At 26.7% G+C, this 122,500-nt stretch overlaps 2 protein-coding genes across 3 annotated transcripts in view; both read right to left on the reverse strand.

Annotated features, from left to right (window-relative positions):
- Positions 1–17,462: 17,462 nt before the first annotated feature.
- LOC100204855 (stalled ribosome sensor GCN1) lies at positions 17,463–95,827 on the reverse strand. Its single transcript, XM_065807054.1, has 56 exons — positions 95,639–95,827; positions 88,630–88,693; positions 84,429–84,487; positions 83,021–83,093; positions 81,886–82,081; positions 80,325–80,381; positions 79,864–79,947; positions 79,488–79,556; positions 76,715–76,820; positions 75,160–75,234; positions 74,384–74,512; positions 74,123–74,272; positions 72,783–72,880; positions 72,588–72,663; positions 71,715–71,761; positions 70,087–70,186; positions 68,603–68,695; positions 68,282–68,357; positions 61,630–61,789; positions 61,396–61,519; positions 60,252–60,376; positions 59,871–60,049; positions 53,589–53,676; positions 53,276–53,386; positions 52,963–53,161; positions 52,352–52,677; positions 51,513–51,880; positions 45,307–45,496; positions 44,652–44,777; positions 44,456–44,566; positions 42,744–42,884; positions 42,603–42,656; positions 42,441–42,530; positions 40,073–40,229; positions 37,699–37,820; positions 37,350–37,464; positions 37,018–37,197; positions 36,315–36,535; positions 35,716–35,784; positions 35,343–35,481; positions 34,942–35,138; positions 34,225–34,482; positions 33,730–33,945; positions 33,074–33,400; positions 32,653–32,877; positions 29,876–29,989; positions 29,458–29,613; positions 29,246–29,359; positions 27,613–27,843; positions 24,647–24,840; positions 24,409–24,523; positions 23,743–23,839; positions 22,854–23,002; positions 22,558–22,662; positions 21,722–21,940; positions 17,463–17,661 (listed from the first exon to the last, which is right to left on the reverse strand). Exons 1-56 carry the CDS (start codon positions 95,793–95,795, stop codon positions 17,542–17,544), a joined length of 7,941 nt encoding a protein of 2,646 aa, XP_065663126.1. The 5' UTR covers positions 95,796–95,827; the 3' UTR covers positions 17,463–17,541.
- A 16,232-nt stretch (positions 95,828–112,059) lies between these two features.
- The window catches only part of LOC101237975 (histone H4 transcription factor), a 28,665-nt gene continuing 18,224 nt past the window's right edge, over positions 112,060–122,500 (reverse strand). The window contains exons 8-13 of one of the 2 annotated variants that reach the window (XM_065807056.1): positions 121,172–121,307; positions 115,645–115,769; positions 114,017–114,224; positions 113,558–113,711; positions 113,052–113,155; positions 112,060–112,974 (exon numbers count right to left, since the gene is read on the reverse strand). In XM_065807056.1, the coding sequence (XP_065663128.1) occupies positions 112,441–112,974; positions 113,052–113,155; positions 113,558–113,711; positions 114,017–114,224; positions 115,645–115,769; positions 121,172–121,307 (1,261 nt within the window). In that variant the 3' untranslated portion in view covers positions 112,060–112,440. Of the gene's footprint in view, positions 112,975–113,051; positions 113,156–113,518; positions 113,712–114,016; positions 114,225–115,644; positions 115,770–121,171; positions 121,308–122,500 lie in introns of both variants that reach the window. The other variant, XM_065807055.1, reaches the window with a different exon arrangement.

Here is a 122,500-nt window from a genome sequence, read left to right on the forward strand (position 1 = left end):
AATTGACCTAATTGGTTGTTATTCATCCAAAAAAAACCATTGCAGTTTGTGTACTAATATTTACATTTGAGAATATTCTGAATTAAAACATGTAAGGAGATACTAAAATTAATGCTGCTCATGCAATATTGAAATATCAACTTCCTACTATTCAAGGTATGCAGTCACAGAAGATGCTTCAAATTTTGCTTGATGGATATTTTCACTGGCTATATAGATTAGCACACTTGATTGCAGCGATGGAATTGTTAAAATTTATGACTCAATGAAGAAACAAATGCTCTGCATGTACAAAATCAATTTGCTTTAATTATATCTTGTTCTAAAAATACAGTTTTGTGTCCAGTGGCGGGTTTTAGGGGGGAGGGATCCATGGGGATAGTAGCCCCCCCCCCCCTTCTAAAAGACTTTTGTTTTCAGAAATATTCTTTTGTTAATTGACTATTATACAGAATTGGACTATTATACTGACGAATGAAATTGACTATTTTACGTAATTACACGTATATGAACTTGATTATAACACTCAATTACAAAATGTTAAAAAAAGAAAGTTACTTATAATTGAAAATATGCGAACCTTTATTTATTTATTATTTTTAGACATTTTTAGCCCCTTCTTGGCGAGTGACAAAACCCGCCCCTGTTTGTGTCAATCATATCAGCAACAAGTTGGAAGAATTGAATGTGTTTTTTGCAGTAGATATAGTAATCGACAAAAGGTTGCATCCATTTTGTACAATCAATCTACAATGCACCAACATTTGTACAATTGCTTTAAAGCAAGCATTTTACATCATTTTCTAAATCATAGTTAAAAAAGTTCATTAATGTGAAAGAACTTCTGCATTATTTAATGTTCGTTAATATTCTGGTAGATTGCCTAATACTGAATTGGTAAAAAATTATTCATTTTAATAGCTGAAAAATTATTTTCCCAGACAGAGACAGTTTCTTAAAACAAAATTTGTGTATAAAATTGTCTGTCATGTACTATTTAATAAATAACTTTTACTATAATTTTGAACAGCCGTGGCGCAGTGAAATCTTGCCTCATTGGTGGTTTAAACCTCACCTCTGGGCATGTTTTCCGACATTAGTTGGGAAGGAGGCGTGAACTTCGTATTAAATGCTTTTTCGCGGTGCCCCGTGATATACCTAAAAAAAAAATTAAAAAAAAGTTATTTTAGTTTATTTATTTTTGTTCTAGTTTTTGTTGGTTGTTAAATAAATGATTTACTTGTGATTAGAGGTCGTCCATAAATTACGTCACAGCTTTTTTTTTATATAAGGAAGGGGGGCGGAGGTAGTGGGTGGGGGACAATTACTTTGTTTTGTTTACACTTTCTAACTATTTTAAATTTACGTATTATAACTGCTTCAATTAATTATGTGGAATTCCAAAACCTAGCTCCGAAATTGCATAAAGGTATGTTATTGTTTATTTACATAAAAGAGTTTATTTAAGACAAAGCAGTGTCAGTATTTTTTAAACTTGCTGTTTGTTAGGATTTTTTTTAACTGTAACTAAAGTTTGAAAAAAAATCACTGATCATTTTACAGCTAATTTATTTTGTATCAATTATTTATTTATTATATTGAATATTAATTTTTGTTTTATTTCTTCTTTTTAATTATTATATTCTTACTAATTTATTTCTATAACATTGGTCAATGAAATTTTGCTATTTAACACTGATCAATCAATGAAGTTTTGCTATTTAACACTGATCAATCAATGAAGTTTTGCTATTTAAAGACAATTTTTTTATTTAATAGTACTTACGAGGAGCTTACGGGAATTCTGGTGGGCCAGGTGCAATCTGTAAAACTACAAGTTGCAGCAAAGTTAAAAAGATTACAAGGTATTGATGATCCAAAGGTTTAAATTTAAATTTTGGACAAGTTTTTTAAACCAAAATTTTAAAATATTTTTAAAAAGATTGTGTATATTTTGATTTAACAATCAACTTCAACAACAAATCTCAATCACTTTATTATTTAAATAATTTGAAAACAAGATTTAGAGCAAAAACATTGCTCAAGTGCCATTTGAAGCAATAATGTATGAAAATAAGTATTTGAAGCTCATTCTGGAAATAATTCCACTCTCTGAATATCTAAAAACAAGTGGTTTAGATCGCATGAAAGCCTATTACTTATTAGGAACAACTTTTGAATCCATAAAAAAAAAAAATATCCACGATTTAAATCCTGGTAGCGCTGCTGTAAAACTGTTTGTTGAAAGTCGAAATACCGACTTACTCGTTTACAACGAGTTACTCGAAGATACAGACTAAGATTTATAGTAGAAAAACGAGGAGAAAGGGGGGAATAATTAAAACAATTAAACGATGAACTGATGAAGCTACAAAGAATCTCTTGAAAAATTTGAAGTTTTTTATTTATAATGGATGTGTAAAGTATTGTTCAAGTATGCGTACCGCAAAAATAACCGTACCTCAAAAACCACAATGTTGGTTTAAGTAACCTGGTTACTTAAACCAACACTGTTCATAACATAGTTATTTAGGAGTAGGTGAAAGATTCAAGAAAAACTTTGATATATTATGATAGCTAATATGTTTATTTATGAATTAAAGGGGTTTCGGTTTTTTTAGCATAAAATTCAGTTATTAGCAATAAAGTGCGAATTCTAGCAAAAAAGTGGTATCTTTTTTTTGTTTTGTAGAAGCCTAGCGGACATATTTTAGATTAACTTAGCAAACTTTTATTTTTCTATCACCTAAAGATTATGACTAAATGTAAAAAAAGGCTCTTTTTTCTCTCTGGTAATTATAAACTTATATAGCATTATTAAAAAGAAGAGATTGGTATTGTGGTATTTACGGTACATTTTGGTAGAATTCATTTAATTAATCATTTTGTGAAAAACAATCGCAAAATTGCATTTATAATTGATATTCTAAATACCTATTAATATATATTTATCTAAAAACTAATATGTTTATCTAAATATATGTTTATCTAAATATTTGAACACAACAGCAAATGGTTGGATGTCTTTAATGGTTGTAGATTGGTTAATATAACATTGATATAACAACAGATTATTACTACAATGCTAATTTCTATATTAAAATGAAGGATTATTATTCTTAATTATTTTCATCATAAGGATTGTCTAAATCGGTTGTTGTGAAAACAGCCTTATGGAGCTGGATAACGATTGGCTGGTAAAATCATCACAGGTTTTACATCACCAACTCGGTAACTGGCTGTAAATTGAATGAAAGACATCATGACATCGCTTACTCCTAAAAGCTTTTTTTGTTTGCAAATAAGTAACAATTTTACATTTAACAAATTTTTCTTTAGTTTCTTTTTTTTTTATTTTGGCTTTCTGATTTGCTGATAGCTTTCGTTACTTTTCTTTATTTATCTCCTTTACTTTTCCTGCAACATCTTTTGCACGCACTGAACCGTAGACCTTTGTAACTCGTGTATATGCTTTTTCAAGGTTTAGTTTTACTATCATAATAGTTAGCAGATCAGGATTTTTTTGGAGGCTTCTAATTGGATGCTTTGGTTCAGCTATATTTTCAATTGCTGATTGAACCAGATTAAACTTTACTTTCCAGTATCTTGCCAAATAGAGTTAAATAAAATAGAGTTTGTAGAATTTGCCTAAATACCAAAACATCTTTCAAAATATTACTGATTTTTTTATTATATATATATATATATATATATATATATATATATATATATATATATATAATATGTATATATATATATATATATATGTAATATGTATATATATATATATATGTAATATGTATATATATATATATGTAATATGTATATATATATATATGTAATATGTATATATATATATATTAATATATATATATATATATATATATATATATATATATATATATATATATATATATATATATACGATTGCAAAATAATATCTTGGAGATTAAATTCTTTTTTGTAATTCTGATTCAATTTTATTAACTAAATTTTATTTATGCAATCTGTTATTAAAAAGTTATATTTAATAATTAATTTATTGTTTATAGCCTTTTATTTCTTAAGTATATAATACAATAAAAATAAGAACAAGGAAAAGAGAGAGACTTTAAACTCCAACACCATTATCGAAGCTAGATTCCCCAAGAAATCTACACACAAAAAAAAAAAATTGTTTATAGGAAGCACTCTGGAAAAGATGGCAACAAACCAGTTACCCTTGAAAAAGCATGTGATCCAGTACTATCTGTTTTTTTTAGAGAAAAACACCCGTCTAAAGCCGTTTCGGCTTAAGACGGGTTTTTCAGAGGTTTTAATGACAAATGTGCCATTATGCTAAAACTGAACCAGTTGCTAAAGCAGTGCTGAAATCTTAGAAGAATCATACTTGGTATCTTGATCCAGCTTTGGTAGTGATGACCTTAGCCTTAGAGAATAGCGATCATGTTAACGAGAAGAAGGTTCACATGGATATGCGAAGGAAAAGTAATGATGAGTTTAAGCATAACAGAGTCTAGACCGTAATGCCTTTAGAAGTTTATTTTAAGTATAAGAAGAACCCGTCTCCATTATACTTATTCATTTCTGCAGAATTATGGATCCTTTTTTTAATATTTTAGAACTTACATAGGGTTAGTGTGTTTGGTTGACAACTCCCCAAAGGTATTGGAATAACTTTCCTAATTATCTGAAGTTTCAAACATTCATTAAATTAATGTTGTTGTGAATGTCAAAAACAGCAATCAAACTTTTTAGCAGAATGTTGGGGAAAATCTGAAAAAAGCTGCATGATCTTCTCAATATGATAAACAAATGAAGAAAACCATTTCCCAGAACTAAAAGGCATATAAAGATTCTGCCAATGCGTCTTCAGCTAAATGGACTTCCGATTTTAGTGCCTCCTTTATCAACCAGTATAACTCTGATAGTTATTAGGCATTTTTAAAAAGTTTATTTGAAAATATATTTAATATTTGTTAAAAAAATTTTTTATTGCATACTAAAACTAATAAGTTGATGATTTAATATACTAATTTGTTTAGGAATTTGAAGTGAACAAACAGCAACAACAGCATCGGACCACCTGAATTTTACTTTCTTTGTAAACACTAGGCAGTAACCAGTAAAGAATTAGTGAAACACTAACAACTATTTGCAATACAAAATAAAATATGAGCACAAGACAAAATCTTTTATTCTATTTTTCATTTTAAACTAATGAGTTAGTTAAATATAAAAAATCTGCAGAAAAATAATTTTATACTTTCCATTTATATATATTTTTTATAACAAAGTGTTTCAATCAGGCTACACAAAGTTAAAGTTTGTCACAGACATGGAGGACACTCCATTTATATATTCATGTTTATGTCATATAAAGCAAATCCAATCATCGCAAAAAATTGCGATGATTGGAGCATAGGAACAAAAAAAATTAAATTTGTTCATCCCTTGAGGTTTTAGGGTTACTTGTTCTTAGGCTTTAATCCTCGCAATTTTTTGCAAAGTATCTTTATTTGATACAAATATGAATATATATATATATATATATATATATATATATATATATATATATATATATATATATATATATATATATATATATATATATATATATATATATAGATATATATATACATATATATATATATATATATATATATATATATATTTATATATATATATGATTTTTTTTGTATGATATAAACATTTTTGATATAAACATGAACATGAACATATATGATATTTTTTTGATATAAACGTGAACATATATATGATATTTTTTTCGAAATAAACATAAACATATATAACATATACATATTTGTAGTGATCTCTATGTCTGGAAGTTAGCTATACCAAACACTAAAAAACTGTGTCTATGCTCCGATTAAAGTCTCCTCTTGAAATGTATATATATTTAAAGGAAAATGTTATCTTTAAACTGCAACACACCACAAGATGCAAGTTAGGGTGGAGTAAAATAACTTTTTTGTAAATTCCATTTTTCTCCCTATTTTCTATATTTTCTATATAAGTTATTAGAAGTTTAAAAAATTGAGACTAAGATAAGTAAAATTTGAAAAGAATTACCCCTTGCACCAATTACCCCTGCACCAATTACCCCCTGCACTAATTACCCCCTGCACCAATTGCCCCCTGCACCAATATTTGGCCAAATTAGGCAAATTGCCATAACTTTCCGTTTTTAAAATTTTTTATATCAAACAATGATTTGTAGTATTCTTCCTTTCGAAATCATTATTTTTGGATTATTAACATGTTATTTTAAAGGAGATGAACAGGTGAAACTTTCCATTTTTAATTTATAGCATAATATTACCATACATAGAGCAAAAAGATTACTAAATAGTGTTATAATGTACCTTGGTGTTAAATATTAGCATCCTTTTTCTTGATTGCAGGCGGTCACATATCATACTTCTCTTTATATTTCGCCGCAAAATGAGGCAGAAACAGCTGTCACCATCTTTACACAACGTTCTTCAGCTTGCGTGTGGCAAGTGTGGTAACCAAAAGATTAGCTAGTTGAATATGATTAATGGTGTACACTTGGTTTTTAGATGTTTGAGTTTTAACACTTACAGGCATTGTGCAAACTCCAAACTTTTGTATGTTTATGCTTATATAAAAAAAAAATATGTTGCAAAGAATTGGGGTGATTGGAGCTTGGAAACAAAAAAATCCCAATTTTTGGGCCCACCCAACCCTTAACCAAAAATTGGGGTTTTTTTGCTTCCAAGCTCCAATCACCCCAATTCTTTGTAAAACGTTTTTTTTTGATATAAGCATAACCATACAAAAGTTTGGAGTTTGCACAATGCCTGTAAGTGTCAAAACTCAAACATCTAAAAATCCAGTGTACATCACTGGTGATTCTCTTTTGCGTCTTTCAGTTCCTCATTAGTAAGTTGCACTATTATTCGTAGTTTTTTCTGCTGTGTATTACTCCAATTAATCAACTCCCAAGTATTCTTTGCCATAAAATTGAGAGTAGGATTTTTGAATGTCCGCACATTATTTTTATTAGCATTTATACCTCTTTCTTTTCTAGCTCTCTGTACAGTATACTAGAGATGGGGCGTTTCCGATTCTCCCGATTCCACAGTTTCTCAAGGAATTGTAAGAATCGCGATTCTCAAGTTTTTTTAACGATTTCGATTCTGTTTTAAAAGACTTTTTAATGACTTCACTTATTTTATTATTACTCCCTTGATAATTTAAGTTAATATATACACTCTTTGACGTTGAGATTTTTTTTTGTTTAATTTACGTTAAATCTTCACTTTCGCATTTAATATCATCGTTGAAGTTAAGTAACTGTGAAGGAAAACTTTAACAACAGTAAACGCTGAAAATAAAAGTAAAAGTAAATCGACCCACAAGAGTTACAATAAATACAGCGACTCTTATAGATAATATTATAACTACTGATATTCTCAATAATAATATACAATTAGGTATCATAAAAACTGATATATCAGATCATTTTCCTCTATTTCTGAAACTTAATAAAACAAACTCAGAAAGAAACATCAATACCAAAAAAGTAATAAGAAAACGCATTTATAATAAGACTAATATTAAGTCTTTTAAAGACCAACTATCATTACTGCATTGGAAAAATATAAATTTTGATGATAACGCTAATAATATTTATGAAACTTTTTTCAAATTTTTTCTGTTTATGAAGTTAATTTCCCAATCATAGAAAAAGCAATAACAACAAAGAATATCAATGCACCCTGGATTACTAACGGTTTTAAAAAATCATCCAGAATAAAACAAAAATTATATATAAATTTTTTAAAAACAAAAACAGCTTCAAGCGAAAAAATGTATAAGAACTACAAAAACCTATTTGAAAAAATTCGCAAAAACTTGAAGAAAAATTATTACTCTCAATTATTTAAATCATTTAAAAACGACACAAAGCGCACGTGGCAAATAATGAAGGAAATTATTGGTAAAAAAAAATCATGCTCCGGTTTCCTGCCACAAATGGTTAGAGTCGATAACAAAATTTTACATGAACCAAAAACTATAGCTCAAGAATTTAACAAATACTTCACTCATATAGGACCAACACTGTCTGAAAATTTCCCTAAAACCAAATCTTTGTTTACTGATTATTTAGAATCCCTGGATAATTGCATTTGTTTAGATGAGTTATGTTCCGAATTAAGTTTTGATGAGTTCGAAAGAGCCTTCAAATCTGTTAAAAAAAATAAGGCAATTGGAGCAGATCAAATTAATGGAAACGTGATTATAGATTGCTTTGAAAAAAATATCTATATTCTATTTAAAATCTTTAAGGCTTCTATCCATAAAGGAGTATTCCCAGAACAATTAAAAATTGCCAAAATTATTCCTATTTTTAAAGAAGGGAACAAATCTGAAATCAGTAATTATCGCCCCATCTCTGTTCTCTCCACATTTTCGAAAATCCTAGAAAAAAATTATGTTCAACAGATAATACAAATACTTTCATGATAATAATCTACTTTAGATTAATCAATTTAGTTTCAAGAAAGATAACTCAACTGAACATGCTATTATCCAATTTGTACGTGAAATCTCAAAATCATTTGAAAAATCACAATATACACTAGGAATTTTTATTGACCTATCAAAAGCTTTTGATACGGTCGATCACCATATTTTGATTCATAAACTCAAATACTACGGAATAAAAAATAAAATTTTAAAATGGTTTAAAAGTTATCTATCTAATCGAAAACAGTTTGTATTATTTAACAATGATTATCAATCCACTTTTCTTAATACTTGTGGAGTTCCACAAGGTTCAATTCTTGGACCTCTCCTTTTTTTAATTTATATAAATGACTTAAATAAAGCTTCAAAACTAATGAGCATTATGTACGCAGATGATACAAACCTATTCCTTTCTAACTATGATATCGCTGAACTTTTTAAAACAATGAACGAAGAACTCACACATATATCTAATTGGTTTAAGTGTAATAAGTTAACCTTAAATATTAATAAAACAAAATGGATTTTATTTCATTCGATTACAAAAAAACGATTTCTCCCTACAAATTTACCTAAAATTTTTATCGATCAAAAGGAAATCAAAAGAGATTCTGTTACAAAATTTTCTGTTTTTAGGTGTTTATCTTGATGAAAATATTACTTGGAATCACCATATTGATTATATAAGCACAAAAATTTCTAAAAACATGGGGATCCTATATAAATTACGAATCTATCTCAATAAGATAATCTCAATAAGTCTCAATAAGTCTTAATACAACTTTATTACTCATTTATACATAGTTATCTAAATTATGCCAATATTGCTTAGGGAAGTACTGAAAAAAGTAAGTTGCAACGTCTTTATCTCCGTCAGAAACGCGCAATCCGTATAATCAATTTTGCAAATCGCTTCTCTCATTCGAAGCATTATTTTATGGAAATGAGAATTTTGAATATATACGAGTTAAATGTATTTAATACTTTATGTAGCCGTTTTCAAAGATCTTTTTTCTCTTAAACCAATCAGTAAATATACTTTGAGAAATAATAACTTTTTAAATGAACCTTTTTGTCAAACAAACTTTAACCAATTTTGTATTACCTATCGAGCGCCACACCTTTGGAATAAACTTGTTTTGCCGAATTTTAATTTTGAAGTACCAATTACTTTTTGCCTTTTTAAAAAAAAACTGAAAAATCTCATTCTTTCATTAGATAATATTTTGAGTTATTATTAGTAATAAAAGTTAAAAATATTTTTTGGTCTACTTTTTTATTGTTCATATACATGTTTACGTTTATAGAATTTTATTCCTACTAATTTTATTTATTGTTCATATACTTTTTACTTTTTAACTTCCACATTGGTTAACTCTTGTATACAATTCTGATGACAAGATCATCTTGATCTTTCTTCAGATCAGATTATTTACCTTGTAGTTTTGTAAAAGTTTATTAACTTTTTTTTATCTTATCTTTGTTAAATGCTTATTTGAGGTTCTGACGACAAGATCCTTGTGATCTTCTTTCAGATACCTTGTTTATATTTGTTATTTTTTCATCATTGTAAGTTTATATTATTATTTTTACTATTTTTTATTTTAAGCTGTACAACGATTAACAAATGTAAACCAAAAAAAAAAAAAAAAAAGTTTATACTCTAAAAATCAATTGATTGATTTTTTTCTATTTTAATCAATTTACCGACGGTAAGTATTATCATAAAAATCTTATTTGCTTGTTTTATTATAATAGTTATTATTGTTAGTATTATTATTTTGTATTATTATAAATGCTGTTTTAATTTCAGAATATAAACATATATATATATATATATATATATATATATATATATATATATATATATATATATATATATATATATATATATATATATATAGTGTCATTATCATGCCGAAACGTAAAAAAAGCGAGGTATGGGACTATTTTGTGATCAATTCAAATGACACCAACTGTGCAATATGCAACTTTTGCAAAACTGTTATATCCAGGGGTAGTGGCAGAGTTTGTCAGTTATACACAACATCGAACATGCTAAAGCATTTAAAAACCTTTCATAAATCTGAAATAAAAAATTAGAAACATGATAAAGCTAGCGTTATCAATTTTAATATATGCGAGGATAGCTCTACCGCAGGACCAACTTGTAAATCCAGTCCTAACCCTGCTTTTGAAACTCCTATGCCAAGGGAACCTCGATCTACTACACTCGTATCCGCATTCACAAGTCTCAACCTTAAGTCTGAGGATGCGGAGATCAATACCAGAAGCTCTTCTTCCACAATTAGTTCTATAAAAATGAAGCCTAGATCTTCATCTACTAAACAACCAACAATACATCAAGTGTTTGCAAAGACCAGGCCTCTCACATTTACAGATCCGAAGGCAATAAAAATTACAAGGCTTATTGCTGAAATGATATGCGCAGATAACCAACCTGTTAGTATAGTAGAAAATCTCGGTTTCAAGAGGTTACTACAGTTTTTGGAGCCAAGGTATACAATACCAAGCAGAAAATACTTCTCGACTATTAAAATTCCTAGCATTTATCAAAAGGTATCAAAAGTAAAATTCAGTTCTTGGCAAAAAAACCTAATCATGTTAGTATAACTACCGATATGTGGAGCTCAACAGCCAATGTTGATTACATAAGCCTAACAGCACATTTCCTTACAGAAGATATGAAACAAATTCACATTTGTCTTGACGTGGTACCTTTTCCCTTTGAGTCCCACACCGCAACCAATCTTGTTAACTTTATGAATGAATCACTTGAGCGTTGAGGACTACTTGAAAAACTCAATGCAGTAGTAAGAGATAATGCCAGAAATATTGTTTCTACTATGGAAGTCGGGAAGTTTACAAGTATTTCTTGCCTTGTCCATACACTTCAGTTGGTTGTGAAAGACGGCTGCCTCGACAATGAACGCATATCTTTATTAACTGCTACCTGTAGAAGAATAGTAGGACACTTTAAACATTCGGTTAAGTCATACAAAATTTTGAGACAATCTCAGGAGATTCTGGGACTGCCTAAACACAGCATTATTCAAGATTAGCCAACTAGATGTATTATGCACCTTTCACATGCTGAACTGTTTATCTGAACAAAAAGATGCGATTTTGTTGGTAATGCCACATTTCCCAAAAGCTACTCGACAAAACAAGGAGATGTCAACCGGTGAATGGGATAGTTTGGTTCCTCTCGTTGCTGCTTTAAAAGTATTTGAAGAGGTCACGCTTACTGCAAGTTCATCGAAAGTGACCACATCAGAAGTTATCCCAATAACAATTGCAGTTAACATGTCAATTGATCGCATCAAGGACTACGGAAATTTTAAAGAATCTCTGTGTCAATCTTTGCATCAACGTTACGGAGACTGCGAGAACAAACCTATATGTGCTTTTGCAACAATACTAGATACCAGATTTAAAAACAAGATTTTTAGGACGATGGTTGAGATAGCAGAACGATGGCTGAGAAAGCTGTTACTTTATTAATTGGAGAGTTAAATGCATTTGACATAGACGAGGGTCATGAAATTAAAGATGCTGAAAATCAAGAACCTACCACACCTGCTCCAGGTGCTGTCTGGTCACTATATAACCAATTAATCAACACAAATTTTGTAGTGAGTATTGTGCTTCTATATTAGTATTGTACTTCAAATATTGCAAGCCTCTAAATTGTTTTAATGTTTTAGATTTATACTGCGCATTGCACAATGTCAGACAAAGTAACAGTGTACTTAAAAGAACCTCTACTTGCAAGTCACGAGGACGTTTTTGAATACTGGAGGAAATCCAAATTTCTTAACATGAAAAAACTAGCACAGAAATATTTAGGGACGCTTCTATGTACTGTGTTTTCGGAGCGGTTGTTTAGTACTGCGGGTCTTATCTGCGACCGGAAAAGAAGCCGGTTAACTCCGGAACGAGTGCAAATGCTTGTGTTTTTGAACAAGAACCTCCCATTTCTTAACTATCAGTACTTACTGTACTAATATCATTTGTAAAAGCTGATTGAAAAGACAACATTCTGTGTATCTGATCACTTTTACCATTACTTATGACTATATTATTTGTTTCTTAATAATAATAAGTTCCATACAAACATATATATTGTATAATATTATGTTACTTGTTTAGTTGCTATTATTTCACAGGGCCGACGACACGGTTTTCAAAATAGAGGGGGAACACTCCCTTATTTCGAAAAAAAAGTCTATTTATAGGTAAATTTTTTTAAAAAGGGGCATGCCCCTGGGCCTTGGTGTCTTTGGTCCTGTTTTACCTGAACCAATATAACTTATTTTGGTGTTTTCACTTTTAAAATCTGCATAAGTATTAAATTAACATGATATAACGGTTAAATTATTAATTTAACTACTAGTTTTATAATACAAGTTTTTGTAATATTTAACTAACTAGTTTTAATGAAAATAAAAAGAATCGCAAAAGAATAGGAATCGGTAAAGAATCGGAATCGGTATTTTCCGAAATCGGCCCATCTCTTCAGTATACGCCTCTGTGTACGCTCTGTATATCTCTGTATACGCCTAACACCTAATTCTCAGGTTTGTGGCTGCTCATCTGATATCAGTGTTATAAGAATATTTTCTTGATAACCAAAGAATGCATTTGTTTGAATAACTTGGTTTACTAACTTACGCAATGCATCTGGCAGATACCGTATTTGACAATGGTGATGCATAGATACCTGCTACCATGAAAAATAGAAGACTCCTTCTTGATAATGAACCTCATAGGGGCATAAACGCGCATAATATATGTTGCTATTGTTACAAATTTGATGAAGGATTAGTGGTAAAAATATATAATCTGAGGATCCTATTGGCACTGGTGAGCCATCTAGAATGTACCAGTTTTCCAGGGCTGCGCTTTTCCAGGTTGACAGATTAAGTGCCACTTCGTACAGCTTGGTTGATGTCAAAAAGCGTGATTTGTTCTGACCACTTTTCTGACAATTCTACTTTATGGTTGAAAATCAACATACTTTAAGGTCTCACAAGTTTCAAGAAACTTTCTAATAGAACCTAAATAGTATCTATGACCAGATGTTGGTCCATCTAATTCTGAAAAAAAATGACGTAGTGGAAGCTCATTTGCATGTAACAAACAAATTACCCATTGTAGGGGCCGTTGAAATTTTAACTAAATCAATTTAATCACGCCACTCTTTTTTCTAGTGTTTACATTAGTTCTATCACTACTAAGCACTTTTAAATCATCCGAAATGATTTTGTGTTGTTTAGAGTACTTTAGAATTTGAGATTTTAATGCTTCAGCTGTTCCACTAAGAGCAGTGTGTGATAAATCCGGATTCTGGTTCAGTGTGCGATAAACCCGGATTCAAACAATATGCGATAAATTCGGATTCTGGTACATTAAATATTCCGTGTGGAGGTTCAATTCTCGGCCCTCTCCTTTTTTCATATATATAAACGACTTCTGTAATGTATCTGCAAATTTAAATTCAATTATGTATGCTGATGACACTAATTTGTTTATGTCCAATAGTGATACTATTCAGCTATATGGTAAAATGAATATTGAGCTGCTAAAAATAAATAAATGGTTCAGAACTAATAAACTCTCAATAAATGTAGACAAAACTCTTTATACATTATTTTATAAAAAAACGCAGGAAGAAAACCTGCCACTTAAATTACCATTTCTTTCTATAAATAATAAACAAATTAAAAAACAAGAATGTTTAAAGTACCGAGGAGTCTATGTAGATGAAAACTTATCTTGGCTTTCCCACATAAAATACATTGAATCAAAAATTAAAAAAACTACTGGTATAATGTATAGAATTAGTTCTTTAATTAATACTCAAAGTCTTAAATTAATATACCTCAGCCTAATTCATAGCTATATCAATTTTAGTAATATTGCGTGGGCAAGCACACAACCCTCTAAACTTAAAAAGATATTTAGTGTACAAAAACATGCTTGCAGAATTCTATACGAAAAAAAACGAATTTGAGCATGCTAAGCCGTTAATGAGGGAAATGAAGATGATGAATGTATACGAGATAAATACATATCAACGCATGTTTTTTATGTATTATCATTTAAAAAATCTCACACCGAAAAACTTTGAAACAAAATTTAAGATAAATCAAAACAATAACTATTCTCTGAGATCAAACGAGAGGCTAACATACACACTACCTCGTAAACTAACTAAATACAAAGAATATAGTATAACATATCGAGGGCCTAAGATATAGAACAGTTTTAAAAATAACCACATCAATATGGTGAAATCAGTAAACTCATTTAAGTTTTATATAAAAAAAGAAATTTTGAAATTAAATGTCTTTGAAATTAAATGAAGGCTTTGAAACTTAACATATACACCTTTGTTTTTTTAATATACACTATCGTTTTTTTAACCTATTTTTTTGATATATTCAAACGACTTAATTCCACTTATTGTCTTTTTTTCTTGTTACGGAGTTTTGTTATTTTCTAAAGATTTTAACGGAGTTTTTCTTTTTAATTTTGCTTTTTTTAATTTTTTCTTTGCACTTGTTAAAGCTCACATAGGGGCTCTATGAAAAGATTGTGTTGACTCTGGTCATCCATTTCTTCTTTGAGCCCCTGTCTGTTTATATAAAGATATATATTTTCTTTTTTTTTATGGAATAATGACTTTTTTAAATTATTGTATGCACAGTAAAACATATGTAAAAAAAAAAAAAAAAGAAAACAGCAAAAAAAAAGTGTAATGTCTTTAAAAGCCCTCTACAGGTTCCTGAATCAAAGATATGTGCTCTTTTACAATAATAAAACAATAAAAATACAACGCCTTTACTTTGACTTCATTTATTTCATTATCTCAGGCTTTCATGGGATCGCGTCTTAATGCGCTCACGCCTGGTCAATAACATATTTTTTATCATCATGTAAAGTAATGCCAATATTTTCAAGTGCAGTTGGTACCAAAGCTACAGCAGATCTGTTTGAGAGTCAAGACGGTCGCAGACTAATGAAAGAGAAGGAAGAGACAATTGCATTTGCTTTGAAGATGATAATGATGGAGTGTTTTCATCAATAGCATGGCGTTTTAATGTACTGGGTGTGGCCAGTACTTTAAAACAGCCACACCCAGCATTTTAAAATGATAGAATCTAGTGGCACTGCATCATTGAGCTCTGCTTGCTTTGGGTATTCTGCAGTTTTGCTGTAACTTTGTCAATTGATTCAATACCCGTTTGACTTTCAATGCTTAGACCTTCTAAATTTACTACCAATGTATTTAACTATACATAGAAACATAACATGTCAACATAAACCATATTTGATTAAATAATATTTTTAGTAAATAAATTTTGTATTATAGTGACTTTATTAATCAATTATAAATAATATTACTATTTAAAAACTAAATATTATTACTAACATTTAAAATTACGGTTTGTATTGAAACTTTAAGTAGAGCATGTAATTTATTAATTTTTATGCCTAATATTCAATTTCATCAATCGAAATGTATTTTAAAAAAGTTCAATAATTTTTTTAGTTCAAAAGTGATCATTTTGGTCGTAATATTAATCAATAATACAAACGTATTTAATATGTTCTCACTTATTAACTTCTGCTTAAAAATTGTTTTTGTATGTAAAATTGTTTTTGTATGTAAAATTGTTTTTGTAAAATTAGCGCTACCAATAATAAGTAATAAGTAGTCAAAAATCGCTGCGAATGTTCTTGTCCAATTTTGCTCATTTCGGTCTCGTCTTTTTTAGTTTCCTTACAACTAATACAAAAATTAGGGAGAAAAGTCGTATTTCTGAAAAATGTTATTTTCACTTTACCCTAATGCAAATAATATATACTAATCTAACCTTTAAAAGGCATTATAAACCAGGTTTTAAGTTTTTTAACCTATTGGAATACCTCCCGCCAGTGTCAAAAATTGCATACGTTTTCCAAAATTTTAATAAAAATAGTAAACTAGCACAGCAGCGCGACCACATCCCACCACTTAAGTATATATAAAGCATTTTCTCTAGTAGCCACTCATTAGCCTTAATGGCCCAAGAAATATTTAAACAATGTTTTTTTTGGCCCAGGCTAATGAACATTTATAATTTTAACGAGGTTAATATTTTCAACATACCTTTCTTTATGTTGAAATGTTAAGTCAGTTGCTGTTGGTGGATTACATTCACCTAAAGAAACTAATATTTATTAAGAAAATTTACACGAAAATTCAAATTTAAATTAAATATTAGGTATAACACATACTTGCGGACTAGTTTAATTTTGAATTATTCTATAAATTGTTTTCGTTGCCTTGCAATAAAAAGAAAAATTTCATTATTTTACTGTACTGCAAAATTTACGAATTTATTTTTTTTAACTTTTCGCGATATATTTTTAAACGTAAGCCGCATAAAATTTGTACCTTAGTTAATAAATTTTTACGACACCGATCAAAGAATATCTAAAAAATGCAATTCAATATTATTTATATTTAAACGTTGATTATCCATATTGTTATTAATTTTATCAATTATAATAATATTATTAGAAGTAGCGAGAACTATTAGAGCTATTATCTACGGTAAAAACGGTGTTAAGCTCAAAACTTATTAAGTAGGTATATTCAAAGTATTATAAAAATTTTTATAGGAGGATGCCAAAGTAAACGTTTGAGGAAACATTCAACTTATGCGTCACCTTAAGGAAAATATTTATTTATTACAATATTTGGTCGCAGGTTATTCCACCTGGTCACCTAATGGAACTTAAAAAAATGTTTAGGAACAGTTTTACAAAATAAAGAAGCAAAAACTATTTTGGAAGCACAAATCGAAAGAACATTTACTAATTAAATTTTCAGTGATTGGTCAATTGGTTGTCAAAATAATAACTACTTTAAATAAATGGAACAAACATATCTGCATCATACTTATTCGAAGCTTAATTATCACAATCTATAAAAATCTTTTTTTTCCTACTCTATGTTACAAATATATAGTCATTAGGGTCAGTCGCTAAAGCATCATTATGTTTGACAAAGACATTGCTTTTATAATCTTGAAGAAACTTTGCACATTCAGCGAGCGAAGCCACACATTGCTAAAACGAAAGTAAAATATATATTACTATACAAATATACATTTATTGACTTACTGTTACATAAATAGTAGAGCGGATCATAATTTTTTTCCAGATTTTATATTCCAGATGATAATTCATTGCTTAAATAAAGCTTTTACATGATTTTTTGTCACCCTAACAACATGACAGCGCCATATAAAAATTTATTTTAGCATTAGAACAGTTTGTGCATTATTTCATTTAATGCATTTTAGCTTCAATACATACATACATGCGTATTTATGTGGGTATATATATATATATATATATATATATATATATATATATATATATATATATATATATATATATATATATATATATATATATATATATATATATATATATATATAAAGAGAGAGAGAGAGAGAGAGAGAAAGAGAGAGAATACTGTAAAAAATAACAAGCAATTGCATTATGGTAATTAGGGTTGTGGAGTCGTTTAAAAAAAATTTACCACAACCACAGCAATCATAAAATTTTAAGAGTACGACTCCGACTCCACAGCCCTCATAGTAATGATTTCTGCAAACAGAGGCGATCTTAGGAATAAAATAAAGAGAAAGGAGAGGGGGGGGGCGCGATTCCTGAGAAAGTACCAACTGCTTTCTGTAAAAAAAAAAAAAAAAAAAGACTCAAATGTGTCAAATACCCGACTAGGCGAATATATTCTTTAAAAAACCAACTATAACTTGAAAATCGCCTTTTTTGCATCCAATTTAAAAAAAGACTTCAAGCTTTTGCAAACATGCCTTATATATGCTCACCACACTGAATGACTAAATTCTAGTGTCATTGAGGTTAAGAGCAAATAGTCAACTTTCCAGCTCGCTTTCCACACAATCTGTATCATTTACCTTCTCTACTTGACTTGTGTCTTGTTTCTGATCCTAGTCAGTGCTCAGTTTCTGCACATTCACCCATAGGTACTTCTGATCACGGTTAGTAAATGACATGGGTTGATATTTGACCGGGGCTAGGTTTGATAAAACATAGCCAGGGCTGGGTTTGTGACCAGGGCTGCATAAACATTTATACATCCTAAAGTATATTTTTTTAATTCAAAATTCCTGTTATATTTTGTATATATATGCATATATAAACATCATTATGATCAACTTGATCATCATCATTATAATCATCATCAACAGCATAAAAGAGGAAGGCTAAAGCCTGTTGATGATGATGATCATCATCAACAGCATCATCATCATGGCGATGATCATCGTCATCACCATGGTCCTGATGATGATGATGATGATGATGATGATGATGATGATGATGATGATGATGACCATTATCAGGCTTTAGCCTTCCTCTTTTATACTGTTTCTTTAATATAAACATTCTAGAGCATTTTTTTTTATTAACTAAAGCTCATTTATACAATATGTAAGGCACTCTCAAGTTTTCTTACTTCTACCACTACCATTTTCTACTGAAGATGCTACCTCTCTACATGGTGATACCTAAATTACTTTAACCTTTTCTAACAAACGTTGTTTGATACAACGTTTTTTCTAATCTGTCTAAGATTATGCCTTCTTTTCTTGTCTTGCTAGAGTCACACAACACATCCATCTAATCATCTTCTTTTTCGGCAAATACTACACATACAAATACTAAAGTTTATATAACAATGAAAGGATATTGTATCCCAGGATCTAAATAAACATATGCAATATATAGCAAACATATATGCTTATATCCATAATATGTATGCATAAAGTGCATCTTGGAAGCTTTTATTGATTCTCTTCAATTTTAAAAAAAACTCATTCATTTTTCAACATCTTGAGCAGTTGCTATATTAAACAATCATTTTTTTCATCTTTTTTACAAGAACATCTCTCTTAAGAGAAAATTATTTTATTATTGCAAGAAGCCAATGCAAAAAAGTCCTGTCTGATGTTAAGCTCTGTTATTCTCAGTTTACTAAATTTTGTATCTCATAGGTTCCAGAGACTTTTGGTCTTCAACAGCGTCATTAACTACAGTAAGTCTAACATTTAATCTCTAATTCATGGGTCTGACTTTTTACTTCTCCCCCAGAATAAAGCAGAGTTATTTGTATAGAAATCTTACTCTAATTTGACTCTTTAATATAATGGCCATACTCTTCCTGACAGTTTAACCCATTGTTAAATAAAATTGTTTAATAAACCCATTGTTAACAGCTTAACCAATTGTTAAACATCGAAATCACTCTGGCTTCCTATGCATAAGTTAATTCTCAATTGAACCCTTCCACAGTTTATGCTCCATACAAGATTTCCATCATACTCTTAAAAAAGTGTATCCCAGAACTCTTCAATTTTTGCTTAACTTTTAAAAAGTGCTAAATAAGTTGTTCTAATTTTTCAAAACTCAAGATAACACTTTGACCTTTCCAACTATCCTACAATTAGTTTTCACTCTGTTATTAGTTGCTTTATGTAAAGGTTTTGAGGTTACTAAATCTTTTTAACTGCAGTAGTAAAGTTATTCTTGAAGGTAGTAAAGTTATTCTTGCAGTAGTAAAGTTAATCTTGAAGGCCTACACTCTTCTTTATTTCAAATAGCTTTAAGGGTACCACAAGGTTCTACCTTTGCTCATGTATTGTTTCTTATCTAAAATAACAATCTTTATGAAATCTAAAGTGACTCTATTTGATGATGACTCAACTTTATACTTTTGTCTTGACAAAAAATCTTCACTTTTTAATTGCTTAGAACAAGCAGCCGATTTTAAATCTGATCACTCTTCTGTTACAGCCTAAGGCTTGCAGTGGCTTATGGATTTAAATTCTGAACTTAAAATCCACAATTTTTGTTAGACAGTGAAACTCATTTATTTACTACAAAAAAGTATTGCAATATTCTTGGCATTCCTATATTGACGAAAAACAACCCTCTTATTCTCAGACAAATTCTAAAAGTACATTGTAAATGTAATTAAACGTGCTTTATCAGCCAAGCCTGATACCACTTTCCCATTGTTGTAAGGTTGCATTTCTTTCTTTTTTCTACAAATACAATCATAGTCAATGCTCAAACGAACTATCATCTCTATAATGATAAACCAAAACTCATTCTTGCTTGGCTTTTTATTCAACAAGTTGCATTCTTTTACTGTATCTATCCCTTCATGCTATAAAAATTTTTATTAACCCAGTTTTTTTGTTGAAGATCAAAAAAACCTTGAAACTTTCACCCATCTTCATTTATCCTTTTTTATGCAACTTACAACTTTTTAAGTCTTCAGTTATGCCTTTCCTAGTATTTTAACCTATTCTCTATTTTAAAGTAACTCATAACTTAATACTGGTTGCTTGCAATCTTGTTGAAAGTAAATTAGATTTTAAAAATATATAAATGTATGGCAGTATTTAATAAATAGTAAATGTAAGCATAAAATTATAATGTATTAGGCATTATAACTTTTTTTCTAACCCCGGCTATCAACCCCTTTTAAGTCTTATAATTTTGACGGGGCTAGGTTTGCAAAAAGTCTCATGTTTAGCCAGGGCCCTGATCAATTACTATTCACAGTTCTCTCTAAAGCTATTATCTCATACTTCTTCATCATCAGAATCCCCCTATCGTCATACCTTTTACAACTACCTTAAAGCTGACTGGGACTCGTTCTGTGATTTTCTTTGTGATGGCCCTTAAGTAGAAATCTTTCATCTTCCTGCTGACAAATATTAAATTCATAGGATGTATTTTAAAGTGTCACTTATTTTGGCTTTATTTTGTTAGGCTTGAAACTAAAATTTTGAACAAAACAGTTATTACAGTAAAAACTAAATCCGAATTGTTTTGGAACTGGCAGATCACAAAACCGAATAGACTTACAACAGTAACCGAAATTTAAAAAATAAATTTTTGAAAGTTTGAGTTTTTCGGTCTTCACAATAACATCTATTAAGCTTTTATTTAAAAAAGCCACACTAAATGTAAAAAATTGTAAAAAAAAACAAAACAACAAAAAATGTTTTCACCTCATCAACGAAAATTTTTCCTTATATAAATAAATAAAAAACTAAGGATTACTTACATCAAATAGTAAATCATTTTTGTGCAGCTGCAATAAAAATGCAATTGTAATTTCTGCAACAGATCTCACACCTGGATTACGATCGCGAAGTAACAAAGGAAATTCTGTAATAAAGTGTTTTATTGTATTAAACTGAACAGATTCTGGATAGTTTTTTGAGATATATCGTAATGTATTGAGAGCTGCGATTCGAACATCTGAAGACACATGTAACATGCTCTAAATAATGTTTGAATTAATGAAAGATTGTTTAAGAAATATTATAATAAAAATTTTTAAAAATTTGATTTAGAGAAATTATAATAATATCAAAATATAACATTATCAAATTTTATTATTTTTGTAATTAGTATAAGTTAATTAGTAAAACATTTTCAAAGTTTAAATTTGTGAATATTATAGTAACATATATGTACACTCCATTTGTGAATATTTTTTATAAATTTATTAAATATTTATCGCAAATACATTTGTTATAAATAATAATTTATATAAAACTTTAATGAATAAAATAACAAAGCTAAAAAAATAAACAAATATAAACAAACAAAAATAAATATAAATGTAAAAATAACTATTAAAAAAAACATTTGAATATGTTTGCAAGCAGTTTTGAGTAAAATAAGGCATGTGAGAATGAACTGACTGTCACTGTTTATTGTTTTGTTCTTCTCATAATATTTTTACACTGTGAAGATTCAATATATGCTGTTTCCTTTACTTGTTTTATTATTTTTGTTAGTAGAATTATTAATTTCATTAATTTACTTTTGTCATTAAATACTTTTTTATTTTTACTTTAAAAAATTTATTTTTACTTTAAATAAACAAATTACCTTTTTCATTGACACTAAAACAGCAAGAGGAGCAACAGAAGGTTTCTCTTTTGAGTATATAATTAAATGACCGAGTGAATGAACTCCAAATGTACATATTGGAATCTATTAGAAAAATTGACCGGGAAATGTTTTAGTCAAAACTTTTACCAAATTTCTTCATTAAATAGAGAATTTTAAAAATATATAAAATTTAACCAAAAAAAATTATCTATTTAAACCGTTAAAAAACTAAAAATAATTATTATTTAATCAAAAAAAAAAAATGACATTAAAAAACTTTTAATATCACAAACCCTTTCATTAGTTGAATGACGTACAACAACATCGATAATACTCTCCTCACTAGTTACTTTAAAAAGTTGAGAGGGAGCATGGAAAAGAGCATAAGACAAAGCTATAGCACGTCCATGACAAACAATCCAGTCTAGTGTTGGGTTTACATCTAACAATCAAAAAAAAAAAAAAATAATCATTTTTATTTGTTTTATTTAGAAAAGTTTTAGTTTAAAAAATGTTGGTAACTTTAAAAATATTAAATAAATAAAGTTGTTAACTTAGAAAACTTAAGGAAATAAAAATAACACTTGGTAGTGATAAATTTGAATTCACTCCTGGGTTAAAAATAAACTTTAAAAACAATTTAATAAATTTAATATTTTAATTGCAAAACAATTTTAACGTTGAATACTATTCCAAGTAAAATATTAAAGGGATCCCAAACCTCTGAGAAATGTTGTGTTCATATTGAAGAGAATGATTAAAAAAAAAGGTTTGAGCCTAATTTTTTTGATTAAAACAAAAGAATAAATGCATACCAAGAAAAACTAACTTTTTCTTTAGCCGATTCTCGCCTTCTCCATTTTGTTGTAGGCCAAATAGTTTTTATAATATACGCCGCAAACCACAGACTTGATAATTTATTCAAGCGCGCTTTATTTCTAAGAGTTTTAGTACATAATGTAATTGATTTTTTTGTTTGTTTGAAAAATCGATTTTGTAAACACAAAAATATTAACGACATCATGTACTAATACTTGTAGGAATAAAATGTATAGGTAAAAAGCAGAACAAAAATAAAAAGTTTTATTATCAAAAAATAGAAGAGAACAAAACAAAACATTTAACATGTGCCCAAAACCTTATAATAAACCTTAAGAATGTTGTATTTAAAATGATGCTTACCAAGTAAAGACGAAGAAAGCAGACTCTTGACATCACTATCTGAAAGAACTTGACACAGAGCTCCTAACGAAGCACCAGCAGTAATACGAATTCCATCCTAAAGTATAAAAAAAAGATTGAAAAAAAATCTTCCTTTCATACGCAAACATAGAAACATAGAGCTTAACCTGTTACAACATTGTATACAATGGGAAGAAACCTGTTACAGCATCGTATACAATGGAAAGAAACCTGTTACAACATTATACACATTATAAATTTTATAATTAATTCTAAGAAACATAAACTAATTAATACTAAGAAGTGTATAAACTAATTAATTCTGAAACCTGAATAAACTAAATAGTTCTAAGAAGCATATAAACAAATTAAGTCTAAGAAGCATTTAAGCTAATTAATTCTAAGAAGCGTATAAACTAATTAATTCTAAGAAGCACATAAACTAATTAATTAATGTATAATTGCTAAATTAAATTTTAAGAAAACTTGAGATTTGGCTTTGCATTTATTTAAGGTATAATAATTTTTTTCTAGAACGATCCAGTCAATTAAAAAATTATATTATAAAAAAAAAGACAACAGTATACTTTTAACACAGAAATGCAATATCCGTAAAAAGACATTAAAATTAAGCATTGCAATATTATACTTTTTAACACAAATCACCTCAGTAGAAGATATTAACTCCAAAAGCGTTTCAAGTAGACTACTTTTTATACTATCTCCCATCTTGTCTCCAGCATTGACAATAACATAATGTAATGTCTTTAGAACAGTTTCTCTAAATAAAAATCAAAACTTGTTATCAATCAATGGGTTCAGATGACTGATGTAAGACTTCATAATCATGTGAAAATATCTTGACATTCTTTTTGAAAATCAAAAAAAATTAAAAAAAAATTACCTGACAGCAGGATCATCAGAGCTCTGAATTGAATTTTTCAACTCAGTGAATAAAGAATCGACTCTTGTATGTAATACTGTAAGAAAACCTAAAGCCCAAGATGCTTTTTGACGCACAGCTAATGTTGGATCAGTTAAAGCTTTCATGAAAGTAGTTTGAAGTTGAGAAAAAAAGGGTTTCAAAACAGCACCAACCTTTTTGCAGATAAAAAACAATTAAAAAAAAAAGTTTCACAACAACAAGAGCAACAACAACAACATCAAGAGCAACAACAACAGCAAAATCAATAGCAACAACAACAGCAACAGCAATAGCAACAACAACAACAACAACAACAACAACAAAAACAGCAACAACAACAACAACAACAGCAACAAAAGCAATAGCAATAGTAACAACAACAGCAATAACAACAACAAGAGCAGCAACAGCAGCAACAACAACAACAACAACAACAATAATAACAGCAACTAAAAAAATAAAGTAAAAAAACAGACAATATTACAGTATAAACAAACAGTATATGCAAAAATCAAACCGCATGTTATTAATAAATACACTGCATACACCAGTATAACCTTGCCTAGCTACACACTCTGAATAGCTGATTTCATTTCACTACAGATTGTTATTTTGTAAACTTATCTTATTCACTACAGATAATATCAATTCAACTCTGCATTTTTTGCATTTAAGCCAATTTTTTGAATTAATTGTCTACACCTTATTTGAACTTTTTCATCTTTTTTTAATTTTTTTAAATTCTGATTCACTCCTAATATAGCTGCAAGCAACCACTATTAAGTTGGGAGTTACTAGGGAAAAAAAAGAATAGAGTTATAGAGCAAGGAAACAGTTGACAAGAGACTTGAAAAGTTGTAAGTTGTATGAGTTAGGAAAGCATGAAGATGGGAGAGAGTTCCAAAGGGCCAAAGTGCGGAGAAAAAACTAGATGAATAAAAGTTTTTAGAGCATGCAGGAACAGATACAGTAAAAGAATGAGACTTTGCTAAATGATGAGTCAAGGGAGAATAAGTTTTAGTTGATGGTACTTAAGATGATAGCTCCTTTGAGCAGTGTCCATGAAAATACTAGTAGAAAAGAGAGATGCAACTTTAGCAGATTGAGCAGGTCCGACTATATTTACAACGCATTTTTGGACCTTGCCTAGAAAAGAAAGAGCATCATTAGAAAAACCAGCCCAAATATGACAGTATTGCATACATGGACAAATTTGTAGAGGTAGAGAATGGAATCAGGAGTAAGAAAATGGTGAGCTCTCAGTAAAGAGAGGCAACCTTAGTGGATGATAATTAAGCAATCAATTGTATATATGGTTTCCATGAAAAGTCAGTAAAAAATGATAATTCAAGAAGATGATGCAGTGCTAGTGTCACCATTTATTAATATAGGACAGTATTGTGACAGTTGTTGTCGACAGTATTGAGTTTTGTTGGAGTTAAAATTTACAAGCCATTGCAAGCCCCAATCTGTAACAGAAGTGAGATCAGATTCAAGATTGGCTGCCTGCTCTAAGCGATCGAAAAGATAAGACTATTTGTCAAGACAGGAGTATAAAGTTGAGTCGTCAGCAAAAAGAGCTATTTTAGATGTAAGGTCATCTGGAAAATCATTAATGTAGATAAGAAACAAAACAGGACTAAAGATAGAACCCTAAAGTACCCCAGAAGTTATGAGAAATGAAGAAGAGTATTTTCAAAGATAAATTTAATAAAGCAGTCAAAAACTCTGTCCATTACACCATATGAAACAAACTTATGGAAAAGCCCAGCATGCTAAACTTTGTTGAAAGCCTTAGATATGTCAAGAGCAATAGCCCCAGCCTCTCAGCCTGCATCTAATGCAAGATAAAATCTTTCAGTCACAGCAGTTAGCAAGTCTGAATGCTGCATTTCTTTTGCCTACTAAATCTAACATTATGCTAAGTAACTTCTTGTCATCTAATTTGGCTTTATATACAGTATTTTTGCCTTGCACATAGCCCACCAATACAAATACTTCTTTTTCAAACTTTTATCTTATTTTAACAGACTTATTTTAACGCTTAAAAAACCACATCTCTTTTCCAACTCTGACACTTTTGCATTCTGCAACCATAAACCATTGCGTTTCTGAGGACCCTTTATTTTTTCTGCACATTTCATCAAAAACTTTTAAAAAACTTTTCCTAATGTTTTTTTTATATTTATATGTTATTTGTTTCCACGTTTCTTTCTGCTATTTCTTGAACTTCGTTTTAAAAATGGTTATATACTTTGTCTTTCAAGTTCTGAATTCTGCATTTAAAGATCTCTTCTCTCTTCTTTAGATTTTCTGCCAAATTAATATAACAATTAACAATTGTGCGATATGGAATACAAGGTTCATCTTGTATTAATCTCTTACTCACCCATTATCTATCTTGCTTTCTGATTAAGACTTAACCCGCATAGTTTATAAACAAAATATTACAGACTTGCAATTCCATAGCATTTGGAAATTCTAACAACATTTTATATAATTTATACAAAACTATATAAAAAATGACCCTACAACTGCATATCCTAGTAAATCTCTCATTCACTTGACTTATGCCAAGTACATTTTACATTTTTCTGTACATTTTTAAAAAAATTTTATGAAGAAATAAACTGATAATTGTGATATAGAGAATAATGAAAAACATTATTTAGGAAAAACAAACTATAGCAAAAAGAAAAGAAACAATAAACATTAATAACAACACACATCAACCAGAATATATTTAAACACACCATTTAAGCTCATTTCTACTATATATAATAATAAAAAGTCAATGTCAATATAATGAATGCAATAATAAAAACAATATAAAAAAGCAATAAAAAACAAATAAAAAAATAATAAGGAAATTCATTTACTATTTATAGTTATATATACTTTTTATCAACTTTTTATTATAAATAATATCATTAAAAAATGCAAACCTTTTCGAGCAACAGGCCTAATGTATCAAGAATAGCTACTTTTACACTGTAATTGAACCTATCACCAAGAATTCGAATTAATGGGCCAGTTAAATGGACAACAGATGGTTTGAGAGCTTCTTCACTGGTTAACTTTATTATCTCTCCCAAAATTAAAGAAGCCTGTTCTTTAACTTCCTGTGGTCCATTTAAAATACCTTCTCGAAACATTGGTAAGATTGGTACAACCCCCTAAACCAAAAACAAAATTTAAATAAACAAACTTACAACAAATTGTTCAAGTCAAATGTAAAAAAAAGGAAAAAAATTTAATAAAAAATGATAATTGAAACTATAACAATAAATAAAACTGATATGATATATATATATATATATATATATATATATATATATATATATATATATATATACATATATATATATATATATATATATATGTATGTATATATATATATATATATATATATATATATATATATATATATATATATATATATATATATATATATATATATATATATATATATACACATACATATTAACCCTTGCAATCAGGAAAAATGAGGTCAGCAATAATTTGCTGACCTTAATCTTTTAGAGGTCGGCATCAGGTTGGAAAAAATAATTTGATACAAAGGACTTACCATAAAACATAAAAACAAAGTCTGCAATTTTTTGCTGACCTCAAACACTTTCAAGTTGGCAGATAGGTTGGCATTCTGAATGCCAACCCTAATTTTGAGGATTGATTTTTTTTTTTCAGTGGGGTAATTTTTATTTCATTACGGTTACTAACTTTGTAAGTTAAAAAAATTCTTTATGCTTAAAAAGTATTACTTTAGACAAAATTTTAAATCAAATTTTTTTTAAACAATTACTCACAACTAAGTTTGAATGTAAACTAAGTTTGAATGTACTAATGCTACAATTAACAGTTTAAAAAAACTCTCACTTGCAGAGCTTTATATCAAATTAAAAATAGTTGTTTGATCAAAGTAATTTTAGATGCTTAATATTTTTGTTCATTTAACTTTTAATTAACTTTATTCTAATTAATTTCACATAATATAATTAAACTTTTATAAAACTATAAATGTTCTTTTATATTATATAGGTTCAAATGATCATTGTTTTTAAATAGCCATGAAGTGTAGAAAATATGAAATTTTAGCATGTGAAAATGAAAAAAAAAAATATCTTAATAATTTATTAAATTGTTAGTGTTAAAAATAAAAGCATTGTTTGTTTCTGTATTGTAAACTTTTATACATGAAATATATTTTATTATAAATCAAAATATTTAACAACTAAATATAATATTTTGTTATATAGAGTACACTTATATAATGATTATATAGAGTACATATAACCATTATTATATAGAGTACACTTATAATATACAAATTAATAATACATATTAACTATCATAAATTATTTTTATACCAACATAAATATAAATATATATCATATTATATTTATATTGTTATTATTTATATTTTTATATAAATTTTTATTATTTTTTCAATTAGTTTATTATAGTAAAAAAGTTCTGACAAAACAAGTCTTGGCTATTAAACCTATTAAACCTTTATTAATTATAAAACCTTAAATTAAATATTAAAATAAATTTTACCTTTTTTGGTAAACAGAATCCAGGTAGTGAATTGTTTCTAATTTCTGCTTTTATAAATTTAAGAGCTTGCTTCAGGGAGGTTAAATGTTGAATTTGATCAGAAGGTTCCAAATGCTGAAGAAGATCAAAATAAAATAAAAAAATATCTATTTTTCTCTTAAAAATTTATTAGAGTTAAGAGGTTAGCAACAAAACAAAAAAATAAAAATAACCTTGACAAGGGTGTCTAATAATATCCAACCAGACTCTGTAACATTACTATCAACATCATTCATAAGCTGAATGGCAACTACAAACAGCTGTTGAACATACATGCTAAAATCACCACGACAATCTCTGCAAAATATGCAAAGCAAGTCTGCAGCAACCTGATATAATTATAAACCATATAAAAACTGGATTGAATAATTCTTAAAAAACTACTTGATAAATAAAAATGACTATAAAAAAAAAATTTATAAAATTATAATATGCAATATAATATATAATACCTCTAGTTACCTTATAAATAATAACTATTACGAACAAATAATAAATATTAGGAATAAAAATAAATACCTTATAAATTGAAAATGCCAATTTAAAAAAACAAAAAACTAAAGTATTATGAGTATTGTAAGTAATACAAACCTTACGAATACCAGGTAGTTGATTTTTTGCTGCAATCGTCAACTCATTTATTATTATACGGATTCCAGAATCTTCTTCAACCGACAACACAAGAGCCTCTGTTCCTTTAAATTCCTTGAAAATCATTGAAATTAATTTATTAAAAGAAAATGTAAACTTAAATACTTAAATAAAACATAATATACAAAATACAAGTATTTTAGACTTTGCACGCCTAAATTTAGAAATGCCAACTTAATCCAATCAGTTTATTTAAGAAAATAAAGAAAACACAAAGAATAATGAAAAAAATAAAGTTTATTTTTGCTGTAATATGAGTGCTTTATATCTAAATAATACCTAGCCAAATCATCACTTGATGTATTTACTGAAGTCGCTGCAGTCTCTTATTTCAATATGAAGTCATTAAGCAGCATGAAAAAAATGGGGCAAGAAATGAGAGCTACCCACTAAATTTGTTATTGCCATGGAATTCATTTTGCAGTATGCGACATTCTTTATAAGAAAAATAATTGAGAACTGGAACTGAAGAACTTTAACGACAAAGCAAATAAAAATGAAGAACCTTGTTCCAACCCTGATGATGAAAATGAAAAATGAAGAGAGCTGAAATGAGGAAAGTAATAAATTCAATAAATGTCATAACATAAACATGTCTGAGTGAAGCGTTCAATAAAGGATTTTTATTTATGTACTTCATAGTATAAGACTGTCAGGTCATGTTATTATGCTACTGGTAACATGTTTGTCAGGCCAGGTTATCCTGATATTAGTAACATGTAACCCAGTACAACCTGCTTTATGTCTTGCTGCCTTGTATATGCTTTTTTAGGCAAAGGATAGGAGAAGCCAACTCCAACATAAAACACCCTCAGCCTTGGGGTTCTTGGTTGAGTGAAGGCTAAAGATGGTGTTTTGATAAAAATACTTATCTTGGATAGATGTAAAATGCATCTGACTACTGTCTTGTAGAAGGCCTTCTAGACAAAGACTTAAGGGGTAAACATATTCTATCTGTTGACCAGCCTGACACCCCTTCTTCATCTACTAAGTTGGCGTAAGTGTATTTATAATACAATATTTCCAGTTTAGGATGTTGAACACTGGATCTTATTGATTCAATGCATGGTTTTTGTTTGTGTCTCTATTTTTATGACTAGGCAACTCATTGTTTTATCTCCTATTGAGATAGAGGGTACAGCTCTAAAACTCAGTTTTATGGTTCTGAGACCAGCTGGTAGGCAGGTTTCCCAAATTCTTTTATTTAAAAAAAAAAAAAAATCTGATTAATGCACTTTTGTAGTTAATAAATGACGTCAATACAAAAAAGTTTATATATATATATATCCTTATCTCGTAGTCGAAAGAGACTTCTAATGTAAGAAAAATCTCTTTTAACAACGATTTTGCTACCTCGACAATTAAGCTACATTTTATTGTCATTGAAAAGTTAAAACAATTAAATTAATGCGGAAGTTAATTAAAGTTTTATTGTTTTTTAAAAAACCGCAATAATAATGACTAGAAAGCTTTTTTAATTAATAGTGTTTTTGTTTTTGCTTTATTAAAATATATTTTTAAAACATGAGCTGAGTTGCTACATCAACGATCTTATAGCCTGACAAGCAACGGAGTGCTGGTACATCAAATGAGGGTTTGGTTATGGCAGGCAGCCTATCATTTAAGAGAAAAAAAAATTTATTTAAGTTTTTAAACTTTTTATGGTCTGGTTTATTAGCACTCTCTTTAAAACTACAGTTTATGGAAGCAACTTTTCGACTACCATGCAAGACTCTATATATATATATATATATATATATATATATATATATATATATATATATATATATATATATATATATATATATATATATATATATATACATACACACATACAGGCCTCAGTGGGAGTAAATGAGTGCAAGAGCAGAGAAAAGCTCTCCTAAAACAAACATGGCAAGCTATGCAAGCTGCTCATCTAAACAGCTTCTTACAAGAACTTTTGGAACAAGCTATCTGTTTATTCATTAAAAAAATTGCTTAATCAATACATAATTTGGTTTTATACTTGTTACAAGCATGTGTTTGAACGTTAATGTTATGAGAATGTATACGTAACAAGCAACACTTATTGGTCTGTAAAAAAACTCTTTAGATGAGCATTTTCTTTGGGTTTTCACACTAGTTATCCATTTACTTGTTAACAACATCACTTATTTGATATAAAATTTACAAAGAGCTATTAAAGTTTTTACTGCTTTTAAAAAATGTTTTATATTTTCTTATTGTAGTATAATGCAAGCATTTTAAGAATTATTACAAGAATTATAAACTTCACAATAAAAGTGAATAAAATATTAAAGTAATTAATATATAAAATATATAATTCATTACATAAAATAAAAATTCTTATGCAATACTTTATAGTGTAATAATTTTATTATTTATCAATAATAATGTTTCAAGTGTAATAATAATCGTGCCTTTTAAAAAGGATTGCAGTTTATAATGTATTTAATTTTTTTTTTTAATGACTATGTGTTTTTCATATTAATTTCAATGATAATTTTAATTTTTGAGAGAAAAAATTATACTTTTGCCAGAGAATTTTCACAGTTTGTTTATTATATATATACATTTATATATATATATATACATATATACATATATATATATATATATATATATATATATATATATATATATATATATATATATATATATATATATATATATATATATATTTATATATATATATATAAAAGATAAAAGCTTACGGAATTATCTGTTGAAAGATGAACAGCCTCAATCATTGCAGGTAAAATCTTTTCCAAATGCTTAACTAGAGCTTCTCCAGCAACAGATGCAAGAATCGAAAGAGCTTTGGTATTGACAGGAGGTTTTGTTAGTTTAGGAATAAGAAAAGGTAAAACCATTTTGCTTTTAACAGCCATCACTTGTTTTAACCCATCTAATGCAAATTCACTGAGATCAGGATCTTCCTATAAATAAATTGCTGACATTTGCTGGAAACAAATAATGACAAACAAGTATTATCAGTATTTATTTTCATAATATTAACTATTTAACATATTTATTTCATGATCATCAACATAATTATTATAATCATCATCATTAAATGTGTAAAGTTAACAGTTACCACTAAAGTTAAAAGTTATCACTAAAGTTAACAGTTACCAATTTTTCAAACACATGTGGAAGCACACCCTCAAGAGCTTTATGACCAATAGTGTTGTGCAAGTTTTCAAATGTCAATGAAGCAGCAGAGCGAACTTCAGGAAGTGGATCAAGTAATGCCTTTTGAACAGTTGATATAAGGGACTCTTCAAATTGTCCAACCATTTCACGACTGCATGAATCCATTATCTCACTGAGACCAATACAAACACCTTGTCTTTTGCTTCCTGCTTCGTTGTTAAGACCTTCTTCAAGGATAGGAATTATCTCTGGTAAAATTCTCTCACCAAGTTTACGCACTAAATCGCCCAAAGTACGTGCAGCTACCTAAAACCATTTTATATAATTCAGAATATTTATTATAAGTTAAAAACTAAATTTAAAATCATTATTGTTCACTATAAACTGATATACTACATATAAAATACTACATATAAACTGATATACTACATACTAAAAAAACAAAAACTAACTAGAGAGTTGAGCATAGTGGATACATAAGATTAACTTGCCTAGAGAAGGCATATTGCTTATTGAAAAAATAAGACTCCTGTTAAAATGTGGGCAAAAGTACTCAGTACTGTACTCAGGGTTAATTATTTTTATTGTTAAAATTAAAGTAAAATTTAAATTTAAATTGAAAAAAAAAAGTTTACCTGTCTCTTATCATATGAAGGGCTAGCTAAACAACCTAAAAGTAGTTCAAATAAAGTTGGCAATAACTCTCTTAATGTCTTCGCTGTGTTTTGTACAATAACTTTCCATACATGCAAAGCACTTTGTCGTACATGTAACGCAACATCAGAGCGACCCATATAAAGGCCAGCATAAACACGGTCACGTCTTTCCTGCCCGAGAGTTTCAAGAATAACCTTTTAAAAAAACAAAAACGCAAAATTTTATAACTTTATATGAAAGTGTAAAAACTAATTTTCTCACTCCAAAAGAATCAAACAATCAGTCTACAAATTGAGAAGAAATTTTTTTTCCTTTAAAGAGAAAAAAGCTTCATAGCATAAATAAAATGCATATCTAAAATGAAAAATATCTTAATTCAAGTTACTAATGCTGCTATAATAAATAGAAACCTGTAAATAGAAGTAAAAAAAGAAAAAATAAAAGAAATAAATATAAAAATAAAATAAAAAAACCTGTGAAGAATAAGCAGTTCCAAAGTTATCATCTTCATCACCAATAGTAGATTGTTTTCCAGTAACACCAGAGAGCTTAAAGAGTAAATCACCAAGCAATTGAACAGAGCTATACCTAATTCTCCAGTGCTCATCAAACAGTCCAGCTTCAAGTTGTGGAAGAAGTAACTCAATAGCACTTTCAGAATACATATTAATTATTCTTTGACCTGCCTTCAATGATGTCTCTCGAACATACTCACTTTCATCTGCCAAACCCTAATAACAGTATTATCAACTATTATTTGTATGATTTTTATATTTTGATTATATTGCATGGTAACTGTGGTAACTATGTAACCTTTAAAACATAAATTAATGTAAAGTAAAATAAATAAAAATTTGTTCTTGTTGATTCACTTGTATTGTAATAAACAATCTAAAACACGTAATGTAACAAAAAGGAGATATGAGCATAAAATAAAGAATCGAAAACATTTAATATAACAAAAAGAAGGTTATAAGCATGAAGTAGTAGAAAACACAATAAACAAATAAGAACTTCAAAAAATGATTTTATAAATAATAATAGCAGTAGAAGTTATTTAAAAGTTTTAAAAGCATTTAATAATAGTAATTAAATTTTACGAAAATTATTTTCGAAAATCTTTAAAAAAAAGGAAAAAATTGAAACAAAAAATTGAAAGAAAAAAAAAAAAAAAAAAAGGAAAAACTTACTTTAAGAATCGCTGGAACAATAGAACTAATATACCCAATGAAGTCATCACCAAATGTAGCAGGAAGATAGATGTATAACATGAGGTATCCTTCTCTAACAAATGGAGGCAATTCAACTTTCATGGTAGTAGCTATGACATCAGGCATCAATTTGTCTAGTCTTTCTTGACCAAGCGCATGGAGCACTTCAGATAAACCTTTTAAAAATAATTTATTCATTCTAAAATCTTTTATTCTATTATTTGATAAAGACCTTGGTAAAAAGATTTAAACATAAGACTTGCTGATAATGACAAATGAAAAATCTGGTAACAAGTTTTAAATAAATGATCTGTTGATAGAATGAAAGGTCTGGTGACAAACTTTAAACAAGTAACATAATCAAAATATCTTAATAAAACCTTGTGCAGCTCCTGATCTGTCAACACTACTAATTTCAGATGTAAGTGTTTCAAGTAACCATGGCATCAAATCATTAAAGCACTCTTCACCCATTCCTTTTACAATTGCACCTAATGCACGTGCAGAAACCCCTCTTACCTAAAATAAAATACAAATATGTAAAAAAAGTAACTATTTAAAAAAACAAAAACAATATATATAAACATATATATATATATATATATATATATATATATATATATATATATATATATATATATATATATATATATATATATATATTATAACAAAATGAATATACAATAAAAATTATTTCAACGAAAATTATTTTTATTGTATAATTATTTCTTTTTAACAAAATAAAAATCTCACCTCAGGCGATGGATCTAACAAAGATTTTTTTAAACCTGGTACAACAGCCGGCAGGTAGGGAGTCAAGTCCTATGACAACATAACAAAAAACTACAACAAAATATAATAATAAATCATTTCACTGACTGTTGTGGGATGTTCTTTTTATTTCACTCTAAATTCCATTTTGTTATTTTTTAGTCTACTTGTTTATTATGCAAGTATGCACAATCATTATATATTTAAAAAAATATATATATATATAAAAACGAAAAAAAAAAGAGGAGAATATTGAAAATAGTATATTAGAAAGAAAGTTTTAGTATATTTGTCTAATAGTATAATAGTATATTTGAAAAAAAATTTAAACAAATTTGAAAAAAAAGTAATATTGACTATAATGTAAGCAGTATATTTTTATATTCATAAATAAAATACAATAAAAAAAACTTAATGAAAATCAAAACTGATTTCCAGGCCGTTTTTCCAATTAAAATTACAATGATTCTGATAATTATTGATGATATTCAACTTTTAAAAGTTGAATTTGTAAACAACACACCCACAAATAACTATATACTTATTACCTTAGATCAGTTAATGTATACATATTTACTTACCTTTGGATCAGTTAATGCATACATATTTCCAAGAATTTGAGCAGCCATTTTTTTAGTTTCTGTGGGTCTTTGATCTAATGCTTTCTCTAGTGTAGGCATTATGAGAGCAAGAGATGGTGCATCAATGAAGTGAACAAATGAAGTATTTAGTAGTGCTTGAAGACAAGCCACTGTGTTTTTGTTTGGATCAGATAATGCATCAAGTATAATAGATGATATTTCTATAAAATTATATATTAATTGGTGTTTTTTTTTTTTTTTTTTAAATCATAAATATAAATAAAACGTCATTAAGATAAAGATTACAATAAAAAAGTCATTATTAAATTACTTTACCTTTAATTATTAAATAACTTTACTTCTAATTTTATGTTATTATAGTTATACTATAGTTCTAATTATGGTAATTAATATGGTAAATAATTATGGCATTTAATATGGTAATTAATTATGGTATTTAATATGGTAAATTAATTATGGTAATTAATATGGTAAATAATTATGGTAAACATTATTATTTATTAATTAACTTCTAATTACAATACTTAATATGTTAATATAGTTATTATAATACAAAATAAAACTTATTAAAGTAATAAAAAAATGTTTTGCTTTGTACATAAATGAATTTAAAAAATTGTTTAAAAATAAACACGATGGCAGCTCTTTAAATGTCTCAAAATGTTGTGAAATTTATAAAAACCTTGAATCTCTGGATTCCTAATGACACCACCAATCTGTCTAAGTGCTTGTTGCCCAGCCTTCTGTACTTTTAAATGAGAGTCGGCAAGTATTTCTGTTAGCCGTGGGACAATACTAGGTAAACAGGATGACAATTGTTTGGGAGCACAAAATGACATAGCACCCAAAAGCTCAGCACTGCCTAAAATCAAATGTGTATTTTAATTGAGTAATTGAACAAACTTAAAAAAAATTTGGTGTTATGAATTCACCATTAATGACTTAAATATTATTGCCATACAAACTTTAAATTATAAAATTAACAAAATTAAAACGTTGAAAAATTAATTTTACCTGTTTTTGTGCGCCATGATTCTTCTTCTAATGCTTTAAGTAAAGATGGTAGCACAAGTTTTACACCATGGTTACTCAAATTTTTCATGACAGCCTTTGCAGTTTCGTCAGCTGCCTATTACATGAGAATACTATTAGGTAACACCCATAAAATGAAAAAATGTACTTTGCAAAAAATCAGAAGTATATATATTGAATAGCAATAGCAACAAATGTAAAGGTTTATAGTCACAACAAATGGAGATTTCAGAATTGTTGCAAAAAGGTTTTCAAAAGGTTTTATTGTTTAAAACTATGCCTACCATAAAATTTAAAATTTTTTTTTAAAAATTAATTAAAAAATAATTACCTCTCTTACGTACTGATTACCATCTCCAAAACATAATAGTAAATGAGGTAGCAAATGAACTACGTAAGGTTCAAACAGTCTACCAAGCATTGTACATAAAGTTTCAAAAGCAAATAAAGCACCTAATAACAAAATATTTTGATAAAAATAAGAAAGTTTAATAGTAAAATTAAAAAAAAAACGAGAACAAAAAAATAATAAAGTAAATATTCAAAAACAAAATTTAAATAATTTTTTATCATTATGAAACGTTAAAACATTTTTTTTTTATCTTATTAAAAAAAAAGATTCAATGTTGCATATATTAGATATAACATCAGATAGATATAACAACAGATAGATGTAACAGATAGATGTAACACTTACTCTTTAGGTAATTATACATATACATTATATAATTATAATTTTTATTTCTAAATTCTCAAGAAATCGAATAAAAATTCTCGAGAAAAAAATTAAAGTTATTATTTGCTTTAATGATTAATCTAATTCAAATTATAGGTCTATGTTCTTTACATGTACGTAAGCCAAATTTTCGTGCAAGGTTTTCTTTTTTGTTCTGGTTTTTTTTTACATTAAATACTAATACTATGATAAAGAGTTTTCAAAAAACAATTTTTTATATTTTTTAAATTGCAATATTTTATATTTTATATAAGAAAAGAAGGATTAAATTTTTAAAGAAATTTATGATTTGACTCTTTCAAATGATCTTACAAAAAGTTTTGTAATTTATTTTATTTATTCTAGTTTTCATAGAAAAAATGAGCAACAACAACAAGGGCAAGACTTACAAAGATATTAAGTCATATTTTAAATAAACAACGAAGAGGCACATTGCAATTTATGTACAGGAAAATTTTTATGCAAAGGTTCAACAACGATTGGTATGCGAAGACATCTTGAAAATGTCCACAAATACACTTGCGTATTAAAAAGTTCTACATCTTATCAAAATAAACGGAATAAAGCTGAAAATCTAACTAATCAAACTATTTTAAAAAAACGACTAACCCTGGCTGAATTGATTTCTAAATTGGCTGCTGAGGACGGTATATCGTTCAATAAAATTACTAAAAGTAAATTTATACGGCAAAGTATGACAGCCAGGAGATTCAGATTACCTCAAAACCCTTCTGAGGTGAGACAATTAATGGTGGAATTTTACCATAGCAAGAAAGAAGAGATAGTACAGATTATAAAGAAATTAAAGGATGAAGAAAGAAAGTTCAGCGTATCTATTGACGAATGGACAAGCGTTAAAAATTGTAGATTCATGGGTGTTCATTTATACAGAAATAATGAAAATAATTTATTTAACCTTGGTTTGATTTTTATCAAAGAAGTTGTATATCAGAAAAAACTTTGGAAATACTGTCACAAATATTAGAAGAGGTTGGTCTATCTTTACAAGAAGATATTGTGGCGATGGTGCTGCGGTGCTACAATCATGCCATACATCAAGCAGTTTTGAAAATATTTCACACTGAACCGAAAAATGAAATAAATAAATCCGTAGACAAGCATGAGACTGTAGATAGCGACAATGATGCTAACATTGGAAGTACAGAAGATGACTTTAATTTGGAAATTGACGTTTTACGTAGCAAAAACTTTCAACTTAAATCCCAAATTAAAGATGCAATTGAAGGAATATACGAAAAATTGTAAAACTCTTTAAAAAATTTTCAGTGAAAAATGGTGTTTTACAAAAATATGTAAAAGACCAAGTACAAAAAGAATTGGCTTTGCTACTAGACAGTAAAACACGCTGGAATACTATTGAAATAATGGTGAAACGGTTCTTAAAAATCAAAAACTGTGTGCAAATGGCATTAAGTGAATAAAATTTAAACCATTTGTGGAAAGATAATTACATACAAATAGTCGAAATTCTATTAGCTGTATTAGAACCAACACGAATAACTGTAGAAGCTCTAAGTCGAGCAGATGCAACATTATTAACGGCCAAAGGAGCCTTAAAATTTTTATTTAATAAATTAAAGTAAGAGTAATTAAAGTAGAAAGAACCACATAAGTAGAGAATTCTTAAACAATATCAAAGAAGAAATAAGTAAAAGGAGAAAGTTGAGATATAATAAACAATAAGGAAGGAATATACTAAAACAAAAGGAAGTTCAGAGAAATCACAAGAATGCAATCACTAAAGTAATAAAATTATTATTAAATTTTGTCTTATAATATCTTATAGCTGGTTTAATATAAACCATCTTTAAGAAGAGTTCTCTAAAGACCTAGATTTTATAAAAATTACAATTAATGAGAAGAAATTCTACAAGGTGTCCAGTAAAAAATAAAAACCAAAATTATTTTAGACAGCAAAATAATTCAGTGAGATATCAAAAATGTTTACCTTCTCTATGCCGCCAAACCTTCTTGTCTTGAATGTATTCATTTAAAGTGCTGATTATATTGTGTTGTTTTAATGATAGAATGCCTAAACCTTTTGCCATGCCCGCTAATCCAAATGCTGCACCACGACGTTCTCCATATGATTCTGATTCAAACAGCTAAGAAATAAATAATTACAACTAAATTATTACAAACAAAAAAATTATCAACTAATATAATTATGTATTTAACTCTTTATGAGCCAAATTATGAAATTTACTTAAAATAATAATAATTTCACAACAGTTAAGGGCAAATTAATAGAAAATATAAAAAATTGTTGCCATTTAGTTAAATAAATTTAAAAAAAAAAATGTTTAAAAAAATGTATACCTTTTTTATAATTGTATAAAGAATACCATAATGATAAAAACATAATTAACATAATTAGAGAATATTATTAAGATTAAGTTTATAGCACAATAGGTTTGACTATGCTTAGGTAGTATCGATATAATTTATAAGCAAAGTAAGTAAGAATTATTGATTTTATTGTAACTAAATTAAAAAATATTGCATATACATTACATATTGCATATACATTTTAGATAAACACAAAAACATATTGCATATGCATATTAGATAAACATGAAAATAGTAAAAATATTGCAGACTACATACATTATTTCATTCCTAATAAGTGATACTCTAAATACATGAAGGAGTTATTTTTTGTGAAACCCATGGAAACAAAAATTGTTTCCATGGGTTTTGCAACCCATGGTTGTTGAATCTTTATACTCTGGCCAATGATCTACGCAATCATAGCAAACATCAACACAAGGGTTTGGTAGTAAAGGTTTACAACCACGTTTATTTGTACTTTCATCAATATTGATCAATCTCTTTGATGGTCTTCCAACTGACCGTGAAGGTAGTTCTTTTCCAGCAGATGTAAGAACTTCAGCCACATTGGAAATAAACTTTAACAGTGAATACTGACTTTTTTTGGGTAAATTTAATTGGTCAGCATAACAACGATATAGAAGCCACCCATTGACTTTACAGTTATCAACACAATGAAATATCACTTTCAAATACCACCTGTCTTTATTGGGGTACGATAATAGGATATCAGCATGTCAGCTAAGTCGACTCCTCCCATAGAGTTGTTATACTCCTTTACAATTTCAGGACAGGAAACATTGACATGTGATTTATTTTTTCAATATCATCTTTTGACATTTGATAATGAAATGGGGGTAGAAAATGTAGAAACAAGTTGAATACATTTGTTGTCAAACCATCTCACCAAAACCAATCTTTAATTGACATCTCTGAAATAGCAGCTGCTGCCATGTCCTTTTTTTAAAATTCTTTCTCTGTTGAGAGGGGACATTTTTTAATTTTGTTTGATCTAATTTTTGCTGTGGTTAAAATTTCATCAGCATCAAACACAGATCCAAAGATGTAAGATGTAAAGATGTTAAAAAAAAGTTTATGATTTAGATTTTTTGGAAGTGTTTCATAAAGCTTTCTTACAACATATTCCCCATTACATTTCAAATTTCCACTTGCTTCAGAATACAAAAAAAAAATAATATGTCATACCAGATGTGCCAGCTCTAACAAAATTTTTAAACCCCCATATATATATATATTTATATATATATATGGGGACCTTTATATATATATACATATACATATACATATATATATATATATATATATATATATATATATATATACATATACATATACATATATATATATATATATATATATATATATATATATATATATATATATATATATATATATATATATATATATATATATATATATATATATATATATAAGAAAAAAGAATAAATTATTTTTTTATATATATATATATAAATAAAAAAATAATTGTACTTTTTAGAGACAAAGAACACTTGCTAACAATGCTAATTAATTTTTTAATTTCATTTTATAAGGAATTGACACTATACATTTATAAAACAGCGAGTTTAAAAACTAAGTACAAGTATTAGGAAATAAATGTTCCTTAAAAGTGTATTACAACCATTATGATTTTTTTTCTTATTGCTGAATCATCATAAAATACAATAGCACTTTATAAATGAACAAATTAAAGACAAGGCTTAGAGGTTAATGGCTTTTGTTTTTAGTTGCCAATCGGCAACAATGGCCCATAAAACGGTCAAATAAAAAATAATAAATATGAATTACAAAAAATATAAATAATAACAATAAAAAAAAACTGCTAAAAATAACAATATATATAAAAAAAAATAATAACACAAATTATAAATAATAAAACCGATAATTAGTTTTTTTTCTTTGAAAATTAATCAATGTAAATTATTTAAAAAAAAATTTAAAACCTGATTAAGTAAATTTTTAATAAGATCTGGAGCATCATCTTTAATGGCAAGACATAATGGAGGCAAACAATTTGCTACTGCCTCTTGCACCTAAAATTAAACATTTAATACTATTTATAAATAAAATAACTTATACAAAATAATTAAAAGCCTAGTACTTACCTGTTGAGAGGGTGTGGTTAAAGCAGCCATTAACTTTAAAAAGATTGGTTTTATCTGAAAATACAACATTAAAAATTATTTAATATAATGGCAAGATATGAATACATAAAATAAAATAAGTTACTCTCCTAATATACTTACTTTAGGATCAGTTTTAGAAAGATGTTTAGCAAGAGATCCAGTCAAAATGATTACTGACTGACGTATTACATCATGTGCAGATGAGTCTGGTGCTGAATCAAGGAACTCTTCAAATATGCTTAGAAGCAGTGTCATGTGATTCTGACAAATAAAATATATATATAATGTTATAAACACAGAAAGACTAAAACATGATCACAGATGACATTATGACATCATTATAAAACATGATGACAGATGACATCATAATGACATAGGGTCTTAATATTTGCATCAACTTAGGGTAATGATAAATTGTATAAACTAGATGTCTAACTTGCCGGATTTTATTGGACAAAAAATAAAGCCACTTTTTTTTGTTTATAACAATAGTCGGCCACTTGTGAAAAGGGCAAAAGCTGAAGCCAAAGTCAAAAATGTAAAAGTCAAAAATGTAAGTCAAAAATTCCTAATAAATTAAAGATAACTCAAAAACAAGTTTTAATAATTATAAAATAATTATAAAAGTTTTTTAATGAACATTTTTTATGAACTTGTCATAATACTTGAGAATAAATGTTTATTAAAAAGTATTTTAATTCATAAAAATACTTCAAAACCGCCTGTTGTTTTAATTTTTTGAAAAAAATTAAGGAATCATAAATCATTATTTTACAAGTATTATAATTTCCGCTTAACACTTTTACAAAAATAGTATTTAAATTTAAAATTTATTTACTTCATTTAAGAAAAGAAATTTTTGTGTACAAATTTAATCTGCTATTTGTAAAAAGGGCAAAAAGTGGCTTCATTTTTCAGATCAAAGTTAGACATCTAGTATATATAATATATCATTCATTTAGGGTCAATAACTGGGTAGATAATATCTACTTATAAAATATAATTGCAAAATATTATTATTCTGAAAATTTATAGAACTTATTTCAAATTAAAAAAGTAATATGTTTTATTTTAAAGGTTTGGCAACTAATTTGTTACCCCATTTTAAATACTTTAAAGTATAGAAGCAAAGCCTAATTTTTAATTCTTAAATTTTTAAGGCTTGGTAGCTATGTTTGTTTTTTTCTAAATACTTGGTTGCATTTAAAAACATTTGGTTATTTTTATTTTATTAAAGTGTTACATGACTTTCAAAGTATGACTTTTAACTTTCAAAGCATGACTTTTAACTTTCAAAGTATGACTTTTAACTTTCAAAGTATGACTTTTAACTTTCAAAGTATGACTTTTAACTTTCAAAAAATTTAAAGTAAACAAGATTTTTAAAAGAAAAAAAAAATTCTAATAAAATGATTTTAAAAAAATTTAAATTTAAAAATGTTATAATAAACTTTATAATTTTAAAAATAAGGGTATTTTTTAAATATTTATCTGGCTAAAAATTGTAAAGAGAAATTTTTAAACATTTATAAAAAATTAAAAAGAGTACCTTTTTGTATTTTATATAAATGTTTAAACACATAAGTTTAAAGATAAATATAATTAATAAAAAATACATAAACATTTTAATGAAAAAATTATAAAAAAGTATAACTAATAATTATCAAAAAATATATAAATAATTTTTGTTTTAAAAAATATTTAAATAATATAAATTTTTAATTAATGCTAATTACTATTCCATATTTTGAATTATGATGTAATTTATATAACTCTAAAAAATCATATATAAAAAAAGACAACAAATTTTTTATTTCATTTTATCAATCTACCTGTCCACAATGGTTAACATATGCAAGAGCTGCATCTAACATTTGCTTTCTTACAAGTTCATTACGATCGCTAAAAGCAGTAGGCACAAAAAATCGAAATAAGACTTCCACCTAAAGAAAAAACAAAATAAAGCCAAATTTTAAGTTGAAAATTTGTAAAAATGTAGGAAAAAAAATTTTCAAAAAATAAAAATACCTGTTCATCAGGAATAAAGGCAACAATTTTTTCAAGAGTTAATGCAACTCCTTGACGCGCTTCCCAGGGATCAACAAAATGAACTGAAACTGCTCGACCAAGGTTATCAATCACAGGAGCAGGAATCTTTAAAAATTTTATTGCATTTTAAAACTAATTTATAATAAAATTACACATAAACTAAATTTAATAATGACTTAATTAAACCAAAAGATTATTAATTAAAGTAATTAATTAAACAAAAGTAACTTTTAGGAAAAAAAGTAATTAAACATTAAAAAAATCAAAAAACTTCTTAATTAAAATTTTTTATCAAAAACAAGTTTAATAAAAAACTAATCCATTAATTATAAACTGGTCCACAAAAAAACAACAATAAACAAATGGAAATTACAGCAACATTGTTCATAAATGAATATTAACATTAAACAGATTTCTTAACAAGAGAAAATTTTTCTTTGAAAACTGTGCTATTAAACTAAAAACACAGTTAATTGTAAAATGATGATCTTCTAAACATAAACAAATTTTGTGTTAAATATCAACTCTAATCTAATAAAAATATAAGAAACTCAAAAATGATTTATTCATAGAAATTCATAAAACATAAAATCATGAGATTAGGAGTTACCAAAAAATTTTTAATAACTGATACCTTATTTTGTTCTTCGTATGTCATTAACAATGTACTGATAACCATAGGTGCTAATGCCGGTTGCTCTCCAAGGGAAGTTGCAAGAGCCATACTTGATGCTATACGTATGTCAGCCAAAGGATGAATTATGTCTTCAACTAAGTCACATGTCATTCCACCACTTACTGTTAGTTTCGCTTTTTCCCACAGCCTTATATATAAAATATTAAACTATGAATATTTTTAAGTATTTTTAAATTATAATTTTAAACTATTTTGCCGCATTAAAATAACGTAATACATTATAAGATAAAATACAAAACTATTAAACCAAAATTAAAGTTTTGGTAAATCATCAGAACAGAATAATTAAAGACACTCTCACTGAACTAAATTTAGTTTGAAAAAAAACAAATAAAAAACTGGTTTTATATACATTGAGGTTTTGGGACTTCAAATATGTGTAACAATCCAATATCCTCCATCTCAATTACAAATCTCAAAAAATGTACAACACTTTCAAAAAATTGCAACATTTCATTCTGATGAAATAAAGCATTTTACAAAGCAAAAAAAAGTAAAAAAATTAAAAAAAACTCAATTTAGGCAACTGAAAAGTTAAGGTGTTCATAACTTTATCACATGTTTATGTCAAATCATTTTATTAAAAACAAATCATTTTAATTAAAAATTCTATTTAATTTGCTCATTTGATATTTTCTTTTAAAGTAATTAACAAGATATTTCATAAATAACAAATAAAGAATTTATCAAAAAAGTAAAAAACCAAACTGTTCTCCATCTTTTTCTAAAGCAAGAGAAAAAGTATGCATAGTATGTTACAAGAAACCAGTAACCTTAACTAGTCTTTTTAGTTAATTTTTAACGATTTTTTCATCGTCTGAGTACAACTTCAATGATCTACTCATTGAATCTGGAATATGCTAAACATGTAACAGTTCTTTATTAGCATGCTTGCTTTATAATGCCATTCTAACAAGACAAGTTTATAAAAGTATTCAAACAGGTGAAGTGACTTTAATATGCTAGTTTCAAAAGAAAACGAGCCGAAAAACCACATTTAGGTTAATTCAACCACATAAATTTGACCAGGGCAAGTTAGATAATTTTGTTTTGTTTCTTAATTCAAGTTCAATAGGTTTTACTGTAACAAAAATCTTTCATGGATTAAAGACCACCTGCATCACAAAAATCAGTTTTAAAGATTTGCAACTTTTTGCTGTTTTCTTTAAGAGTACAATGTTTGACACAAACATCAGATTATAAATATACTAACTACAAGAACCAATATGAACAAACTTGGTGAAAAGTTTATAGCAAAAGTGCTTTAAGTGCTAAATTTGTCTTACAAAATAAGATCACCTTAGCAAAGAACTCTTGTAAACATTTGAGTCTTTGTAAATGTTTGGTAGGACTTGATTAAAAATTTAATTAAAAAACAGATTTCTGACCATGTTTGACCATGTACCCATATGCATTTATTTAATAGTTTATTTATATTCATATATATAAATGACCTTTTAACATTAAGAAACAGCTTTAAGATATCTTTAACTTTAGTTTAAAGAAATTACCTTTAAAAATATTCAATGGTGCTTCACAAATTGCTTGAAGTCTTTTTTAATTCCAAAAAAAATCTTTTCTTTTCTGGGACAAAGCCACAGTAAACTATTAAAAATTCAAACATTTATTAAATTATTGTGCATATTGCTAATTTTGGTTTAACATGTTGGGTTTACATGGTGTCAAGCATCCTTGTTGTTTTAACAATAAGAGTTAACATGGAAGATTTCTTTTTTGTTTGGTTTGAACTTTATAGTCAACAAAAAAAAAAATAGTTCAGCCTAGATAGCTACTAGTTGCTAGCCGCTGAGAAAAAGATAAAATGCACAATAATTTTGATTGCAAGTATACTTCTTTACTGGTTGGAGAAGGTTTTACATGTTTGCACTATTTCAAAAATTACACATACAGTTTTTGAAAATTTCAGTTAAATTGGCATAGTATGTAAAATTATTATATTGCATTATGAATATGAAATGTCAATATTTTTAAAAAAATGGTATATTTTGAAAAATAAATAGTTTATTTTGAAAAATAAATAGTTTACTTTGAAAAATAAATAGTTTATATTATTATTTTATAAAGACTGTGCAAACATTATTTTATAGACTGTGCAAACACTACCTGGATTGAACTAGCTCACTGGAGGAGAACTAACAAATGATATCTTATTTTCAAAATTATGGCCTTTAAAGAACAAAGTTTCATGGATAGGAATTTAAAGGTTAATATTTTATTTATAAATAAATTTTGACAAAAAATACATTGCCAAACTAAACTTTAAAATAAACAGGACTCCAGTGTAAAAGGCTACTCAAATAAATTTTTTTGATTCATTAATTTTGTGATGCCTTTGATGGTTTTAATATAGTATTAGTCTGCATTTGGGAAAAATTTAGAAAATGGTTTACTTACGAATGTAAAAATTTCTAACCTTTTTTTTTGAAACATTTTTGTGCTTTAAATCTATCAAACTAAACTTCATATTTTATTCAATATCACATAGCAAGGAGACTTGTGCTATTTGACCCACCAGTGAACAAAAGATTATGTATATATCTATTTAAAAAATCTATGTATATACCCTAAATAGTAATTTATTGTTTGTTTTTTTAAAATACCATATTTCATCAGTTACAACATATTTTTGGAGTCCTTAGACATAAAACAAATATTTTCAACCTAAAGTTTGTTTAGTAACACAGTGAAGAGTCAGAAGAACAAAAGTGTCTTGTTTCTCGTCACAACTAGTTAAACCACTTAGTTCTTGTTACAACTTTTTTTTTTTTTAATTATTTACCTTCCCAAGGCCGAGAAGGCCACTACTGTCTACTTTTTGTGGTTACAACTAGTTGAATCACTTTGATCTTGCCACCACAAATTGAATCGCTTAGTTCTTGTCACCACAAATGAATAGTTAAGTGTGTCTTTTTGTGTCCCTCATAAATCTTATTATTTAAAATCAACTAACTTTCATCTACAAGCAACTTCTTACTTTTTGTATACTATTGGTGTCTACATAAATCCTTTTGATGTCTACGTGAGTCCTGTTGTTGTCTACATGAATCCTTTTATTATCAGCATGAATCCTATTGTATATGTGAACCCTAATGTTGTCTACATGAATTCTATTGTTGTCTTCATGAATCCTATTGTTGTCTACAAAAATCATATTGTTCCTATATAAACCTTTGTTTGTCAACATGTTGTCAACATGTATGCTATTATTGTCAACATGTACCCTATCGTTGTCAAAAAAATTTTATTCTAAATGAATAAAAAATTTTTCAGCCTTTTTATTTTATATAAAACTATATGCATCTATATCTGTTACTATATATTTTCACTTTTTAAATTATTATTTAAATTACATAGTTAGATAAACTTTAACTAATATAAACTATTTTAACATAGAAACAACACTTATTCAGAATTGAATAGTTTAGAATTTTTTAAAAAATCTGTATCTATAAAAATCTATAAAAACACATTTCTTGCACTTTACCTTATAAAGATTTTATCCCTTAAAAAACGTAAAAAAATTTGTATGACTAATTAATAAAATTTATATAAATTAACTGAATAATATAATTATAATAAAGTTTGGAATTTTGGAACATAGAGAGAAAACTAATTTTCAATTGATAATAACAAAAAATAACCAAAAGAGTTTATCTAAATTTATTACCTACTTAGATTATAACTAAGGATTTGAACTAATGTTAAAAAACTTTGTTTAACCAATTAAAACTTGAAATTTTAAATAAGAAAAGAGTTAAATCTTATTTGTTCATTTGTTTTCTTAGACTTCTATATATATATATATATATATATATATATATATATATATATATATATATATATATATATATATATATATATATATATATATTATTATATACATATATGTAGTTATTTCATTGTTCCAAATATTTTGGTGTTGGTGCAGATGCAGGCTCGGACAGGAATGGCATGTGATCGCACTCTGTAACTGACCACGCTAATAACTTTTAATGAGAAATTTAAACACTTGAAACTATTTTCCATGTCTTTTTAAAAATCTTTCATAAGATTACTTCTTTTAAATACTTTAAATTTTGAATAAATTTAACTAAAATCTTCCCGTTGCCATGGAATGATTTAATTGCTTTGTTTTTTTGTTTCTATTTTTACAAAGAATTGTTTAAAAGCTTTTTTTTTTTAAACTTGAATTACTAATGAAATGATTAAAAATTCCTATTTTAAAAAGACTATGTTGTTATTAAAAGAAAAAATTTTTTTGCTACCTTTTCAAAAAAAAAAATGTTGATACAATTTTATTATCAGCATACAAATATTATACAAATATTATATTTATTTCATTTCAATAATTTAATTTCACTTTTAAAATAAACAACAATTTAAATTTATTTTTCATTTATTAAACAATGATTAGAAGTAATTTGAAAAAGCGGTTTATGTAACTTTAACAAAACATATAAAAAGTTTTAAAGTAATTTATTTCAACCGCAATTAAAAACGTAACAAAAAGCAAATTTGGCCTAGAGTTTGAGCTTTTGAGTTTTATTTTAAAGCTTATATACTTTCTTTTTGTGAAGAATTGTTTTACTTTTTAAGTTTTTTTAATTTTTTTATAGGTTTCAGAATTGAAAAAAAAGACTTATAAGACTTGTTTAGCTTAGCGTTTCTTTTTTTAACGCATTTCTGAAATGTTTAAATCATTAAAACATCTAAACAGTCATGCTCAAGTTGTCAACAAAAAAAATCAATTGCATGGTCAGCAATAGCGGTCGATCGCATGCCATTCCTGTCCAAGCCTGCAGATGTTAGATGATCAGACGCCCTGGTTTTCTGGGATTGTTCTGGTTTTAGGTGCTTTATCTTCGCGTCCCAAAAAAGATCATCGGGACAGTCAATTGTCCTGGTTTTGAAACAGTTATGCTTTCAAAAAAAAATCAAAAAATGATTGTTTAATTTTTGCTCAACAAAGCTTTAGCTGTATTGGCCAGCGCATTGATTGGCGTAACTGTACAAACCCAGTGTAAAAAATAAATTTGTAACCAGGCTATAAAAAATTGAAGCAATAGAATTTCATAATTTTGAATTTTGTTGCATTCGCAGTTCTACTTTGCAAAATCAGTAGAGGAGAAATTATTTAATAAAAAGACTATGTACACACTTAATAATTTTATATGCAACTTTTTAAATATACTTTAAGACAATACATTTCTTGATTTTAAATCAAACTTGAAATTCTTTTTACTTAATGTTTTTTTCACTTGATTTTTTTTTAACTAGTTTTTAATTTAATGCCAATGAAATGCCAATGAATGTAAATGAAATGCCAAAGCATAAATGCATTTACAACAAAAATTTCTCCAAAGAATGGAAGTCTGTAAGGAAAGGCTGCCACTAAGAAGAAGTAGAATGCTCATTATGTATGTCATTTACAGGAATTGGACATGCTGGTCAGGCTAATATTAAAGACCATTTAAAAATACAAAAACATATTTCCAAAATATCAACTGGAAGTTGTTCAAAAATAGTTGATTCCATTTTTATTAAATCTTGCTCCAAATAAGAGTGTAAGATTTATGCATCGGAATTAACCAACGCATATACAGTCAAACATTCATTTTGTAGTACAGATTGTAATAATAATTTAATAAAAGTTATGTATTTAGGTTCATAAATTGCAAATAAATTTTCGACAGAATGAACCAAAACTGCTGCCTTAAGTTAAATCAATAATTGCTCCACATCCTCTCTATAACATCAAAACAGTTGTTGAAAAAAATAATTTTTATGGAATTGCAACAGATGCTAGTAATCACGGTTTAACTTAAGCTTTTTATATATATTAAGGAACCTTTTTGAAGCGTTTTAGGGCCCCTTCAGGTCAGGTTTCAGAGATTATCGACCAAGTAATTGACATACCTTTACCATTTGTTTTTTTTTCATTTTCACATTCCTATTTTGTCTTTTTAAAATATGGTCACCTTATACAGATGACACTTTATTTTTATCTACAATTTGTAATATGCGTTAAAAGATAAATTCAACTCTATCTACAGTTTGTATTATATGACTGTTAAAAGATAAATTCAACTTTGTTAAATATATATATAAAAAAAAAAACTTACAACTCAGCAAGTTCAGCGTTTTTTTTATCTGAGTCGTATCTTGCTATCATGACCCTTCTTCCTAGCGTATCCAATAAAACCTCAGCATACATGGGCAAAATATCAACCATTTCTAACAGTCCTTTCAAAGAAGCATGTCTTAAAATGCTGCAATTCGAAAGAATGTACTCTAATAACAGTTCTACCTCTGAAAGTGAAGCTTTAGCACATCCTGCAGAACCATTAGCTGATTTGCAAACTTCATCAAAAACATTGTTTGCATAAATTTGAATCTTGGAATCTTTGTTATGTCCATCACAGCCTATTATAACTCCAGATAATATTTGTAATAACTCAGTGCGTGGAAGTAATTGCACAGAATTTAAGTTCTAAAAGCAAGTTTAAAATAATGAAAGTTATAAAATTAACCAAATGAAAGAAATATATTGCTATATTAGCGTACAAAATAATGGGCAGTCAATGGTCAACAAGTGCATAAAATGATCGAAAATGCTGTTTTGACCTACTGATAAAAGTTCTTGCCGGTCAAAGTTAACAGATTAAAAAAAGTTTTAAAAAAATAAGTTTTTAAAATTATTTTCAGACTGATGTTTTTTAAAAATGGCTAAAATATCTTTATTATTTACGATGAGTAAATTGTATGTGTTAGTTGCTCAAACTACCTACCTTCAATTTTTTATTTTGTACGCTGGTTATGTAACTAATGTAAATAACATAAAATTTACTATTAATATATATATATATATATATATATATATATATATATATATAAATATATCAAAAGGTTTTACATAAAAAAATAAATTTGTTTTATTGCTTATTGAAAAAATTTTTAATACATCATCTACTGAACTTGATCGCAATTTACAGTGCACCATTATGATCTGCAAAGCTTTCATCCGTAGACCTTCATTTGCATTAACAACAGAACCACGGTCTTTTAAAACAACCTTTAATAAAGGCAATAAATATGTAAATGCAAGAACTGTAAAAGGTTTTTTTCGTGTATGAGCCATCATAAGATAGAGATTTCGTTCGCTAATAAATTTGTGAATAAGATCCAAAACTCGAGCAGTTTGATCACTAAGTTTTTCCAAAGACCAATTTGAGGGCAGCGTGCATGGGGGGTCAATGTGACGTATTATTACATTTCCAATTAATTCTCCTATACAACAATTTTCCAAAATTTATTAAAAAAAAAAATTAAAACTACTTTTTCAAAAAAATTTTAAATAAGGGACAATTTCTGCCATATTTATATTGTCAGCAAGAATAAATATGAATATGAAAAGGAATATTATATGTTTTTAATTATAAAATTAATACAATATAATATATTATATAATGGTAAATAAACTGCATAATAATTCATAATAAACTACAATATATAATAAACTACAATACAAGAAAAGTTGAAGTAAATAATTTAAAAAAAGAATATTCATTTTACCAAGATGTGATAGATCATCAGTAAAAATACACTGTGACATTCTTAAATAACAAGGAACAACATGAGTAGCAACCATCAGATATTTTGAAAGACCAAGTAGCATATGAATTAAATCTGCATAATGACATTGTAGTTCTACTGCTTTACTTGCAAAACAAATATTTAGAAGTGTGACTTGTTTTAATACAGAACTTGAAAGCTAGTAAAACAACATTTAAATTAAACAGTATATAAATCATCATCAGCATCACCATTATTATTACCATCATTATTATGACATCTTTTCTAAACTTTCTAAAAATATATTGCTTACAATTTTGAGCCTGTTACGAACTTCTTTTTCTTGACTTTTTAATATTTCCAGTTGCTCCTTTTGTTTTGCATTTAATTCAATTTTATTTTCACCTTTGTTTTTCTTTAACTCCTATTATTAATATTATTATTATCATTATTATTATTATTATTATTATTATTATTATTATTATTATTATTATTATTATTATTATTATTATTATTATTATTATTATTATTACAATTATTATTATTATTAAAATTATACAAAAATTTCAAATTAAACAAAATAATTTTAAAAATTTTTGTTAAGTCAATAAAATGTAAGTATATACCTCTCTCAATTCCATTTCTATTTTTTGTTCTTTAAATGAATAAACTTTAGATTCACGTTTCACATTCGCTTGTTTCATTCCTTTAGCACTGAAACAATTATATATATCTATATCAGCCCTTGGAATTAGGAAAGAAAAGGTCGGCAATAATTTGCTGACCAGTGCTGATCTGTGTGAGGTTGACATCAGGTTGGCAGAAAAAATGCGAAACAAAGATTTGACTATAAAACATACAAGGTTGATAAAAGGTTGGTAAAAGAAACAAGGTTGGTAAAAAATACAAGGTTGGCAAATTTTTTGTGAACTCATACACTTTAAGGTCGGCTGTTAGGTCAGGCTAATATATATTAGGGTTATGACTTTTTTTTAACCCAATGCTCTTGTACTGTAGTTTGATAAACTTTTATCTAAAAAGCACGAAATGAACTATTATTTGCATATCTTTTAAAAAAGTTCATCCCGCCATTGAAAAATTGATTTTGACATAAAATCAATTTTTATTGAAAAATCAATTTTTATTGAAAAATTGATTTTTCAATGGCGGGGTGAACTTTTTTCAAAAAATATGCAAATAATAGTTCATTTCGTGCTCTTTAGATAAAAGTTCATCAAATTACAGTACAAGAGCATGGGGTTGAAAAAAAGTCATAACCCTAATATACATATATATATATATATATATATATATATATATATATATATATATATATATATATATATATATATATATATATATATATATATACACATATATATATATATATATATATATATATACATGTATACATATATATATACATGTATGCATATATATATACATATATATATACATATATATATATACATATACATACATATATACATATATATATATGTATACATATATATATATATATATATATATATATATATATATATATATATATATATATATATATATATAGCGAGAGGTTCCGAGTTCGATCCCCACCACGTCCCTGGTAGTACCGCGCTCAACTTGTTTCTCCGCGCAGCGACCTTGTTCGTCAAGGTTCGTGTTTCGAAGTTAAAGAGTTGAGAGAGGGTTATAATCGTCTGTAGTGGCCTTCTGGGCCTTGGGGAGGTGAATTAACAAAAAAATATATATATATATATATGTATATATATATATATATGCATATGTATATATATGTATATATATATATGCATATATACAGAGCCGGCTCATAGCGCGTGGGAAGTGTGCGAAACACACAAGTGCAGCATTAAAAAGGCACAAAATTAAAATTCTGCTTAGAAACAAAATATATAGGCTTTTCTAGATCTATAACTAAAAATGCAAAAGGTACTAAGTCCATTTTTGTAAAAAACGAGTTATGCCCCTTGTTCAATCCCAGTCAGTTTTTTTTCAACCTTTTCTGCTTACCAATCAGACAAAGTTTACATTTTCTGTTTACTTCTGGACAAGATGGCCGACATTGATACTAGCTTTACTGAAATAGGTCCCCACCTTAAATTTCTTTTGTCAGTTGTGAATGGCATATCAGCATATTATTTTCCAGATTTAAAAAGCATTTTCTTGAATGTTTTTATTAAAAAAAAGACAAATCTCCTGTTAGTCTATTATTTATATAATTATTTTTACACATTTTTAGTTTTGCTTAATTTTTGTGCATAATTATTTTTTGTTAGTAATAGTATATCTAGCTAGTAAAACTGCATGCAATTAGAACTGTCTATTTTGATGCAGATAATGCAGTTTCAGATTACTCATTGCATAATGAGTTCCTTTATGCATATTTTTGATAGTTCAAATAAATTAAATTTAAAAATATGATTGTTATTGCTTTATTATTAAATATTAAAGAACTTGCATTAAACTAAATGAAAAATAATCAAAAAACCCAAGCAAAAAGTACTAAGTCTGTTACACTTTATGATGCGAAAGTAATCCTTTAGTACTATTTTGTTTTGTTTTTTTTATTGAAAGGTAATTTAAAATAGCAACAAATTTATACTAAAATCCTAAAATAAATTTATACTAAAGTCCTAAAATAAAATGGATCAAAAAAAGAAAAAAAAAAGGAGAGAGAAATGAACATAATTGGAATTGAAAATATTAATGAAGGATATAGTGAAACTAATGCAATTGTGGAATTGAATTTGGAAATCAAACCTTCAAACAATAACATGAAATTGGCTGTTTACGTGACTGAAAATAACTATGATGATTTAGCGAATGGGCCAGAAAATTTGTCCACAATATTAATTCAAGACATAGTTACAAAAGGACCTAAAAAATTTTCTGTTACTACTTACTGCAAAAGATCATCAAAACCGATTTTTTAACTATGTACATTTTTATCGCAAAGCTCCTAATGGTGAATTAATCAACAGATCTTGGCTTGTTTATTCACTTAAATCAGACAAAGTATTTTTTTTTGTTGTAAATTGCTTACTAACATTAATTCTTGCTTAGTGAAAACTGGAACAAATGACTGGAGACACATGACACTAATTTTAAAAAGACATGAAAGCAGTGCAGAGCGCTACAATTCATTTGGGAAATGGATAGATTTGAAGAAAAGACTTAGTACATCTCAAACTGTTGATTGTCTTACTGAAAAAATGCATCTTACTGAAGTACAACATTATGGCATTCCATGGATCATCAGACAAAAAATTTTCAGAAAATAATGGGAAAATCTTAAAAAATTGTAGAACTACTTTCAAAGTTTGTTCCAGTGATGGAAAAACATTTAAACAGAGCAGCTGAGAATCCTAATCAAACACATTATTTGGAAAGAATATTCAGGAAGAATTAATTCAATTAATTAGTAAAGCAACATAAGATAAAACTTTAAGTATAATAAAAAAGGCTAAGTATTTTTCCATTATTGTAGATTGTACACCAGATAACAGTCACAAAGTGTAAATATCTTTTACTATATGTTATGTTAACATTGCATAACAGTTGGATAACCAGGTTATCAGTGTCACAATTCAAGAAAGTTTTATAGGATTCATAAATGTATTAGATACTACTTAATTAGGACTTACTGAAGAAATTTTGAATTCATTGGAACTAAATAATCTATCTGTCATGGATATTCGTAGACAAGGATATGATAATAGATCCAATATGAAAGGTAAAAAAATTGGTGTACAGAAGCGTATAACTGATATAAATTCACTAGCCTTTTATATTCCTTATGTCTGTCACTCCTTGAATTTGGTTGCTGCAGATGCAGTCCAAGGATGTTTAGAAATTATGAAATTTTTTTCACAAATTCAAGATAAGTATAGTATTTTCTCTGCAACTACAAAGCGTTGGCAAATTTTTGAATCAAAATATTGCAAATTAACAGTAAAGTCATTAAGTACTACCAGATGGAAAAGTCATGTGAATGCTGTTTGTGCTCTAAAATTGGGATTAAAAGAAATTTATTGTGCATTGAAAGAAGTTGTTAACATTGAAAAAGATTCTATTACTAGATTAACTGCTAATTCACTTACATCAAAATTAGACAGTTTTGAATTCATATGTGGTGTTGTGGTTTGGCACAATGTATTAAGTGAAAATAATTGTACTTGCAAACTATTACAATCTCAAACTGTGGACATGAAGACTGCTGCAAATGCATTAAAGAAAACTATTGATTTTTTTGTTACTAAACACACTGAAGATTCTTACAAAATATATATTTCAAAAGCCAAAATTCTAGCTAATGATGCAAATTTGACTGACGAATTCAGTTCTATTTCACGTGAAAGAGCAAGAAAGATAAGATTTGATGATGAACCTTTTGAAGAAGATGGTGATATGCAACAAAACCAAAAATTCAAAAAGCAGTTTTTTGATGTTCTCTTTAAAATAGCTAAAGAATCGATAAATGAATGATTTGAAAGATTTCAAGTACAATAGAACCATTCGAGCTTTTGTATAATATCGAAGATATTGATAAAACAGATCAAGACATAATTAAATGCAGATAACTGGAAAAAGTATTGACTCATGGTGAATCAAAAGATGTGTAGTCAGAAGATTTGTTTCTGGAACTTAATTTGTTATCACGGAAATTAGATGGGAAAAAATCACCGGAATCTGTGCTTAAATGGATCTATGATAGTCAGCTTGAAGAACTGTTTCCTAATGTTTGTATTTCCTTATGAATATTATTAACACTACTGGTAACAGTGAGTAAAGGGGAAAGTAGTTTTTCCAAATTAAAATTAATAAAAAAACTATTTACAATCAACAATGGGCCAGGAATGTTTAAATGGTTTATCAATAATTTCCATTAGAAACAAAATTGCTAAATCTGTGGATATTGATACTTAAAGATTAAATTTTGCAAAATCTAAAGTTAGACGAGTTATGTTTTCTAACGAAAAATATGTTTAAAATCATTAAAATTGTTAAGAAAGTTATATTATTTGTAGTATTATTTTATGATTTAAAAAAATATATTTTTCGTGAGCAAGCTGTCGCTTGCGAGCTCGCTTGGAATTTAAATCTAAAAGGCGCCTAATTTATTCATGCACACATAAAATATGTTATACAAGCCGGCTCTGCATATATATATATATATATATATATATATATATATATATATATATATATATATATATATATATATGCATATATATATATATATATGTATATATATGCATATATATATATATATATATATGCATATATATATATATATATATATATGCATATATATATATATATATATATATGCATATATATATATATATATATATATATATATATATATATATATATATATATATATATATATATATATATGCATGCATATATATATACATATATATGTATGAAAGTGTGGATGTATGTATTGATATTTAAATTTATTGTTCCTGGTAAAAAACAGCTCTTAATGAATCTTTGTGTTTAAAAGTGACAAAATCAAGTACAAAAAAAAAAAATTTACTTGATAATATTAGGGAATTGTTAAATATTCAATATATGTATGAGCAATATTGCGAGAGCGGCGGTCATAACATTTGACACTCTTTAAGCTAATAAAAATGAATCGAAAATGAAAATGACTTGAAACTTTCTGGAAATATGAAATTCTATTATATAATATTGTGTGCAAAAGTTACAGTATTAAAGTCTTAAACTTTTTTCAAAAATTACACCATGTAGTGTAACGGTTGTAACATTTTTTCTTAACAAAACAACTTTGTCAGACTTAATGCAGCGAACAGCATGGTAAAAAAAAATAATCACTTGGTGTGTGTATTTACCTCATAATTATATTATTATATGCTGAGTTACATAGTTTTTACTTTACAAAGATTTACAAGCATTTTAATGTTGTTTTTTTTGTTATGATGATCATAACAAAAAATCCAATATCAAAAAACAACAAATAAAAATGACACAATCAATGGTGTGAGAAAAAATGTATAAATGATGCTTAAAAACTTATTAAAATTTTTTTTTCTTTCCTCTTTCTTGCAGAATTGCTTATATTAGTGATATAAATTTTCCGGTAAAATTTGATTCAAAATTTACCGGTAAACATCACCTGTAAATTTTTTTTAAAGAAAATAAAAATGAGTGAAAAAAAAATTTCATAATTTACCAGATGGTAAATTTACCTGAAAATTTTCCAGTAAATTTTACACTCGCAACACTAGCTCATATATATATATATTTATGAAATAACGTGTTACTGTTGTAATTAATTGTAGCATAATAACTTGTGTTTTTTTGCCAAAAAAAATGTTAGTTTAAAGAAATATATATACATATACATAATACATATATATATATATATATATATATATATATATATATATATATATATATATATATATATATATATGTATATATATATATATATATATATATATATATATATATATATATATATATATATATATATATATATATATATATATATATATATATATATGTATATATATAACAAATATTTTTGCTTTAAGCAATAATAATTAAGTTTCTTTTTCTATTTGTTTTATAGAGTAATTATTACCCTTCTTTGTGTTAAATATTCTAATCTCCGCTTTTTTAATTTTGTCTACACCCCTTCTCAAAAAAAAATAAAAATATCTTCTAATTCTTGTAGTTTTTTCCCCATTTATTTTTTTTATATTTTCAAGATTTTTTTTTTTTTTAAATTTTGGAATAATTGGAATTTGAAATTTTGCACATATTTTTAATTTTTTTAATAGAGTTGAAAGAACTTTTGAGCAACTTTTGGTGCTGTCTATAAATTTAAATAGAATTAATAAATAACAAACCTTTCGAAAATGGTCTGATCATACACTTCCCCCTCAGGTGTATTAAGTATTCCAAACTCATGGAGTGATACTTGCTTTAAAACTGGGTTTTTAAGACTTTCTTTTATCATTTCCATAAATAAAGGTATAAGTAATGAAGAAGATATGCTGAGCAGAGTTCTCAAAGTGTTTATGTGAATCTATATAAGATAAGTGATAAATATATAAGATAAGTAATAATAAGTGGATTAATAAAATATTTATTAAGATTATTATTTTGTTTATACAAGTAAAATAATAATTTTTTATAATTACATTTTAAATTTGTCTTGAGACCAGAAATGGATTAAACTCAAAATCGAAAAGACAAAAAAAAAAAAAAAAAAAATATATAAAAAAAACCTTTTCAACAACTTCTATGTTTAAAAACATATCCATAATAACATTGGAATGATCAGATAAAAACTTGCTTAAGTCCACATGCATTAAAAATGCCATCTTTTTAAATAAGTCAGGAGAATTTTCAACTAAAAACAAAAATAACAAAATAATACAAAAAGATAAACATTAAAAACGATAAAGGAAACTTATAAAGTAAATGTGATAAAGAAAATAACGATACAATAACATCAAACATTAGAAAGGAAAAAGTACAAAAGAAACAAAATAAATATTAAAAGTAATAAAGTGATGTTCGAAGAGAAATGACTCTCTGATGGTAAGTTACGTGACATTAGAATTGTAAAAACATTTTTTATTGTTTGTTACTAAAACACTTTTAATACAATTAAATCAAATATTTTTTTTTTAGATATTTTTTATATATTTATTAAGTTTGTCAAAATATTTAGGTGAAGAATATGGTGTATAAAATGATTATCTTAATTAAAGTTTATCAACTTGCAAACAACTGAATTGTTAATGGATAATGATGGTGATAACTGATAATGCTTTTAACAATCCCTACCGTAATATAATGTAAGTGAAATCTGAGTGTCTTGATATAATGATTTCATGCATCTCTTCATATTTGATTCTTGTTTATCAATTAAACGACTAGGCATCACAAGTTTATTATTTAACTCAGTTTTACATGTTTACTTTTATTTTAAATATGACAGAGGAGCAAGTTATCTAATTATTCAAATTGTCACATTTATCAATATATATTACTCAAATCATTTTAGAAAAGGTGTGTGGTGCGTAGCAAACAGAAGATATATAAAAATGTTAGATTTAAATGTGTAGATTGTGGGACTTTGTGTAGATTGTAATGCAATACTTTGTATTTATTACATAAAGAGTATTGATGAATACTTTTTTAATTTTGTTTTATTATATGTATAAATAGATGTATTTTGTTGTGTTAAATGTATAAAACAGTTAAAACCTTTTAATTTAATAGCAAAAAAATAGGGTTTGTAAAAAATACAAAACATTTAGAGACAACCTCATAATGAAACACAGGACTTAAAACAGTCATTATTTAAAGAAATAATGAAATTGTTCAAGGGTTAACAAAACGAAAATGGAAAATAAAACTCACCTAATGATGGATGATGAACTTTAAAAACACAATCAATAAGAAATCTTTCACCAGATCCTTGATAACATGAAGCCAAAAATAAATAGCAATCTGGAATACGACTTAACTCTGTTGGTCTCTCAGTCTAAAATTAAATTATTATACATTGAATTATGATGTTTTAACCAATAAGAAAAAACAAATAATTATAAAAATAGTTTACAAAATCTTATTAGCATTTGGAAAACAACTTACCTCGGATTTTATAAGAAAGCTATGAATCTCATTAAATATATCAATAGGCAACTCATTTAAATCTTCATAAGAAATAACTTTTGTGATAAGATTTTTTGTTTGCTTAACAGTTTCAAAATCTCCACGTAAAAGTAGTGTTGAGAATGCATTGTGCCATGGCCTACAGAACAAAATTTTTTTAAAAATGATTTAAGCATTATTTTTTTAGCATTTGTTTTCTGTTAAATTTTTGACAGATTTTTATTATAACTGTTAATACAGTTGCAGTAACCAATAGTTACTGCAACTGTATTTACCTTAGGTTATAATAAAATATATGCTATTGTACTGCGATGTTATAATAAAATAGTTGCTACTTTACTATGACATTGGTCATAATAAAATAGCAACTATTTTGACCGATGGTTTTTTATAGTCACAACCATTTTTTAATAACCTACTGCAAATAAATCTGACTTTATATGTATATATAAAATAAACAAATACAAAACTCCTAACATAAGTTAAAAAAATTAATATTAAAAATAAATTGAACTCGTGTGACAGTACTCTAACAATTGACTTAATTACATCAATTGACAAGTTACTGCTGGTAATGATATAATAATTTTTTAACAAAAACTTAAATTACTCTACATTGTGTTTTGAAATTGAAATTATTTGGAAGTTATATAAAAAGCAAAACGAAGTTGTGAGTTATAACACACACACACACACACACACACACATATATATATATATATATATATATATATATATATATATATATATATATATATATATATATATATATATATATATAAATGTTATAATTCACAACTTCATTTAAATAAATAAATAAATCGCATTTGAAGTTTCTAGACTGAAATTTGCAAAGGGGCACACCAACCAAAATCAAGTTTTGAGTAAGCGCGCAAAATTACACTTTTTCCTACCACGTGGTAGAAGAGTTTACACCCCCTAAAGAAAAAAATGGTTAAAGAAAACGGATTTTCGAAAATTGGTTGGTGTGCCCCTTTCGTTCGCAACGCCTCATATGTGTTAATGGCTTATTTGAATTAGCTATCATGATTTAATAGTGTTTACAAATTGGTAGTGTATATGTCATAAACTATTTTTGCAAAAAATAGTTTGACATACAAAATTCATACAAAACTCCCTTGGTATAGTTATGTACATGTACATAATTATCAAAAACAAATTCAAAATTTCCTTGAAATAAATATGTACACATACATAATTATCAAAAATACATACAAAACTCCCTTGGGATAATTGTGTACATGTACATAATTATCCCTAAGGAGTTTTGTTAATTACGAAAAGTTGTATATAAATTGTAAAATAGTATGTATGAAACAGAGTAATTAAATGTAAATATAGTTGTTGTTTTTACAATATAGTCATCTTTTTGTTTTGTTATAGTTAAAGATTGAGGTTATATCTTTGTTGCTATGAGATATTGCATTATTATACAAGAAAATTGTAAAGTTATAAAAAAGGAAACAATCAAGTAAAAAGTACGCCAAAAAAAAGTTATAGAGCAATCAACACAAGTGATTTTAGAAGATTCCGTACAAAACAATGATCTAGATTATACAGAAGAATTTCTTCCCCTCAAAAAGCCTAAGAAAGGACTGTTTGTAAGATCACTTGCTAATCCTTTAAAAGTTAAATAGGTTTGTCAAATGGCTGACCACTTGAACCTATCCCTTAATCAAGCAACAGGGATCACAGCTGCAATATTAAATAGTAGTGGAGTTGACTCAGACACTGTAGCTATTTCAAAAACTTTGTGTCATCAATATCTTCAAGAATATAGGGCCATAATGGAAGATGAAATAAAATCATTGTTTGTTGCTCCTGAAATTTGTGTTTTGCACTGGGATGGAAAAGTTATGGAGGACCCTCACAAGAAACGATCAGATAATTTAAAAAAGTTGAAAATCAGAAAGTTGCTTTTATTTTTATTTTTTATTTTTTTGTGATTAACCTCCCCAAGGCCGAAAAGACCACTACAGATGAGGAGGCTACTTGTGGATATAACCCTCTCTCAACTCTATAACTCCGAAACACGAACCTTGACAAACAAGGCCGTTGCACGGAGAAGCAAGTTGAGCGCGCAGACATACCATTTTGCATGCAGACATCATGTACTGGAAAGACTGCAAAGCGCAGACTGGCAAGCACTCTATGGACATAACCACAGCCCAAATAATGAATACTTTAAGGAGTTCCAGGAAAAATGGGACTCTATCTTGGACAAGGATGACTTCAAAAGCTTAGATGTAAAAGTCAAAAATGAAGCTACAGCAAAATTCTGCAATTTCTATTTTCAAAGAGGAGCTCAAGAATAAGAATTTTAAACTAAGAGATTATAAGGAATGCACAGAACTTATGCTAATTTTTCTTAGAGAAATTCCAGATAGAGGTGTACATTGGCGCAAGCCTGGGGCCTTTTCATCATGCAAGATAAATGTCGTTGGTGATATATGCTGCTAAAACGTATCTCTTTAGAGATTCTATGGGCTGTAATGAAATAACTACTGCGAAGCTGAGAGATATATGTCTTTTTAATGGTCTTGTGTATGCCAAGCACTGGATAACATGCCCCCTCGAAGCTTACACTTCTTTTAATGACTTGAAACTTTTAAATGAGTTTAAGCAGTTTTTTCATTGTTTTCAAAAAGGTTGTCAGACAATGAAAAAAATAATATTATTGAGAAACTATAATTCTATTGTGGTGAGCTGAAAAAAAGTACACCAACCTTTCCTGTAGGGACAAAAAAAGCATTTCAATCAAAATACTTTTAAATTATCTAATAGTGCAAAAATTAACATAACAAATAGTTAAGAAAAAACAGCATTTTTTAAAAAAGTTAATGTCATTCGAATTATGAACGATAATGTGTGTGTGTATATATGTATGTATCTATGTATGTATATATATATATATATATATATATATATATATATATATATATATATATATATATATATATATATATATATATATATATATATATATATATATATATATATATATATATATATATATATATAGGCTTGGTTGGTAAGCGATCACTCTCGATTACTGACCATGGAAATAATATTTAGTTGCAAAAAACTGGCCAGATTTTTTTGTCGTTTTGAGAACATTTCAAAAAACAAAATAAAAGCGCAAAAAAGATTAACTGGACCAATGAGAGACAACTATCAAAGAGTATAATATAATTTTTATTTATAAAATTGTATCTTATTTGCAGTGCTGGATTAAGGAGGGATGGGATGGGTTTTGTTGTGTATGCTTTTGTTTCATTTATCTATGTTTGTGTTCTGTCTCGATCTCTGGCGCGGTGCTAATCCACTTGTTAGTCACTTTATGTATGTAATTATAATATACAATGTATTTATAATAACGAAATGTTGCACTATGTGCAACACTTTGTTTGTATATGCTTCTACATAACTTAACATAACATAACTTGTATATGTTTGTACATAATATTTTATATATACTTGTACATTTTGTATGTGCTTCTTACATAAATTCTTGGATCCAGGCTGGCATGGAATCTTTTGTTCCTCCTCATTTTTAGTCAAGCCTCACTCTTCTCCATGGTTTTCCTCTGCTGCAATTTTCAATAGAAACCATTACTTTCATACCAATAAAATAATTCTCCAGAAAACAGATGCCTGTTTACTACTGCTAAAAACCATAGTAAAAAAGTTTTATCTAACGCCAAAGCCCGCTATTCTTAAGTCACGAAATCTTGTATTTTATCTCAAAGATTAGGCTCTTATGACTTCTGGAGAATCTTTAACAGTATCTATAATAAGGGCAAATCTGTTATTCCACCTCTCTTGTATGGTTCAGATTTTGTCACCTCACCTAAAGATAAAGCTAAAATGTTTGCTAAGAACTTCTCATCAATCTCATCTCTTGATTCCACTAGTCGCATTCTACCTGATATAGCAGACAAACAGATTAACCAGTGCCTGACGTTTGTATCACTCCAGCATCCTATTTTCATAGGAGACCATTAGTCTTCTTCCTATCTTAAGCAAGGTTTTTGAATCTTAAATTAACAAACACTTAATTTCTCATCTTGAATCTAATAACTTACTTTCTGACCATCAATATGGATTTTGTACTTCTCGTTCTGCAGCTGATTTGCTAACAGTAACAACCAATAGGTTTTATCGTGCATTAGATATATGTGGAGAGGTTAAGGTTATCACTCTCAACAATTCTAAAGCCTTTAATAAAGTTTGGCATGCTGGTCTTCTACATAAGCTCTCTTCTTACAGTGTATCAGGTAAAATCTTTAAGACTATTGAATCTCATTAAATGTAGTATAAAAGTTGATGGACAGATTTTCCAGAAAATCTCACATCTAAGGTGGCATTGTTTGCTAATGATACTACAATTTGTTCTTGTCTTGATTAGAAGCTAACACTCTCTGATTGCTCAGAGGGGGCATTTGAGCTTGAAAAAGATTTCACTTCTGCTACAGCATGAGGGTCTCAGTGGCTGGTGAACTCAAATAAAAAATTTTCTCAGCTAATCGTAATAGATTTAATCTAGATCTTCCTAAATTTATGAATGGTAATTTACTCGATGAGTCATCTACCCTTTATCTTCTAGCCTTAACTCTTTTTTTTTCTTCTCGGAAACCAAATATCAAATCGATTACAAAATTAGCATCTGCCAAGGGTGCATCTCTTTATCATGCTCACCACTTTCTTACTCAGGATTCTCTTCTATACCTCTGTAAATCTCAAATCCGTCCTTGTATGGAATACTGTTGCCATATCTGGGGCGAATCTTCCAATGATGCCCTTTCTCTTTTAGACAAGATGCAAAAACGCATTGTCAACATAGTTAGACCTGCTATTGCAGCCAACCTCCACCCATTATCATATCATCGTAATGTTGCTTCTCTTTCTCTTTTCTATAAATACTATAATAGGCACTGCTCTAAAGAGCTAGTATCTCATGTACCATCTACTAAAATTTATTCTCGTCATTCAATTAAGTGTCATTCTTTTACTGTGACTTTTACTGTGAAGTGTTCCAAAAACTCTTATTCATCTAGTTTATTCCCTTAGACATCAGTTCTTTGGAATTTACTTCCTTAATCTTGCTTTCCTGATTAATATAATTTTCAATAACCTAAGTTTTCTGTATATCATTATCTTTCCTTTTCCAGTAACTTCCAAACCTAATAGTGGTTGCTTGCAGCCTTCCTGGAACAAAGATTAAAAAAAAAAAAGAAAAAAAAAGGTCCCAACTATGATGGTCTTAATGATTAAAATATAATAATTAATAAAATATAATAAAACAACAAAAACCTTTTTTAGTTTAACTTTAAATTATAATTTTAAAGTTACAAAAAAAAAAAAAGGTCTGCTATAAAATATTTGCTTTCTTTCAGGTATACATTTTTTTCAGAAATTTGCATGGACACATAAATTGTAAAAAACCTGTTTTATTGAAGCACTTGTTTAGAAAATGAACATTTTTAATTTGTTTTATTTAATATCCATTTTATTTTATTATTAAAAAGCAATTAAAAACATTTTTGAGTAAAAAAGGTAAAAAATTATGTTTATAAAACAGTATAACACCTTAAGGTAAAAATTTTAAAATTTTTACCTTGAGGTGTTATAATGCCTTTAAAATAGTCTATTTTATAGAACACATTTACAACAGTAGAAAACATCTACAAAAGAAGAACCCATTTAAAACAGAAGAACACATTGTAAAAAGATTCAAACTCTATGAAACATTAAAAATTTGATCAAGACAAAAACAAAAGTTGAAATTAGATGATGAAGAAATAACAAGAATTGTAAAAAAAATTAATGTAAAAGCACAAATTATCTACCATTAACAGAAAACACTATATCACTAATATCAATTAAAATCCCATTCATAAGAGTTTAATAAACATTTATAGCTAAAAACCATTTTTAATAAAAAGAATGAATTTTAAAAAAAAAGTATTAATTAATCCTAGTACCATTTTGGAAGAACGTCTTTTACCCTGAACAATTCTAGTTTAACTTAAAAATATTTGCTGACACACAGAGATAGGCAAAAAAAGAAAAAAAAAAAGAAAACTTTTCATTTGAGTTGCACAAGAGGAACATCTAAACATTATGGTGGATGTTTAATACTTTAGGTGTATGCAAATGAAATGGTGATGGTAAACTAGAATACTGATGAAACTATGAATGCTAATAAGTATAAATGCTAATAAAAATACCTAAAAATTAAAAATACCCAACCGTAAAGCTACAAACACAAATTAAATGAAAAAGACCAGTACAAAGAAACAAGTAAAGCAAGGTACTACTGGGAATAGGTTAGGGATCAAACCAAGTTACTCTCACTTACAAAGCAAGTACTCTACTACAATATTCAATACTGTTTTAAATGATTGAATACAATAATGCATATTTAAAATGATTAAACACATTTTAAAACATTTTAAATTTAATACTTTTATAACATTTTAAATACTTTTGAAAGAAAGCAAATAAAATAACAATAAAAATGTAAAAAAGTTATAAACAACCAAATTATAAAAAAAAAATTTTTAAATATTTGTTTTAAAAATTAATTTTAAATAATTGTTAAACTTACTTTACATTTTTTCCAGCAACTTTTTCATAATGACTTGTAAAAAGTACAGTTGAGAATTTCATTAACTGATTTAGTTCTAATTAATATAAAAAATATTCAAAAATCATTAGGAAAACTTTTTTCAACAAAATAAAAATCACTACATAAAAAAAAAAAAAATGAATATATAAAATTATAAATATAAATATAAAAATACAAAATAATAAATATAAAAAAGACAAAAATAAAAAAACAATTATAAAAAAAAGAAAATTTCTTAAAAATTTTTATATCATATTAGAAAAAAGCAGTTGCACTATAACATTCAAACCAGGTACTTACGTTCCTTATTCGCAGCACTCATAAACTTTTCAGAAAGTAATGGCTTTTTAGTATGATGAAGAACAAAACTCCAAAACGAGTCCAACTTGCTATCTAAAATCAGAATAAACAACTCTTATTATTTTTCAAATTGAGAGTAATTTTAAACTCTTAAAAAAAAACTCTTTTCTCAACTTAGAAAAATAATTTTCTAAATTTTTAGGATTAAAAAATGTTTTAGAAAAATATTTTATAAATTCTTGACAAATTAGATCTTTTTCCTTAAAGGAAAAATTTTATTCAAACAATTTTTGCTTTTAATAACTCATTGCATCATCAAATTATAAAAGAAATAAACCAGACTTAACCTAATACTTTTGAGCTTTTACCTTAATTAGAATTTTAGTTACCTTAAGTAGAACTTCTTCATTTCTAGAACTCATTTGATCACTTGATTATATATTACTATATCTATTATGATCACATGATCAAAAAGGATCATGCTTAATTATATTTCTCTGATATTAAACTACATTTACGGATTCTCTGATGTTGTGTAATCAATAATTAAAAAAATAAATTATCTGTTAATGATATTCTAATTAATGATATACTACATATTATAATACTGCTACCGCTATGTTCTTATTGCTACTAAACTTAGTTAAAGAACTTTAAAAACCTTCATTCCCCACAACAATCTTTGAGTGTTGCAGGAAATAAATGATAACAAATTTTACTACCATCTTTTAACACTGCTAGCTCTAACCTAAACACGATAGCTCTAATCTTTTTGAATGTCTTAAACATCTTTTAATGTAACAGTCTTTCACAGGAAGATGGGCGATCGACGTCTTTATATGACCAGTAAAAATAAAAAATAAAAAACTTTACTAAAGCAAAAACACACAAAATAATAAATATATATATATATATATATATATATATATATACATATATATATATATATATATATATATATATATATATATATATATATATATATATATATATATATATTATTTTGTGTGTTTTTGCTTTAGTAAATTTTTTTTTTTTTTTTTTTATATTTCGTTAAGATTTTTTTTTCTTTTTTAAAGTTTTTATTAGATAAGTTTAAGTTTTTGTAGCGCATTTTAAAATTTTGAAAGTCAAAAGCTGCAGTCAAATCGTCAAGGCAAAATATAATTTGCCTGGTCATATAAAGACATGCGATCGCACGTGAAATATTGATGTAACCAAAATCACAATTTAATAATAAATCATGCTATTTAATAATCTATAGATAAAACAAGCTACAGAAATTAAAAGTAAAAACAACAACAAAAAAGGTCTTATTGCTGCTCTACTCTAAAAACCTACCATGGTTAATCTATGATCATTATTAGTTTAACTTTTTCTAAAAAATATCCTTATTGTTAAACAATAAAATAAATTTATTTTCATTTTAATCATTATTTTATTATAATAATAAACATATTGAGTCTTAAAACAAAATTTAGAACCTTTTGAATTGTCCAATGCAGATATACAAGCGACTAAAGTTGATGCTGCCAAACTTTCATAAACACTGCATACTTGATGTGGAACACTTTTTTCAACAGTCTAAACAAAGCTTTTTAAGTTAAAAGTGCATTTTGTTAACAACTATGTGAAATACATATAAACATGTATATGTATGTATGTATGTATGTATGTATGTATGTATGTATGTATGTATGTATGTATGTATGTATGTATGTATGTATGTATGTATGTATGTATGCGTGTATTTAAGCCATCTCAGGAAAGGAATGTGGTCGTACGCCTTAGATGACCACGCATAAAATATTTTGTTTTTACAACTTGACCACGACAGTTAGGATGTTTTGTTAATTTTAAGTGTTTCAAAATCGCGCTGAAACTAAAAAAAAAATTTTAAAATAATTTATCTAAAGAGAAGAGCTTTAAAAAAAGAGAAAAAAAAACTAAACTTAAAAAACTGAAATTTAAAAAAGAAAATAACTTATATTTACATTTTTTTTTAATTTTTTAAAAAAACCTTTTTATACTATGTGAAACGCTTTGTAAATTATTATAAATTATAAATATATTAATTACATAAATTATTATGTTTACTTATTACTTTGTTAAATAAACTTACAAATTCCTTCGAATAATTGTTTACAATAAACCCATTTTGTTGCAAATGAAATTACTTATAATATTCTTTAATATTATAGGTAATTATTTCATTTATATAAATATGTATTTTTTATGATAAATCTTTTCAAATATTTTCCATGATTAATTTTTTACTTTTAAGAGCGAAAAACTTTAGCGCAAAAACAAATGTTATGTAACATAATTCAAATTTGTCAGTGTAATAAAAAGTACTGGTTTTTTAAAGAATAAAAAAATAAATTACGTGCAAATTTTTATTAAATAAATTTATAAAATAAATTTAAAAGGAATTTTAAAAGCTTAAATATGTATTTAAAATTTATAAAAACCAACTTTTAACTAATTTTAATGCTTCGATATAAGGGTCAAATCATTATATTTCAACCAATTTGAAGAAAACTTTGTGGGTCACTATCTCTAATTTTTCTGATTTTTATATATTGTTATGTACATTATGTAGATAGGTTAAATTTGAAATTTCAGACTTCCAAGTACAATAGTTCAGAAGTTATAGTCTTAGAAACGAGACACAGTTTCATTTTGGCATATTTTAGCAACTTTAGGATTTTTTCTAAAGTTGAGGGGTCATAAAAATGAGACACTTGTTGAAAGTGAAAAAAAAGTTGTACAGCTCTAAGTAAGTCTGTTTTGACCATTTGTAAATTGAAGGGGGCCACTGTGTCATGTTTCCAAGGCTATAATTTCTGATCCGTTGTACTTGGAAGTCTAAAATTTCAAATTTAACCTATCTTCATTGCAAATAATAATATGGAAAAATTAGGAAAATCAGAGATTTTCCTAATTTTTACATATTGTTATTTGGTGACCCACAAACCATAGGTTGTAATATAATGGTGACCCACAAATCATTGGTTGTAATATAATGATTTGACCCATAAATGATAAAAACCGGGCTATTTAATTTTAAAAAATTTAAAGCTTTAGTGTCAAGCAATAAGATATAAATCACCTGTACAAGCATATCAAGCAACTGAAGACTTTGAACTACGTTATTACCTGAAAATCAAAAATGAAGAACATTTATATTCTACTTACTTGCAACTGAAAGAACGATCAAAATATGAATCTTATCACAAAAACAAGTATTTGCTAAAAAATTACAACAAACTACATAGCTAGCAACAAACCTAATTAATTATTAATGTCCATGCTATATATTTAAATATATAACGTATTTTATCTCATTTAAAAGTTATATTTTTTTTATATACATAAATTTCAAATAATAAAAGTAATAACAATAATAATAATTATTATATATGTGTGTGTGTCTATATATATATATATATATATATATATATATATATATATATATATATTTATATATGTATATTTATATATATATATATATACATATATATATATATATATATATATATATATATATATATATATATATATATATATATATGTATATATATATATATAAATATATATATACATATATATATATATATATAAATAATGTATACATATATATATATATATATATATATATATATATATATATATATATATATATATATATATATATATATATATATATATATATATATATATATATATATATATAATAGTTAGGGTATCAGTATATATATCAACTCATAAAGGGTAAACATATGAAGGAGTTGCTGCTATATCAACTGAGGGTATAAGTGGGTAGTGTTGAGTTTTTTTCGTTTTTCTTTTCTCTTTAATCTTATTTTTGCAAGAAAACATTTTTAGGTTGACAAAAAAGGTTGGTATGTATATCTATATGCACTATCGTATAAATAATTTTTTTATTTACAGAAATATAAGATATAACATGTTGTATTTAAACCTTTGATAGCTTCTTTTGCCATTTGAAAATAATGAGCTCGAATTGTTGGCGTACTTAATTTTGCATTTACACCTTTCTAAATAAAAAAAGTTATAAAAATTTATAAACTAAAATTTAATGTAATCAAAAAAATAAAAATAGATCCATAAAAAAATAAACTTAAAAAAAATATAAAAATAAACATAAAAAATAAACCTTAACAACATCTACAAAGTTGGTAGGTAGATTTACTGTAAAAAACTTTGCCCAAGATTTTAAAGCACCTAAAGCTTTTATTAATGTCCCTTCATGTCCTATAAAAAAAAAAATCATTTTATTAAGCTATCTTCATGACTTTTTAAAACTTTTTAACAAAAATAAAATTAAAAAAAAAGTTTTTCTTTAATCACAAAAGTTAAATATTTTCTGACATTAAAAAACAACCCAATAGTGTTGCGAAGGTAAAATTTACCGGTAAATTTACTGGAAAATTTTGAAAAATTACCCCCTGGTAAACTTTTTAAATTTTTATTCATTTATTTTTATATTTTTTTATATAAAAAAAAAATTTTTAAGGAAAATTTACATTCTTCGATTTAAAATTTACCACTAAATTTACCGCTAATTTTTGAATCAAATTTTACCAGAAAATTTACATCACTACAACACATAACACTAACAGTTAAAATTAAAATTGGTTTATCTATTTTAACTCCCATAAACTTTATCATATTGTGTAACCTTTCTTAAGAATATTCCTTACAAGTTTTTGTAAGTTGAACTATTTTTTAGACTTCTGTGAATAACCTTCCCTTAATTTATGTTTGATTTTATTTGAACTTTTGTTATATAAATTATTATATTTAATTTACAGAACCTTTACTGTATATTTTAGCAAATTTGCATTTTTAGTATATACAACTAAAAACAAATGTTTTTATTTTATTTATTTATCATGTTTCATGATGGGACATAAAAAGCATACATTGATGTGTTTGTTTTGCATATTTGTCATGTTTTATGCTAGGATATAAACAGCTACCTTAATTTTCAATTTGTTATTTTACATATAGTAAAAAAGTTTTTTTTTGTGTTTGTGTTGTTTTAAAATATAAAATATATGAAAAACTATTTGATAAACCAAATATATTTGCAATACACTTTTTTGTTTTATTTTTTCTCTCCTTTTTTTTCTTCAAAAGAATATTATGAAAATATATCTTTTTTTATTACCAAACAGTTTGTGCATAATTTTTAGATTAAAACTTATATTGCGAATATTTATATAATTAAAAGTGAATATTTGTAGCATAAACTTTTTCGAATACAAATTATATTGTGGTAAGAATTTGTTGATAGTGCAAAAATATTATGGTGTAGTAAGAATTTGATGTTAGTGTTAAACCATTATGATGTGGTAAGAATTTGATGTTAATGTTAAAACTTTATGATGTGGTAAGATTTTGTTGATAGTGTTTTTTAAATTCTTCTAAATTTTTAAATTTAAATTTGCCTTTAAGGATTTAAATATATATATATAAAAAAGTACTGATTACCTTCTTCAAGAAGAAAAGGATACATCTTTTCAAATGTAAATGTGGCAAGCATTTCCATATTAGCAGCAGTAGATGATATGTTAGCTATGTTTTCTATGGCTGAGAACACAGATGTGCGTTGTTCAGGAAGAGAAAGTTTACCTTCAGAACCTAGAAAAAAAAAGGGTCTCACTAAATGTTTAAAACATGGCCACAAAAAAAAAACTTTCAACAATGTTTTTTTTTTTAAATAAGAATGAATATTCTATTTAAAAAGATTACCTGACAATATCTTGAATATTTGATTGATAAGTTTACACACTGCATTATGATCGCTACATTGTTGTACAATTTTTTCAATAGCAAACACAGCATCATCTCTTAAACTTGCATTTTGAGATGTAAAATGAACTAAGATGCATATATAGCTTTATTTTTCAAATATATTTAAAATAAAGAATTGGAGAAAAAAAAGGAGAAATAACAATAAAATAAATGTCACAATCAAAATACACAGAAAGTACACAGATCCAGAATAACAGCTGATTGTTGTGGATCTGTGTACTATTTCTATTGTGACATTAAAACAATCAAGTAATACTAAAAAACTAGAATGTAAGTAAATAGTACTAAATTAACCTTATGATTGTGTGAAATATTTGTTAGATTTATCAATAAATAATAAAAATGATAACAGATAAATAACTTATTTAGATCGACTTGAAAAAAATGTATATCTTTGCTACTGGTGGGCCTGGACTCTAATAGATCTGTTGATCCTTTAATTAGCCTTGACTTTTCAAAATTTGTTCATCTTGTCATTATATTTCCTTTTGGACTTGAGAATTTTGAATTGGTTTTAATAGCAAAAATTATACTATATTTTATATTATATAAAAATTATATTATAGTATACTATTTATTTCGATTACTATTATATTAATATTTAAAAATTTCTACTCATAACTTTTTTGTTTATTTTCTTTTTTAATTCTTTTATTATAAAAATAACAATTGTTAAAAAAATATTTATAAACAAAAATGTACAGTATATTTACCTGGAATACTCTGTGCCAATTCATCAATATACTGAGAGAGATCAATAGATAAACCAAAAAAAAAGTATCCAACAGCTTTGAAAAAAAAAAACATAAAATTATACATAAAAGCATTAAAATATACCATAAACATAAAAGTTACACATAAACATTTAAATATACCATAAACATAAAAGTTACACATAAACATATAAATATACCATAAACATAAAAGTTACACATAAACATTTAAATATACCATAAACATAAAAGTTACACATAAACATTTAAATATACCATAAACATAAAAGTTACACATAAACATTTAAATATACTATAAAAACATAAAAATAATAAATCTTGCATTTTATCTTGAAAACTATGCTCCAGAGAATTTTTGAAATCCTTTAATTGTCATTTTAATACTTTTCTATTAAATACTTTAAATACTTACTTGATGTGATTTTTAACTATTCCAAAGATGAGATAGAATTATAAACTTTTAAATAGTCCTGTCTAACCCTTGGGAGAGATAAAAAATTAGTTACCTCTTATCCTAAAAAAAAAACTTTTCCTATTATCTTGAATTTAATGACCACACTTTTATAGTCATCCCAAAAAACAGAGTAATCCATTGCTAGACACAACATCTGTTGCTAAACTACATCTGTTGCTAAAGCTCACAAAATCTTGGTCTTTGTGTTTTACAGTTTGGAAAAAGACAGTTTGTGGTCCAGACAATATTTTTATAGAAAAAATTTATTTATTTGTGCATTAGATGGAACAATGAAACAAAAGACTCTTCATGTAGTGCTAACCGTGACTCAAAATAATCTAAACAGTTATTTTTCTAATGAACCACCTTTAGGCAAGGTCTAAAAACACATTATACATGACAAATAATGTACACATTATACATTACATAGTACTAAGTTGTATCCTTTTTCTGTAATTGTTTTTTTGTGTTTGAAAAATGTTTATTCAGCTTAATTTTATTTAGCTTTTTTTCTTAAACATCAAATTCTTTATATATATATATATATATATATATATATATATATATATATATATATATATATATATATATATATATATATATATATATATATATATATATAAATTTATTATTTTATTAATTTAAGCATAGATATCAGATAAAATTATTAAATATGATCCTAAAGTATAAAAACAGTTGTCAGTTGTCACATTTTTTAAACATAAAGACCTACACAACATATTACATAACTTTAATGCTTAGGGTGAAAATAATTTTTTTTTTTATCGAATTTAGCTATAAAACCAAGTTAACCAAGTTCTTGTTTTAAAGTTACCAATTTTTAAAACAAGAACTTAATTTGTTATCTATAACAATCTAAAATTTAATTTTTCTGTTATTTTTTTATGCATTTTTTACTTTTTTAACTGATTATGTTAACTAAATTTTTCTTCATGTTTTTAACTGATTATTTATATTAACATTTATTTATATACCTTAAATTACAATTACTTTATAAAATGTAATATAAATACACTTTACATCTATTTTTAAAACGTCTAACACTACCACACACCCTACCTTGCAATATTGTTTCTGGATTTCTTAGAAGTCCTTTCTTAATATCGGGAAAAATTTCTTGAAAGTCACCATGATTCAAATATTTTAGCATTGGTTTTACTTGCTCCTAAAATTATTATGGTTTGATGTAAAATATTGCATTTCACATAAAACAACACAAATAATATTTGTAAATGTTAAAATAATATTTGTAAATGTTAAAATAATATTTGTAAAAGTTAAAATAATATTTGTAAATGTTAAAATAATATTTGTAAAAATTAAAATAATATTTGCAAATGTTAAAATAACATTTGTAAATGCTAAAATAATATTTGTAAATGTTAAAATAACATTTGTAAAACAATTATGATTAACTTTCATGTTTTATGTGCAAACAACTGTGACTTCATATTGGGTTGGCTAAAAAGTATTAAATAATCTTTTTAATTTTTCAAAAATTATGGAAGCTACTAGAAATTTAGGCTATTAAAATATGCAGAGGGCACAATAAAATTTACTTCATCTTTGACAATATTATTGCAAAATAAATGCAGTAAAAATTGTACGAAGTGTTGCTAAATTCTTCCTACTTAGCGTCAAGAGATTTCTATGTGTTTCAATGACTAAGTTTAAGACGCATAAAAAAATAGATTCTACAACAAGTAGAACAAGTCCAACATTGCCTCAAGCATTTCTTTGATTCATAGCCAGAAAAGTTGATAAAAATTTTCAAAGTATCACTGTAAATCAGATTTGAATTTATTTATAAATAATAGGGATGGTTTAAATAAATTAAATTTTTTATAGATTTGTATAAATTTTTATAGATTTGTGTAAATTTTTACAGATTTGTATAAATAAAAAATAAATAAAAAAATTACAAAATAAATATAAACACAAAGAGGTTACCATAAAACATAGAAACGAGGTAAGCAAATTTAAACCAATCTCAAACACTTTTAGATCAGCAATTAGGTCAACATTACCAAATGCTGACCCTAATTCCGAGGGCTGTAATAGTAATGATGATGATGATGATGATGATGATGATGATGATGATGATGATGATGATGATGATGATGATGATAATGACAATGATGATGATGATGATGATGATGATGATGATGATGATGATGATGATGATGATGATGATGATGATGATGACGATGATGATGATGATGATGACAATGATGATGATGATGATGATGATGATGATGATGATGATGATGATGATGATGATGATGATGATGATGATGATGATGATGATGATGATCTAAATTACGTAAAGACGTATTGAGTATTGAGAAAGACGTATTGAGTATTGAGAAATAAAAAAATATTTATAGTAATTTTATGTACAAAATACTTATAAATACCATTCTACCATAAAACTTTTCAAATTAGTTATAAAAATAATTGCAGACAATATTGTTTAATTAAAAATATTCAAGAAAAACTTTTGTTTCCTCTTTCTTTTATGAACTTTTTTAAGTCAATAGATGCTCAATATGAGAATGAGATAATATTATAATATGAGATGCTTTAACATTAGTTTGCTCTCGTGTTTGTCCTAATATCCTTAATGTTTTTTAATTGATATAAGATTTAACATCTCCAAGATTTTAAACAAGTTGACAAGTTGACTTACATAATTAAGTTTTATACTCATCACAAAAGGCTTTTAACATTCAACAAGTCTTTGCAGTTTTCAGCTTTATCTATTTTCGTAAAAGTTTTTTACAACATCTACAAACGACAACCAAGCAGTTTCGCTTGTGGATGTTGTGAAACATTTCGTTTTTCCTTGCTATCCATAATTTTACCAAATTCTTTATCATTAATATGATAAAGAACTTGTTAAAACAATTAAATTAGCAAATTATATTGGCTTATCAAAAGCCTTTTTCTCAAATGACGAACCTGCCAATGTCTTAATTATATACTGAAAGCAAATGCTATCAGTTTTCAGTGCTTTAACAAATTGTTTCATAAAACCAAGTTTAAAAATAAAAAAACATTTTAATTGAAATAAAATATAAATTAACAAAATTTTCTCTCTTTTTCAAAAGCAGGAAACTTTTTTTAAGCTGTCAAGATGGTACTTTTCCTAAAATCAAAAGGCAAATAGTTCTGCTGCTTGTTTCGAAAGTCCTAAATCAGGCACTAAGTCATTTAGTGACTTATAATAACTGAAATACTGAGGCAATTTCAAATGTTTTGCGTTCGAGGAGAAGTCTTTCAAACCTTATACTAATTCTTCAGTTTTTGTAGCAGACATGTTTTTTTCATCTTCTTACCTGAACCTGATCTTTTCCACTGATATAACTGATATAAGTTGGAACAATGTTTACACAATTTAAGTTTATCATTATATACTCGATTTAAAAAAAACAATGAATTACTTTTGAATGAAAATGAACTACTTTGAAAAATTGAAAAAACTGGCTTTTGCAATAAAACTACAGCTTGTCAACAAAAATAGAGATTTGAAATCGAGATAGAGATTTGAAATTAGTCTTTAAAAATACATAAAAAATCAATTTAAATATCTCACGCAACAGAAAAAAAAAATTTTCTGTTGCATGAAATTTATAACACAACAATTATAACATTGCCACTTAATACCAGCGAATATATACGAATAAATACAAACTAATTAACCATTTTATTAATCTAAAAATTGAATAAATCAAAAATATGATTATTTGTTTTGTGGTAAATACATTTCATACATATTATTTTATCTACCCAGTTACAATGGTATTGCATTATAATAAAAAAAAAAGATTACTAGTGAATGTTTTGGTGCAGCGATTTTCGTCTGAATACAGTTGCGAATAAACAAACCAAGAAGTTTTTTCTAAAAAAAAATGACAATAAATAAGAATAAATTTAAATATAAATTGTGTAAAATATAAAATACAGTAACATACAGCTAGTTAAAGTAAAAATAATTTTATAAAATTTTATTTTACTATAATAAATAGCTATAAAAATAGTATATAAAACCAATTAAAAAAAAGTTCACTTAATTTCATGTTTTACCCTAATTAATTACAACATACAACTAAAGATGATAAATAAAAACGAAACTTAAAGTTAAAAATATAGACTTTAAAACGAATTCGCAAAAGATTTTTTCTTAAAAGTTTTTTTTATAAAACAACCTTTATTGAGTCATCAACCAATGAAATAGCTTTATGAGAAGTCAAATACTGAAAAATCAATCCAATAAATGACATAGATTCAGTCTAAATAAAATCAGATAAAAACATATTGAATCTTTCATAACCATTGTGATTTTAAAAAGTATTTATATCTATTATGTAAACTATTGTAATGTAAATGATTAATGAAAAAATTTTCCTGCCACATTATGCTGCCACAAATGTTGTCTTAATGTGCCACAAATGCGGTAGTGGTGTAGTGGTAGAGCGATCGCTTTATAAGCGATAGGTTCCAAGTTTGATTCCCACCACATCCCTGGTAGTACTGCACTCAACTTGTTTCTCCGCGCAGCTACTTTTGTGTAATTTACCTCCTTGGGGAGGTAAATTACACAAAAAAAAAAAGATATCTTTTTCATCAAATACATCTTTTAATAATTATAAAAAACAAACAAACAAACCTCAAACTTGCTATTGTTCAATATTACTTCAATATACTTTAAAAATATCTCAGGTTTCTAAATATGTAAAACAAATAAAACTTAAATTTATATTTTCATACTTTATTATATGTCATATATTTATACTTTTATTATTATATTATTTATTTTGTTTTCCCAAATACAAAAATAAAGACAAAAATGTTTAATAAACATAAAAGTCCTTTACAATTATAATAAAAACTGGAAATATTAAAAAAAGTTAACAAAGTTTGTTTTAAGAAACACTCAATTATTTACAAGTATTGATTCAAAAAAATTATTTTAAATGTTTTAAAATATGCGAACATAATGTAAAAAATATTTATTTAAATGTTTAATAATATTCATCGATTGATAATTAAATGTTCATTTTCATCTTCAATATTATTTATCTAAATGTTTGAAAATGTCAAATAATAAATTTATTATTTAAATCAATCTGTTTAAATCTTGAAAAAAAATCACTTACGTGTTTTCTCTTCAATATTTACTAAACTTATGTTTAGTAAATAATGAAGTAAAAATTAAAGGACTTCTAGATTTCTTATCAAAACTTTACAATGATGTCATATGCTAAAACTTTTTGGAATTAAACACACTTGAATAAATTATAAAGTCTGTAGATTGCATCAAAAAAAGCGCATATATTTTAAAGACTTGATAACCACACTTAGGGGCTGTTTATATGAAGCAGGCCAGCTCAATTAGCCAGGCTGACTAAAAAAATAATAATATTAAAAAATACATGCTTACATTGGAATTTTTATTTAAATTTGAATTAAGCATTTTTATTTTTATTTAATTAGTTGTTTTGAAAACAATTAAGAATGTTTTTGATTAGATATAAGGATTAGCGTAATTTATTTTATCTAATCAGCTACATTCATAGGCCGGGCTGGCTTACTTGTTCGTGTTTATATGGAAAAAAAATTGTCTCACCTGAGTGGCATCCCACTGAAACTAGGCAAAATCTTAGTTATCCGGGCTGGCATGTTTCTCATGTTGACAATGTTTAATTTTTATAGGTAAATATTAAACATACCAAGATCTCGTTTAAGTGCTAACCGGGCTAGACCACTTTATATAATTAGCCCCTGAATAGAGAATGCCAAATTGGATAAAATCTACAAAGTTAGTTTTTCTTGGTATGTGTTTATTATTTTGTTTTAATCAAAAAAATTCAGCCTAAACATTTTTTTAAATTGTTCTCTTTAATATGAACACAGCTTGTTTTTGCACTTTATGATCCAAAGATTTTGTATAGCATAAATTCTTACTGCTTTAGATCCCATTATACAACTAACTTATATATTTAATTAAAAAGACAGTTGATTTTATTTTTAAATATACTGATTGGCTATTTACCAAGTCATTTTCATTGGTTAATTATGTATATTTTTTGTCTGCTTATATTTCTATGTAAAGTCTTTATCTTTAATATTTACTTCAGAGTTTTATTATAAAATTGAATTAATTGAAAATATTATAGAAAATAAATTAATAAAAAAAAACAATAAACTTAATTACAACAACAACAAACCTTATCCTGCATAAGAATTTTTTTAGCTGTGTTTGAAATTCTTTGCGCTCTTCTTGAATGATGTTTACAAACTGCGCTATAAGCCAAAATCTGAACCTCAACTAAAAGATGGAAATCTTCTTGATTTACATTGATACTTTTTGAAACCTCATTACACCAAGAAAGTAAAAATACTGCAGCTGATGCACCAGCATAACTAAAATAAATATATATAAAACATGTGAGTATTTATACACACACATACATATACATAAATATATGTATGTATGTATGTATGTATGTATGTATGTATGTATGTATGTATGTATGTATGTATGTATGTATGTATGTATGTATGTATGTATGTATGTATGTGTGTATGTGTGTATGTGTGTGTATGTGTGTGTATGTGTGTATGTATGTATGTATGTATGCATGTATACCTTCAGCAGGGTCACTAGGAAGCTTCCTGATGATCCTGCTGAAGAAACTACCTTTGGAGCCTTGGAGAGGTGAATTCAATTTTAAAAAAATTACTTTATCATTTATGCAATTTTTTAGACATAAAATGTCAGTTAATTTCACATGTGTACTAAAATAATTCGGACAGTTTATTTCATTGCGTGCAAAAACAATTCAGACTAATCTCAGTTAATGGTTTATGCCAGGCAATTGTTTAATGCCTGGTGGCTTTTTTGAGATAAACATAAAACATATATTTAGATCAAATTATTCAACTTAAATATCGTCGGTATACAAAGGAAATGCATGAAGTTCATTTTCGATAATATGGAGTTATTTATACCACTATTTAGTATTTTTTTTCACTATTTAGTATTTTAGTAATTCTCTATTGTTTGATATACCACACAAATTTAATAAATCAATTATTTGTGAGCTATTAAGATTTTTTATTTCAACTATTACACAAATAATTAAATAAATAAATCAATTATTTGTGAGCTATTAAGATTTTTTATTTCAACAATTACACAAAAACTTATTATTTTAACTATTACGCATAAACTTATTTGTTCATTGTCTCAAAATGATGTTTTTGGACTTTGTGCATTTCCTTTGTATACCAACAATATGTAGAAAAATAGGTTTAAAAAACAATGAAAATATGAAAGGAAAAAAGGAAATTTATTTTTACCTTGAATTAGACTTTGCAAGTCCAACAGCTTGAGGTTGAACTTCAGTTAAAAGTAGCTTACCAAAATTGACTCCTAATTAAAAAGTAATAATAACAATTAACTTTAAAATGTGTATGTATGTAAATGTATGTGCGTACATAAACTTGTAAAAAGTAAATACCCACCCTTTGAACCCTTTTGTAAAATTGTGCATGTGATCACATGCATAATTTTACAAAATTGTGCACGTGATCACATAATTTTCAGTTGAGAACAGTAACTTTTAGTTGAGAACAGTAACTTTCAGTTGAGAACAGTATATTCAGTTAGGACTAGTATAAGATTATGAATAGGATTAGAAAAGGAAAAAGAGTCTTAAAAGAAAAAATGTTTATTATATTCAAACTAAATCAATAATGAATAAAAAAAGATATGTCACTGTATATTGATAAAAATTAATGTTTAATAATTTAAAAAAATTAAATTTTTTCAGCTTAGTAATAAAAAGATTTTCTTTTGTTTACAGATCTTATTATATCCAGTATATCAATTCTATAGGTTACATTGAGATTTATACAGCAGTAATTTTATAATAATTTTATTTTAATTTTATAATAAATAAACCAGTTACCCAGATTTACAATTTAAAAAAACTGAAAAACATTTTTTTGAAATTTTCTGGTTATTGCCAAGCCCTACTTTAAAGTTTTTATATGAAAAGTAACTTCAAAGATACAATTTAACACTTCAAAATGTTTAAAACACAAGGTAATACAAGTTAACACTTCAAAGAAAAGTTACTCTTTACTTATATGGAAACCTGATCAAAAGATTAGGTTTCTATACACGTGACACTATTAATACCAATCATTAACTTATTACCATTATGTTTATAAATATAATAGTCATTATACTTTTATTTTTGCAGGTTTATTTAATCAGGTTATGAAAAGGTTAACACCTTTGCTTTGTTTTTGACATTATTTTGTTTTGATAATATTTCTTTGGTATTTTTATAACCAATTTATTCTTTATTAAGTAGAAAAAAAAGAACCTCAAAGTTATTGTAAACTAATGATATAAAACCAGTTTCAATTAAGTTTTCATAGTGTTAACAGATATATATATATACTTTTTTAAGTTAATTTAACTATGTGGTAGTAGACTAAGAGTGGAACTTTGGCCATGTTTAACAAGTGGCAAATAACAAGTGTTTAATAAATTTCATGTTTTGAGTTTAAGGTTGAAAGAGTTTCAAAAATAATAAAATTAAAAAAATGTAGCCACCTCAATAGTGGCCAACTGTGGCCCCCCTTCCTTTTCTATAGCCTGAAGGGTGGTCAACCATAGCCCCTTTATATAGCCCTAGGGAAGTAATTTGAAAAAATAACATCAAATAATATCAAGAACTAAATAAATAAAACAAACCATATTTTGCGAGAACTTTCTGAACAAATGAAACCACCAAATATCGTGACTTTTTGTCCCTAATTAAAATAAGGACTTCGTTAAATATGAAAAATTAAAATTTTTAGATCTCTGAGTTTACTTAAATTAAGAAAAAATTCATAGAGAGAAGTAAAATATCAAGATAAAATGTTAATTTATGACGTTAAAAAAGGAATTCGATTGATAACTACCACTTATTGATTACTTCTTGTCACTTAATGCAACAAATAATTTTCATTTATTGCCATGCATAGTTAATTGAGATTATTATTAATAATGTAAAATTAACAAAACAAAATTTATAAAAACAAAAATTATTTTTTTTTTAATTTAATATACAATTACATAATTTAATAGATAATTCAATTCACCGCTTAAATTTAATTGCTACCCTCGTGCGGTAAACAAATTTCACTCTGCCCCAAAAATCTCTATATTGCTTAATTAAATTAATTCTAAAAAAGCATATTGCAGCAAAAGTTCTTTTAAAATATTATATTTAACCATAATAGGTGAGCCAACCAACTTTCTTATAAGCTATTGAGCTAACAATTTATAAAAAAGTTATTTTTAATTATTATTTTTATTAACTATACCTGACAATGTTTTAAAGCCTTAAATACTATATTTAATGCAATTCTAAATCACTATACATTTATTTAAAATTTATTCATAAAAATAATTTAATGATAAGAATTATAATATAAAATTAGATCAACAAAAATATGAATATCTATGTAAAAAAGTTCAAAATAGTTTCTTAAGTATTTAAAAACTCCAAGTTTTAAAACTCTCAAGTATTTAAAAACCCTTTTTTTACATTTATAATATAAAAATGATAATACATACAAAAGAAGATGTTTGAACTTTTTAAAAATATATTTAAAAGAGAACTACGCAATTAAAATAGGAGTATTTAATTAAGAGAAGTACGCAATTAAAATAGATCAAAGTATCAAAATCATTCATTCTCTTTCATTCTTGTTTTATCTCTGCCACATAAAAAGACATGAGGGTAATTCCATGTGAAAACATTCAGATCATGCAACCCTAAGTCTCAAATTTTGTTGTTTTTTACACCACTCAAAAATTTTAATAAGTTATGAACATTTCTAAAATTTTATCATCTAATTTTAAATGGTTTCAACGATATCACTCTTCAAACTTTGCTTTGAACCAACAAAGTCCACCATTTTGAAAAATGGTTTTGGTTATTGTTTCTGTTCTGTGTGCAATGGAAAGCTGAAAATGTGTACACTTACATAGTTTGAGCCAAAGAATCCAATAAAACAACTTAAAATGTTTAAAAATTAACACAACACCTGTAATATTGACCTTTATTGCAATTTTACTGGGGCAAGTTTAATTACAAAAATGCAGATGTAGCTCAATTTTTTTTTAGATGTCCTGAATAGTTTAGTTAGAGTTATTACAAAGAATTGGATTGTCTTTTCTTAAACAGAAAAAAAAACATCATCAAATTTACTTAAATTTGTTACTTAAAAAACAGGAATTATAAATAAAGGAAGGAAAAAAAAGTTGGTACTCTTGAGTGCTTAATACACAGCAGTTGATGTTTAATAATTTTCAAAAATTTTCCCACCCACTCTGAGCTTATTAAAACCCCTTCCCCCTGTTTACTAAATTTTATTCAGGGATGCAAAGTTCCAAAAAGAACTTTGGTTTGAAAAGTCACAAAAAGACTTCCTAGTTTTTAGTAACCAGGAGCTCTAAAAATATAAAAAAGCTTATGAACTTCTAATGGGATTAAACTTTTAGTTTTTGAACCCGCAGTCTTGGGTATAATGGCAGCAAGGACTCCAGGCCAAAAAACAATAACTTTCAAGTTATTTAATCTTATGAATTTTTTTTGTAGAGTCAACCAACATGTTTAGAGCTTCTGAACACCAGAGACCAGGAAAAAATAGAGACATAAAGCCGGAGTCCTTTTGGGAATCCACATTCTTGATTTTACTTGTGAAAAAAGAAACTGTATCTCTAAACTAAAAACAAAAAATAACTTTTATTTATTATTTTGCAATTTCTGACACCATTCAGGTCATAAAAATTATAAAATATAAACCCTCCTGTTGATTAACCCTTCCTCCCCCCCCCCTTCCACCTTTCCTTTTCTATCTCCCCTCATTTATAACATGTGAACAAAATCTTGATTTATCTATTGATTGAAAGAGTTTAACAAGTTTATTTGGCTTCATTTTGTTTGATTATGTGACCAGTATGTTTTATAACCGTTTCTCTTCCTATATTGACAACTTCCTCCACAACTCTAAATTCAATTGAAAAAGATAGCACAAAATTAGAAATATCACCTCCAGAATTACCACAGAATTAACACTTACCACTATTGCAGTATGTTGCCTAACTGGAAGTCCCTTGCCTATTGCTGTGAGAAGTATCTTCTTTAAAATACTTTTAAGTAAAAAAACAAAGATTGTTTATATCTGTTATGATATATTAATGATTATTACATTCTGACTGTGAATTCATAAAATAATGAAATTGATGGTAGAAATTGATGGTAAACAATTTTATTAAAATATTGATGTTTTTAACCAATAATTGTCTCATTCAAATGTTGGTCACTGGTCAATAAAAAAGCAAATGTTTATTTTTCATAACAATTAATTAAAACTTGTTTAGTTTAGTAATAGAAATTTAATAAAATTCTTAGAAACATTAAATAAAAAAGTCAAATTATGATTTTAAATTTCCTCATTAAAATTATATACTAATGATATATATTTGACAATGTTTTTTATTTGTCTTAAGAAAATACCAAAGCTGATAGTCTTTGGCCTTGCCTTGCCATAAGGCCAAAAATTAAGGGCTTTGCCTTAGTCTTAGCCTTGAAAATTTTGGCCTTGGCTTGATTGTTTCCGCCTTGGCCTTAAAAATAAAATATATAAAATTAAAGAATTAAAAGTTTTCATTCTTTATTTTTATGTATTTTTGTTTTTGGCTTTCATATATATCTACAAGAATTCTGTGCATAACCTTGGTTTATTTTTACAAAATTTGGTTTTATTGTCACAGCAATTGTTACCTACAGTTTTGTTAATAATTGGTCTTAACATAAAGGCAAAAATTTAAGTCTTTGGTTTGAAAATGTTTGCGTAGACCTTGGCCTTGCCCCTGTCCTCGTAACTTTTGGCCTTGGCCAAGCTTCTTTTGGCATCGTTAAAAACTCTGGAAAAGACCACAATCCTATTCATATAATTATTCAAGACAATTAAAAAAAAAAAATTTAACTTAAAAAAAAAAAAAGAGCCTTTACATCTGCATTTTTTAATTCAACTAACCCACGTTAAAATTTTAATAAAGTTTTGAAATTTAGGATCGGAATTTATAAAGTTACCAACTGATGATAACTATAATGATGATGTATAACTGCTGTGTATTAAGCACTTAAGAGTACCACCTTTTTTTCCTTTCAATTTTTATAATTCATGTTTTTTAAGAAACAAATTTAAGTAAATTTGACTATTGTTTTTTTCTGTTTAAGAAAAGACCACAATCCAACTCTTTGTAATATTTCTAACTCAACTATTCAGGACATCTGAAAAAAAATTGAGCTACATCTGCATTTTTGTAATTAAACTTGCCCCAGTAAAATTGCGACAAAGATCAAAATTACAGTTGTGTTAATTTTTAAATATTTTAGTTGTTTTATTGGATTCTTTTGCTCAAAATATGTAAGTGTACACATTTTCAGCTTTACATTGCACAAAGAACAGAAACAATAACCAAAACCATTTCTCAAAATGGTGGTTTTGGTTGGTTCAAGGCAAAGTTTGAAGAGTCATACCATGGAAACCGTTTGGAATTGGCTTTAAAAAATTGTAAGCTATAATTAATATAAATAATAATTAAAAAAACAGTTTATAAGAAAATTAGGTGATAAAATTTTATAAAAGGTTCATAACTTATAAAAATCTTTGAGTGGTGTAAAAATTAGCAAAATCTTAGATTTTAGGGTTGCATTTTATAAAAAAATTGGATGCTTTCACATGGAATTGCACTTCATTGAACGAGAAAAAAAAAAGCTTGAGAAGATTGCTGAGAATGAAACAAGTTTAATTTAACATTTATTAAATATGAAATTATCTTTTATTTCTTCCAAGAATATAACCCACCACATGAATAATAATTATTGACATACCTGTACCGCCATATTGTTAGCTTTATAATCTTTACAATTCCTTTTAAATGTGCATCTTGAAAACCTAAACAAATAACAACAAAAAAATTTTACTTAAAATAACACTAATATGTCAAGAAATTCATTATAAAATATAGTATATACATATTTACTTACTTAACAAAGTAATTAGTAAATTTTTATAAATTATAAATATATTAATTACATAAATTATGTTTATGTAATTAATATATTTATAATATATAAAAATTTACTAATTACTTTGTTAAGTAAGTAACAAATTACTTTTAATTATTGTTTACAACAAAGTTATCTTATTTAAAGTTTCAAAGAATATTAGGTTTCATTTATATAAATATTAAATTATAAATATTTATATAAATAAAGGTTATTTCATTTATATATGCATTTTTTATGATAAATCTTTTCAAACTTTTGCTATAATTGATTTTATAAACACTTTTAGTAGCAAAAAACTTTTAGCGCAAAAAACAAACATTATGTAACATAACTTAAATTTTAAAAAAATGGAATGTACAGGTTTCTGTAAGCATTAAAATAACTATTACATTAAAATTTTATTAAAACAAATTTAATAATGGTTTTAAAAACTGAACAATTTGTTTAAAATTTATAAAAAATTATCGGACAAAAATTAAATAAATACTAAAATATAATTTTAAAGTAAAAATAATTACTTGTAACATTTTAACATAAATGACAAAAACTGAGCCGCTTAATTAAAAAAAATTTAAAGCTTTGACATCTTTTAAATAATAAATCAGTTCAAAAAATAATTTATTTTATTAATGTAACTGCATGTTCAACTTAACTTTCTGTTTTGTATAAAAAATTAAAAGTTCAAAACATGAAGTTTATATAATATACTGAATTTACTAATAATTTTCGAACCATTAAAATGATTATGAAATCAATGCGCACAAAATGACTGATAAATGCTACTTTTTACTGGACTAGTGCCAGATATTGGATATATATATATATATATATATATATATATATATATATATATATATATTTATATATATATATATATATATATATATATATATATATATATATATATATATATATATATATATATATATATATATATATATATATATATATATATATATATATATATATATAGTAAGTGACCGGGCACCAGCCCAGCTAAAAATGAGACTTTTTGCAAACTCGGCCCCGGCAAAATTATAAGGTTCAGCAAGGGTTGATAGCAGGGGCTAGAAGAAAATTCATAATACTTAATATACTATAATTTATGCTTACATTTACTATTTATTAAATACTGACATATATTTATATATTTTTAAAATTTAATTTAATTCCAACAAGATTGCAAGCAACCACTATTAAGTTATGAGTTACTTTAAAATAGAGAACAAGTCAAAATACAATGAAACGTATAACTGAAGACTTAAAAAGTTGTGTTGTATAAAAAAGGAAAAATGAAGATGGGTGAGAGTTTCAAGGATTTTTTGATGTTCAACAAAAAAACTGGATTAATAAAAGTTTTTATAGCATAAAGGGATAGATACAGTAAAAGAATGCAACTTGTTGAATAAAAAGCCAAGCAAGAATGAGTTGGTTTATCGTTATAGAGATGATAGCTCGTTTGAGCATTGACTATGATTGTATTTGTAGAAAAAAGAAAGAAATGCAACCTTCCAACAATGGGAAAGTGGCTCAGGCTTGTCTGATAAAGCACGTTTAATTACATTTACTATGTACTTTTAGAATTTGTCTGAGAATAAGAGGGTTGTTATTCGTCAATATAGGAATGCCAAGAATATTGCAATACTTTTTTGTAGCGAATAAACGAGTTTCATTGTCTAACAAAAACTGTGGGTTTAAAGTCCAGAATTTAAATCCATAAGCCACTGCAAGCCTTAGGCTGTAACAGAAGAGTGATCAGATTTAAAATCGGCTGCTTGTTCTAAGCAATTAAAAAGTGAAGATTTATTGTCAAGACTAGAGTATAAAGTTGAGTCGTCATCAAATAGTGCCACTTTAGATTTCATAAAGATTGTTATTTTAGATAAGAAACAATACATGAGCAAAGGTAGAACCTTGTGGTACCCTTAAAGCTATTTGAAATAAAGAAGAGTGTAGGCCTTCAAGAATAACTTTACTACTGCAGTTAGAAATATTTAGTAACCTCAAAACCTTTATATAAAGCAAATAACAGCAGAGTAAAGACTAATTGTAGGATAGTTGGAAAGGTCAAAGTGTTTTCTAGAGTTGTGAAATATTGAAACCACTTATTTAGCACTTTATAAAAGTTTAGCAAAAATTGAAGAGTGTTTGAGGTCAGCGAAAATTGCCAACCTTGTTTCGATGTTTTATGGTAAGACCTTTGTATCAAATTTTTTTTTGCCGACCTCTAAAAGATTGAGGTCAGCAAATTATTGCCTCAATTTTCCTAATTCCGAGGGTTGTGTATATATATATATATATATATATATATATATATATCAGCAAATTATTGCCTCAATTTTCCTAATTCCGAGGGTTGTATATATATATATATATATATATATATATATATATATATATATATATATATATATATATATATATATATATATATATATATATATAGAACCCTTAGATGTTGTCCGAAAGTTTTTTCCATATTTTGTTGACAAAAAGTAAAAATTAAAATGCAAGACCGGAATTTTTTTTTTTAATAATGATAGACTGCCTGCCCCAATCAAACCCTCAGTCGATGTAGCAGCACTCCCTTGCGGGTCAGGCTATTTGTCAGTCGATGTAGCAGCACTCCCTTGCGAGTCAGGCTATTTGTCAGTCGATGTAGCAGCAGTGCCTTGCGAGTCAGGCTATAAGATAGTCGATGTAGCAACACTCCGCGCATGATTTACATTAAAAAAAAATAAAAATAAAAACATTTTATTAAAAAAAATAAAAATAAAAACATTTTATTAAAAAAAATTAAAATAAAAACATTGTTTATATTGTTAAAAACATTCAAAATGTTTTAAAAACATTCAGAATGTTTTAAAAACATTCAGAATGTTTTTAAAAACATTCTGGTCAATTAAATTTGCGTTTTTGTGGTTTTTTTAAAAAACGATTAATTTGTAATTAAATTAATGGTTTTTACTTTCGTCCAACACGGAAATGTTGGACGAAAGTTAAAAGTAATTAAAAGTGACGTATATGTTGGCGTAAGAATCACTTTTTTCCTTCCGCTCTTCCCAAAGCCAACAAACTATAGATCTATATATATATATATATATATATATATATATATATATATATATATATATATATATATATATATATATATATATATATATATATATATATATATATATATATATATATATATACATATATATATATATATATATATATATATATATATATATATATATATATATATATATATATATATATATATATATATATATATATATACATAGATATATATATATATATACATAGATATATATAGATATATATATACATAGATATATATAGATATATATATACATAGATATATATATATATATATTAGGGATATGAATTTTTTGCAACCTACTAGGCCTGTATCGTAATTCAATGAACTTTTATGTAAAAAGAACGAATAGATGTTTCATTTTGACATATTTTGAAAAAAGGTCACCCCAAAACCAAAAAATCGAATTTTCAATAGGTACACTTTTGTACAGTAAATGAATATTAAAGGCTGAAGATGTTGTAAGAGTCATACTCCTGTTGTTATTTTATTTATTTATGCAACATGTACTGTGATATAACAAAAAACATTATGTGATATATGTGCGGTAGTGGTGTAGTGGTAAAGCGCTCGCTTAATAAGCGGGAGGTTCCGAGTTCGATCCCCACCACGTCCCTGGTAGTACCGCGCTCAACTTGTTTCTCCGCGCAGCAGCCTTGTTGGTCAAGGCTTGTGTTTCGGAGTTATAGAGTTGAGAGAGGGTTATAACCACTATTAAGTAACCTCCTCATCTGTAGTGGCTTTATCGGCCTTGAGGAGGTGAATAACAAAAAAAAAAAAAAAAAAAAAAAAAATATAATTATACAAGTATTACAAAATTAACAGTATCAAAGCGTCTAGTACAACAATATACATAACTGTCTGTGTCTATAGGCCTACTGTGTTTAGTACATGGGTCACATGATGCTCACGTCTCATAAAGAGTCTAGCGCTTATTACTTAGAATGAATCGAAGTTGCAGTTTGTCTTTCTTTCTGCAGGAAGCATACAGGTCTTGCATCACCTTGATTGCACGTTCAGCTATCTGATTACTTCGTGGTATGTCGATGACGGATGGCTCTTTCTTCCAGTGATTTTTGAATGACTGCAATGCCTTTTTGTAAGGCTTCAATACATCAGATAAATTCTTGAAGTCATTGTCATTGTACTTTTGACTACTAAACCAATGTTCTGCCCACTCATATGAAATGAACCTGCAAACCTTCTCCAAATTCTTTCTCGCTTCAGGCATAAGAATGAACGCCAGAATGGCGAGAATGGCTCTTGAGCTCCATCTGGCATGGCTCATATTAGGAATGTTCTGAAAGTGAATCAGAGGGAAGTTTCTTTGTTCTTCATAGAACCTAAACACTCTTGTTAAATGGTACAAAAACTTCATATCGTCTCTCCACCCTGATTTATCAAGAATTTTTACAGTTCCATTCACAAACTTATCCTTCAGTTCATCATACTTATTCAACAGTTCAGACACAAATGGGTATTCAATGTTTGGAGATTTGGTATCACCCCCAAGTTCTTCGTCCATCACCAGACGGAGAATCCTGTCTAGTACGTGATGCTGACAACCGATAAATTGTGGTATTGTGACACCCTTTAATTTAAACATACGTTGCAACTTCACAACAACTCCATTTCTCTTCCCAGTATTGACGTTTGTTGTATCAGTAATGATCATCTTAATTGAATTCCACAAATTGTATTCATCAATAAGTTTGGCAATTTTTTCAGCAACAGTTTCAGCTTTGCCATCTTTTAAACGCAGTGCATCAAGTTTCACGTCAGTTCTTTGATTCTGAAGTACAACTACCTGATATTCCTTATCATCTATTCGTTTGCCGTCAAAGTGTAAGGACCACTGTTCCATTTTAAGTTGTTGTATCATTTCTTTTTTTAATTTACCTGCCTCTTTGAATATGGACTTGTAAATTGCTGATTGACTTGGAGTTGGAATATCAATACCTTGTTGTGATAATACATTGCATATTTTAGCAGCTTTCTTTGTGGAAACTCCACTTGATGTAACCATACTTACAGCAAATTTACTTTTGTAGTGCTTTCTAGTTTTTTTCTGAGTGTCCTCATCATCGTCTTTATCACCGTCGTCGCCTTCATCATCTTCACTCTTACTTTTGCAGTTTTCAGATTCAGTACCACTGTCTGTGGTAGACAGGACTTGTGATGTGGAAGGTATTGCTGTTCCAGACTGGACTTTCCTTCTCTTGGAAGGGTGAATGGTTTCTTTACTTGCCACTTGTCCTGTTGAGTACCCCACCTGTCCTTTACTTTCTTTTTGTAGGTGGTATAGACATTTATCTTCCGAGGATAACCACTGGCCATTCACTTTCGTGATGTCAAATAATGCATTGAGAACATCATATTTTCCACGCTTGACACATTCATCATAGACCTTCAGCACCTTCATAAGCTTTGCTCTTATCACTTGATCAGACACACGTGGAAAATTCAGTTTATTGTCCCACAATTTTGTAATTTCCTTAGAAATTTGGTCTATTCGTTCTTTTCTTCCTTTAACATATGCTCCGAGAAACTGGTATCTTCCTACGATCTGCAATTGAAGTGGTATTCTGGATTTTTCATCGAGTGAATGTTCTTCTACAGCCACGCTTCCTCTTCTTCTGTGTGACTCTTGAAATCTCACCAAATTTTTAGTCCAAGTCTTCTTGTTCTTTGTTACTGTGGTATGACTTTTCTTGTGAGACATCATATAATATTGTTACGACTTTACGGATAGCTGAGCGTAAATATCCGTTTAATAAAGTCGTTTAATTAATAAAATACTTTAACTGTATAGTAATCCAATTATAGTTCGATAATCCAGTCAATGTTGATAACAGTTCGATAATCCAGTCCGTATCCTAATGATAATGCTACAACTACTTATACTTCGTACACTTACAGCGTCTTTAGTTCGCTACAGTAGTTCCTTATTAGCTCAGTTACACGCAGAGTACTTCATAGAACTATTCACATTATCAACACTGAGCTCTGACAGCAGCTCGCTTATATAATTATTTAGAGCTTCCAGAATGTTCTACTAAGTTCTATAATCTTCTACAGTCTGTTACAGTCGTCTATATCACCGTGGTAACACAATGACGTCATCACATAACAATTCCAAGTATTTGCCGGCACTCGGCCGTTTCGTTGCCATGGTAACGTGTGGCGTTATATTTATAAATTTATAACAAAATAATGAAATAAATAGAATTAAGCTGAGAATTAAGCTTAAGATTAAAACATCGGTCAAAAATGAATGTATAAAAATGGTAAATCAAATTTTTATTTTGGGGGTGACCTTTTTTTGTTGCAGAAAGCTATTTGGGCCTTTTTTCATGATTTTAGGTAAAAGTTCATCGATTTATGATACAGGAAACATTTTATTTGAAAAAAAATTAAAAAGTCATATCCCTAATATATATACATAGATATATATATATATATATATATATACATAGATATATATATATATACATAGATATATATATATATACATAGATATATATATATATATATACATAGATATATATATATATACATAGATATATAGATATATATATATATACATAGATATATATATATATATATATATATATATATATATATATATATATATATATATATATATATATATATATATATATATATATATATATATATATATATAATTGTAATATATACAATAAAAAAATATGTAAGCAATACCTTCATTTTCAATACAGTTAGTAAGTTTTTCCAAAAACACAGTTTTACGTGTTTTAAATGATGCACTTGTTACTTTCATTAAAGACTCTTTCATTAAATTTCTTAACACTTCTTCTTTAGTGATAATAGGTTTTTCTTGAGACTCTTCTTGAGGCATTGTTTAGGCTGCTTAAAATAACAATAATAATCATGCAATGTGTGAATAAGGTAAAAAAATTAGATAAAATAATTAAAGATCTTTTTTAAATTTAATATTTGTTGTACTAAATATTTGTTGTACTGTAAATTAGTGAAACCAGAAAGCTAATTTTTTAAACTTTTTTTTTTTATAATCTTTTTGCATATTTATACAAAAAAACTAAATTTACATTTTAAAATACATTTAGAGGTTTATGTGTAGTGTATAGAAAAATATTGATATTTATTTCTACATTTAACTAAATTTGTAATTTTTTAAAATTTAATGTCATTATTATATTTTTTTTATCTATAATAATAAATTAATTGTGCTAATATTGAGCTAATTACTATAAAGCATGATCATAACTATTTTTATATATTTTAAACAAAAAATAGATTTAAAAAATATATATATATATATTCAGTAAATAGCCTTCTGTGATGTCACACACAACAAACAGCAGTTTTATTTGTGAGCAAAATACAATGCATATTTAAAAAATATTTTTAGTACTATGCTTATACTTTTTTTAACTTTATTTCATTTTAATTCTTTAATGCAAAAAGCATTGAGGAAATAAAATGAAAAAAAAAGTTATACTGCACATTGATCAGGAATGACTTAAAATTAGGCCATAATTAATTTTGCTGAAAATATTTATTTGAAATCGCTAAAAATTTTCTCAGAAATTTAATAGGTAGATAAGGAAAGAAAACTAAAAATCTTTAAAATAGGGTCAAATATGGTCAGAGTTTAACTTTTGCATGTATATATGTATGTATATATATATATATATATATATATATATATATATATATATATATATATATATATATATATATATATATATATATATATATATATATAAACGTATTCATAGAAAAGCTATATTTTATAAATGAGCTTTTTAAAACCTCATTATTTCAAAATGGGGCAAGTTGGAGCAGCAAACTTTATTGTTTTCTTATAGAATGATACAAACTCGTTTTAAAAAAAAGATTTGGCTTTGCAAAAAAAGTCAAAGGTAAGTCAAGTTCAAGTTCCATTAAATCAACTTAAATTCACAAAAGTTGCATTTTTTAAATGCACTTCCTACAACTTGTATAAATACATAATAAAATATTTAACAAAATTAAAATAGAATTATTTTTGTTTTTTATCTTTAATTATCTGTATGTAATAAAGATTAAAATAAAAAGTTTTGTATTTAGGAAGAAAATTAAGTTGTAGTAGTGATAAAATTTTAACAATAAAAAAGTTTCCAGTCACTTTCAAACATAACCATTCAAATCAATTATTTCAGTACTTATTTTTTTATACTGTATTCGTACCGTTGGAAACTATATATTCGAATCATAAGAGACTTTTTTATCAAGTTGGTAAAATTATGAAAAATAAAAATATTTTTTATAAACCTCAACATGTTATCTGTAACAAAAAAAAAAACATTAAGATAATTATATCTAATTAGCAGAAAAATTTAACCCAAGTTTAATATTCGAATTTATAGTTTTATACGCATCACACAAATAATGCAACTAATTAGTTTTTTTACTAATATGTGCAAAAAACAAATTATTAGGAGAAATATCATTTTATATCAGGCATATCTACTATAGTAATTGCAATATATATCTTGCATTTCTGTAGTAAACTATCTTTTAAAGGAAACTATATTGAAAATTATTTTCACCAGTCACACATGTATCACTAATCTTAACACGTTTAATTGTCATAATTATTTGCATAATTAGATAATTAAAATGGCTTTGAAAAATAAAAATTTATAAATTATATTTGTGTTCACTCCATGTGATTTATTAACAGAAACAAAATTATTTCACTGTGCTCTGTACCATAAATTCAGTGATTAGTATTAGAAAAAAAAAAAAAAAAAATTCCAATCTTGGTTACTGAGTATATCCAAAGTGAGCTAGAGAGGTCACCAGGTTTTATGTCATGTCAATTGAATAAGACCTTTTTTTTCAAGAGTATTTGTAGTTTACTTACAAAAAAAAAAGTTTTTGAAATCCAAATAAGCTGCTAAGGTCCAAAAATGGTCCTAAACAGGGTGTTAAGATAGTTTCCACCCATCCATTTTTATGATAGATTATGATTGAAAACTATATTCTGATTAGAAATTGTATAAAAATATAGGTCTAAAAGTTACTGGTTAATGATCTATATTACATTTGAAATTAAAATTATATTAATTAAAATCCAAAAAACCAACATCATTTAGAAATATTTTTTCACGACTTAAACAATTAAATGGAAATAAATTAACTTTTTACAGTGTTTAATAGAACTGGTTTCTATTATCATCAATTTTTAATTGAGGATAACTGTTTGACAAACCATCATATTAGAGGAACATAAAAGCTGATACTTTTTAAATGACGGAAATAATGGCAGGTATACAATTTTTACAAACACAAACATAAACTAACAATAACAAAATAGGCAACATTTAAAATGTAATTTTTTTGCATAGCAAAACAGACCCAGGCCGCACGATTTTATAAAAAATGCTTTTAAAAGATAGTGAGAGTGTTTTAAGTGGGTATTGTGTTTTTTGTGTTTTTATTGTAGATATTGTGTTTCTATATTTGTCATACAAAATATTATTGTTATATATATGCATACATATATAGGTATATGTATATATATATATATATATATATATATATATATATATTTATATATATATATATATTTATCGCAATAATTTAGATCTTCCTATATTTATGATTTACTCGGTGAGTCACCTACTCTTCATCTTCTAAGATTAACTCTTACTTCCAATCTTTCTTGGAAACCATATATCAAATCAGTTGTAAAATTAGCATCTGCTAAGGTTGCATCTCTTTATCGAGCTCGTCACTTTCTTACTTCAGATTCTATTCTCTATCTCTATAAATCTCAAATCCGGCCTTGTATGGAATATTGTTGCCATATCTGGGGCGGATCCTCTAATGATGCCCTTTCTCTTTTAGACAAGGTGCAAAAACGCGTTGTAAACATAGTTGGACCTGCTCTGGCAGCCAACCTCCAATCATTATCACATCGTCGTAATGTTGCTTCTCTTTCTCTTTTCTACAAATACTATAATGGGCACTGCTCTAAAGAGCTAGCGTCTCTTGTGCCATCTACTATAATTCATTCTCGTGTTACTTGTCATTCAATTAAGTATCATCCTTTTTCTGTGACTGTTCCTAAGTGCTCCAAAAACGCTTATTCGTCTAGTTTTTTTCCTCGTATATCAGCTCTTTGGAATTCGCTTCCTTCATCTTGCTTTCCTGACTCATAATTTGCAATCTTTTAAGTCGTCTGTCAATCGTTATCTTGCTCTACAATCTTCATCTTTTCTCTTTCAGTAACTTCCAATTTTAATTAGTGGCTGCTTGCAGCCTTGTTGGAAGCGAAGATGTTTAAAAAAAAAAAACATATATATATATATACATATATATATATATATATATATATATATATATATATATATATATATATATATATATATATATATATATATATATATATATATATATATATAAAATTTATATATATATATAAAATTTATATATATATATGAAAATTATAGAGTATATTCAGTCTATTCTTTCGATTGTTTAACTGGAAAACATTGTTTTTCAATGAGATACTATGTGCTGCTGTTGTCAATAAATGTTTGAACCAAAATCCAAGTTTTAATTGTTGTGAATTCAACAGTAGAAAAAATGACGAAGTTGTTTGTTTTCCAGGATATTTTCTAGATGTGTGCAGCTATCCAAATGTTATATATTCTGGATGTCAAAGAAATCTGTACCTATTCAGGGCTGGAAAACCTGCTAGAAATTCCTGGGGAGAAAAGATTGCCAAAGTATGTAAATATTAAACAAAATATAATTTGACATGAAATTGATTTACATATATATATATATATATATATATATATATATATATATATATATATATATATATATATATATATATATATATTTATATATATATATATATATATATATAATAATAATAATAATAATAATAATATTAATAATAATAATAATAACAAAGAACTTTTAAATTTGTTTCAAGATAGAATGAAGGATTATGACAAGAACAGCTTTGTTTTCAACAATTCATAACAAAAAAGTTTTAAGTATATTAAACTCAAATTTGTTATCTAAATTATGTAGTAAAAGTAAATTTTCAATTATTGCAAAAGGATATTTACACAACTGCTCTTCTTTATCTGCAGTAGAGAATCTGATCCTATTAGTCAAGGAAGTTTGCAAGCAGAGTTGCATCTGGTATAAGAAAAAAATTTCTGGTGGAAACCTATTGATGATTATAGTTGAATGTCCTGAAAACAAAGCAAAATGAAGGTACCTTTATACTGTCAAGTACATATGTATAAAATGAGAAGATATTTATTTTTTGTTTATTAATACCTAGGTCTGTAAAACAAGTATCATTTCAGGTTATTAATAGTATTAGAGCTTTCCCTGAATAAAACTGAATGGGAAGTAAGGCAGCAGTAGAAAGCAACATTTTCGGAATAATAAGTGACCTTGAAGAGTCTGTATCACATTTTTATCAAGTAGAAAAGGTAGCAATTATAAATCTTTTAGTATTCAAAATTATATAAAACGTTGAAAGTTTTTCTAAAATTTATTGTTATTTTCCAGGTCAACTTCCTTGACAGTTCTGATAGCACAACTATAAAAGACCTTGTTTTTGTTCAAGACACATCTTGTTTCATTCTGGGTTTAATAAACCAGCGTCGTTTTGACCCCCAGTCGACTTTTGTTCATACTTTTATGGATGGAGGAGGTGGTTTCATGAAGGTTATTGTTAATGTTTTTGATGTTAATGAAGATACAACTCAAGTTTATACTTAAATAGTGGTGTACAGCACTGTCAAATTCTTTCCATAGTTGAAGATGTGCAAGAATCAAACTTTAATTTGAGAATAATTTTAGAGAAACTCAATTATAAGATGTTAAGTTTTCAGCCGCTTTTGACTTGTAATGTGTTTTTAAGCAGTTTTTGGAATTTCAAGTCATGCAGGAAAAAAAGTTTGTCTTTGGTGAAAAAAAGCTTGTCTTTGGTGTGAAGCAGACTGCAGTGGTAAATTGCAGACACTTGGAAGCTTTGACTATTGGTATCAAAGATACACTATCAAAAATAGTTCAAAAAAATCCAATATGAAACATTTTATGAATGTGATATTATGTGTTAAATTTTATGAATGTGAATTTTATGAATGTGATATATATTTCCAAAAACTCTCTACCTTTGATGAAGATCCAGATACTTTAATCCAACATTTAGTACCTCCCCCTGAATTAGATATCCTGATAGATATTGTAATTAAACTAGGATGTTTATTGATGGATCTTTGGCCTGAATTTGATAAATTTTTGAAAAATAACAGTGTTTTACAGAGAGGGTATCAAGGTAGAGGTTGGGATGGGAATAATTCAAACCAGATACTCAAGTGTGTTGATAAGTTAGAAAGAGTTGTTTTATCCAAGTTTCCTGATCTCATTCCAATTGTTTAATGTTTAAAAGAATTTAGGGTTGTAAAAGATTCTTGTTTTGGTGGAACACTTGAGTTAAGATATCAAATTTAAGAATTCTTATTTATGTGCTAAAAAAATTGCAAATATTCTTGCGAAAAAACTTTTAATAAGTTGGAAAGCACATATACTTTTGTGTCATTTGCAGCCTTTTGTTGAATACCGCTATTGTGAATTATCTAGGTTTGCTGAACAATGCAGAGATTCAAGTCATTCTAAATTCAAACCAACATCGAACAGATTTAAAAGACAAGTTGATAAAAAAGAATATGGTAGAAGACTCCTCTCTTCTTGGATCGACTATAACAATAGAAGAGTTAGTTATGTTTAGTAGGTATATGTTTCATAAGTTGGTTATATTTGTGTTTTAAATAACTTTTATGTTTATTTTGTTTGGATCCTGGGGGCGCTGTAACTGGCTAATGAAAATTAATAGTTTTATAATAATTTTGCAGATCTAAATTTCTAAACTAAATATATAGAGCAAAAAAAAAATTGACACAACATAAAAACTGTGTATCATACATATATAAATTTCTGATAGTTGTGAACAAACATAGCAAAGAGCTTTAAAAATGTCATAATTTTTAAAAAGTTTTATAAATTCTTAATACGGTTAAACTGTGTCTACAGTTTGTAATTTTGCAGTGCAGAGTAAAACGATAAATAGAAAAAACGATTTTGGTATCCTAAAATAAAACAAGAAAATCAAACTAAGAACAAACACAATTATTAATTTAAAAAAAAAAATAGAAAAAATTTCAAAATATTAAAAAACATTATAAATAGATATTTTTTATTATATTATTTTAATTATTATTTTTATTACTACATTACCATTTTATAAAAACAACATTACTAAATGCATTTATTACACGATATAAATGTATTTAATTAATATTATATATTAACAAAAACTTATACTTATACTTAAAAAAAATATAATCTTGCTTAATTGCCAATATATATTTTTTTAATATGTAGATAAATTGAACGTAAAAATACATTAAATTCAAATTATATTTTAAATAAATTTAAAATTATCCAGTTAAATTTTTAAGTTTTAAATGTTGCAATAAAAAGTGCGCGTGTCAAAATTTTACGGACGAGTTACGAACAGTAAAAAAAATCACGAAAAGTATATGTGCCTAAAACACATTTTCTTTTAATTCATTTTCTGACGTTGAATTTTTTTACTTTAATTTTATTAAAATAATTTTTCTCAAGCCAATTGTTTACTGAAATGTTAGTAACGTTCCGCAGTGGGCCAGATGTTAGTAATAAATTCAAAATGAAAGGTCATTTAGTTTTTTTAGTCATTTACAATCAAGTTAATTTACAATACCGCTCATAACTTTAGACCTCTAAAAAGATTACTTGACTAAATTTAAAACCTGATCAATTTAATTTTTGAATAACGTAGTAAACATTATTTTATTAAATAAATATTCTCACATTTTGGGTGAGAGAGAAAAACTTTTTGATGTACTCCTGTTACAGTTCCAACTATTGGCGCTATTCCAGGCTATAATCACCAGGGGCGGATCCAGGATTTTTATCGACTGTAGCATAAGTGCCATAAATATTTTTTGTCGAAAAAAAAAAAAAAAGGTCCTCGTTTTTCACATTTGCCGACAGTCATCGAAGTGCAAGTTTACCGACTGAACTATGTGATCTACATATACCGATTTGCTGGTCTAAAAGAGCTACATTTGCAGACATGAAATAAAATTCATTGATAGGAGGTGGGGGAGGGTATCACAGACCATTCGCACTAGCCTTTGATGTATAGTGGCTTAAAGTGATACATGAGGTCCCTTACCACTGTTTTCTTCTTTCGTCCGTTTAGAGCCGAAAAACGTTACTTGATTTATGCGACGTTAAAACCATCTAATTAAGCTAAATTTTAACAAAATGATAGATTACTTGTCTTTTATGACTACAAACCCTAAACGAACCCTTATCCTCAGTCGATGTATTTACATTTAGTTCTTGGTATTCCTTTTCCAGTCAATGTATTAAGGTCAAATAATACACAAAACATCATATAAATTTATATATATATATTTAAATCAGCAAAATATTTGTGGTTGTTAAAATGTTTTGGTCAGCAAAAAAATTGGAGGTTGATATTTAAAAATGAAAATGACAAATTTAATCTAAATTTGTTTAAAATTCAATTCCTTTATTTAATTAAAATTTGTTTTAAAACACATTATGCTTTATTTAATGGCTTACTTTGTAAAATATCTGAAAATTAAAATAGACACTATAACGATTTATATAAATTTATAAAAATAATTTATAAGTATTTTCATATTTTTAATAATAAACTTCATCACAATAAACTTTTTGTCAAATAATGAAAATGAAACAGGTTTTAAATCAAATAAAAAATAGAACTGAAGTAACTAAACTTTTCAATAAAAATATATAAAGCTTTAAATAAATAAAAAAATGATTTTAAAATCCCAAAATAGCAAACTTCAGGCATATTACAATTAACAACGATACAATCAACAAATATCAGCAAATAATAAAAACAAGTGTCAACTAGTAAATCAAAAAAAAATTCTTTTTTCAAATCCATGCTTTATGCAAGCAGAATTCTATTGGGCCTAGAAATTCTTTTTTTGTTATCTTTTGTAGAAGGAAAAATTACTGTTTTTTTTTTTTTTTAAATTTTAAAATTACTGTTTTTACTAAATTTTTGTTTTTTAACTTAATAACTTAGGACTTAAAAAACAATAGGTTTTGAATCGCTGCGCTTTAATGTCTTCGAAACTGTAAATAATTTGCAAATCAATGATTTTTGTGACGTAATACGCAATTCATATCAAATAAATAAAATGTATGGGGAAATACAAATTAAATTTTTGTTAACTTAATTAACTCTTTTTGGTCAAATTTTTCCATTTCCTTGTATTGTCATCGAAAATGATTAAGTGTGCAAAATTTGAGCAAAATTGGTTGAGAAAAAAGCTTTCAAAAATTGATTTCAAATTTTGTGGCACACAAACATATATAGAAAGTAACCTTATATAAAGCATGGAAAAAATAGACTTTAACCTAACAAGACAAACCTAATATGGTCAATCATTGTTTAAATCAACATAGTTCTTTGTTTGATTTTGGTGTAGAAAGTTATTAGGGGGTTTTGATAAATTAATATAGGAAAGTATATTGTGATGATAACACTCATTTTCAATTAGGTAATGCATTAAAGCATAAAAGTATTGAATATGGAAGTTAAACAAACTTTATCTTTAATCAAATTGAAGAAAAGCCATTGAACAGTATTGTCAAAAGACTTTTTAAATCACCTTTAAAACTTTTTTAATTTCAAATGATTTTGGATATTGACCAAAATTTAAAAAAATTAAACACTGTCAAAATTTCATATTTGTTAAGCAAATCTTAATTTCAAAATATATGTTATTGTAAACAACACCTCTTTGGTTTCGAAGAACACCTAAAAATATGTCTAAAGATACTTTTCTTCAATTTCTAAATTCTGTTTCAAGAAGTTCTGTAACAAATTTTCCTAACATAACATATTTGTAACAAAAGCGTTTCTCTTGATAGTGTTTTAATCAGCTAGACTATTTCTTCACCTGAATAATTTGTGAAATGCCTTGAGACATGTGTTGATATTATATGCCTATTTTCTGATTTTTTTCATGCATAATGCTGTATCGCAAAAATCCAAAACAAACTTTTTTTGTTTATCATTTAGATCTCTGAGGAAGCTTTTTGATCATTATTGAACGTAAAATATATGCCCACACTTTTTAGTTTAAAAGTTTTCCATTATGTGACAGCAAGTTTAATAAAATCACCAGCCTTGTTAATGCTTGAGATAGTAGAAGTTTCATGGTGATTAAGAAGAACATTGAAAGTATTATCATAAAAAAAAGTTTCGATTTTTGAGTCCATTATTTTGTATGTTTTTATTAAGGTGGACAAAAGTCAAACAACAAAAAAGTTCCATCTGATGTTAACCAAGGTTTTTCATTAAATATTAGAGTTAGATTTTTATCACATATAATTGCCTTTGCTCTTTGACTTTCTTACTGATTCTAAAGTTAAATGAATTTGATTACATAAAAATTAGGAATTTATTTGTTTACAGGTTTTCACAACATTTTTAAAAGAAATTTAGGACCATCAAACATATAACTTGTATTACAAGTTATCATAACATCCAAAACACTTTTAGAAAGAGAATTTATATCAATGGTTTTCCCAAAACAACTTCCTAATACAATAACATTTTTGTAACATACACCTTGTCACAGAGAACAATTTTTAAAGTTCTTAATAGAAGTTAAAAAAAAAAGAGTAGTAGAAAGTTCCTTTGATATAGTTTAATTAGACAATTCCTAGGGGAGTCATCTAATAAAACTATATCACCATTTTTAATTAGAGCTGAAGAAACTTAACTTTGGAAGATTTATGATATTCCCGCAGATTTATTAAACACTTGTCTTTCCATCTTGATCAGAAATGGGTCAATAACATGGAAAGATGTTTATTACATTGATGTATATCTATATTATAACCATTTTCGAAAAAGAATTTATACCACTGGTTTTCCAAAAACAGCAACTTCCTGATACAATAACATTTTTGTAACATACACCTTGTCACAGAGAATAATAGTTCCAAATAGAAATTTTTAAATTAAAACAAAAAGTTATAGAAAGTTTCTTGCAATTTTAAAACAAACTAAAAATCTATCTGAGAGGAAAATTGTGCAAAATGTTATTTTAGTTTAACCTTTTTTTTTGATGTCAATCAGATCATATAATAAAGTGTTGTGAGACATTTTATCCAACGTGTTTTCATGGCCTACTTAAATACACGGCCTACTATTCTGCTTAAATCGAAAAAAGATAGAAGGCCAGTTGAAAAAACGTATACTCCATTATATGGACAAACTTTCTCAAAATATTTTAAATATTGCGGTATAAATGTTAAGTAAGTATATCTGGAACAGGATAAAAATTTTCGCGTTAGATTAATTGACATCTCTACTAAACTTCAACAACTTTGTATTGTTATTTGTGGCTACTTTTTAGTTATTAATAATAATAATAATGGTTAATAAATGCTGTGTTGTCGGTTGAACCTCAAATTATAATGTTGGTGAAGTAATACCAGTCTTTGGTTTTCCAAAAGATGATGACTTGAGAAAGTTATGGCTTAGATTTGTAAATAGAAATTGTTGCACTGTCACTAAATCATCTGTGATCTGCTTAAAACATTTTGATAAAAGTTTAGTACACAAAGGAGCATCAGAAAAACGATTTCGTTTGTTGTATAATTTGAAGCCTGTTACTACAATATACCCGGCCAGCATTGCAACAGCTTCACCTCCAGCTATGTTTATACCAAGAAAATCACCAACTAAAAAAATTTTTCAAAAAGATGAATATCAGAAGTTTTTATCAAATGATATTATTGAAGATCTTAATTCTCTTACAGTTGCTGATTCACCAACAGGATATTCATTTTCCAAATTCGATGATTGTGTTGTGTTCCATAAAATTATTCAAAATGAACTACACATACCTGAAGTTGCTGAATGTATTCGTATTGATTAAAATCTTCATGTCAAACTTTTTTATAAAAATCTTCCAGTTTCTTTGCCACCTTGGCTCAGAGTAACCCATCAATGTATGTTAAACATTTTAGCATCGAAAAAGAAAAGTTGTCTTCCGTTCTTGAAGAACTTAAAAGTCCCCAAATAAAAAAAAATCAAATTTATTCTTCAAATTTGCCTCAGTTTGCCTTGACGTTGCATTGCACATCATTGCAAACTTATCATTTACTGCTAAAGGAGTTCCCTCTTCCATCTATATCACTGTTAGGCAAGCTTAAAGCAGGTGAAATTGATTCTATGAAAGTTTTGATATTGTTACATGAAAATGGGAGCTTATCAAATGATCTTATAATAATTTTTGATGAAATGTATTTGCAAAAATGTGCAGAATATTCTGGTGGAGATGTAATTAGGATTAGTGAAGAAAATGAATGTTATAGAAGCATTGTTTCTTTCATGGTAGTTGGTTTAAAAGAAAATACCTCTTGTGTCATCAAAACAGTTCCAATTATAAAATTAAACAGTGATTGGTAAAGAACTGAAATTCTCAGCTTGATTCAATCTTTAATAAAATAGAGTTTTAATGTTCGAGGTGTTGTTTGTGACAATCATGCTTCAAATGTTTCCTCTTCTACAAAATTGCTCGATGCACATGGTAAAAAACCAGATGATTTGTTTATTAATGTACAATCACAAAAAATTTACCTATTCTTTGACAAAGTGCATCTGATTAAAAACATTCGAAACAACTTACTAAATAAAAAAAGGTTTATTTTTCCAGAATTTCATTTTTCAGCTTTTAAAAATGAACTTTACGTTCAACCAGGAAAATATTTCATGGTTTATTAGAAAAGAACAGCCTGTTGGATGCAAGTTTGAAAAAAGCATCAAAAATAAATAGCAAAGTTGTCCATCCTGGAAACTACAAGCAAAATGTCACTGTTGCTTTAGGTATCTTCCATGAAACTACAATTACAAATTCAAAAAATCAGTTTTCTAATAACTGTCTTGGAAATACTGCTATTACTAATGATAAAAAACCTGAGTTTTTTCGAGCTTTCGCTGAATGGTTAAATAAATGGAAAAACACCAAAATTTCAAATTTTGAGAAATATACATTATCTCCTCAAAAATCATCAGCACTACAAAGAACTTTATTATGTCAAGCTTCTTTAATAGAAGATCTATTGGAAAATAATTATAAATTTATATTGATTGCTGGTTTTCAAAGTGATCCGTTAGAAAGGAGATTTGGACAATACCTCCAAATGAGTGGTGGCAGGTTTCTTGTCAGTTTGAAAGATGTTATCTATAGTGAGAAGATAATCCAAATAAAAAGTTTAATAAAGGAAGGAATTAAAATATTTGAAAATGATATTAATGATGTTCAAGATACACAACATGCTAGATCCTTGATGGATCAGATCAAAGAAATAGATTATGATAGTGTGATTTTATCAGATGATTCGCGTGAAGTTGCTGTTATATTGCTGGTTTTATTGCCAAAAAACTGATTAAGAAGTTTAAAATATGTTGCAAGTTACTTTATAGTGAACATTGTCAACAGGTGTCGAATGACTATAGTTATTTAAATAAATTGTCCAGAGGTGGGCTAACAACTCCATCATTAGCCCTTTTGTCTGTGATAGTTTTGCTATGTTAGATCATGTATTTGATGTTATTTATCGATCTCAAATGCGACGCCGTAAAGCAGCAAAGTTAGTTCTTGGCAGTAGAGAAAGTTACCAATTTTTATGTTTAAATCACCAATATTGTGGAAAGGAAATTGTACACACTGTTATTTCAAATATTTATTTTAATAACATCAGAAAGAGAGTCAGTGATTCCATTGTTGCAGATAACATTGTTGTCTTTAAAAAAAGACAGAGAAAAAAATAAGAGTCTTTTGTTTCACATTTTGAAACAGTTTGTGTAAAAAATTTTAAAATACTTTTAAAGCTTACTTTCGAAAAGTTTGTGTATTCTTATTTCTTGCACAGTCCTTGAATATCTTAAAAATTCTACTGACAAATATAACCCATGTCTTTCTATAATTATTTAAGTAATATATAATTATGAAGGTTAATAATGTTGCGTTGTTTTGAATAAAGACATTTATTAATCATGATTCCTATTTATTACTGAAAAGAAACCTAAAAAAAAGCCTAAAATTTTACAAAGTTTAGTGAAGTATAGTATGTTCTTCGATTAAGCCAACGCAAAATTTTTTATCCTGTGCCAGATTTACTTACTTAAAATTTATAGCTCAATAATTAAAATATTTTGAGAAAGATTGTCCATCCGACAAAATATGTGTTTTTTAACTGGCCTTCTATTTTTTTCCGGTTTAAGCAGAATAGAAGGCCGTGTATTTAAGTAGGCCATGGTGTTTTCTTCTCTTTGTCTCTGGGAAATCTATAAATTTTTTAAAATGTTTTTAAATCGTTTGACTTCTTCAATGATAAATAACTCGTAGAACAACAATAAACGCATTTCACTATTTTTTATAAATATAAATAAATTTCACCATTTTCATAATAAAGAAACCAAGAGACTAGAAACCAACAGGCACTATTTAATTTAGTCTTTATGATTATAATTTTTATGATATAACAAACCTTTTCATTTAATGTTTGCTACCCACTTAATTAAAAAAAGTTTTTGTAATTGGAAAGTAGATATTTAACAGAACTTCTGTCTTTGTTCACAATTTTTTTTTTTGCTACAGGTTCTCGCTTGATGACTTTTAGTCACGACGAAAGACCTCCTAGTTAATAAAAAAAATTGCAGCTAAATAGACTTAATATATAATAAATTATAGGGGGTATGTATAGAGTTGTTTAAAAATATGACAAACTGACTTTTGCTACAGTTGCTACAATCGCTTTGCCATTTTATTTAACTCCCAGATCAATTTAAGTTGATAAGCTCCGAAAATGTTTTACATTTTTTCAAAAATTTATGGGAATGTGAGAAAAAAGCCGTTAAAAACATGGGTTCTTCAGTGGAAGCATTTCATTTTTCCGAATAAAATATTTCCGTTATAAATCTTTGAAGCGCCGTATTTCGATTACTTGTAACCTCCAGATCTTATTTAAATTATTATTTTTTTGTGCGTAAAAAAAAATGCATGTAAAAAATAAAAAGAGAAAAAAAACTGAGCTGACTGTAGCAATTGCTACATTTGCTCCTGGTCACCAGGGTTTTTTTTGTAAAACATTTTAATTTGACATAAGCATAAAAATAATGAGGTTTGCACAATGCTTTATAGTGCCATATCTGAAACATTTTGTGCCACTGCATATGCAACTATTAGTATTTGTCCCTACTTTTTTTATAATACAACTCCAAATAGAACCCATTCTTGGCGGAAAACTTTAAGATCCGTGGCAAAAAGGAAAGGGTACTAATATATGTTTATCAGTCAATACCAGTGACAATACTGCTTTTTTGATATCGTTACATTTTATAGCTCTGATTGTAAAATTTCGATGCTAGTGGAGTTTAGGGTTCTTACCTGTCAAAGGCGTAATTTTAGAAATCAGCCCCACTCTACAATATTAGATTGTGACAAGTTTTGCCAAAATGTTGTTAAACATGTGTCATGAACAAACTTTCAGCTCAAAATATTATTTTTATAACTTTTTGTGTTTTACTTACAATCTATAAGCTATAAAATGTAACGATATCAAAAAAGCAGTATTGTCACTGGTATTTTACTTGGTGTAGTTAAGGCGATTTACAAATTATTTGAATTTCTTTTAATTTGAAATTAGCATGATTTTATCAGCGTATTATGTCCAAACACGAGCTTTAGATATTATAACTTTTTTTGCTTCAGGTTTTTTTATTATTTTAAATAAACTTTTCAGTTTTATATATATAATTTTCAAAACTTTTTTAGTACCCCTAATAGAAAATCTAAAGAACACCTTTTTGGAGTCTTTATCAATTTCGCTCATCGGTGTTAACATGAATTTTGTTAAAATCTTTTGAAAAAATGTCTTAACCCACTATAGATCCTAGTTCTAGTCGGTTGTGACGACATTTATATTAAAAATACAATATTTTTATCAATTTCACAAAAACACTAAAATTCCGACAAAGAAAGAGCTCATAATTATGAAAAATTGCCAATAAACGATCAGAACTGATCATATTATTAAACTATGATATGCATTTCACCAAAAAAAACTTATTTATTTAAAATCTAATTTAAATTTTGGACGAACGATTGTGATTTTAAGAAGACTTTTTTTTTTAAAAGAATCTTTGATCTGGGTTTTTTTTGCAACAAACATTTATATTTTATGAGACCGAAAAATTTTTCACTTTAATTTTTTTCGTGTTTTCATAATTCACTGACCTGATTATTTAACGGAAATATGTCGTCGTCAACAAAACATCATACAGACGCTATAATATTTTTAAATTGCCTTAACTACACCGAGTATGTAAATAACGGTATAAATTAAATACTTTATATATAAAAAATTTTGAATGCATCAAAATAATTTTTTAAGTTAAGTAATATATCTTAGATATAGAATTTTTCGTAAAATTTTTGAACTTTATGAAATGATGACGAAGAATCATAGCATCTTTTATTTTTCATAGATTTTTATAAGTTTATAGATTTTTATTAAAGTTGGTGTTTAAAACTTAAAAATTTTCAACTTGAATCTTAAAAAAATTTATCTGGCTCCCTATGATCTTTTTAATTAGCTGAACTTCATTTGTTTTCATTTAATTAGCTCAACTTCATTTATTTTTATTTAGGTTCGCTTATTTCTTACCCAACAATTAATACTCTTAAAATATATAAACTAATCATACAAAAAATAATAATAATAATAAAAGTACACAAATAAGAGATATAACAAATATACTAAAAAAATTTATTTATTTTTCACAAAAAGTTGGCTTTATTTACTTTGAAATATCTTTATATTAATTTATCAGAATTTATCTCGCGGGATTTATCATACGAGTTTTTATAGTGCGGACTTATGAAGTCTTATTATGTGTCTTAAACAAAAGTTAAAAAAATGTATAAAGTGACAAAATTCGAATACTCATTTACTTTGGTTTAAATTTAACAATATAAATTTTATTTACAATATATTGAACCAGCTTAAAAAATGAATTATGAGTTAATGAACTCGCTTGAATGAATCATATCGAGTTACAAACTCGTCTAACTTTGAACCAGTGAAAAACTAATCATGTCTTATTAAAACTTTCTATGCTAAGTATTAAATGAAGAAGAAAAATTATTACGCTTCATTAGTAAAAAAGATTCAATACTCTCACACAATAAACTAATACTCACAATAACATTAATACTCTCACACATTAAAAAAAGCGGCAAGCAATTCCCGTTTAACAGAAAAGATCGAAAAGATTAGCATAGTTAGATTTATGAACAATGTAACTAATCATCAGATGTTTTAAGAGAAAGCAAAACATGTGATGCGTCCATACGTTCAACATCGTCACTTTTACTATATTTTTTTAAACGTTTATGTGGAGAATTATTTTCTGATTCCAATTTACGTTTCGGGGATTTAATATAATCTATTTCTTCTTTCACAACAAAATTATCGTTTTTGGAAATAATTTCCTCTTGTAAGTCTAAATATTGCTGAATTATTTCTCGTTGATCTTCGTCTATTTCTTCATCGCCCACGTCATCGCCTTCTTCTTTAGAAGAGGCATGCTCTTCGTCGTTGATTGCGGACTCTTGGGTAGTGATTTTTTCAAACATAAGTCTATTTTGATCTCCTCTAGTAGCTAAAACCATTCCATCATCTAGTTCAAAATTGTTAGAAGTTTCAGTTTTAGTTTTACTGGCTTTTAATATTTGTTTATAAATATGCGAAACTAGATCTGTGGCATCTGAAGCATTATCAATTTCTGAAACATTATTTACAGAGTGTTTACCAGTTGATAACGCAACTAATTGCGCCTGAATAAAATAACAATTTTTAAATAGATTTACTTCACAAAATATTTTCGGAAATAAACACTACATATAAATATTACCATGACAGACATATCAAAACCAGCGGGCTTAGGTTGTAGGTAAATATTTTTTGTTTCAATGTTGTTTGATAACTGTTCATTATTGATATTTGCAATATCGGTATCTAAAAAAGCAATATCGGTATCTAGAAAAGCATATAAAAACTATAATATATCTATCGTTATCTATCGGTATAATATCGGTATCTAAAAAAGCATATAAAAAAAAGCAATATCGGTATCTAAAAAAGCAAATAAAACCAATAACTAAACTCAATATAAAATTATTATGGAAGCATTAATATAACAAAATTAAAAAAATTAAAAAAAAAAATTAAAAAAATCAAATTTATTGAGTTTTAAATTTGTTAACAGTTACACTTTTGAGATAAAAACAAGATTTACAGAATAAAAGTGTTATAAGGAAAGGAAATGTAATAAAAAAATAACAAAAACTTTTAATATATTGTTCTTAAATCCTCGCTTACCCATACAATCTTTATGATTTTCGGGTACACTTTGCTTACCCGTACAATCTTTGTCTTTCTCCAGTAGTAATTCATCTTCATCTCCATCACGGACCTCACATTCTATTTCAACTTCATTAGAAACCTCTTTTTCATATAACGTATTTTCTTTGTTAACAGCACACAAAATACCCAATGTCGGATCATAGGTCACCTATAAAGATTTATGCTAGATTTAAATATGGTCTGTAAATTTTTTTCTGAAAAAACACTACAGTAATTAAAAAATGAAGAAACCTTTGGTTAAAAGAAGCTGATGAAAAAAAAAGCTAGAGTATTTATGTCTAATTTCTATTAATAGTAGTTTTAATTATATAACAAAATAATCTTTCTTATTAATAATAAAAATAGCAAATTGAAAAAATAATCTGAAGCAATAAAATAAAAAAATTGCAATGAAAACACTTGAGAATAATTAAAATAATACCATCAGCATCAGTTAAAAAAATTTTCTCTTACCTCAATGTTTCCATCAATATTTATGTCTCCATTATTGCTAACTTCTATGATTCCATCATAAAGTGTTTCGACCTCATAGGAATCTTCTTCTTCTCCCTCTTCCTCTGCAACTTCATTACCATCTTCTGTTTCTAAACGTTTTGTTAACTCAACACTTTCGAACCTTACCATTTGTAAACGAAAAAATCCATCCTCATATTCAATATACCTAAACAAATAATCCATTATCATATTTAATATATCTAAACAAAAAACCCATCCTCATATTCACCATATAATACATAAACAAAAAAATCCATCCTCATATTCAATACATGTAAACAAAAAAACCTATCCTTATATTCGATATACCTAAACGAAAAATTCCATCCTCATATTAAACATATATATAAATAAACAAAAAACAATGCATCATCATATTACCTAAACAAAAAAAATCCATTCTCAGATTTAACATATCTTTTGAATATGGTTTTTTTTGTGTATGTTTGTTGAATATGATAATGGATTTTTTTGTTTAGGTATATTGAATATAAGGACAGATTTTTTGTTTAGGTATATTGAATATGAGGATGTTTTTTTGTTTTTTTTCGTTTAGCTATATTGAATATGGGGATGGATTTTTTCTTATTTATTTATATATATAAATACGAGGATAGATTTTTTTGTTTAGGTATATTGAATATGAGGATGGGGTTTAAACAGAGAAAAAAACTCATCTTTTAAAAACCCATCTTGACATTAAACCTAAGCAAACAATCATTTATACAAAAAAACAAAAGACATGTAGAGAAAAAAATAATAATAATAAAAAAAGATTTTAAATGTACATTTAAAAAAAGATTATAACTCATTATATAGCAACATTTAATATTACATATTAAATATTCTTATATTTAGTAATTTTTACAACTTTTATTTTTTTATCTATCTATATAAATCAGTTAACTGTGCTTAGAAAAAAAAAGATGGAGTAAGATTCCTTTTTTCTCTACCTTCACTGTAACTCTGAGACATAAAAAACTATAGAAAAATCTCTATTGAATCTCTGTTACAATACAATAGTGATTCAAGCTGACAAAACTTTCAGAGTATGTCAAACAATACATTTGTTCATATCTATAAAAGAAATAACATGAAGTAGAAGATTACAAAAAGAAAACAATAAATAAGAAGATCATCGTAGTTTTACATAAATATGAAATCACAGATATGAAATGAGATCACAGATGTAAAATGAGATCACAAATGTGAAATGAGATGCAAAGATATATGAGAGTGACTATATCAAAAAAAGATCTGCATTTTACAAACATCCGTATGTAACATAAGACGAAAAATTATATTCTTTACTTCTTAGAAAGTTATTTTTCTTGTTAGTAAAGTTAAATTATTTTACTTGTTAATTACTATTAGCTATAATTATTAGCTGCTTTTGATTGTCAAAATAATTGCTTAAGTACAAAATAATTGCATGAGTACAAAAAAATTGCGTGAGTACAAAAATTCCAAAAAAATTAAGTTTCACATATACAAAATAAAAATTCTGCCTGTTTTAAATAAATAAACATATTTTAAACAAACAAAAAAAAAAAAAAATACTTAATAAAAATAAGTATTATTCTCACCTAAATCTAGGATGGCCAGCAGGCCAATTAAAATTATGTTTTTTTTTAAGATGTTTTGTCAATCCAAATCCTCTTGAATAAGCATGATTGCATATATGGCAAATATAACGCTTTGTTCCATTCTCCTGAGGAATTGAAAAACAATTAGAACAAAATATAAAACATGTACACAAAAAAGTGTACACAAAAAAGTGTATGTTTTTTATATTTATTATGGTTATAATACTGTAATTAATCGTTTTTGTAAATAGATGAAAATAAAAATGCCATAACCCTAACCCTAAGCCTGACCTTGATGCTGACCCAAACCAAACTCTCAGTCGATGTAGCAGCACTTCACTGCGAGTCGGGCTATTTGATAGTCAATGTATGTGCTTTTTGTTCTCCATAAGAGTTGCTTATGGGGACATTTTTTTTGCAAAAAAACAATGCATACGGGAACAAAAAATTAACAGGTACACTAAAACGCCCCTGATAATTTTTTTGTAAAATCTGCCCCCATAATATATGATACTACATATATGATACTATAGGTGTGTATATATATATATATATATATATATATATATATATATATAAAAATATATAATATATATATATATATATATATATATATATATATATATATATATATATATATATATATACAGTATCGGACAAAACGAGTGCAACCAAGTAATGCTAATTTAGTTTCTTTATATAAAAGTGCTGCATTTTTTCAATTTAGAGAAATAACTATGTAACTGTTTAGAGACAAAGTTCTTCAAGTTTTATTCATCACAAAGTTCATTATTTGTACAGGAAAATTAATAAATTAATCAAAAGTATTAAAAAAAGTTGATTTCCTTCTGGACAAAACAAGTGCAACTCAACAAAATGTTGACCTAGCTGTATTTTGCAATCAATATTTCGTGGCAAATCTATTGTTGTCGATCACAGCCTTGCATCTTCGAGGCATAGATTCGATCAGTTGATCAATGAAACTTTGTGGAATCACTGCCCAGGCCTCTTGGATTTGTTCAAACAGTTGATCCTTATTACGAACACCTTCACGATTAATTCTGCGGTTGACGATCTCCGACAGGTTCTCGATAGGGTTGAGATCCGGACATTGAGGCGACCAATCCATCACCGATAGGTGGTTGTCTTGAAACCACTGCTTGACTACTTTTGCAGTGTGTTTCGGATCGTTGTTTTGCTGAAAAACCCATTTTATTGGCATATTCCATTCAGTATGAGGTAACATAACATCTTTCAGGATATTTTTATACATGAAACGGTCCATTATTCTATCGTTTCGATGTATTGGACCTAGACCGTTAGCAGAAAAACACCCCCAGACCATTACATTGTCTCCACCATGCTTCACGGTCTTATAGCAGTAATGTAAATCGAGGTGTTTTCCGGCTGGTCGATGTACACGGCAAATGCCATCGCTCCCAATGATGTTGAACTTCGATTCATCACTGAACAGGACAGTTCGCTATTTCTGCACATTCCAGTCAATATGAGATGTAGCAAACAGAAGTCTTTTCTTCTTGTTTTTTAGTGAAATCGGCGGTTTCTTTGCAGGGCGTCGAGAAAACAATCCGGCTTCAACAGCACGTCGTCTGATTGTTCGGTCCGATACAGGCAGCTCTAATTGCTTTTGTATTTCGACTGATGATATCCAGGGATCCTTCTTGACGGATCTGACGATCATAGAATCCTCTCTAGAAGTGGTGGAACGCGGTCTTCCACCTTTGTTATCTGCTGCCAACTTCCCTGTAGAACGATATTTGGAACATAGTCTTGATACGGTCCATTTTTCACGCCATATTTATCACAAATACTTTTTTGTGACATTCCCCTTATGTAATCGCCAATAATTTTCTTTCTTAGTTCTAATCCAAGACTGTCGGGAGCCATTTTTGCACTTGAAGTCATAAAAATAAGGAAAAAAAATAATCACGCTTCTCAAGGCTTACCGTGTTACATTTACCTTGTGATGATACAATAATGCTCTGTGGAACACAACGTCTTGGTTCTATGTGGACTGTATTGATGTAATGAAACATTTGTTGTATTTCACTTCTTGTATTGATGTTCTTTGACACTTTGAAAAAAACTCACTTCGATAAACTGTCTTGATAATACTGACTGATTGACTTCCATATACTGACTGAAATACATGTCGATATACATGTCTCTTATAAAGTAAAATGAACCTGTGTGAACCTGTTTTGGAAGATTTTAGATGCTTCTTTTTGATGCTTCTGAAAGCTTCTGGATGCGTCTGGATGCTTCTGAATGTTTCTGGATATTTCTGTATGCTACTGGATGCTCCCAGATGCTTCTTCTGGAAACTTCTGCATGCTTCTGGAAATTTCTGGAAACTTCTGGATACTTCATTTAATTATTAAAAAACTGACGTTGACACGGACCAGACTTAAGAAAATGAAACAAACCAAAAAAGTTGCACTTGTTTTGTCCGCTGCAAAATGGCACTTGTCAACAAAACTCTGCCTGTGTGCTGTCACCTGTCAGCTGATTGCTCTTGTCATGACATGCTATGACTCCAGACTCCTGAACTGTTTGCTGTGGTAGTTTAGTTTGTTTCGTTTTTAAAACATGTAAAATTAGGAACACTTTTTAGCATTGTTCGATGTTGGTTGCAAATGTTTTGTCCAATACTGTATATATAAATAAACTTATTTAAACAAAGTTTTAACACTTATTGCTCTATTATTGTGATATGATCACTGTTTTGGATTCAAGAGTTTTTGTATTACTTTAATATAATATAATACATAAGCAATCAACATATATATATATATATATATATATATATATATATATATATATATATATATATATATATATATACATATACATATATATATATATATATATATATATATATATATATATATATATATATATATATATATATATATATATATATATATATATATATATATATATATATATATATATATATACATATATATATATATAAATTTTATCTTGATCAATAGCTCCAGTATATCTATGAAGCGGATCAACACTGTCTCCACCAAAACATCCCAAAAGCATTACATTACTTACTATATGTTTTATGGTAAGCAGATGAGATTTAGGATCATATTTTGTACCTACTGGACATCAAACAAACTTGATTTTATCTGATCAAAACTACATAAACTTGTTTACATCGAGAATCTATGACCAATGTTGACTACTCTACTTTAGATGCTGTGATGCTAATTCTTTTTGGGCGTTTCAGTTTTTCAATGAAATCAATGGCTTTTAGGATGGACATCCATACACATTTGCATGGCGAAAATAACATTGTAATAGATATACTATTATTCATTCCATAAAAGCATTTCATTTTTTCATTTAAATCAATAGCTCTCAAACGGGGTTTTTTGTTGCTTAGTACCACAAGCTTTTTATATTGACAATATATTGTTTTGTGTTGTCTTCCTGATTTCTTTTGAATCTTTGTAGATCTAGTAAGTTCATATATACTCATAATTTTGATTAAAAAGGTTTCTTTTTAATTCAGAACTATTTAAAGCATATTGCAAATAAAACTTTCATTTTGAGATCTGCTTAAGCAAGGAACTTAAGATCCACTGTATTTGAATTTGTTTTTAATTTAAAGATTTTAATGTTGGAAAATGAAAGTATGTCCTAGCAGTCGCATAACTTATATAACCATGCATATAATACTTTATTTTGACAACTTGACCATGGCTCTTTGCAAGCTTTGATAATTAGCGCTTTTAAAAAATGCGCTAAAAATACAAAGCAAACTTAAATTAAAATAAACAACCCTCAAACTGAATAGAGAATAAAATCATTACAAAAATAATAATTTTTGGACGCTACTGTGTGTGTGTGTGTGTATATATATATATATATATATATATATATATATATATATATATATATATATATATATATATATATATATATATATATATATATATATACACACATATATATATACACACATATATATATATATACATATATATATACATACATATATATATACATACATATATATATACATACATATATATATATACATACATATATATATATACATACATATATATATATATATATATATACATATATATTTATATATTTTATTTTTTTTTATTTATTTATTTCAAAACTAGTATAAGTCCATATAAATACAAGTGTGCATTAAAATAACCCATGCCCCATCATGTTTATATTGAAGAATACAAAAACAGTTCTGTGTACATCTTGTAGTGTAAATGTAATTTAAACCAATAAAGAGGAGCTACATCAGGCTCCTCTATGTTGACACAGTTAAGCTGCAGAAAGCAGCTGGTCAAGAAAGTTACAATAAAAATTCTTTAAATAAATGTACAGATGGTGAATCAACTGCTTGCTGTGAAAGAGCGTTCCAGTGTTTTGTTACTCTATTTGTAAAAAAGTTTTCTCATTCAATACAACCTTTGACTAGTTGAGGCATTATTCGCTGATTGTTTCCACGAAGATTGTAATTTGTTTTTTAATTTAGTAGAATTTGAGGGAAATGAAAGTTAACTTCGTCAATCTGTTGAGTAAGTTTAAACTGCTGAATTAAGTCGTCTTGTTTCCTGCGATCCTCAAGTGATGTTAGTTTCAGCTTTTGTAATCTTTTCTCATATGGTAAATGTTTTACCTCAGATATTATTTTTGTTACATGCCTTTGCACTTTCTCCATCATCACAATATCTTTTTTTAGGTGAGGAGACCAGACCTGTACTGCAAAATCTAGATGTGGATGAATGTATGCAAGGTACAGTGTTTTCCATAAAACTAGTCTGCGGCTACGAAAAGCTTTTCAGAGACGATTGAACTTTTGATTCGCAATTGAGACGGCTGTTTCAATTTATATATATATATATATATATATATATATATATATATATATATATATATATATATATATATATATATATATATTTATTTATTTATATATATAAATGTTGTTTTAAAACTGAAAAATGAATTGCCTAGAAGTAATTCTTAAACAAAATGATTTTATGTAGTTAAATGGTAATTTTTAAAAACAGCCCAACATATTGAAACAGCCCAACATATTGAAAGTCTACATAAGCTTTTCAATGACAATAAAACCAACAATACTAACAACTAAACCAAAAAATAGAAAAAAAAATTTAAAAGAATATGAATAAAGATTAATTTAGATTATTAATAAAGATAACAAAAAAAAATCATCAACTTTAAACATGAAAAAACAGAAAAATAATTGTTTTTTTTTTAAATTCTAAAGCAGATAACAGCTGTTTTAAAAAACACTATTTTTTAGAAAAACTTAAAAACAAAAAACAAAAAATCAGAATATTGGAAAGGTTTTTATAAAAAAGAAAAAGAAAGAAAAAAAAAATCTATAACAAACACCCATTAAAACAAAAATAAGTACTATGTACTAGGTTACTAGGTACTTAGTCAACAAATAAGTGCTATATATTAAGTTAATAAGTTAATTTCTTACTGAATGTGTTATTTTCATATGTCTCTTCAAACAATGAGATGTTTTTGTAGTAAATGAACAACCGGTCACAGTACAAATATAACTTTTAGGAAGATGACTTTCTTCATGACGCACTAAATCACTATTGGACTTGAAGCTAGAATTTAAAAAAAATTTATCAGGAACCAAGAATACCAAGAAAAAAAGCTTTTTAGTTGACCTTGACATGAGCCTGACCCTACCTAAATTTATTTAAAACAAAGTATTTATTTAGGTAAATCTGTATAATCATATTTAAATCATTATTTAAAACTTTTTGCACAGAACCAACTATAAAAAAAAAAGTAACTCGAATAAAAAAAAATAACCCATTAAAAAAAAAAAAAAAAGGGAGTGTGTATATATATATACACACTCCCATAAAAAAAAATAATAATAACTTGCTATTGCATAATATTTTTGGTATCAGACAAACTACGTAAAAAATAGCATTTCTTTAGTTGATGAGGTTATGTGCTAGGTTATAATCACCAACTATTTGAATTTGAAAAAGCCATAAAGATTTTGTTTGTTTATGTGTGTGTATGTGGGGTGAAGGGTGGGGGTAAATACTAGCTTTAAAACTGAATGAACTTTACAATTTACTTTAAAAAACTTTATTTTTATCTAACTAGGCTTGACTCTTAAAAACTTGTTTGTTAGGCTTTATATAATGGTTGATTTTATCACATGACAGACAGTTTTCAATTAAAGCATATATAATTAAAACAAGCAAGCCTATATATAAAATATATTTCTCATAGTTAACTAAATATTTAATGCTTAGGTTAAACCTGATTGATTTTAAATTTTAGTGCATCTATTATCATATCGTCCGGGATAGTGCAAAACCGCGTAACTAGCATTGGATAATACCATGTATCTACAGTACATTTTTTTTACTGGAAAAGTTTAAAATTTAAATTTTTTTTTAATTTTAACAGATTTTGGTTTCATTTTAGTATATAGAGTATTATTCATGTTTTTTGTAATGTCAACAATAGATATTTGTTGTTAAAATTATTAATATCCAAATAGAGTAACCAATACTAGTTACGCGGATTTGCACTTTCTCCGACGATATATTGTTCAATAAGCAAATTTTACTTTTTGTCAGAATTATGTATCATTAAAACACATAAGGCTTTTATTCCACCTTTTTATTTTACTAGAAATGAAATTCCTTGTAAATGTTAAAAAAATATATACAAAGCATACATTAAAACTGTTTATATAAAAAAAAGTTTTAATAACACATTTTAATAACACATGCATATATCAATCATTTTGTAAAAAAAATTAAAAAGTTTT

The sequence above is a fragment of the Hydra vulgaris genome, chromosome 10 (assembly GCF_038396675.1).
Source record: "Hydra vulgaris chromosome 10, alternate assembly HydraT2T_AEP".
Classification (NCBI taxonomy): Eukaryota; Metazoa; Cnidaria; class Hydrozoa; order Anthoathecata; family Hydridae; genus Hydra; species Hydra vulgaris.

Bases quoted from the DNA above. Each gene is read 5' to 3' on its own strand.
- LOC100204855 (XM_065807054.1), bottom strand. From the start codon at position 95,795: ATGCCTCAAGAAGAGTCTCAAGAAAAACCTATTATCACTAAAGAAGAA. The intron at 53,387-53,588 runs GTATATACTTAC...TATTAATAATAG, and splicing joins TAGAAATGGAATTGAGAGAG to GAGTTAAAGAAAAACAAAGG. The intron at 24,841-27,612 runs GTTTGCATTTTT...ATCTGCAAAAAG, and splicing joins TAGGCCTGTTGCTCGAAAAG to GTTGGTGCTGTTTTGAAACC.